Source organism: Abramis brama, assembly GCF_963993115.1.
Source record: "Abramis brama genome assembly, chromosome: 3".
NCBI classification, from domain to species: domain Eukaryota; kingdom Metazoa; phylum Chordata; class Actinopteri; order Cypriniformes; family Leuciscidae; genus Abramis; species Abramis brama.
The window spans coordinates 29,340,753-29,484,931 of record NC_139965.1 but is presented as its reverse complement, the minus strand read 5'-3'; the positions used below and the strand labels follow the sequence as shown (position 1 = coordinate 29,484,931).

Here is a 144,179-nt window from a genome sequence, read left to right as displayed (position 1 = left end):
GAAAGCCAAATATTATAACGGCTCGAATCTCGCGTTTGCCGAGGCAGCGTGTAGATTACGAGACCGTATAAATAAATATTAAAACAGTATTGTCTGGTGATTATGGCTGCATTTAATTCTATGGATTAAAATGATGGAATTGAAATGATGGAATTTATTATCTGACTTTAAGAAGTTAGATATTTTAATTCAGCCTACCATCTAGACCGTGTTTCACTTATCCAGTGTTTTTGGCTGCATTTAATTCTGAGGAATTAAAATGATGAGCAGCGAACGTCGAAAATCGTTTTTGATTTTTTCCCTGCCGGTCCTCCGCATCAGGGTATCGAAAACGAGATGAAGATGGCTGTCCCCCCCGTGGAGGGACGAGCGAGAATCGCTCCTCCGCGGAGCCCTCAGGAAATCGATGTTTGTATCCAGCGTCAACTGCGCTTCAGGACGCATCGGTTTTCAGCGAATGCACGCTGTAGTGCCCGTCCAAAAAGGCTTGCGGCCAGGCAGTGTTCCTGTCCGCATATCGGAAACTGTTTTCGATTATTCCCTGCCGGTCCTCCGCTTCAGGGTGTCGAGAACGAAACCGAAAGAGCTTCCCCTCTGGGGGAGCCCTCAGGAAATCGATGTCTGTATCCTGCCATAAAGTGCGCTTCAGGCCACATCGCTTTCCAGCGAACGCACACCGTGGCGTTCACCCCAAAAGCTTGCAACAGGGCACCGACGGTCACAAAATCTTTCTCGACTTTTTCCTGTCGGTCCTCCGCTTCAGGAGGTCGAGAATAGTGCTCGGAAATCACCCGAGGTCAGTCTCGAGGGGCTGGTTCCCTTAGTAGATTTTGTGGAAGAATGGCAACGCCTTCTGAATATATCTATATGGGTCCTGAATATTATAAAATATGGGTACAGACTGCAGTTCGGTCACCGACCTCCCAAGTTTGCTGGGGTGGTACCGACTGCAGTGGTTCCAGAACAGGCTCGGGTTATGGAACAAGAGGTACAGACTCTACTGGTCAAAGGGGCCATAGAAATTGTTCCCCTACCAGACAGGGAGTCCGGGTTTTTACAGCCGGTACTTTATAGTTCCAAAGAAGGATGGCGGGCTGAGGCCGATTTTAGATTTGAGGCAGTTGAATCGTTCTCTGAGGAGATTCAGGTTCAAGATGCTTACTATTCCCATCATCGTGAATCAAATCAGATCCGAGGATTGGTTTGTCACGATAGATCTAAAAGACGCCTGTTTTCATGTCTCCATCCTTCCATGTCACAGGAGGTTCCTGAGGTTTGCTTTTGGGGGCGAAGCGTACCAATATCGGATTCTTCCGATCGGCCTAGCACTCTCTCCCCGCACGTTCACTAAGTGTATGGATGCAGCTCTGGCTCCACTGAGGCTTCAGGGCATCCGTATTCTGAATTATATCGATGACTGGCTCATATTGGCCCAGTCTCAAGAAATGGCAGTTCGGCATCGAGATGTCGTTCTTGGCCACATTCAGAAATTGGGGTTGAGACTCAACACTAAGAAAAGTGTGTTAGAACCAGCTTAGAAAACTACTTTTCTGGGCGTGGTATGGAATTCGGTTACGATGCAGGCACGTATGTCTCCCGCACGTATCGAATCCATCCTGACCATGGTGTCAGGGATAAAGCTAGGCCAGGCCATCACTGTAAGTCAGTGGTGGCTCAAAGCCAAGGGGTTTTTCCCCCAAGGGGAATCCGTTCCGTATAATAAAGGTTACGTGCAGATGCCTTCGTTCCCTATTAATATGGAAGAATCCTTGGTTCTTGTCCCAAGGGCCAGTATTAAGGGCGTCATGTCGCCGGAAAACCGTTTCGACAGACGCTTCCATCACTGGCTGGGGCGCGGTTATCGGCCGCTTTGCCAGGGGTCTGTGGCAGGACCATCATCATTCTTGGCATATAAATTGCCTGGAAATGTTGGCTGTGTTCAGGGCTCTGAGGAGCTTCCTCCCAGACATCAAGGTCCTCCCAGACATCAGGTTACCACGTCTTGATACGTTGGGACAATACATCAGTGGTAGCTTATCTGAACCGACAAGGGGGACTCAGATCGCGCCCTCTATCCAGATTGGCGCATCAGATTATTTTATGGTCCCAAGGGAAAATATTATCTATAAGAGCAATATATGTCCCGGGGGTTCAGAATCAGGGAGCAGACATCCTGTCGAGGCAGGGGCTGAGGCCCGGGGAATGGAGACTCCATCCAGAGGTGGTGGAGTTGATATGGCAGAGGTTTGGACCAATGGAAGTGGATCTGTTTGCGTCTCAAGGGACGTCCCACTGTCCACTTTGGTTCTCCCTCGCTCATCCAGCCCCGTTGGGATTGGATGCCATGGTACAGGCCTGGCCGAGGCTTCGCCTGTACGCTTTTCCCCCGATCGCTCTGCTCCCGGGAGTCCTGGAGAGGGTCCGTCAGGAGGGCATCTGTCTTCTTCTGGTAGCCCCGTTTTGGCCGGCCCGAGTATGGTTTTCGGACTTAATTTCACTCCTGATAGCTCCACCATGGCAGATTCCTCTGAGGAGGGATCTGTTATCTCAGGCGGAGGGCACTATATTCCATCCTCGCCCAGAGCTGTGGAAATTGTGGGTCTGGCCTCTGAGGGGGCTCAGTACCTAGATGCTGTTCTATCATTTGGGGTGCACGGAACCATACTTATCTCTAGGGTTCCGTCTACTAGGAGATTATATGACCTTAAGTGGAAATGTTTTTCCGCTTGGTATAGAGAACATGAGTTAGGCTCAGTTAACTGCCCAGTGGCTTCAGTTCTGAGTTTCTTCAAGATCGTTCTCTGCGAATCTCTCCCCGTCCACATGTATGGTGCACATGGATCCCATTGCGGCGTTCCATACACCACTGAATATTGGGCCTTTTGGGGAGGCACCAACTGGTCATACTATTTCTCCTTGGTACATAGAGGATGAGACTGACAGTCAGTTCCAGGGTTCCTTCCTGGTATCTGGCGGTGGTTCTCGAAGGCCTATCCCTGGCTCCCTTCGAATCCCTTCAGTCGGCTTTGCCTAGGACCTCACGTTCAAGATAGCCTTTCTCTTAGCTACTTATTATAAAGAGACTGGGAGATCTCCAAGCCCTGGCATTAGTACCAGCTTGCTTGGGGTTTGCCCCCGGCGGAGTTAAGGCCATCTTGCATCCGAGACCCAGCTATGTGCATTAAGTGCAATCTAACATGGCTAGGTCCATGGTCCTGCAAGCATTTCATCCTCCACCACATGTGTTGGCAGAAGAGAAGAGGTTCCTTGCTCTGCCAGTCAGAGTTCCAAGTATTTCCTTGAGAGGTCCTCTTCTTGGAGGAGGTCGGACTTACTGCAGTGTGTTTTGGATCACCTAATAGGGGCTCCCGGCTAAACAAACCATAAGTAGGCCTACAAGGTGCGCAATTTGCCTTCACCTTTGGCTGTAAGGGCTCATTCTACTAGAGGCATGGTGTCCTCTAGAGCCCTCCTCTCGGGAGTGCCCCTCCAGGAGATCTGTGAGGCAGCCGGTTGGGCTACCCCGCACATTTTATCAGGTTTTATAGTCTGCACCTCCCCTAGTACGCCTGGCGCACGTATGCTCTAGTCCTAGCTGAGTGTCTGAGATCAGTTTCACTCTAGGGCAGGCCTTTTTCGGTGCGTGGCCTAGTGGGCATTCGTTCCCCAAAGTGTCGTTTTCAACGACGCAGTGCGAGTTCCCTACGAAAGGGAACGTCTCGGGTTACGACTGTAACCCTTGTTCCCTGAGGAGGGAACGAGACACTGCGTCATCTTGCCACGCCCCTCGATGCCTAGGAGCGGCTTGCTTCATCGCGAGGCTAATGTGTGTGTGTGCCAGCGTCACTTTTATGCATCCGGTTATGCCGTCACATGTTACGTCATGACGCAACACCAATCAGGATTGAATTAGTTTCATTCATACTTCAGAGGCGCACGCTAAGGGAGCGTCCCCAAAGTGTCGTTTTCAACGACGCAGTGTCTCGTTCCCTCCTCAGGGAACAAGGGTTACAGTCGTAACCCGAGACGTTCTCTTTGGATCTACATTTGTGAACAAATTCTCAGTGATGAAGTTTAACAAATCCAGACACAGATCCTCTCTCAGTGATGATCACTTGTGTGCTGTCCTTCGCATATCCACCTCAGATATTCAACCTGACTTCAGTGCACTTGTTCAAGCCCAACACAGGCTAGATTTCTCTCACTGAACAAGAAATAAACTCAGGTAAAACAATCAAACGAACAGCACTGGGGGCATTTATTGCTTTTTTTATATAGTTAATGTGATGCTGGTCTTTGAAATACTTGCTTTTTTGTATAAAGTTGTGATGCTAGTTTTTGAAACACTGCAAAAAATGCAAAACAAAAATGCAAAAAAAGGCATTTAAAGGCTGCTCTAAAGGCTAATATTGCTCATAACCCATTGCGCTTAGGAGGAACTACAAACACGGGTAAAAAGTGTTAAACTACAAAACATGGCGGATATGCGTGATCCACGGTGAGAGGTTAGATAAAGGTTTAAGTGACTAATCAAAGTTTAACCTGGTAAAAAATATATATATATTTATTTAATTTTATAATTTAATTTGTTATATTTCAACTGCAATAAGAATGTAGACTTTTATAAAGATCCATTTGGCCATTAACTTTTAAATGCATCATTATGCATTAATATGAGGAGAGTTCTCTGCATGAATGACCCGAGGCTGCAGATCAACATGCTACTGCATTTCTCTCCGATACGGTAGGAAATGAAATGAAATGTGGAGGATTTTATCTTTGACAAGATGATTGACAGGCCAGTTTACTGTGACAGGACGCAACAGAGAGCAACCGTTAAAGACGCAATTGTATGACGTGATAGTATGTCCCAAAGCTTGTCTACTCTTCTGCTACATACTCAAAAGTATGTACTTTTTCTTCACAAAAAGAGTACATACTTTTAGAGCGTAATATAAGTAGGCAAAATGAGACGCAGCAATAATCTTAGCGAAACGATCACAAGTCACACCCATTAAAAAGAACAATATGATTGGTAGGCTACATTTTCCTGTCACTTGAAATTCGCCCTTTAGCCCTCTGTAATTTCACAGCTGGATCACCAATCACAGAGCTGAAAGCGATAGGCAGAAAAATCCTAATATGGAGAAAACGGACACAACATGAGAAAACACAACACACACTGAATCGGCAGATTTGAAGGGTTTATTTCCTCAATAAGATTTAGATGTTTATTTTCATATTGTAAATTGGGCCTAGTAAAATAACATTAGAACTGATGACTTTTTATTAAAAAAGTTTTTACTTTTTAAACTTATTTAAAATATTGTAAATATTATTTTTTACAATAGTTTAGGCCATCTCTGAGGGCCTAGAGGTCCCTGACAGTTCCCCACTGGTTAGTGAGAATTGGACCCTGATCTAAAGTGCGACCATATTGGGTTATACATTTTTACAGCATCAAAGTAAATCATGTGGTCCTATTTTATTTACATTTTTATTATTATATACGATTCCAAGTAAAAAACAAATGCATTAGGCTTACACTGTAAGTGTGAACAAAACAGCATTAAATTGTTAATTGCAATTATTTGTATGACAATTAAATGTCAGCACAAAATTCATGATCGTGACAGGCCTATCTCCTTTCTCCATAAAACATTTACATTCACCTATACCCATAATATATAAAAACATACGTATACACTGATCTATCAGTGTATGTATACCATTTTGTGTAGTTTCATACTGTTTTTGATGTTTTTGTCACTGATCATTATTTTCCTGTGTATCACTGTGAAGCTGCTTTAAAACAATCTGTAATGTATAAACTACTATAAATAAAGTTCACTTGATTTTGACATTTGCATATACAGTATGCTCAGTGTTTCCCTCATTCTGTGTATTCTGTGTAATTGGATAACCTTTTGAGTTACTGTATTGACTACTGTACATTTGACCCTTCTGCTCTCTGCTATCTTACTGATCCTGCAACAGATCAGTGCTATCTCTCATTAATCTCTCATTTTTATTAAGATTGATAATTTCAATGTTTTATTGTTAAAGATGCTAAAAAGCTGAGGATCAACTGCTCCTGTCAGAGATACTGGTAAAATGCCTAAAGAGTTTTCTATGAGATCTGATGAAGACTGACCACCGATAATTAAAGCAAATAAATATGTTTTATCTGAAATCTCAGGACAATATATTGAACAAAGAAGTGATTCATTGTGCTAGTGATAACTGAGCATCCTTTTGGAATAAGCAGAGAAGAAGAGAGAACATCTAAAATACCTTGCAGGCACACATAAACCTGCATATAAAAAATAATCAATAAATATTTTCTGTACAAACTCTCCAAATTGCTTGTGTGAAATTTAATTGGGGCTTTTAAATACAAAAGAATGTACTAAAACACATTGTTCTCATGTCTCATTTTTCAGTACGTGTCTGTTATTTTAATAATATTCAAATTTGTATCTGCTTCAAATTTGTCATTTAAAAAATCTAAACTCCATCAATTAATGTCCAAATAGTGCAACTCTACCTTTAAATTAAAAAAGGAAAACGAAACATGTAAGTCACTCTCACAATTCACAAAGTGTGTTATATAACTCTCACCATCTGCTCAGAGATATTTAGATCTTTTTTTAAACACATTATTCTCCCATTAGCTTTTCATGTAGGCTACAACTTCTACTGTCACCTCAGGAGGATGGTGGTCATGTATTATAGTGAATTCACCCTTGTAGCTCATTTCTAATTGGTTAAACTGATGCCGTTACAACTTACCCTGTTACAACACTCTCAGCTCTCCCACGTGGCTGAAATTAATCAATGGAGGGATTAAGATTTAAAGCATGTTTTACCTGCAGAAAATATGAAGCATAGATAAGAGCAAGATAGAGAGAGAAAGATTTCCTATTATGATCCAATGTTTGAAAAGACTTACGCCTCAAAGAAACTTAAAGGTGTGGTTGAATATGATTTCACTTTTCCAACTTTAGTTTAGTGTGTAATGATGCTGTCTGAGCAGAAACAACATTTGCAAATTTACAATGCTCAAAGTTCAAAGCAAAGGGAGATATTTTCTTTAAAAAAAAAAAAAACCTTTTAAAGACTTTAAACGGCTGGTAGGGACTACATGACATTCCTCCCGGGTTAGTGACATCACTAACCCTAAAATTCCCCCGGGAACGCGATTTATAGATTATCAAGACAGAATATGCTAATCAATGACTAGAAGATAACTACACATAAGCTTCATAAATTCACCAACTAACCATTCAGAAATGTCCTGTTGCTTCTACATGTTGTCACTTCTTCTTTAGTCTCTCCATCTTTGTCTGACTCCAGTTTGAACATAAAAGGCAAAAGTTTTAGAAATTTTCAGTGCATGTCTGTGTAAGAAAAAAGGACACAAGCTCTTGAAGCTCCGCCCTCTGTGTCGGAAGCAGCAGCTCATTTGCATTTAAAGGAACAGCCACAAAAACGGTGCGTTTTTGCTCACCCTCAAAAAGTGAAAACTTTAACATGCTGTATAAAAATATCTGTGGGGTATTTTGAGCTAAAACTTCACATACACACTCTGGGGACATCAGAGACTTATTTTACATCTTGTGAAAAGGGCATTATACCACCCCTTTAAATCTTAAACAAAACAGACCTATAATGACTAATTAGAGTGACCATATTTTAATTCAGTATACAGCACTGCTTCGATGTAACTTTTACATATTTTAACACTGTTGATGTTGTCTCAGTGCAGGCCAAGTGAACTTTATTTATTCTTTTAAGGTCGGAACTAACATGGTGTATTACCTTAACAGAGAGACAAGCCAGGATCCACATGACTTGAAGCTTTGGGACAAAGAGAACTTGAAAGTTTTTTTTATCATTTTCAGTGTGGAGGTAGTTGATCAGCAGGCTTTTTTCGAGCAATGGATGCGTTTCAGAATTTTTTTATATCTATGACAGACTATTTCAAGACCTCTGTCTCATAAAGAACTTTGATCAAAATCATTAGGTTCAGTAGTCAACATATGTATTTGTAGTTTTACTTTACTTAGAGAAATCATGGCAAAAAGATCATCCTAAGATTTAGGTCTAGTATCTTAGATACCAGAAATCATATAATAGATATATACAGTGAGGAAAATAAGTATTTGAACACCCTGCTATTTTGCAAGTTCTCCCACTTGGAAATCATGGAGGGGTCTGAAATTGTCATCGTAGGTGCATGTCCACTGTGAGAGACATAATCTAAAAAAAAAAATCCAGAAATCACAATATATGATTTTTTAACTATTTATTTGTATGATGCAGCTGCAAATAAGTATTTGAATACCTGTATATCAACTAGAATTCTGACCCTCAAAGATCTGTTAGTCTGCCTTTAAAATGTCCACCTCCACTCCATTTATTATCCTAAATTAGATGCACCTGTTTGAGGTTGTTAGCTGCATAAAGACACCTGTCCACCCCATACAATCAGTAAGAATCCAACTACTAACATGGCCAAGACCAAAGAGCTGTCCAAAGACACTAGAGACAAAATTGTACACCACAAGGCTGGAAAGGGCTACGAGGAAATTGCCAAGCAGCTTGGTGAAAAAAGGTCCACTGTTGGAGCAATCATTAGAAAATGGAAGAAGCTAAACATGACTGTCAATCTTCCTCGGACTGGGGCTCCATGCAAGATCTCACCTCGTGGGGTCTCAATGATCCTAAGAAAGGTGAGAAATCAACCCAGAACTACACGGGAGGAGCTGGTCAATGACCTGAAAAGAGCTGGGACCACCGTTTCCAAGGTTACTGTTGGTAATACACTAAGACGTCATGGTTTGAAATCATGCATGGCACGGAAGGTTCCCCTGCTTAAACCAGCACATGTCAAGGCCCGTCTTAAGTTTGCCAATGACCATTTGGATGATCCAGAGGAGTCATGGGAGAAAGTCATGTGGTCAGATGAGACCAAAATAGAACTTTTTGGTCATAATTCCACTAAACGTGTTTGGAGGAAGAAGAATGAGTACCATCCCAAGAACACCATCCCTACTGTGAAGCATGGGGGTGGTAGCATCATGCTTTGGGGGTGTTTTTCTTCACATGGGACAGGGCGACTGCACTGTATTAAGGAGAGGATGACCGGGGCCATGTATTGCGAGATTTTGGGGAACAACCTCCTTCCCTCAGTTAGAGCATTGAAGATGGGTCGAGGCTGGGTCTTCCAACATGACAATGACCCGAAGCACACAGCCAGGATAACCAAGGAGTGGCTCTGTAAGAAGCGTATCAAGGTTCTGGCGTGGCCTAGCCAGTCTCCAGACCTAAATCCAATAGAGAATCTTTGGAGGGAGCTCAAACTCCGTGTTTCTCAACGACAGCTCAGAAACCTGACTGATCTAGAGAAGATCTGTGTGGAGGAGTGGGCCAAAATCCCTCCTGCAGTGTGTGCAAACCTGGTGAAAAACTACAGGAAACGTTTGACCTCTGTAATTGCAAACAAAGGCTACTGTACCAAATATTAACATTGATTTTCTCAGGTGTTCAAATACTTATTTGCAGCTGTATCATACAAATAAATAGTTAAAAAATCATACATTGTGATTTCTGTTTTTGTTTTTTTTTAGATTATGTCTCTCACAGTGGACATGCACCTACGATGACAATTTCAGACCCCTCCATGATTTCTAAGTGGGAGAACTTGCAAAATAGCAGGGTGTTCAAATACTTATTTTCCTCACTGTATGTATATATATATGTATGTATGTATGTATGTATGTATATATATATATATATATATGTATATGTATATGTATATGTATATGTATATGTATGTATGTATATATATATATATATATATATATATATATATATATATATATATATATATATATATATATATATATATACACAATTTCTGTTTGGATGTGCAATGTTTAGTCTATTGTCATTTTAATTTCATATATTATTTCTCTTGTCTTTCATCGTATTAATATTTAAAACCGTTAAAAGTCTTGTGTCTTGTGTTTTATTCAGCAAGGATGCATTAATTTATTGACAATGTGACATAAAACACAATTTTGTTATAAAAGTTTTCTATTTCAAACAAATTATGTTCTTTTGAACTCTATTCATCAAATAATCCTTAAAAATATATCACGATTTCCACACAAAAAATTAAGAAGTAGAAATGTTTCTTGAGCAGCAAATATAAGAATGATTTCTGAGGGATCAGAAGACTGGAGTAATGGCTGCCGGAATACAGCTGCCATCACAGGAATAAATTACATTTTTAATATATTAAAATAGAAAACCATAAATTGTAATAACATTTCACAATAGTACTGTTTTACTAGCCTGGGTGCCAGCCCGAACCCCGCCCACAACATTTTTTGGTCGGGAAGTTCGGTCTGGACTCGATCCGTTGAGGAGTAATTATGCTCGGCTCCCAGAAGGCCGAGCCAATCAAATTGCCGTAATCATCCACGTCATCAAAGAGCGCTTGGGTTGAATTCGTTTACAACAAAGATGCATAGACAGTAAAAGAAAAGATGACTGCCTCTGGAGAATTTAGATTTCACATTATAAATAAGTCAGATATAATAAATGCATATTTGGGGTGCTGTCCGAGGAGAGGGCGGGCTCGGTATTCGGCCCGAACCCAAAGTAGCCTACTCCCCCCGTATTCCAGGCTGTGGAAGAACAAGCCGAGAGTGATTGGGGGGATGCTGAAAACTGTCAAGGAATGTTAGGTGAGTTGACAGAGTGAATATATGCTTCCTCTCATGCTGATAAGGTAGACAGACATGGTAATTGTTTGATGACAAGTTGATTGGATTGATTACTTGAACGTGCTCCTCCCGAACTTTGTTTACGAAACGTGTAGATTCGCGTCATCGCGCCATCGCGTCTGTTATAGAAGATATCGACAGCGCATTCATTTTAAAAGAGGAACAGAGAACCGCGATCAAGGCATTTGTCGATCGGAAACATGAATGAAAAACATACGTCACTTACTCTGTTGCTCTGATTGGCTGTAGGTGTATCCAATTAAGTGCAGAGGCATTTTCTTTCCTGGTTCGGTTGAAATGCCCCATAATCAAAGCTCAATGGAGCAGTATCAGACTCACATTCTGACTAGAATCTGAGTATGACGACGTCAGGCTACTGTTTTACTATATTTTGATCAAATAAAAAAAAAACTTTTTACCAACCCCAAACTTTTGAACGGTTGTGTACATTTCTTCTGCATTGCTTTAGCAAGGCTATTATGACAACCATGACAGCTAAAGAGAGAGAGCTTCAGGGTTGATTTTTCTAATTATAATATCTTGGCTTTTGAATTGCTCTGGTTAATAACACACAGTTTGGTCTTTCTAATATCATTCTCCAGTGAACTGATCTTCTGGATCTCCCATTTCTAGCCCACCTCCACCTCAGTGGAGCCTCTAGAGAGGTGCAGGGTTTTAAAGGATGTAATCCTAGGTTACAGTGGTACAGAATGAGTAATTTTGGCCAGTGTTTCAGCTGCAGCACTGAAAGGATCTTAAATGCCTCATGCTAACTGATGCCATTTGTTTCGGCGTAATCTGATATTTAACAGGTCGGTGTGTTATTGCATGGCTATATGATACACTAGGGCTGTTCGACATAATGGAAATCTGACTCGAGTCCAAACTATAATGCCCTCAAATTCAATCACAGGTAGTTTGGCCTCTGCTCTCTTCCTCTGTCGTCTCAAACAGAGGACAGAGAGAGTTATTTATGATTGGACTCTAATGGTTCTCTCTCTCCCCCGAAATTCACCTATTCTCAAAGAGACATGAGAGAGACAGTCATATGTCAAAAGCCTTTCTACAAGCAATTTAACCCCAAAATATTCTGGCTTTTGCATCATTTAGCATAATTGCTTGTGTCTGGCCTGCAGGACAAGTACTTGATTTCTTTGAGACAAGAGCTTGGATGTTGTTACTCTACATTAAAAATGTAAATATGAAAGGGCACTAATGACGGTGTGGAGTGCTCTATCCGTCTCTCACTCGCTCGGTCTCTGTCCTATGCTGGTGCTCACCCGCCCACTCACCAACACACACATTAATGCCATTCCTCTCAATGTAAAATTAACTTAGCTTTCATATTCAAGTGCACACAAAATCGTGCATGTTGACGAGCAAGTACACGGTCTTGAAATGAAATAAAACATGCAGTTAAAGGAATAGTTCATCCAAAATTTACATTCTGTCATCATTTGCCCAAACCTGTGTGAATTTCTTTCTTCTACTAATCGCTAGTAATGAAGATGTTCTGAAGAATGTTTTAACTGATTTCATCCAATCAAAGACTTTCAGGGTACTTTCACACTTGGTTTGATTTGTGTAAAACTCTAATAGATCTAATCAGACATTTCTTAAATGTACAGTAAAATACTGTTAAATGACAGTTTTTGAAGTGAAAAACAATGTCATCTTACAATTATATCTTACAACCCTGTGTGACACCTCATATTTGATGTTTCTTCTAGTTTTTCTTATCAGTTATATACATTAGGGGTTTGTGCTACATATTGTAGTTCAATTCATGTTTATTGTATTATTTTAGTGTCAAGTGTTTTATCATGAATTTCTTTCTTTTTTTGTATTTGTGAATACGACACCATGCACCTTCTATATTTACTCAGCTTGTGGAAAAGCTAGGCCCTAATTGTAAAATTAACTTTGATTCATTGTGTGGCTTTCTCTTTACCACCTGTGTTTTTAGTAATTTGGTATCATCTATGTACCTGAAATATGTATTTTATTACTGTTAATATAAAATTTAAAATGTTGCAAGCATATTTTTTTCAGTAAACTTGCATTGTACTGTACATTCGCGCCGTTTAATCGCGGTCAGAGTGAAAGGGCCTTAAATTAGTTCACACAAAAATGAAAATTCTGTCATTAATTACTCACCATCATTATTGGCCAGCTCCTGCATCAGCAGCACAGGCATGCATCATGGTGCTCACACAGCATCAGCCAATGGTGAGCCTGCGTTCTGTATTTACAACGTAATTGTAGGAGACTGACACAGACGAGAAGAAATTGTTGAATAAAGTCGTTATTTTTATTAGGGGTTTTTTTTGCGCACAAAAAGTATTCTCGACGCTTAATAAAATTGCATAAAATCTTCTAAATGTTAATTTTGTCATTTTTTCTGGAGCACACTAGCTTATAGATAACAGTGAGGCCAACATAGTAAAAGCCCCAAAAAAATCATTTTGATTTCATGGTAACTTTAATAGAGCAAGAGCCATCGAGGACGTAAACAGCTCCAACCGCAGTAAGTAAAGCGTCAGGTGTTGTCATCTCTTGTTTGCGATAATTATGGCGTGAACAAAGCAAATGATTACACCAGACGCCATTTTGGATCAGCAATATTTCCGACCAAAATAGAATTTAGCTGAATCATACTCTCTTTAGAGTAGGCAACTGAATATCTAAACAAGAACAACAGTTATTACTTATCTTGTTTCACACTTAAAAAAACGCTTGCTCATATACGCTCTTATAATGAGCTGAAGCTCTAAACCCATTGTAAATGTAGCTTATTTTAACTTTCAAAATAACAACAATCATAATTTTCTATGTATGCATAAAAACATCATGTTAAAGGGTTAGTTCACCCAAAAATGAAAATTCTGTCAGTAATTACTCACCCTCATGTTGTTCCAACCATGTAAGTCTTTCGTTCATCTTCGGATCACAAATTAAGATATTTTTAATGAAATCTGACAGCTTTCTCACTGCTCCATAGGCTTTCAGAGGGACCCAAACTCGCCGGCCCAGAATAGTTATTAAAAACATCGTTAAAATAGTCCAAGTGACTACAGTGGCTCTACATTAAGTTTATCATGCGACGACAATACTTTTTGTGCGGAAAAACAACAAAAATAACGACTTTATCCAACTATTAGTGTTCTTCAATGTGGGCCTCTGACGAGAGTTCACGGGAGCGCCAGGACGCATGCGCGAGAACTGAGATTACGGCGTTCTTCTTCTACTCCTACTTGTTACTGGCTGCTCACTCCTTGGGAGTATTACCGCCATCTACTGTACAAGATGACGTCCCGACATTGCCGGATATTTCATCAAAAATATCTTAATTTGTGATCCGAAGATGAACGAAAGACTTACATGGTTGGAACAACATGAGGGTGAGTAATTACTGACAGAATTTTCATTTTTGGGTGAACTAACCCTTTAAACGTAGGCCTACTGAACAGCTTGCTCACCTGATATAAAAGATTGGGCACGACAGGCAGTGCACTTCTTCTTGTGAGCGGGAGCAGCTGCAGACAGCGTGATCCCGCACCAGCGCTAGCGCCAACTACAGGACTGTCACGTGTGACAACAGTTCTGTGTGCTTTCATTAGCGAAAAGAGATAGGCTGCATACAAAATCGCCTAGACTACTCTCTTACGTGGGCACTTATTTTTAATAAGTAATTAATTACCGCTAAAAATAAATGTTCTATGTATTATGAATAGTATATTATGTTGAAATTTTGTTTTGTTTATTTTGTTATATATTTTCTTTTTTTTATTCGTTTGTATATTTTATTTATGTGTTTCTTTCTTCTTTTAATAGTTCTAAATTAAGATTTCATTCATTCATTCATGAATGTGTGTAGTAATGTAATCCAGACCATGGCCGAATTTGGAACCATATACTAGCATACTTCTCTTACTATTTCTGCCATAGAAAGATGTGGTTAGTAGTATGAGTAATATAGTATGCAGTTCCGAATTCAGCACATGACCCAGACTAACTACATTCGCCATGTTGTCATTATCACGTGACCCAATAGCGTCAGTTGCGTCACTTCACTGCCATTCACAAATCCTCTGCTGTGGCCTCATGGGATAGTAAAGATGCTTCTCAATATCCCTCCTCGTCTCCTCTCTCCTCTCTCCTCTCTCCTCTCTCCTCTCTCCTCTCTCCTCCATCCTATGGCCATCTTGAAGGATATCTCAATCTCTAATTGCACCGCGAGGAGGCGAGGATCGAGGAGCTATGAGCGAGGATGCACAGGTGTATCATATGCTACCATATTGACGCTCGAGTGATCAAGTATTCCAGTATATAAAAAAGCTTTCATTCGATTCCTCCTTCCTCATTTTCCTTCCTTGCAGCCTTCCCTTGCATCCTACAGGGGGTGGAGCTGAGACGCGAGGAAAGGTAACGAAGATGCACAAATAAGAATTGAGAAGCACCCTATTTGTCCATTGTATGCACACTTCAGAGTAGGACAGCCTTCATTGTGCCGGGGTGATAGCCTGGAAATCCAGACCTAAATCTGAAAGATTAATGGTCTGGCATCGACTAATGAAAATTGGCCAGCTCGAGGGGCGGCACCCAGCATGCATTTGAAAATCTCACTGCACGCAATTGGATAACACTACGACCAATCACAACAATAAGCCCCACACCTTAGCTACCAGCGGAGCTAACTGCTAGGTTAGACTCTTGCCGTATCCAGTCGGCAAAACAGCAAAAACGCACTTCTTACAAAGGAATGATTCGAGAGCCGTCTTCTGTTCCTCTTTTAGATAAAAGCCAAGTCTAACTCGTTCATTGTAGCAACCAAAGCAGTTTCAAACAACTGGTGTTCATCCATAGCCATCTTGCAATGTTTACTAATGACTTCGACGTCACAGCGCTGTCATCATCTGTTTAGCTCGCCTCTGGCCCGCCTATATCAGATAACCCGATGTGATTGGTGCAGCTCGGATACAAGGGCATATTTAATGAGCATCATTACTCGACGCCAGAGTAAACTCGCTGAGCAAATTCACCTTGTGTTCTCGCGGATTTCCAGGATACCGGGGTAACGCAATTGGCCTCCAAATGCGGCCTTCAAATGATGCAACCTTTGAATTGGGACGCAGCTATGTTTTACAGTATAAACTGTATCGCAATTAAACAAAACAATAAACTTTTTTATTTTAAAGGAATAGGGTGATATCAGCTAAATTGGGCCACTTTTTGGTAAATCGTTTGGGACAATAATACAATACCATATATGGCTTTTCCATGTGTTTTTATGATTAATAATGACTGTTTTTGATAATTTTGTGTTGAAATTATGTAATAAAATATAATTATTTAGGCCCTACAGTTCTTGAAACATCAGCTGTGCCAACTTTTTTTGCATGAGCAGTTTCAGGTAAAATGAGCCAGTCAAACTGCAAAGGGAAATAGTAATTTATCATCAATTTTAATTTTAAAACACAATTGCTTATACAGCCACATAACATTTAAACTGCATTGGATGATGATGTATCAATATGTGTGTGTGTATATATATATATATATATATATATATATATATATATATATGTATATGTGTGTGTGTGTGTGTGTGTGTATGTATGTATATATAATTAGGGGACATAAATGGAAACATGTGACTATTATAATAATTATTAATTAATTAAATATAGTTATTTAGTTACACACACTCACACACACACACAAACACATGTGTATGTGTGTTTGTGAGTGACACAGATGATGGCCCATTTTAGCTGAAACCATGTGGCCCATTTTACCTCAGTGGGTTATGGTAAATTGGGCCGCCAAGAAAAACATAACTTTTTCAAAAAATATATTCATATACCAAACTAACAACATTATTTCTGATTGATGCCATCAAGACAGATATTATGCATAGTTTTTTTATGTGCATGTTTGTTTTTTTATAGATTTATCATCCTTATAATAGTTTAGTTAGATTTGGTATGCCAGGCTACTTACCATGCAGCTTTCTGGTGCAGTCTTGATTTGAATTATTGCCCAGCCCACCATAGCAACCATAAACCAATAAAATCACCTGTTACTTGTCAAGCACAGTTATGACAACAGTTTAAAATCCTTTGCAGTCATTGGCTCTAAATTTCAGAGGGGCTGGGACCCCTAAACCTTAAATGGCCCATTTTACCTGATGGCCCATTTTACCTGATATCACCCTATGCTATAGAGTTAAGTATAGGTCAGGGCAATATGAGTCCAATATGAGTCCATTGAAGATGAAGATGAATAAATTATATAGGCCTACAAATGAATTATAGGTTATAAGTCAATTTAATTCACAACGAGTCAGTAAAAGAAGAACGAACCTAATGGGAAGACTATATCATTACAAATAACTCTGCTCATATTAATCAATGACATTAACTATCCAAAGCAACTGAATAGATGAAAACAGAACAGAAGCTTTACTTGACAATGCAATGAAATATCTGTTTAATGATTGTATGAAAGCAAAAGAGTCTGCATGGGTGCAGAGTGTCACGCTGGGTTCTCAAATGAGGACGATGGAGGCAACGGTTTACAAAATAACAAGAAGCTTTAAGGAGCAAAACAGTGTGAACTAACACAAACAATCACCAACAATGAACTGAAAACAAGCAGGAACTAAATACACAGAAGATAACAAGACACAGCTGAAGACGATGACGATGATGACTGGCAGGTGCGGGTAATAGTAGAGGAGGTGCAGGTGTGGGTCAAGGAGGATCATGGGAACTGTAGTGCAGACAATGACGATGACAGTGACAGTGAATGGTGACACAGAGCTGTGCTTGGCCTATAAATTTGGCCTTTTGACTTTCTTGCAATCAAATTCACGCTGCAGTCTCTGTTGTGTCCCTCGAATGCTTTTGGTCTTGTTCTTGTTAACTTTATTGGTATGTTTTTCTTTCTTTCCTGATAACTCACCAACTATAACCTATATTGACACCAGTAATAATCAGCCTCTATTAATGTCTGTTCAGTTAAGGAGGAGACAATGTCTCCTCAGCAAAGAAGAGAATCACACTTTTTTTTGTTGTTGAGAAGTTTGAAGAAAGAAATTCAATTTAAAAGAGAAAGTTGGGTTATACATCTGTGTTATTTTATCATTAAAAATACTATTGGAGTTATTATATATGTGTCTATATCGTTTTATGTCAGTTTTAGTTTTAGTTATTTTAGTACATTAAGTACATTATAAAGTACTTAAGTACTTATAAAGTTTTATGAAATAAAGTTTTTTTATATTACATTTTATTTCAATTTTTTGTTTTGTGATTTTAGTTTTAGTTTACAATAATAAATCTGTCACACAGTGCATATTTTGTGGATTAATTATTTTCTACTGTGAGATAGAATGCATTGAATTAAAAACAGTGATTGCTCCCCCGGAGCTGTGAGCCCCCCATCAGGGCCACCTTTTCACCCCATCACTGATTGCACAGCAAACACACACACACACACACACACACACACACACCCACACCCTTTATGTGGCTTCATCTCTTATCAAAATGTGGTATTTTACAGGATTCTCTTGTCCACTTTTACAACAAGGGATAGATGATATTTTAAGGTCAGAGTGACATGGTGGCTGAATGAATGACATTTAGAATATGTTTTCCCATTTTTCTCCATTTTCACTGAAAAGACTTCTCCCTGCCTCAGCTCAAAAAAAAAGAAAAAAAAGAAAACCTCATCTGGGAGATGAATGGCTACACCTGCCAGGCAGGCATTTTATATACACACACCAGCAGCTTTCACATAATTACACTGCAGCTGCCAGAGCGCTGCTCTTACTCTCATTCACCTTGAGACAGAGCAGATCACACAGCACACACTCCACATGTATCGTCAACACACACATGATGCACATTCATGGAACCAGCTGCTTAGTTTCACTCACCTTGAGCCAAGACACAGATCAATCACACACAACTAGCTCTACTGTAAATATACTGTATGTGCAGAATTAATATTATTATTAATGTATAGGTTGAACTTAACTTTACAGTCTTAATGAGCAAAGTAAAATACAAAATATAAAAATACATCATCACTACAGCCCTCTGTTGTTACAAGGCAGGGTAAATTCATGAATTCATCTTCTCTTCATCAAATTTTGACTTTCATTTGCATATTACATTCAAAATTGATATTGTCCAGCATTTATGAGTCTGGTCATCAATTTCCTCACACCTTTCTCATTAACAATGTACTCAACCCATCTGTACTCAACCTATGCATGCTGTAGCTATTTAGAGTAGTTAGATTATAGATATTTGTATTAACAAGCAGATGTACTGAACAAGTCTATCTAATCAAATGGCTACTGAGTGTATATAAAAATAAAGAAGAATCCTGCCAGGGCAAGAGAGAGTAACACATATCTCTAACCTCCCAAAATATCCCAGCGTCCTCATTCCTTGTCACACCATCTTGCCTTATTAAACTGATATGATAAAACGTGATATGTGAGGAAAATGGATTTAATTTTTCAGACGTGTAAATTGAATCATCTCAGATCCAGATGTTGGTCACACTGCATACAGAATTACCCAGTGAAGCGATATTTCTCCAGCCAATTGTCTGTGACAACAATTAAATTAAATTGATGTCAATCAATGGCTTACACTACACTACACTCCCGCAGAGGAGCGAGTGTATTAACATAACATTGCGTTAACATCAATGGATCATTTGGTTTTATGTAACCACAGAGATAATGGGTATTTTAAGCATTCATATTAATTAAGTGATAAAGAGAAGATAAGACACCAGCTCTCTGCAGGTGTGTTTGCTCTCATCAATACTGAGAGGAAGTGGCAGGAGAAATACTGTAAGTCCTTCTTTTCATGCATCATCTAAAATTAAAAAGCTATTAAGCGACACATTTTCTTGAAAAATGCTTTTCATTTATCGTTTCAAACATTTAATTTATTCACAGTATCCATTTGTGGAATAATAATATTTTGCAGCAATTTCCTGCTGTCTTTCTGATGAGAGTGTGAAACTGGGCTTTATAGAATAGCTTTTCTGTGAGCTCAACCCACTCTGTGTTAATAATCTTAAAACATGCATTTCACATTGAATGCTCTCAGCAAGGGGTGCAACTGCAGAAAATGCTGATTCCATAAAGAGTACTTTTGCCCCCTAGTGGTGCTCATCTGTATGTGCGTCAGGTCAAGATTTGCTTATCAGAATGTGAAAGTAACACCTGAAATCACATAGCCTGCTTTGCAAGAAGAGGCCAACAGTCTTCAAGAGGAAACATCTTTATAAACATAGGCTACTAAAAATGTTTTAATGAAAATCTAAAATGTGAGGGCTTGGTTTAGTGGAATGGGGGTAGAAAATATCATTAGCTCAGTTAAGTTTAAAAACGATAACTGTCAATAAAAAGTCACCACTTTGTAAAGTAGCCTGTTTTAGCATTTATTATTTCGGCTCATTATATCACATGTGATCTCGTGCTGCGTACACAAAGGTGCAGGTTTTCTCAAATGTGCATGAATTTCATATAGATAATATACAATTTAAATATAGAAAGAGAGAGAGAGAGAGCCATCTGTTGGTCTTTGAAGATATATTTCCACTCCGTTGTGAATTTAGCATAATGTTAATATACCCTAATAAAGCGTGAATGTGGGGTGTAAAATAATGATTAAAGTTTAATCATGTAAGGAACCATACAGAAGGAAGGTATTGAAGTATGTATAATGGACAGAGATCACATGATGAGATGAGAACATAAAGTAACAGGCTGGGATGTAGATCTCATCACACTCTCCTGGAAACTTAGCTGATCACAGCTGGACTGGAAATAAACTGAAACAGATAAAAGTCATATAAGTGTATGTGTCATATAAGTATAGTCATGTCAAGTGTATGATAGGCTACTCTTAAAAAACAAAGGTCCATCTATTGGCAATTTGGCATCGATGGTTCCATGAAGAACATTTAACATCCATGGATCCTTTTATTTGAGAACTTTTCACTAAAATGTGTTTAGTGGTGTTTAGTTAACAATGGTTCTTCTATGGCATTGTTTTGAAAACCCCCGTTTGGAACCTTTATTTTTAAGAGTGTTTCAACGATTCCCGATGCTGTTCTCTCACTTGCGCAGATAAATAAATTATTAAGCAGCATCATAAAATGAGGTGATATAGGAAATAGTTTCCTGACATGTCAAAACACATTTGTGAATCTTACCATAGAAGCTTGAGGAAGGTAGCCAGCAAATTAAAAAACAGTATCAGCTGTCGTCTGTCTCAACCCCGTTATTCTCTGTGTGTGAGATTTCATTGACATTGTCCTCTTCTTTGTCCGATGAGTCGCCTGATTCGGCTGATTTGGGTCTGTCTCCAGGTTTTTGGGATGAATCCACAACCTCAGTACCTTTACTTGAGTTGCACCCCATTGTAATATCCCAATATTCTTGTATTGAATATTTTGATGCTAAAAGACAACGATAAAACGTAGCGAAGTATCTCAGCAGATGTTGTCCAAAGGCAGTAATGTACTCTTTAGAAGTGCATCATATACAATCTCTGCCTAAGTAGTATGTCTCCTATAACAGTGTTGTGGAAGTCAGGGCTCTGATTTCTATGACAACACAGTGAACTTCCTGTTGGCATTGGTGCAGGTACTGCAAACATACTTCAGCATGGTCACAATTAGCAGGGTTTGTTGATTTAGATTCCTGCAGACATTGTGTTTCACCTGCCAGGCAACACGAGTTGACATTTAACCTGATGGCGTGTGAAGACATGGTTACTGATAAACACAGCAGGGCTGGTTGTCAGTCAGTGTCTGTCCATTGTAACAAATGAATGACAGGTTGAATAAGCAGGAAAAAGCCTATTTCATTAATCTCTGTCCACAGGGTCAGAGCCTTATCTACACGAAATATGACAACACTGACACACTGATTAATTTTAGAGGTGTTGAAACACTTCTTGTCAAAATGTTTGTGATTCATTGATCACTATTTAATGTTGAGATGCCCTAGAGCAGGGGAGTCCAAACACCCCTTTTGGTGGGCTACTGTCCTGTAGAGCAGTGTTCCCCAACCCTGCATGCTCCTAAAGGACCCCTAACACTGCACGTTTTCTTTGTCTCCCTAATCAAACACACCTGATTCAACTCATCAGCTCATTATCACATGGGTTAATGAGCTGATGAGTTGAATCAGGTGTGTTTGATTAGGGAAACAAAGAAAACGTGCAGTGTTGGGCAGTGGCGGCTCCAGAGATTTTCTGTTGCAGGTGCTATGGGGATGCTCAACACTTAAGAGAAGGTGCTTTGAATTTTGGGGCGTTTCATTATGGAGGTCGCATCGGACCACCATAATGAAACGCCATCAAGAACAACACCATAATGAAAGTATACACATGCGTACATGCCCACATTAACTATACTCGTTCTGCGACTATAAGTATATATATACTGTATATATATGTAAAAGTATTCAACGCAAGGGCTATAGACAGGGACGCAACTACCCAGTGTCAGAGGGGTATGCAGCAACAATTTTGGCAATCATCAATCTGGTGCACTTTGAGAGTTAAAAATTAAAAGCTCCAACCCATATTCAGTGTGCAAATTAAACAAAGAAAAATTCAAACCTCTTTTAGTTAGTGTCAGTCTACTACTACATAATAATAATAGTTAATTAATCCCATGATAGTAATAGCCATATATTGTAAAACAAATGCAAAATAAAGGAAACTTTCATAATTAATTTTGTACTAATTTCTATACTTGAAAGAGTATATTTCTATACTTCACATTAAAGATGTGATTGGGCCAGCCCAGTGTCAATCAAGAAAAGAACCAATGGGCCGCTGATCTACGTGTTTCATGGGGTGTCAGAAAAAAAAACGAACGCTGACTTTTTTTAACCAATGCATTACACCGGCACTAACCCATGCGCCGCCAATTAAGCAAAACAAAACGAATGGGCCGCCGATGTACGAGTTTTAAAAAGTTTTAAAAAGCACGTCGGCCCACCGGGAATCTCCCGGTAGTCCCGATGGCCAGTAGCCTACATGCCTGGACGTCACACTTTAAATCCTACCTGTTGCCTTTCACCATCCACTTATTTACAGTAGCTGCTGTCGCATCAATTGACATGCCATCTCCTTTTCCCTCTTTCTCTTTCTATTTTTAGTCCCCGACAGCTTTTTTGCTTTATCCATCTTTTTCGACGACAACTCACTAACGTCACTCGTTCCTGCTCGCTCAGCGCTCACGGCGACCGCGCCCGCCAGCGCGCGTCCGCTCGCGATTTTTAAATTATTATTTAATTCCTATTTTTAACAACATGAAAAAGACTATTCAAACATGACATTAAAATATAAATATAAAAAAAAATGACAGACATTTCTTGGGGGTGCTGGGCAGGTGCTATGGCTATTATAGGGGGAGCTACAGCACCACCTAGCTCCTCCCTGGAGCCGCCATGGTGTTGGGGGTCCTTCAGGAGCAGGGTTGGGGAGTTTAGTAGAGTGTTTCTGTAGAGTTTAGCTCCAGCTTGCCTCAAAACACCTGTTAAGACCTTGATGAGCTGGTTCAGGTGTGTTTAAATGGAGTTGGAGCTAAACAGGACACCCCCTTTAGGTAGTAGGACTGGACACCCCTAGAGAAATAGGCTGAGTTTAACTCCACTTTTAGACATCCACTCGCAAACTTCCCTTAGCACATCCCCTAGGGAGAATCCCCGTTGCCATTTGAAATGCATTCAACTTTGTCAAGTGTATGAGGGAAGTTTATTTATATCGATGGATTTTGACCATTGAAGTCTACTCAACATGTACACTTCAGGCAGATTCAAAGACCATAATGTAACACGATTGTGAGGCCACAACAGCAACTCGCATGGCAGGCTCCATGGCAGATTCCAAGTGATCAAGGGCTTAGGGCAGAGGTGTCCAATCCTGCTCCTGGAGGGACACTGTCTCCAACCCCAATTAAACATAAGCTATCTGAACCAGCTAATAAAAGTCTTACTAGGCATAATAGAAACTTCCAGGCAGGTGTGTTGGAGCTAAAGTCTGTATAGTGGCCCTCCAGGACCAAGTTTGGAAACCACTGGCTCAGGGTGTTCCATTTAACCCTTTCACACGTAAGTTTAAAATATTCTGGCTGACCCCCCAGCGTGAGTTTTTCAAGGCGACCATTATTTAGAATGTGTCACTTTATGGTTTCCATGGTGACGCGTCATTGCTTGTTACATGACACACCGCAGCAACAACAGAGCTGAATGAATGATGATCTGCTTTTATGTCATTTTCCTTTTTTATTCAAAATATTCACAAATTTGTTAGATATGGCATGAAATATCTGATATTCCGATTGTCAAATATATGCAAGTGGAAGTGTTTTGTTGTTTAAACACCTTTACGATAGCGTTAGTTGAGCTGTATGCGCGATGGGCACCGCCATCTTAGTTTGTGCCGCAGACGCAGTTCAGAGAATCGGATCTGTTGGATTTACAACACGTGTGAATTCATCCACTTCTCCCGAAATACATAAAAGTAAGTGGCTGGTGAATTGGGAGAAGAATAGAGTAAACTTTAAAGTTACTTACACAATGTGTATCTGATATAAAACGTGTCTAATTATAATGGAAAGGATTATTGAGTCATTATTGGATTTTTTACTTATATGCAGAAGTTAAATTGGGCAGGAGCGCACCGGAGCGCAGCTCCGCCTCGTCAGATCCACAACACACCCTGCCGGAGCTCAGCTCCATCTCCTTCAGCACCAAATATTGTTTTTCCACTTGAATTATTTTTCATCTCCTGGCAAATACATGGCATATGAGACTGCATAATTAGCAAGACTACACAGAGACAACCAGGCTACATGGAATTATCAGACGTCATAATGCATTAATCTCTGCGTTCTCTGGTTCAGCACCCCGCCCACAGCCATCAAAGGAAAACTGTCACAATTGTAAGCGTAACAGCGACGTTACCATGGAAACCTGCAAACAGCTAGAGCGATCGAGCAGCTACCACTGAAGTCCTCTGTTTACAGTCTTGAATTATTTTTTATTTTTTTGCCGTTTTTAATTTTTTTTAAGCGCCAGAACGCCCACCACACACCAGCTTACTGGTAGAGAGGAGACAGTGATAAAGCCAATCAGTATACTGTATGGGGATGATTAGGAGGCCATGATGGACAGAGGCCAAGGGGCAAATTTGGCCAGGATGCCGGGGTTACACCACTACTCTTTTTCGAAGGACATCCTGGGATTTTTAATGACCACAGAGAGTCAGGACCTCGGTTTAACATCTCCTCCGAAGGACGGAATAAAGGTATATTTAAACAATATATTATTACACTGCAATAAAGGTATAATTACATTGCAATAAAGGTATAATTACACATTTATTATTACACTGTAATAAAGGTATAATTACACAATGTATTATTACACTGTAATAAAGGTATAATTAGACATTTATTATAAAATTGTAATAAAGGTATAATTACACAATGCATTATTACACTGTAATACATGTATAATTACACTGTAATAAAGTTATAATCACACATTTATTATTACACTGTAATAACTTTATTATTAGACTGTAATAAAGGTATAATTACACAATGTATTATCACGCTGTAATAAAGTTATAATTAAACATTTATTGTTACATTTTAATAAATGTATAATAATTACACAATGTATTATTACTCTGTAATAAAGGTATGAACTGTAATCAGAGTTTAAATTGGGCCTGAGCAATGTCAACTAACATAGCTTATGTTACTGAGCTCGCTAACATTAACGTTAGCTCAATTGAATGGTTAAACATACAGACAGCTAACAATTCTTTCAGCTCAAACTTTTTTTTTACCTATTTTTATTGTTTGACTTTATTGTTTCCTTTTATTGTTATCACTTACCGGAGCAATGGGGAGGCGCCATCTGTCCAGTAGATGCAGACTTCAAAGAAGAACGAGCTTCGCTTTCATTTGACCTAGATTTCAACAGTGATGTCCATTTTTTAACGGCTCTTTCCGAAGTGTTTTCCCCGTTAAATATCTCCATTGACGTTTCATTAAACTGCTGATATAAAGAGTTTGTCTGAAACCAAGGCAGCCAGCTACAAGATGAATCTTGACCGTAAAACATTTGATTCGGCCCCCCAAAAAACTTTTGAAAATGGCAAAAAAAAAAAAAAAAAAAAAAAAATCAAAGATTCAAGACTGTAAACAGAGGATTTCAGTGGTAGCGACTCGATCGCTCTAGCTGTTTGCGGGTTTCCTTGGTAACGTCGCTGTTACGCTTAGAATTGACCTATGGCTAAGCCACGCCCCCTCCACTCACTCGGACAAACAGTCAACATTCGGTAACAGCAGAGCCCGTCTACGGAGAGCCTTGGCACTCCCTATTAGCCCCATTGTATAGATCTTGGTTGCAGTTCCATTAGAATTCCACTAGGGGTGATCGCGGGCGAGTGCAGACTGAATGGGAGTATATGGGGCTAGACGGCTAAATGTGTATCTTTCACCCGATTGCCGTTGAGAAATCTCAGATTTTATTGTAGGTTTTGCAAGTTCAACATGGGTTATAGGTCGAAAGTTGAATGAACGAGTACTTATGTCCTTTCGATTTCTTACAGGTTGAGTAGTTGTTGCCCATAACACGCTAGCATTCTGCTAATGAACGCTGATTGGTCGGTGAAGGACTGATTACGAGCAGAGATACCGCTTGATGGCATCGTGGCATCCGAAGCGGGACCAGAAACAAACAAAACAAAAACTCTTCTAGCACGTGTATTTACCTGTGTCAGCTGTGTTGTCGATGCCTCGAGAGAAAAGAAAGTGCAGAGCGCGAAAGCACCAAAGTGACTGAAGGATTGCCGTAAAGCAGTATGTCTGGTCGTACGATGTGTATGACGTCATTGACATTTTAAAAGACTTTTTAAAGCAAATCTAAAAAAAGTGACTCTAAAAAATCTAACACCCAGCAATGTGTAATTTCTTTGCATCTCCTTTCGAATACAACATTCAAATTACTAGACAAAAAATTATATCCTGAGAAAAGTGGATTTTGATTGGTGGAATCAAAAAAAAGTGGAAAAGTGATTCTGCACTCGCCTGCGAGCGCCCCCGCATGGACAGAGACGTGTTACTGCAGCCAGTCCAGAAACCGGAAGTAAGCAGAGAGTGCCAATTCTCTTCCTATTAGACATTCTCTGGTAACAGGCGCTATAGCAGTAGCTGTCACAGTAGGAGACATTTCACAGGAGGCAATTGATGATTTTTGGAGACAGAAAGATTATATATCATCTCGAAGTCACCAAAAGGGCCTTAACTATACATTGGAGGGTTATATTATTAATTTCATTGTTGAGAAGGTCGATGAAAAGCTTTAGCTCCAGACAAAGATTTACAGGTCACAGTGTAACTTACATGTTATAGTTTGGTGCTATTTCGCTTTAAACGCTCGCTTTATACGCGCGTCCTATTCGCTTTGGACGCGTGAATGGATTCAAAATGTTTAAGCGTCGAACTAGATGCGATACGCGCGAATTTGACGCTCTATTTGCGTTTGGTGTGAACGCAGCATAGCTGCTAATGAACAGTCTGCGATGTCAAGATTGCAATGCTGGATGAGTGTGTGTATCAGAGAGAGAGAGAGAGAGGCGCGGGCGCGATCGAACAGTGGAAACATAAAAACATACTCCATTTTGTTCATACAGGACATCATTACAACTGCAAAGTGTTTAGCCTACTTATATTTGTGTAAAACACAACACTGTGTCTGGCTACGCAGCTACAACGCAGCTAGAAGCTAGGCTAACGTTATGTTAGAGATGTTAAAGATAACGGTAACACTTTACAATAAGGTTCATTAGTTAACTAAGTTACATTAGTTAACATGAACTAATAATGAACTGCACTTATACAGCATTTGTTCATCTTTGTTAATGTTAATTTCAACATTTACTAATACTTTATTAAAATCTTTTTAACATTAGTCAATGCACTGTGAACTAACATGAACAAACAATGAACAGCTTTATTTTTATTAACTAACATTAACAAAGATTAACAAAAACAGTAATAAATGGTTTGCTCATTGTTAGTTCATGTTAGTTAATACATTAACTAATGTTTAATAAAGGAACCTTATTGTAAAGTGTTACCAAGATGTTCAAATATGTTGTTGACTTACCTTAGAACAGATGTAGACATCCTTGTTTAATTGCGTTTAGTTGGTGTTGTGGTCTACCGCATAACTTAATCCAGAGCAGACACTTATCTCGGTTGAAATGTGGCTTGGGAAAGGGTAAAAAATACATACTGTCGCCCAGCCTCTCAGGATACCTAGTGTCGGAGTTGCATGTACTCCATGCACACCGTTTGACCATTTTAAACTTAAAATGACAAGAAAAAACATATAAAAACGAATGAAAACTGACTAACTGCAATGCATTTCAATGGACGTGGAAGCAGAGAATGTCCGAGTGTATGGGTTAGCTATGCGCACTGTGATTGGCTCATCGCGTTTGGGGGCGTGGCTTAGCCATAGGTCAATTGTGACAGTTTTCCCTTAATGACTGTGGGCGGGGTGCTGAACCAGAGAACGCAGAGATTAATGCATTATGACGTCTGATAATTCCATATAGCCTGGGTGTCTCTGTGTAGTCTTGCTAATTATTCAATATCATATGCCATGTAGTTGCCAGGAGATGAAAAATAATTCAAGTGGAATAAAAATATTTGGTGCTGAACGAGACGGAGCTGAGCTCCGGCAGGGTGTGTTGTGGACCTGTGGACCTGGCCTAATTTAACCTCTGATTAGAGTGTAATTATACCTTTATTACAGAGTAATAATACATTGTGTAATTATACCTTTATAACAATTTAATAAATGTGTGATTATACCTTTATTACAGTGTAATTATAGATGTATTGCAGGGCAAAAATACATTGTGTTATTATACCTTCATTTCAGTTTAAAAGGGTCATATAATGCCATTTTTGTACAAGCTAATATGATTCTTGAGGGTCTAAATTAAAGGTTTTTAATATACTTTAATTAAAACTTCTCATTAGTATTGTAAGAAAACACTCATTTTACCTGGTCAAAAACAGCTCTGTTTTCAGCACGCCGTTTAAGTGCATGTGTCTTTAAATGATAATGAGCTTTGCTCACCCCGCCCCTCTGTTCTGTGGGGCGTTTTGCCACAACAACACACGTGGAGTGTTGCCTTGACATCAGTTGAGGGTATATTTTGAAGAATGGCAGCGGGAGTCTCTGAGGACACTGTGCAACCATATCAATTTGAACTGGAGTCGGAAAACAGGACGTTTCTGAATGGTTGGTTAAGGTAATGTCACTTTGATCTATCTTTGTGTGTACTGGCAGGGTAAGTTAGAGTAGTGAGATACGAACGCTATGTGTTTACTGATGTATAGGTTAGTTCATTGACATATTGATGTTACAGCTAATGGTCATGAAAAACTTTTTTCGGAAAATGTAGGCTTGTCAGTGATGCGTATCGTTATCTATGCAGTGTTAGGTACAACTGTCAGTAATATTGCTTTATAATTAATTATACCTTTATTACAGTGTAATAATACATTGTGTCATTATACCTTTATTACAGTGTAATAATACATTGTGTTATACATTTATTACAGTATAATAATACATTGTGTTATTATACATTTATTACAGTGTAATAATACATTGTGTTATTATACCTTTATTACAGTGTAATAATATATTGTGTTATTATACATTTATTACAGTGTAATAATACATTGTGTAATTATACCTTTATTACAGTGTAATAATACATTGTGTCATTATACCTTTATTACAGCGTAATAATACATTGTGTCATTATACCTTTATTACAATGTAATAATACATTGTGTCATTATACCTTTATTACAGTGTAATAATACATTGTGTAATTATACATTTATTACAGTGTAATAATACATTGTGTTATTATACCTTTATTACAGTGTAATAATACATTGTGAAATTATACCTTTATTACAATGTAATAATACATTGTGTCATTATACCTTTATTACAGTGTAATAATACATTGTGTAATTATACATTTATTACAGTGTAATAATACATTGTGTTATTATACCTTTATTACAGTGTAATAATACATTGTTATACATTTATTACAGTGTAATAATACATTGTGTTATTATACCTTTATTACAGTGTAATAATACATTGTGTTATTATACCTTTATTACAGTGTAATAATACATTGTGTATTATACATTTATTACAGTATAATAATACATTGTGTTTTATACCTTTATTACAATGTAATAATAAATGTGTATTTATACATTTATTACAGTATAATAATAATACATTGAGTTATTATACCTTTTACAGTATAATACATTGTGTAATTATTCCTTTATTACAGTGTAATAATACATTGTGTAATTATACCTTTATTACAGTGTAATAATACATTGTGTTATTATACCTTTATTACAGTGTAATAATACATTGTGTTATTATACCTTTATTACAGTGTAATAATACATTGTGTTATTATACATTTATTACAGTGTAATAATACATTGTGTTATTATACCTTTATCACAGTGTAGGGGCGGCAGTGGCTCAGTGGTTCATGTAGGTTGTCTACAAACCGAAAGGTTGGTGGTTCAATCCCCGGTTCCACCTGACCAAGTGTCGAAGTGTCCATGAGCAAGACACCTAACCCCAGCTGCTCCCGACGAGCTGGATGGCGCCTTGCATGGCTGACACCGCTGTCGGTGTATGAATGAGAGAGTGAATGGGTGAATGTGAGGCTTTGTAAAGCGCTTTGGTGGCCATAGGTCTGTGAAAGCGCTATATAAATGCAGTCCATTTAATAATACATTTTGTTATTATACCTTTATTACAGTGTAATAATACATTGTGTTATTATACATTTATTACAGTATAATAATACATTGTGTTTTTATACCTTTATTACAATGTAATAATAAGTGTGTATTTATACATTTATTACAGTATAATAATACATTGAGTTATTATACCTTTTACAGTATAATACATTGTGTTTTTATACCTTTATTACAGTGTAATAATACATTGTGTTATTATACCTTTTTGCAATTTAATATATTGTACTAGTATACCTTTATAACAATGTAATACATTGTGCTATTATACCTTTATGTGCTATTATACCTTTGACAATGTAATACATTGTGCTATTATAACTTTATGACAATGTAATACATTGTGTAATTATACCTTTATTACAGTGTAATAATACATTGTGTTATTATACATTTATTACAGTATAATAATACATTGTGAAATTATAACTTTATTACAGTGTAATAATACATTGTGTAATTATACCTCTATTACAGTGTAATAATACATTGCGTTATTATACCTTTATTAAAGTGTAATAATACATTGTGTAATTATACATTTATTACAGTGTAATAATACTTTGCGTTATTATACATTTATTACAGTGTAATAATACATTGTGTTATTATACATTTATTACAGTGTAATAATACATTGTGTTATTGTACATTTATTACAGTGTAATAATACATTGTGTAATTATACATTTATTACAGTATAATAATACATTGTGTTATTGTACATTTATTACAGTGTAATAATACATTGTGTTATTATACATTTATTACAGTGTAATAATACCTTGTGTTATTATACATTACAGTGTAATAATACATTGCGTTTTTATACATTTATTACAGTGTAATAATACATTGTGTTATTATACCTTTATTACAGTGTAATACTACATTGTGTTATTATACATTTATTACAGTGTAATACCTTGTGTTATTATACATTTATTACAGTGTATTAATACATTGTGTTATTATACATTTATTACAGTGTAATAATACCTTGTGTTATTATACATTTATTACAGTGTAATAATACATTGCGTTTTTATACATTTATTACAGTGTAATAATACATTGTGTTATTATACATTTATTACCGTGTAATAATACATTGCGTTATTATACCTTTATTACAGTGTAATAATACATTGTGTAATTATACATTTATTACAGTGTAATAATACATTGTGTTATTATACATTTATTACAGTGTAATAATACATTGCGCTATTATACCTTTATTAAAGTGTAATAATACATTGCGTAATTATACATTTATTACAGTGTAATAATACATTGCGTTATGATACATTTATTACAGTGTAATAATACATTGCGTTATTATACATTTATTACAGTGTAATAATACATTGTGTAATTATACATTTATTACAGTGTAATAATACATTGTGTTATTATACATTTATTACAGTGTAATAATACATTGCGCTATTATACCTTTATTAAAGTGTAATAATACATTGCGTAATTATACATTTATTACAGTGTAATAATACATTGCGTTATGATACATTTATTACAGTGTAATAATACATTGCGTTATTATACATTTATTACAGTGTAATAATACATTGTGGTATTGTACATTTATTACAGTGTAATAATACATTGTGTTATTGTACATTTATTACAGTGTAATAATACATTGTGTTATTGTACATTTATTACAGTGTAATAATACATTGTGTAATTATACATTTATTACAGTGTAATAATACATTGTGTTATTATACCTTTATTACAGTGTAATAATACATTGTGTTATTATACCTTTATTACAGTGTAATAATACATTGTGTAATTATACATTTATTACAGTTTAATAATACATTGTGTTATTATACATTTATTACAGTGTAATAATACATTGCGCTATTATACCTTTATTAAAGTGTAATAATACATTGTGTAATTATACATTTATTAAAGTGTAATAATACATTGCGTTATTATACATTTATTGCAGTGTAATAATACATTGTGTCATTATACATTTATTACAGTGAAATACATTGTGTCATTATACATTTATTACAGTGTAATAATACATTGTGTCATATACATTTATTAGTGTAATAATACATTGTGTAATTATACCTTTATTACAGTGTAATAATACATTGTGTAATTATACCTTTATTACAGTGTAATAATACATTGCGTTTTTATACATTTATTAGTGTAATAATACATTGTGTTATTATACCTTTATTACAGTGTAATACTACATTGTGTTATTATACATTTATTACAGTGTAATACCTTGTGTTATTATACATTTATTACAGTGTATTAATACATTGTGTTATTATACATTTATTACAGTGTAATAATACCTTGTGTTATTATACATTTATTACAGTGGAATAATACATTGCGTTTTTATACATTTATTACAGTGTAATAATACATTGCGTTATTATACATTTATTACAGTGTAATAATACATTGCGTTATTATACCTTTATTACAGTGTAATAATACATTGCGTTATTATACATTTATTACAGTGTAATAATACATTGCGTTTTTATACATTTATTAGTGTAATAATACATTGTGTTATTATACATTTATTACCGTGTAATAATACATTGCGTTATTATACCTTTATTAAAGTGTAATAATACATTGTGTTATTATACATTTATTACAGTGTAATAATACATTGCGTTATTATACATTTATTACAGTGTAATAATACATTGCGTTATTGTACATTTATTACAGTGTAATAATACATTGTGTTATTGTACATTTATTACAGTGTAATAATACATTGTGTTATTGTACATTTATTACAGTGTAATATACATTGTGTAATTATACATTTATTACAGTGTAATAATACATTGTGTTATTATACATTTATTACAGTGTAATAATACATTGCGCTATTATACCTTTATTAAAGTGTAATAATACATTGTGTAATTATACATTTATTAAAGTGTAATAATACATTGCGTTATTATACATTTATTACAGTGTAATAATACATTGTGTCATTATACATTTATTACAGTGTAATACATTGTGTCATTATACATTTATTACAGTGTAATAATACATTGTGTCATTATACATTTATTACAGTGTAATAATACATTGTGTCATTATACCTTTATTACAGTGTAATAATACATTGTGTTATTATACCTTTATTACAGTGTAATAATACATTGTGTTATTGTACATTTATTACAGTGTTTATTGTACATTTATTACAGTGTAATAATACATTGTGTAATTATACCTTTATTACAGTGTAATAATACATTGTGTTATTGTACATTTATTACAGTGTAATAATACATTGTGTTATTACACATTTATTACAGTGTAATAATACCTTGTGCTATTATACATTTATTACAGTGTAATAATACATTGTGTTATTGTACATTTATTACAGTGTAATAATACATTGTGTTATTGTACATATATTACAGTGTAATACAGTGTAATAATACATTGTGTAATTATACATTTATTACAGTGTAATAATACATCGCGTTTATTACACATTTATTACAGTGTAATAATACATTGTGTTATTGTACATTTATTACAGTGTAATAATACATTGTGTTATTATACCTTTATTACAGTGTAATAATACATTGTGTCATTATACCTTTATTACAATGTAATAATACATTGTGTTATTGTACATTTATTACAGTGTAATAATACATTGCGTTATTATACCTTTATTAAAGTGTAATAATACATTGCGTAATTATACATTTATTACAGTGTAATAATACATTGCTTTATTATACATTTATTTATGTAATAATACATTGAGTTATTATACCTTTATTACAGTGTAATAATACATTGCGTTATTATACATTTATTACAGTGTAATAATACATTGTGTTATTATACATTTATTACAGTGTAATAATACATTGTGTTATTATACATTTATTACAGTGTAATAATACATTGCGTTATTATACCTTTATTACAGTGTAATAATACATTGCGTTATTATACCTTTATTACAGTGTAATAATACATTGCGTTATTATACCTTTATTAAAGTGTAATAATATATTGTGTAATTATAAATTTATTACAGTGTAATAATACATTGCGTTATTACACATTTATTACAGTTTAATAATACATTGTGTTATTATACATTTATTACAGTGTAATAATACATTGCGTCATTATACATTTATTACAGTGTAATAATACATTGCGTATTATACATTTATTACAGTGTAATAATACATTGTGTTATTGTACATTTATTACAGTGTAATAATACATTGCGTTATTATACCTTTATCAAAGTGTAATAATACATTGCGTAATTAAACATTTATTACAGTGTAATAATACATTGCCTTATTATACATTTATTACAGTGTAATAATACATTGTGAAAATATACCTTTATTACAATGTAATAATAAATGTGTAATTATACCTTTATTACAGTGTAATAATACATTGTGTTATTATACATTTATTACAGTGTAATAATACATTGCGTTATTATACATTTATTACAGTGTAATAATACATTGTTTAATTATACCTTTATTACAATGTAATAATACATTGTGTTATTATACATTTATTACAATGTAATAATAAAAGTGTATTTATACATTTATTACAGTATAATAATACATTGTGTTATTATACCTTTATTACAGTATATTAATACATTGTGTTATTATACATTTATTACAGTATAATAATACATTGTGTTATTATACCTTTATTACAGTGTAATAATACATTGTGTAATTATACATTTATTACAGTGTAATAATACATTGTGTAATTATACATTTATTACAGTGTAATATACATTGCGTAATTATACATTTATTACAGTGTAATAATACATTGCGTAATTATACATTTATTACAGTGTAATAATACATTGCATTATTATACATTTATTACAGTGTAATAATACATTGTGTCATTATACCTTTATTACAATGTAATACATTGTGTAATTATACATTTATTACAGTGTATTGTACATTTATTACAGTGTACTAATACATTGTGTAATTATACCTTTATTACAGTGTAATAATACATTGCGTAATTGTACATTTATTACAGTGTAATAATACATTGTGTAATTATACATTTATTACAGTGTAATAATACATTGCGTTATTATACATTTATTACAGTGTAATAATACATTGTGTTATTATACCTTTATTACAGTGTAATAATACATTGTGTTATTATACGTTTATTACAGTGTAATAATACATTGTGTTATTATACCTTTATTACAGTGTAATAATACATTGTGTCATTATACCTTTATTACAATGTAATAATACATTGTGTAATTATACATTTATTACAGTGTATTGTACATTTATTACAGTGTAATAATACATTGTGTAATTATACCTTTATTACAGTGTAATAATACATTGTGTTATTATACCTTTATTACAGTGTAATAATACATTGCGTCATTATACATTTATTACAGTGTAATAATACATTGCGTATTATACATTTATTACAGTGTAATAATACATTGTGTTATTGTACATTTGTTACAGTGTAATAATACATTGCGTTATTATACCTTTATCAAAGTGTAATAATACATTGCGTAATTAAACATTTATTACAGTGTAATAATACATTGCCTTATTATACATTTATTACAGTGTAATAATACATTGTGAAATTATACCTTTATTACAATGTAATAATAAATGTGTAATTATACCTTTATTACAGTGTAATAATACATTGTGTTATTATACATTTATTACAGTGTAATAATACATTGCGTTATTATACATTTATTACAGTGTAATAATACATTGTTTAATTATACCTTTATTACAATGTAATAATACATTGTGTTATTATACATTTATTACAATGTAATAATAAAAGTGTATTTATACATTTATTACAGTATAATAATACATTGTGTTATTATACCTTTAATACAGTATATTAATACATTGTGTTATTATACCTTTATTACAGTGTAATAATACATTGTGTAATTATACATTTATTACAGTATAATAATACATTGTGTTATTATACCTTTATTACAGTGTAATAATACATTGTGTAATTATACATTTATTACAGTGTAATAATACATTGTGTAATTATACATTTATTACAGTGTAATATACATTGCGTAATTATACATTTATTACAGTGTAATAATACATTGCGTAATTATACATTTATTACAGTGTAATAATACATTGCGTTATTATACACTTATTACAGTGTAATAATACATTGTGTCATTATACCTTTATTACAATGTAATACATTGTGTAATTAAACATTTATTACAGTGTATTGTACATTTATTACAGTGTACTAATACATTGTGTAATTATACCTTTATTACAGTGTAATAATACATTGCGTAATTATACATTTATTACAGTGTAATAATACATTGCGTAATTATATATTTATTACAGTGTAATAATACATTGCGTTATTATACATTTATTACAGTGTAATAATACATTGTGTTATTATACCTTTATTACAGTGTAATAATACATTGTGTTATTATACGTTTATTACAGTGTAATAATACATTGTGTCATTATACCTTTATTACAATGTAATAATACATTGTGTAATTATACATTTATTACAGTGTATTGTACATTTATTACAGTGTAATAATACATTGTGTAATTATACCTTTATTACAGTGTAATAATACATTGTGTAATTATACATTTATTACAGTGTAATAATACATTGTGTTATTATACCTTTATTACAGTGTAATAATACATTGTGTTATTATACCTTTATTACAGTGTAATAATACATTGTGTCATTATACCTTTATTACAATGTAATAATACATTGTGTTATTATACATTTATTACAGTGTAATAATACATTGTGTTATTATACATTTATTACAGTGTAATACATTGTGTTATTATACCTTTATTACAATGTAATAATACATTGTGTTATTATACATTTATTACAGTGTAATAATACATTGTGTAATTATACCTTTATTACAGTGTAATAATACATTGTGTTATTATACATTTATTACAGTGTAATAATACATTGTGTTATTATACCTTTATTACAGTGTAATAATACATTGTGTTATTATACCTTTATTACAGTGTAATAATACATTGTGTCATTATACCTTTATTACAATGTAATAATACATTGTGTTATTATACATTTATTACAGTGTAATAATACATTGTGTTATTATACATTTATTACAGTGTAATACATTGTGTAATTATACCTTCATTACAATGTAATAATACATTGTGTTATTATACATTTATTACAGTGTAATAATACATTGTGTTATTATACCTTTATTACAGTGTAATAATATATTGTGTTATTATACCTTTATTACAGTGTAATAATATATTGTGTTATTATAACTTTATTACAATGTAATAATACATTGTGTTATTATACATTTATTACAGTGTAATAATACATTGTGTCATTATACCTTTATTACAGTGTAATAATACATTGTGTTATTATACCTTTATTACAGTGTAATAATATATTGTGTTATTATACCTTTATTACAATGTAATAATACATTGTGTTATTATACCTTTATTACAGTGTAATAATACATTGCGTTATTATACATTTATTGCAGTGTAATAATACATTGTGTTATTGTACATTTATTACAGTGTAATAATACATTGCGTTATTATACCTTTATTAAAGTGTAATAATACATTGCGTAATTATACATTTATTACAGTGTAATAATACATTGAGTTATTATACCTTTATTACAGTGTAATAATACATTGTGTAATTATACCTTTATTACAGTGTAATAATACATTGTGTTATTGTACATTTATTACAGTGTAATAATACATTGCGTTATTATACCTTTATTAAAGTGTAATAATACATTGCGTAATTATACATTTATTACAGTGTAATAATACATTGTGTTATTATACCTTTATTACAGTATATTAATACATTGTGTTATTATACTTTTATTACAGTGTAATAATACATTGTGTAATTATACATTTATTACAGTATAATAATACATTGTGTAATTATACTTTTATTACAATGTAATAATAAATGTGTAATTATACCTTTTTTACAGTGTAATAATACATTGTGTTATTATACATTTATTACAGTGTAATAATACATTGTGTAATTATACTTTTATTACAATGTAATAATACATTGTGTTATTATACATTTATTACAGTGTAATAATACATTGTGTAATTATACTTTTATTACAATGTAATAATACATTGTGTTATTATACATTTATTACAATGTAATAATAAAAGTGTATTTATACATTTATTACAGTATAATAATACATTGTGTTATTATACATTTATTACAATGTAATAATAAAAGTGTATTTATACCTTTATTACAGTGTAATAATACATTGCGTCATTATACATTTATTACAGTGTAATAATACATTGTGTTATTGTACATTTATTACAGTGTAATAATACATTGCGTTATTATACCTTTATTAAAGTGTAATAATACATTGCGTAATTATACATTTATTACAGTGTAATAATACATTGAGTTATTATACCTTTATTACAGTGTAATAATACATTGTGTAATTATACCTTTATTACAGTGTAATAATACATTGTGTTATTGTACATTTATTACAGTGTAATAATACATTGCGTTATTATACCTTTATTAAAGTGTAATAATACATTGCGTAATTATACATTTATTACAGTGTAATAATACATTGTGAAATTATACCTTTATTACAATGTAATAATGAATGTGTAATTATACCTTTATTACAGTGTAATAATACATTGTGTTATTTTACATTTATTACAGTGTAATAATACATTTGTGTTATTATACATTTATTACAGTGTAATAATACATTGTGTAATTATACTTTTATTACAATGTAATAATACATTGTGTTATTATACATTTATTACAATGTAATAATAAAAGTGTATTTATACATTTATTACAGTATAATAATACATTGTGTTATTATACCTTTATTACAGTATATTAATACATTGTGTTATTATACTTTTATTACAGTGTAATAATACATTGTGTAATTATACATTTATTACAGTATAATAATACATTGTGTAATTATACCTTTATTACAATGTAATAATACATTGTGTTATTATACATTTATTAGAGTATAATAATACATTGTGTTATTATACATTTATTACAGTGTAATAATACATTGTGTTATTATACATTTATTATAGTGTAATAATACATTGCGTTATTATACATTTATTACAGTGTAATAATACATTGCGTAATTATACATTACAGTGTAATAATACATTGCGTTATTATACATTTATTACAGTGTAATAATACATTGTGTTATTATACCTTTATTACAGTGTAATAATACAGTGTGTTATTATACATTTATTACAGTGTAATAATACATTGTGTTATTATACATTACAGTGTAATACATTGTGTAATTGTACCTTTATTACAGTGTAATAATACATTGTGTTATTATACATTTATTACAGTGTAATAATACATTGGTTTATACATTTATTACAGTATAATAATACATTGTGTTATTATACATTTATTACAGTGTAATAATACATTATGTAATTATACATTTATTACAGTGTAATAATACATTGAGTTATTATACCTTTATTACAGTGTATTAATACATTTTGTTATTATACTTTTATTACAGTGTAATAATACATTGTGTTATTATACATTTATTACAATGTAATAATAAAAGTGTATTTATACATTTATTACAGTATAATAATACATTGTGTTATTATACCTTTATTACAGTATATTAATACATTGTGTTATTATACTTTTATTACAGTGTAATAATACATTGTGTAATTATACATTTATTACAGTATAATAATACATTGTGTAATTATACTTTTATTACAATGTAATAATAAATGTGTAATTATACCTTTTTTACAGTGTAATAATACATTGTGTTATTATACATTTATTACAGTGTAATAATACATTGTGTAATTATACATTTATTACAGTGTAATAATACATTGAGTTATTATACCTTTATTACAATGTAATAATAAAAGTGTATTTATACATTTATTACAGTATAATAATACATTGTGTTATTATACTTTTATTACAGTGTAATAATACATTGTGTTATTATACATTTATTACAATGTAATAATAAAAGTGTATTTATACATTTATTACAGTATAATAATACATTGTGTTATTATACCTTTATTACAGTATATTAATACATTGTGTTATTATACTTTTATTACAGTGTAATAATACATTGTGTAATTATACATTTATTACAGTATAATAATACATTGTGTAATTATACTTTTATTACAATGTAATAATAAATGTGTAATTATACCTTTTTTACAGTGTAATAATACATTGTGTTATTATACATTTATTACAGTGTAATAATACATTGTGTAATTATACTTTTATTACAATGTAATAATACATTGTGTTATTATACATTTATTACAGTGTAATAATACATTGTGTAATTATACTTTTATTACAATGTAATAATACATTGTGTTATTATACATTTATTACAATGTAATAATAAAAGTGTATTTATACATTTATTACAGTATAATAATACATTGTGTTATTATACCTTTATTACAGTATATTAATACATTGTGTTATTATACTTTTATTACAGTGTAATAATACATTGTGTAATTATACATTTATTACAGTATAATAATACATTGTGTAATTATACCTTTATTACAATGTAATACATTGTGTTATTATACATTTATTAGAGTATAATAATACATTGTGTTATTATACATTTATTACTAGGGATGTCCCGATCCGATCACGTGATCGGAAATCGGGCCCGATCACGTGTTTTCAGACTCGATCGGAATCGGACGTTACCTCCCGATCAGGACTCGGATATATATGTATATATATTCTCATTATTTTTTAACACATCTATAGTTATGCGGTGGCACAGAGTTACGCCGGTTTCACACTGCACGCGTTAGCAGAGCATAAGCAGCGCAGGAGCAGTGCGTATGGTGAGCAGGAGCAGGACACGCGCGTTTTGCTTTCACACTGGCAGCGTTTGTCACGCGCGGCTGAACCGCTGGTTGTGTAGGCTACAGACAGAGTACTCTATAATGGATAAGTTGGCATTGCTTTTTTTCGTTTTCAAATACATTTAAGAGAAAAGACTTGTCAAGAAGCTTATTTTATTAATAATTTCATATAACTTTTGGTTCATCTTTGTTTTTATTGTTATGGCAACAAGTTTGTTTTTGGACATTTGTTTTCTTTTTAAATTGCTGTTGGTCATTTGATTGACTGTTTAAAACACAATAGATATCATCAATGCACTTTTTGGATAAAACTGCGGTGTATTTTGCCCATGGTCAATGTATTGTCACTTTAATTCAGCAAAAGCGGCGCAGCAAAAATAGACTCGGCGCCGAAACAATCGCGGCACTTCTGCTCTGCTCTGCTACGCACAGCCGTGCCACCTCTGCCTGGTTTAATCTGTTAACATGGGCGGCGAAAAAAATAAGCACTGCATGCTCTGCTAACAGTGCAGTGTGAAACCGGCGTAAGAGTTAGGAGTGCAGTTCCTAAAAGCACATTACTGGCTTTGCAAACACTGTGGCACTTTTATTTTTTATTTGTTTACATGCCTGCTGGGTATTTTAAGTTGAGGTGCTATTTGTTTATATATTAGACTTTTTTATATTTACTGTTGCACTAAAGTCCAAAAGTGAAGAATTTATTTAATACTTGATTGTTCAAGCTACTTCACAGAGGTGCTCTGTTTGTTAACAGAGTTGTTGAATGTTAAAATAAGGAGAATTAAATAAAAAAAATAAGGAACATCCTGGATCTGTTTTTTCGCTCTTCTTTATTCTTTTTTTATGTATTAAGTATCGGATCGGGACTCGGTATCGGCAGATACTCAAAATCAAATGACTCGGACTCGGACTCGAGGGCAAAAAAACCTGATCGGGACATCCCTATTTATTACAGTGTAATAATACATTGTGTTATTATGCATTTATTATAGTGTAATAATACATTGAGTTATTATACATTTATTACAGTGTAATAATATATTGTGTAATTGTACCTTTATTACAGTGTAATAATACATTGTGTTATACATTTATTACAGTGTAATAATACATTGTGTAATTATACATTTATTACAGTATAATAATACATTGTGTAATTATACCTTTATTACAATGTAATACATTGTGTTATTATACATTTATTAGAGTATAATAATACATTGTGTTATTATACATTTATTACAGTGTAATAATACATTGTGTTATTATACATTTATTATAGTGTAATAATACATTGCGTCATTATACATTTATTAGTGTAATACATTGCGTATTATACATTTATTACAGTGTAATAATACATTGTGTTATTATACCTTTATTAAAGTGTAATAATACATTGCGTAATTAAACATTTATTACAGTGTAATAATACATTGCTTTATTATACATTTATTACAGTGTAATAATTGAGTTATTATACCTTTATTACAGTGTAATAATACATTGTGAAATTATACCTTTATTACAATGTAATAATAAATGTGTAATTATACCTTTATTACATTGTAATAATACATTGTGTTATTATACATTTATTACAGTGTAATAATACATTGTTTAATTATACCTTTATTACAATGTAATAATACATTGTGTTATTATACATTTATTACAATGTAATAATAAAAGTGTATTTATACATTTATTACAGTATAATAATACATTGTGTTATTATACCTTTATTACAGTATATTAATACATTGTGTTATTATACCTTTATTACAGTGTAATAATACATTGTGTAATTATACATTTATTACAGTATAATAATACATTGTGTTATTATACCTTTATTACAGTGTAATAATACATTGTGTAATTATACATTTATTACAGTGTATTGTACATTTATTACAGTGTAATATTACATTGTGTAATTATACCTTTATTACAGTGTAATAATACATTGCGTAATTATACATGTATTACAGTGTAATAATACATTGTGTAATTATACATTTATTACAGTGTAATAATACATTGCGTTATTATACATTTATTACAGTGTAATAATACATTGTGTTATTATACCTTTATTACAATGTAATAATACATTGTGTTATTATACATTTATTACATTGTAATAATACATTGTGTTATTATACCTTTATTACAATGTAATAATACATTGTGTTATTATACATTTATTACATTGTAATAATACATTGTGTTATTATACATTTATTACAATGTAATAATACATTGTGTTATTATACATTTATTACAGTGTAATACATTGTGTTATTATACCTTTATTACAATGTAATAATACATTGTGTTATTATACATTTATTACAATGTAATAATACATTGTGTTATTATACCTTTATTACAATGTAATAATACATTGTGTTATTATACATTACAGTGTAATAATACATTGTGTCATTATACCTTTATTACAATGTAATAATACATTGTGTTATTATACATTTATTACAGTGTAATAATACATTGTGTTATTATACCTTTATTACAGTGTAATAATACATTGTGTTATCATACATTTATTAGTGTAATAATACATTGTGTTATACATTTATTACAGTGTAATAATACATTGTGTTATACATTTATTACAGTATAATAATACATTGTGTTATTATACATTTATTACAGTATAATAATACATTGTGTTATTATACCTTTATTACAGTATAATAATACATTGTGTTTTTATACCTTTATTACAGTGTAATAATACATTGCGTCATTATACCTTTATTACAATGTAATAATACATTGTGTTATTATACATTTATTACAGTGTAATAATACATTGTGTTATTATACATTTATTACAGTGTAATAATACATTGTGTTATTATACATTTATTACAGTGTAATAATACATTGTGTAATTGTACCTTTATTACAGTGTAATAATACATTGTGTTATTATACATTTATTACAGTGTAATAATACATTGTGTTATACATTTATTACAGTATAATAATACATTGTTTTATTATACATTTATTACATTGTAATATACATTGCGTTATTATACATTTATTACAGTATAATAATACATTGTTTTATTATACATTTATTACATTGTAATATACATTGCGTTATTATACATTTATTACAGTGTAATAATACATTGTGTAATTATACATTTATTACAGTATAATAATACATTGTTTTATTATACATTTATTACATTGTAATATACATTGCGTTATTATACCTTTATTAAAGTGTAATAATACATTGTGTAATTATACATTTATTACAGTATAATAATACATTGTGTAATTATACCTTTATTACAATGTAATACATTGTGTTATTATACATTTATTAGAGTATAATAATACATTGTGTTATTATACATTTATTACAGTGTAATAATACATTGTGTTATTATACATTTATTATAGTGTAATAATACATTGAGTTATTATACATTTATTACAGTGTAATAATAAAAGTCTATTTATACATTTATTACAGTATAATAATACATTGTGTTATTATACTTTTATTACAGTGTAATAATACATTGTGTAATTATACATTTATTACAGTATAATAATACATTGTGTAATTATACCTTTATTACAATGTAATACATTGTGTTATTATACATTTATTAGAGTATAATAATACATTGTGTTATTATACATTTATTACAGTGTAATAATACATTGTGTTATTATACATTTATTATAGTGTAATAATACATTGCGTCATTATACATTAAAGTGTAATAATACATTGCGTAATTAAACATTTATTACAGTGTAATAATACATTGCTTTATTATACATTTATTACAGTGTAATAATACATTGTGAAATTATACCTTTATTATAATGTAATAATAAATGTGTAATTATACCTTTATTACATTGTAATAATACATTGTGTTATTATACATTTATTACAGTGTAATAATACATTGCGTTATTATACATTTATTACAGTGTAATAATACATTGTTTAATTATACCTTTATTACAATGTAATAATACATTGTGTTATTATACATTTATTACAATGTAATAATAAAAGTGTATTTATACATTTATTACAGTATAATAATACATTGTGTTATTATACCTTTATTACAGTATATTAATACATTGTGTTATTATACCTTTATTACAGTGTAATAATACATTGTGTAATTATACATTTATTACAGTATAATAATACATTGTGTTATTATACCTTTATTACAGTGTAATAATACATTGTGTAATTATACATTTATTACAGTGTATTGTACATTTATTACAGTGTAATATTACATTGTGTAATTATACCTTTATTACAGTGTAATAATACATTGCGTAATTATACATTTATTACAGTGTAATAATACATTGTGTAATTATACATTTATTACAGTGTAATAATACATTGCGTTATTATACATTTATTACAGTGTAATAATACATTGTGTTATTATACCTTTATTACAGTGTAATAATACATTGTGTTATTATACGTTTATTACAGTGTAATAATACATTGTGTTATTATACCTTTATTACAGTGTAATAATACATTGTGTTATTATACATTTATTACAGTGTAATAATACATTGTGTTATTATACATTTATTACAGTGTAATACATTGTGTTATTATACCTTTATTACAATGTAATAATACATTGTGTTATTATACATTTATTACATTGTAATAATACATTGTGTTATTATACCTTTATTACAATGTAATAATACATTGTGTTATTATACATTTATTACATTGTAATAATACATTGTGTTATTATACATTTATTACAATGTAATACTACATTGTGTTATTATACATTTATTACAGTGTAATACATTGTGTTATTATACCTTTATTACAATGTAATAATACATTGTGTTATTATACCTTTATTACAATGTAATAATACATTGTGTTATTATACATTACAGTGTAATAATACATTGTGTCATTATACCTTTATTACAATGTAATAATACATTGTGTTATTATACATTTATTACAGTGTAATAATACATTGTGTTATTATACATTTATTACAGTGTAATAATACATTGTGTTATTATACATTTATTACAGTGTAATAATACATTGTGTTATACATTTATTACAGTATAATAATACATTGTGTTATTATACATTTATTACAGTATAATAATACATCGTGTTATTATACCTTTATTACAGTATAATAATACATTGTGTTTTTATACCTTTATTACAGTGTAATAATACATTGCGTCATTATACCTTTATTACAGTGTAATAATACATTGCGTCATTATACATTTATTACAATGTAATAATACATTGTGTTATTATACATTTATTACAATGTAATAATACATTGTGTTATTATACCTTTATTACAATGTAATAATACATTGTGTTATTATACATTACAGTGTAATAATACATTGTGTCATTATACCTTTATTACAATGTAATAATACATTGTGTTATTATACATTTATTACAGTGTAATAATACATTGTGTTATTATACTTTTATTACAGTGTAATAATACATTGTGTTATACATTTATTACAGTATAATAATACATTGTGTTATTATACATTTATTACAGTATAATAATACATTGTGTTATTATACCTTTATTACAGTATAATAATACATTGTGTTTTTATACCTTTATTACAGTGTAATAATACATTGCGTCATTATACCTTTATTACAGTGTAATAATACATTGCGTCATTATACCTTTATTACAATGTAATAATACATTGTGTTATTATACATTTATTACAGTGTAATAATACATTGTGTTATTATACTTTTATTACAGTGTAATAATACATTGTGTTATTATACATTTATTACAGTGTAATAATACATTGTGTCATTATACCTTTATTACAATGTAATAATACATTGTGTTATTATACTTTTATTACAGTGTAATAATACATTGTGTTATTATACATTTATTACAGTGTAATAATACATTGTGTCATTATACCTTTATTACAATGTAATAATACATTGTGTTATTATACATTTATTACAGTGTAATAATACATTGTGTTATTATACATTTATTACAGTGTAATAATACATTGTGTTATACATTTATTACAGTATAATAATACATTGTGTTATTATACATTTATTACAGTATAATAATACATTGTGTTATTATACCTTTATTACAGTATAATAATACATTGTGTTTTTATACCTTTATTACCGTGTAATAATACATTGCGTCATTATACCTTTATTACAGTGTAATAATACATTGCGTCATTATACATTTATTACAGTGTAATAATACATTGCGTTATTATATATATTTATTACAGTGTAATAATACATTGCGTTATTGTACATTTATTTCAGTGTAATAATACATTGCGTTATTATACCTTTATTAAAGTGTAATAATACATTGCGTAATTATACATTTATTACAGTGTAATAATACATTGAGTTATTATACCTTTATTACAGTGTAATAATACATTGTGTAATTATACCTTTATTACAGTGTAATAATACATTGTGAAATTATACCTTTATTACAATGTAATAATAAATGTGTAATTATACCTTTATTACAGTGTAATAATACATTGTGTTATTATACATTTATTACAGTGTAATAATACATTGTGTTATTATACATTTATTACAGTGTAATAATACATTGTGTAATTATACTTTTATTACAATGTAATAATACATTGTGTTATTATACATTTATTACAGTGTAATATACATTGCATTATTATACATTTATTACAGTGTAATACATTGTTTAATTATACCTTTATTACAATGTAATAATACATTGTGTTATTATACCTTTATTAAAGTGTAATAATACATTGCGTAATTATACATTTATTACAGTGTAATAATACATTGCGTTATTATACATTTATTACAGTGTAATAATACATTGCGTTATTATACATTTATTACAGTGTAATAATACCTTGTGTTATTATACCTTTATTACAGTGTAATAATACCTTGTGTTATTATACCTTTATTAAAGTGTAATAATACATTGCGTAATTATACATTTATTACAGTGTAATAATACATTGTGTAATTATACATTTATTACAGTGTATTGTACATTTATTACAGTGTAATAATACATTGTGTTATTATACATTTATTACAATGTAATAATACATTGTGTAATTATACCTTTATAACAGTGCAATAATAAATTGTGAAATTATACCTTTATTACAGTATAATAATAAATGTGTCATTATACCTTTATTACAGTATAATAATACATTGTGAAATTATACCTTTATAACATTGCAATAATAAATTGTGAAATTATTCCTTTATTACAATGTAATAATAAATGTGTAATTATACCTTTATTACAGTGTTAGTATACCTTTATTACAGTGTTTTAAATACATTTATTTCAGTGTAATGCATTGTGTAATTATACCTTTATTACAGTGTAATAATACATTGTGTTATTATTAGTGCTGTCAAAGTTAGCGTGTTAATAACGCGTTAACGCAAAATCAAATTAACGGCACTCATTTTTTTAACGGCCAATTAACGCAGCGCGTATTTTCTGTTTGACCCGTGGCACAACCCCTAGTTGGAGAAATGGAGATACACAGTGTTGCCAACTTAGCGACATTGACCTCTTTAGCCATTTTTTCCCTTCAAAAAAGCGCCCAAACCTTATTTAGTTTCGGAGAATCGCCGGTACTGCTCCCCCAGCACCCGCGCGCACCTCTCTCTCTCTCTCTCTCTCTCTCTCTGGTTATGTTTATTGGGTCGCATTTCAGTCACTATTTCATATTCATTCCGTTGTTTGACAAAAGAAACAGTAAAATATACCAATGAAAACAGTTTTATTCAGAATTTAGCTTCATTAAAATGGGCACAGAGAGAGACAGACTAATGTAATAATAAATAATAAATGTACATTTAGCATTTTCAGAAGAGCTGCCCTGTCATGCAAAAATCTAAGCATGTTTGTGTTAGTAAATTGCTCAGTGCAAAGAAAGAGAATAATGAGAATCTGGTATTTCTTTGTTCTTTCTACATGTGTCTAATAGACATGAACAAGTTCTTTGAAAAACATCTCTGACCTTTGAAACATGTCTCGTTTTCATGCTCTATGTTGACTATGGTTTCAATAATAAACATACATTTGCGTAAAGCATCCATACTTATCCATGCCCATGTTGATTTAGAATATTACAAACTTGAAAAGTTTTAATTTAAAGGGTAACTAAACCCCTGGTCAGAGCCTGACTCCACCCACTGGCAATATTTGAAAAATGCTCGAAAAGTGGGCAGACCCCAGCGGAGATAGAGGGGACGAACCGTGAGCGGGGGGGGGGGGGGGGGGGGGGCGTGCACCTGAGAGAGCAGCTGTCAGACTCTCTAAAATGGAGTGACTCACAGGGTCGCAAGATGACGTAAAGTACATGCATCTGATGAGTTTTATCGAGTTGATGTCAATAGCGCGCACTCTCTATAAGCATTTTCATATTTTGCCGCTATTTGAAAAAATCCAGTAAAATGCGCTGACGCGTTTGTCGACCCCAGAGGATTAACTTTAGCCTAACCATAAATTGTGATTATATATATGATCACTCACATCAAGATGCCGCTGCAGTGGTGGAGTCCTCGCAGGAGGAGCAGCGTTTGGCACTGCGTCGCTTTTCAGCGCGAACTGTGTGGAGAAGCCCATTTCCACCTCTATTGCGTTGGAAAAGCAATTCCGCGTAAAATGCAGGTTTCACACTCACGGTCTTCCAGGCCAAGTGCATGCAACCACTGGCGCCTAAGCTATGCAGTCCAGCAGTGCTGTTGCCACTAGCAACACTACACCTACTACCACTGTACTAAATACAGATAAATCTACGCTATAGCTCATCCAAGGGCGTGGTGAGCTCGTACCAAGGGAGGGCGTGGTGAGCTGGAACCTGCCTACGTCACGCAGTACCGCTTACGTCACGCAGTACCGCAACATCCAATAGGAAAATTCAACTGCAGTAGCCACCGTTCAACCTTAAGAGGGCAGCACTCAGACGTTTTTACACCATATATTGTAGAATTAAAACACTTTATACCCAAATGTTAAAAAAGTTACTCGAATCAATGAACAGCACTAATAAAGCCCCTTTCTTACAGATCATTTACTAAAAAAAGTTGGTTTAGGGTTTAGTTACCCTTTAAGGTACATTTAGAACAAATAAAAAATGTGCGATGAATTGCGATTAATCGCGAGTTAACTCATGACAATCATGCGATTACTCGCGATAAAAATTTTTAATCGATTGACAGCCCTAGTTATTATACCTTTATTACAATGTAATACATTGTGTAATTATACCTTTATTACAGTGTAATATAAATGTGTAATTATACCTTTATTAAAGTGTGATAATACCTTTATTACAGTGAAATTATACATTGATCACCACATTTCTCAACACATTAAGTCATTTTACGATGCGATAAGGGCTCCCCCTCCCTACAAAAGCCAGTTTAACCACTGCTTATATGTATTACTTTTCTGAACACCCCACAACATTAATTACATATTTAACTTCCAGAAAAACATATTTTCCCACCTCAGGCATCAAATCCCTATTATTATTGGTAATTATTTTAAGATATGGGCACTATTAGTCTTCAACCCCGTTATGGACACTATGGAAGCTCTCTGAATATGATTATAAAATATATTTGTAATGAAATCAACATTTTCCTATCAATCATGTCCCTCATACTAATTCAGTAATTGTAAATGTAAAATTTACATATAATTTTACACTTATGCTATACTAAAGCCTGAAATGGGCACTTTTTGTGACAGCATCCTCATCATTTTTGATCAAAGATGTGGCTTAAATCAAATCAAATCAAATCAAGTATATTTGTATAGCGCTTTTCACAATACAGATTGTATCAAAGCAGCTTCACAGTATTAAAATAAAATAATACAACAAAGTTTGTTTCTAGTGGAATTTATTGATTGATAGAATAAAATTAAATATCCCCAAAATATCCCCAACTTCAGAATTTGAACTAAAATCAGTGTTCTTATGATTGCTCTGAACATTTCTGACTAAGTTCGTTGTTGTTTACTCAAATTCACTGTAAGATTGTCTATGAGCACTGTATTTCATTATGTAACCAAGAAAAACAACAGATATAAAGTTTTATTAACCCGACTACAGGAAAAACAACAATGACTTAGTATACATTAGAACATTATAAACTGACTAAATAGGTAATCAAAATAAAACATATTACTTGTGTGCTTTTTTGATGTGTTTGTGTGTGTGTGTGCGAACGTGTTTTTGTGTGTTTTTTTGCATGTGCGCGTGCTTCGTGGCAAAAAAGTGATGGGGTTGTGATTTTTTGCTTGAAAATGGCCACTGCTCACATGTAGTGAATAACAGGAGAGTACATGGCATGCATGGTATTAAGAAATCATGTATATTGTTGAAATAACAAAGACCATTTTCACAAGTAATAGAATTCTATCTTTATTTGATGTAACAGGGTTGAGTCGTTGAGCTTGACAACAACATCACAAATAAGTTATAGTTATAAAAGAAGGTGGTAACTTGCCTGTGTCTACACACAATGTTGTTCAGAAGACTTCTATGATGTTAATTCCTGTTATTGATGTCACATAAGGATCTGTTCATTAGTTTTATGGGGGAGAATGGTTTGTGTAACGGGGTTGAGGGATTACTGAGGGACAGAACTAAATAATGTGATTTTAATGAATAATCATGAATTTACTTAGAAAAAAAAAACATTACCAGCAAAAAAGCACAGATAGATATTCATGGGAATGGCAAAATGTATGGACTTTTTTCTAATTATATTATTCATATTCCAAGTACACTTTCATAGAAGGCCATGAGGGACATGACAAAATAGGTGGTGTCAACTGAAAAAAACAAGATAATTTCTAATATAAAGATAATGTATGTCTATGTATGTCATTATTTTTAAACTTTATTAAAGGAGATATTTCAATTGATACAAAAAGCTTTTAAGAATAGATTTTGGTGACCCAATAGGTAAAATACACTTAAAAAGGTCAGAGGGACTCAAATCATACCGGTTTCGTGGAATGACTCTATTATTGCCTCTTCCTTTGACATCAGTGTGTATTTTACAAACTCTAAATGTATTGTTTTAGTACTTATATGTCTGAAAACTAAAATAAACATTTTGTGGTTGAAAACACTGAAAAGTTGTGAGCGCGCCTGTCTCTGGCTCAGCGCCAGGCAACGCGCGAAAGCACATTTGAATTTAGCAGTTGGTCACGTGATGCACTAACCGTTCTAATCATACCGGTGTGATTGTACGCTCCAGGGACCAGCCTCAGCCTGATTACACCGTGTGATCTCGTACGTGCGAAAGGGTTCAACACATTGCAAGGGATCTGACAGTAGCACTGGTCTAACGTGGTCTAAGCTATGACGTACATCTGAGTTAATGAGACAAAGGTACTCTGGGTTCGGGCCATAATTCTGAGCTCAGTTCTCCCCTCAAACGGCATGCCAAATGCGTATATAGGCCTACCTTTTATTCTATCTGATTATTTGTAAGTGTTGACTCATGAAAAGGCAGTTTAGTAAAGCGATACTCTGATGCAGTTGAAAACATTCGCTAGAAGTAATCAAATGCAAGCAGTTACATTACTTTAATAAAGTATTTGAAATAGTTACACTACTTATTACATTTTAAATAGGGTAACTTGTAACTTTCCCATCACCGTTGATTTGATATGAAGCTGCAAAGGGGAAAAATAAAACAATCAAGTAATTAGAAAATGTTTAACATCTGATTTTTCCTGTAGTAATCAACAACGTGATGCTTTCCCTTATAGTTGATGTAGAACACACTGAGAATAGTTCAGCATATCATCATAATGGGCTGTTTGATTTCTGATGGGATTCACAGAGATTCAGCTGTAGAGATTTCTAGATTACAAACATCCCGAGGGAGAGAAACAACTGACAACAGTGCTGAAATCAGGACTGATCATGTTGTTCACTAATTTGTTTTCTTTGTACCATTTTTCACCTACAGGAAAGTAGCTTATGCCCTGCAAAGCACCCAGTCTGTAGTTATACATTCTTTCAATGTACTCCCACAATTCTGAAATATAACAATTTGCATAGTTTTGCTTGATTAAAATTAACAAGCAGAAAAAAAATATATATATTATATAATATTAATCCTCTTTCATCTGTTCTCAATTATTAGTAACATGTTGCTGAAAGTATCAAAGTACATCTAGTCAGTTGACATTTTACTTTTAGATAACACTACCTTCCGTTACATTTCTGAATAGGATGATTATATGTTATATAGGAAGCCCTTTAACTATATCATTATATTTATTTTAAGTTGTCCTTGTTTCGGTGTAATTATACATTTAAGTACTGAGTAATATTAATTAACAACACCTACAGTACTGGTTTGCTTTAGGGTTAGTTGCATGTATTTATGCATAATTTATAGTCGTCATTACTATAGTAACTACATGTAACAAGGACACTGTAAAATAATAGTCCATCACTTCAAACACACAGATTATATCAGTCCCATTCTGCGCTGTTGTTCCTAACAAGTGTCTTTTAATGTAATTCACTCGCTGTCAAAAACATGTTAGTTGATGTCCTTTAAGTTACAAACGCAATCAAACCAGCCCCCTTTCATCACAGATTAATAAAAACATTTTTAGATGTTTTGATTTTAGACAGTTTTAGATTTTAATAACTGGTGCTTCAGCTCAAAACAAACAAATACATTTGACAAATTTCACATGAGACAAGATTTTTCTGTAGAGTCAGAATATGTTTAATAAAAATAATTAAACCTCAATTTCTTCTATAGAACTTCATAGAAAGTAATTCAATAAATTACAAACTTTTTAAGACATGTATCCTGCACTACAAGAAGCATTAATTGACTACACAGGCCACAACTTGCAAGTATTGCAACTGTCCAACCCAAAAAACAAAAAAAAAAGAAGAAGAAAAAAAAGAGGGGGCTTTAATTTCAAAATATTACAAATATGAAACAGAATAAGCCATGAAAACAAATGAGTCGGTTTGTCAATTCAATCATTCACATAACTGAAAACAAACTTTTATTTGCAGTAGTGTATTTCTATTTCATTTGCTGTTGCATGGTGGATGCCGTTGTCTTTGTGCCACAACGGCAAGTCTTGCCCTGATTCTGGTCAGTAGTCCAGCGGTTCATAATGCAACACATGAAATACAACCAAAATACTGAATTAATGTACACATGAAAAAGAAAGAAAGAAAACCAAGGTAAATGTCCAATTCTCAATAAACCTGCAATTCTTCTCAGAACATTATTCAGTTAAATGAGATGCTAACGCTGCAATGTCATAATAAGAGGAACTATATAGGTTTCATGTGCGGTTTTGGGAAGAAGTGGAAAGCAGCAATACCTGTACACAGTTTCAAAGTGCGTGGCTCAGCACGAACTAACTGGAAAGAGGAAGATCTGATGCCACAGTGGAGAGGAGAGGGCATTCAGAACATCTACTGAGGCAAAAATCACACTGAGAGAGATAAAAGTGAGGGCATCTGAGTGAAACCATGATGAATGTAATCATACATGCTTGGAAAGACCCATTAATATTACTGTGTTCACTAGTGAGACAGGCAAAGAGTTGCATTGTGCAGTGCATCCCGAAGAAATTTGCATCACAAATGGAAAACTTCAGAAGCCAAACCTGAATATGAACAAACGTGACGCAGCAGAGACTCGCGTGAATCAAATGAGCCTAACAGTCTAGAACAAGGGTACATCAGCACACGTAACAGAAAACAAATCACATACACGTCCTGATTCAAAACGCCAATGAGGTTCATCGTGTTGGCCGAGGTGCTCGACTGCAATGAATCGTTCTATGAGGGACAGACACTGAAGTATGGCATAAGGACACTTCTAGATCAGTCGTTTACATCTAACAGCAGCAAGGCGGCTATGTGGATCTGAAAAATGGCGGACATATTTTATCAGACTAAAGGAACATGTAATTTTGACCTGTAGAGTGTATTTAACCCTCCTATCAAATCTGAGGACTTTATGTGCCTAATAAAGGAACTGACATACTACTGCAAACACTTGAATTTCTCTCAATACTTTTACACGGATTACAAACATGGGTGATTTAGCAAGTGATGAACTAATGTGACAATACTGTTAGCAGTCTGTGGAAAAAAAGAGGATATACGCACAGCTGTCTGTCGCGAAAAGGTTTGCATGTGAGGCCGACAGGACCTTGGACACATAGATTTTCATGCAAATTGAGGCAACAGTGTTCATAAGCACAGAACGCCACACATGCGCGTGCGCACACACACACACACAGTGCTGTCTGAACGCTAAAAGAAATGTATGAATATATGGATGTGAAGAAAGTGGTCTGTAATAAAAACTGTAATATTTGTTGGAAGCATGTTTCAGGCAGGGAGGAATGTGTCCCTAAAAGAATGGAGTACAGCGTGTTGGCAAGATGGATTTCCTGCACCCATGTGTTACATACAAAACTAAAATCTTTGGGTAAAAATAGCTGTATGAAAATAATTTAAAAGTAAGTACGTAGGAAGGAAGGAAGGACAGACCATGGGCAGGAGGCAGAGTCCAGGACAGTAAACGGATGCACAAATCGCAAGAGGAGTGAATGAACAAGAACGTGTGTGATGAATGAATGAATGAATGGACAGATGCAGGGTCTCTACAGCTTCAGTGACATTCATAAGCTGCCTGTGTGTTATTGCTGTGGATCTGTAGGTATGCTCTGTGAAGTCTATGTGTTCAGGATCCTGCTCAAGTATTTACAAATGAAACCCAAACAGTCGATGTGTTTTTTCTCCCAAAAGAAAATATATTAATTATACAGCTCTGCAATGAGCAACAGCATCTTCATTTCTTTAATAAAATTAAATCCCGACATAGTTATAACAATAATGCCTTTTAGTTTTTGCTTCTTGTCTGTTGCAATTGTACATCATGGTGTAATACAATTTCACAAAGTTTTTTTTTTTTCGACATGCAAAACGTCTCTTCGAAACGACAATGTACCTAAACAAACACTGAAATCTCATTTCAGTTTCTCTAGAATCTCCGTTTTCCATTTTTTCCTCCGTTACACAACACTTTAGTTATTATATTTACATGGAAACAAAAAACATGATGTAGTAAATGCAGGATAATTCCTATATGTGTGTATATGTATACATTTCTAAGAGATGTATATAAATATATAATATTTATTTATACATATATAAAGACTCAGTCTTCGTCGCTGGAATCGGAATCCTCGGATGACGAGGAGGAGCTGTCGGACTCGGAGGAGGACGACTCCGCCTTCGCTGAGCCTTCTGGACCACTGGTATCCTTCTTTTCGTCGGGCTCCTCCCCCTCATCGCTGTCTCTGTCCTCTGAGCGGCCGGGCCGCTGGACCGTGGCTTCAGAGGCAGCAGGTTGCAGCGGTGGGGTTGGCTGAGTGTTTGCAGCTTGCGGCTGGTTGGCCACAGGCAGGTTAAGGCCTGGAGTAAGAAGCATCCCTGGGTAGAGCATACTAGAGAGGAGAAGGGGGTTGAGGGCCAGTGAGTGGCCTGAAACAGAAGCACTTGTTTGATTCGAGTTTGTGGCCATCGAGGTGGTGGCTCTGGAGCTTTGACCCTCTGTCCTTTCCGCTTTGCCATCCGGAATCAAAGTCTGAGCCGACGCTTTGTGCGTGGCGGACTCTCCGCCGTTCCTCTTTTTTCCGTCCTCCTCACCTGTCAAAGCTCCACCCGCCGCTTCCTGCGAGGGCTTTCCGAGGAGACCGCTCATCCCGAGGAGGTTCGGCAGGCCAGTCATTCCGGACAGCATCATTGGAAACATGGCGGCCATGTTGGTGGGGTCGTGAGGCAGTCCCATTAGGCCAGAGGTGAGTTGGAGAGACTGGAGACTCTGGAGGTTGTGCTGAAGAGCTTGAAGACTAGGCAGGTCCAGCCCAGTGAGGAGGCCGTTGGATAGGAGTGGGTTGAGCCCCAGGGCAGCATTGGCACTGGCACTGGACATGGTGGCTGCTTTAGCCAGAGCGTTTTTGGGGCGTCGACCTCGCCGGCTCACCTCTTCAGGAACGATGGGGCCAGTCAAGATGCGGTCGAACATACTTTCAGGAAGGTAACCCTGAAAACACAAATGCATCTGTTATACAACTAAGTAAAAACATCTATAAAGTTTTAGTTAATATACTGAGTTGGTACGGCAGCCCTGAACCGCAAAGTAAAAAAATTCTAGCATTTCGAGATTAAAGACGAAATATTTCGAGATTGAAGTTACGAGAATACAGTCTTCTGTAGAAGTTATTTATTTATTTTTTTGTAAAAAAAAAAATGCACTCGTGAAGTAGAACTGCTTTTGATGGATCTAAATATAATAGTAGCTTTTTACTTTTATCTGGGGTTTCAACAAAAAAATCTACAGGTGCTAATCTAACAACATGGCATTACCATTTGTTTTAGGACGCCTATAGACGAGCACGAAGACTCCGCCGGAGTAGGTACCGCAATCCTGGTCCAAACTTTGTGGTACGTTGGCTCGAAGCCTAAGTGTCTTCGTGCTTGTCTATAGGCAACGCCATCTGGGCCGAGAACACTGCACTGTCTCCCTCTTCACCGTAAATCCTTTCTGGATACATTTTAAGTGCATCATTCTGTATCCAATCATTTGGCTGGATCCCGTGATTTCCTCAGATATAAAATTGGATAACTCCATCCAGTCTGAAAAGTGTTTTCGCCTGTAAAGTATATTCCGCCGCTGTATATATTTTGTAACGTCCTAAAATAAATGCTAATGCAATGTTGTTAGATTAGCACCTGTAGAATTTCCTTTTGTTGAAAGCCCAGATAAAAGTAAAAAGCAGTTCGACTTCACGAGCGCATTTCTTTACACACACACACACACACTTCTACGGAAGACTTCTCATAATTTTGACTTTGTTCTCAAAATATTACGACTTTATTCTCGTAATGTTTCGGCTGTAATCTCAAAATATTTTGACTTTATTCTCGGAAAAAATTTACTTTAATCTCGAAATGCCAGATTTTTTTTTTTTTTTACGTTGCGGTTCAGGGCTTCCGTAGGTTTCCTTTAGGTAAGGTTCCTTTAGGTGTAAAATTATAATTAAACTTATGTTGGGGCTATCACCATATCAGATTTCCAAAAACAATAACGCTATAACTGTAATATTTATTGAAAAGAAACTTTGGATATTTTGTGTTTTTTCTCTTTTTTGGCCAATGAATCACACTCAAAATATGTGTAGGGAGAAAAACGATTGAAGAACTGTTGATCGGCACTTCCAGTAGACCATGGTGTCTAACACCATGTTTGTTATTTTTTTTACGAAATCCAAAAAAAATCACACATTTTCCCCCAACTTTTTCAGGTGCAGGCCTAGTTACTGGCCTTGGATGTTTTCTTTTGTGTAGTACATAGTATTATTCATGTGTAGTATGATATAAATATTCAATTTTTTAAATATCATGGTTAACAGAAATACCAGTATATTGTGACACGCTTAATTTCTGTAAATGCACTGTATTTGGAATGGAAAATGTTTCTCTTTTTACTCACAGACTGTTTAACAACGTCAGCCCACTCTGGTGGGACGCCATACTCTGGATTCTCTTGCAGGAACCGGCTTAAATCTTTCAGAGGTGGAGCAAATGCACCACCAATCTGGAACAAAGAAAGAGGAAACAAGTATTACAAACAACACCCAGTACAACAAAAAATGTGCACACAAAGTCCATCATAGACTCACCTTGCGAGCATTTCGCCTGTTGATAATCTGTACTCGCTCTTCTCCAGTCAGGCTGTTGATGTCAATTTTGTTGGGGTTTCTGCAGCGATGTCTCTTCTGTTTTGGTCTGCCATCTTGAAACTGCAGCTTGGTTGCACTCTGCAAAAGAAGTAATGATCAGAAACTTAAATCCATGGATATTCTTACATACATAATTGTTTTTTAGTTTTTTTACATTTGAAAGGATAACTTGATTTTAACATAAAATGAGATGATGGCATTTGTATTGTTTAAGAAATTGGGATTATCGTTAAAAATTAAAACATTTTTGGCCTATTTTATGACATTTATTAAATTATTTATTAAATTATTTTTAAAAATACAGATAATTATCTAGCATCTGGTATTTACAGGGATAAAAGCTCCCACATCTGCCACGAAGCCCGGGTGCTCCTTCAGCCACTGGTCAAGATCTTTCCGTTTCGGAGCATCCTCTCCAGCTAGTCGCGTCCCATCTTTGAGGCTGATGACGGGAACGCGGCTCTCCGTATCGTGGGTACTAGGCCCCTGAGGTGTGCTCAGCCCAGGGGGAGCGGATGTACCTGCGACGCCACCACTCCAACCAGCAGGAACCTGCAAAAGTAGGGGGTGCATTTGCCTTATTGATACTGAAGAACGACAACTTTTTCTTGCTTTCTACATATAGAAATAAAATGTAAAAAAAAAAAAAGAGGTCATAAGCAAGTCGAACCTGCTCTGGCATCACAGAAGGCCTGTTTCTGTTCATGAACAGCAGGTCCATCCCCTCCACATTCTTCCGCCGTCCTCTCCTCCTCTTCACTACAGGCTGTCCATCAATCACTCCATTCAGTCTCATTTGCTCTGGCGGTACTGCAATACCACAAAGAACATGCATTTCTAGTGTCCTCCAGAGCTGTACATTGTGTACAGTGTTATGTGGTTTGTGGGTAAATCAGGTATCTGAGCAAGTATGTTAGGTTATATGTTACCTTGTGGATAGCTGTTCAGTGTTTTGGTGTAGTCCGCTAGGCTGGTATCAGATGCGTTCTGCAACTCTTGTAGCCGGGCTAAGTACTGCTGTTGGGCGAGAGGTCCCTCCTCACCCTCCAGGGGGCGCTTCAGAGGCAGGCCTTGCTTCTGGAAGGTCAGTTTAAGGCTGCCCTCCTGCTGCAGGTCACAGGCCAAAGGTCAGAGGTTAAGGACACATTGCTAATCAGGCAGTGTCCTATGAAGCCTATGATACTGCTATGAGACCAGTGAAGGTCTACTGAATAAACAAACCGTTACAGATAAAAACACTCATGTGAGGTACTCAAATGACATCAGTTGACAAATGACAAACGACATCAGACAGGTAGTTTTAATCAATATGTAAGTAATATAATTGTATCTCTAGTGGGTTGAGGCAACACAGGAACACAGAAAAGTTAAAGGACTTAAAGGTGATGTGTGTAATTTAATACATGGGTTGAATCAATTTTCAAATGTAATTTATTCCTGTGATGAAAAGATGAATTTTCAGCATCATTATTCCAGTCTTCAGTGTCTCATGATCCTTTAAAAATCATACTAATATGCTGAATTGGTTCTCAAGAAACAGTTATTCTTATTGTCAAATTGGAAAACAGCTGTGCTGCTTAATATTTTTGTGGAAACTGTAATAAACTTTTTCAGGATTCTTTGATGAATAGACAGAAATTTCTTTGAAATAGAAATCTTTTACAACATAATGCTGAATATGATAAATTTCTTTAAAAAAAAATCTTACTGAGCACAAACTTTTTAACAGAAATGAATAATACAGCCATGTGTATATATATATATATATATATATATATATATATATATATATATTAAAAAAATATACTATTATTTTTTTTTTTAAATTAATGCAATAATATTAGGGATGCACCGAAATGAAAATTCAGGATGCACTTAGCCGAAAACAAACATTTAAACGACAATAAACTGTAATAACTTGTTTTCTTGACAGATTTATTCAGACAAGTCACATACTTTAAATAATGAAGACAACACTAACAGGTTAAGTAAAAATATAATGAATATGTAAAACAGTGCATATATTTAGCAAAATGCTCTTCTCTATAGTTATTTTTCTAGCTAACTAATGAGTTTATGGACATTGAATAGTTTTTTTTAAGGTAAATGTAATGTTAAGGGACATTGTATAGCCTACAAGCTGTAATTTCGGTAAGTTGTAATGTAATCTAATCTTTCAACATACCTTCTGGTGTTAACCCATGAGATGACCACTTGAACTGAGGCGGCTACAGTGATCATCAGTCACGTCGAATTAAAGAGTGCCAAAACCACATTTATTGTTTGAATTTCGTAAGAAAATTGACAGAATTTTAGAATTTGCAGTTGCACATGATAAAAGATTTAAGAAACCATATCATAACAGATTAAAATTGTGATATTAATATTGTCAATCCAGAGCTAGTGTCTACACAGCTGACGTTTAACTGTTGTAGCTTATACACGTGCACGAGATAGACTCTGAACACAGTGAAAACATGGCATCGGAGAAGCGCTAATTAAACATCTGTTTCGGTCATTGATTTTGTCCCTTAAAAAAAACATTTCGTCCCGAAACCGAAAATAGCTGTTTCGGCTGACAATTTTCGGTAGCCAAAATTTCGGTGCATCCCTATATAATATGTATAAAAAGTATAGTAATATTATTAAATATAATAATATAATGAATATAATAAAACTAATAATTTGTTATAATTAAAAACTTAAATTTAATGATAAATGTCTGTTCGGATGAAAAAACAAATAAAAATAAACATGGTCATATTATAGGCCTGATAACTGTACTGCATGGTCACATCTTGGTGCTTTATTATGTTTGTTTTAGCCAAACTTCTTGAAGTACTGAGGTACTGTGAAATTAATATGGATAAATTTCCCTTTTGCTAGTGTCGCAGAAATTACACACTTCACCTTCAAAGCAAAGGACAGAGGCTAAGACTGATTTGTGTACTGGGTTTAGTTTAAATGGGAAAATGTTGCAACTTCAGTGTAGATTTGAGTTGACCCCAGTGAAAGTCACAGGAATAGACCACTGGTCTCCAGGCAGGTATAGAAAGCAAACTTCTGAGAACAAAAACAGAAAATGAAACCAAAGCTGCAAAATTTTCAAAGCAAAGTCAAATGAAAGGAAGAAAGAAGCAAACAAATACTGGAAGAAAAGGGGGAAGACCAAACAATAAAAACAAACAAAACATGCCAAGCACTGCAATGACATTGCAGATCGGCATTTGTGGGGGAAAACTTAAAATAACATACGTTATTGATTTTGACTGAGAACTCCTTTTCTCTGTCTGCAACATGCTTCTTCACCTTTGAACCCTGAGGGGAGGCTGAGGGGTCTTCTGTGAGCGTGGTTGCGTTGTCCAGGAGTTTGGTGGTGTAGAAAGAAGTCACTGCATTGCCTTCATATGCACGACGAACCCCTGGCCATTTCCCCTTTAACACTGCCTGACATATACTGTCCAACCGGTTTATCATGACCCGGTCCTGCAATGAGAGGACAGTATTATTGTAAGGACATCACAAGCAAGGACTGTACTATAAGGTTAAAACTTTAAGATTATGGTGAGGTAGAGACAAACATTATGTTCCAAAGTAGACTAACATTTATATAGGTTTATCACTTTTTAATTAATGAAATTATACCATTCTTACAATGGAAGAGCCTAAACTAAGATACAGCACTGACAGAGTGAAGCCAGAACTGGCACAAGATGTTGGCTTGGCCTGCTAACCTTTGGCCAGTAGGAGGCAGCAAGCATATATCCGCCCTGGAATGGGTGGGGAGGGTTGGATATACCATTGGTCACATGACTGTCCTGCATGTCATCTTGTGTAGTGTTGAGTGAGGCAATGCTGTCTTCGTCAAAGCCTTTAACACCAGGTACTGCTGACGCTACCGGAATACAGACAGACCCATCAATGATATACAGGTCAAACACACTTTAAACATTATCCATTTTTACATTTTGCAAACTCAAACTCCACACTTCACATGAAAGAGTTTCAAAAGACTATTTTTGGAACTGCACACTTTCATATCATTATTTCTATTTTTGTAGCATGCATACTGTGCAAACACTCTGCAACGGAATACCCAGACAACCTACAACATTTGCCAAAATGTGCAATATACAACCAGGGCACACTGCACTGCGTACTGTTTAATGCGTAAGTGAGCTGACTCGACACCTGAATACTATTTGATACACAAGGGAGAGACATATGTGCCAGCTCTCTAAAGCTGGTGTGCTTATTACAGTCATCTCTAGAGCCTGAAACCTCATCACCAATCAAGCATAGCTGAACCTAAGACACAAAATGCATCGTACATGGACTGGACTAGTGTAGCACAAATCAAAGACGCAATAAAATGCTTTACTTGTTAGGAGTGCTGAAGTAGTCCTATAGTTACTGCAGAGGCTGGGATAAAACTTAAGTTTATTAGAACACTTACCGTTCTTTGGTACCTCTTCGCTGTCACTGTCTTCTGAAGATGAGGATGAGGATGATGATGAAGACGAGGAGCCCGAAGAACAGGAGGAAGATGAGGACGAGGAACTGGATCCTGACCGCGATGAAGACGAGGATGAGGAAGAAGATCTCGATGAAGAACTTGACGAAGAGCTGGACGAGGAGCCATCCGAGTCTGATCCCGACCCCCTCCTGGCCTCCCTGCGGCTCCGCTTACTCAGCTTCTTCTGTTTTCGAGTAACTGAGTTCGGCGTGAGCGGTTTTGTTCTGGCCGCCACCATCCGACTCTCGCTCTCTCCCGCTTTGTTGACATTATCTTTCTCGTCCACTCCTGAAGGTGTGGGTGGTCTGATAGAGGGTATCTCCATCTTGGGCTCTTGCTCTACACGCTCTTCTTCTCCCTCTGACATCAGCTCCTCCTTCAGTTCAGTTTGGTTTAGGAGTGGTGAAGCAGAAGCCTCTTTAGGCTGAATGTGTTGGAGGGGGGCCGGGATGTGACACTGTCCCAGCGAATGCGTCTGATTCTGGGCTTGGGCTTGTGATACAGTTCCCTTGTTCTGGCTGTAGTTCCTCTGGGCCGCCATAAAGCAGAGCTCCGGGTCACGGAGGATGTGGTAGTCTGTTCGACTGACTCCGTGCTTGGCCGCCCCAAGCAGAAGATCTCGATCGTGTGATCCTGTTTCCCACCACACTGGAAGATCCGGCCCAGGCTGGCACAGAGCGAGATGCTCATAAAGCTGCGGGTGACGCAACACCTGTTCTCTTATCTTCCGCAGCAACTCCACGCGGTATAGGGTACGGGACGCACGCTCCTCTGTGATTGGTTGAATAGCAAGAGAGGAGTCCACCATATCTGATGGAAGAGAAAACACAAACTGATGATGAAAGAGTACAAGCTAATGCATTGGGAGACTGGCGGAAAAGCAATGCAAGTGTGTGAGCATGTTCAGATGTTTGTGGCACTCACCTCCCTCTATAGCTGGTAGGCGGCAGACCCTCCTGCACATGGCAATAAAGGCACACAGGTACTTGTGAAGACTCTCGTCAGTTTTCTTGTGCAGTCGAGCCATGGCTCTGAACTTGGTCCAGTCAAAACGGCCCAAATCCGGATCAAAAACTACCCCAAATGTTGAAACCACACGGTAGAAATCGGCCTCCTCCCTCCGTGTCCACCTATTGAGAAATGGGGAAAAAAGGATAAATTCTTAGAGTTATTGGCCCGAATTAAACAGAATTTTTTTAGAAAAGATAATAAATTTTACAAAGAGGTATGTTACAAATAGTTTCTTAACGGTACACCTTTACACACGTTTTTGTTGATTAACTCAGTTAAACAGCTGATTATACGAGGAGCCACCCACTTTATGTAAAATAAAATTCTAGGCCACATAATTTCATGTGGGTTTACATAATTTTAAACTGATTTTTCAAGTGTCATTCATTTCTTTTTTTAAAGCAAGAAAAATTACTTATTTATCCTTAAGTTGAATTAGGGTTGAAATTCCATATACGACTTTTAAAAATCTGTACAGATTTTAAAACATTAAGCATCATACACTTGCCGACTTTGTTAATGGTTACAGAAAAAAAAACTGGACATCATACACTAAACGAAACTAATTTCCGAACACAACAAACTCACACGGAAACACGCTCCTTGTTGCTGGAGCCGCACAACACATGAAAACAATACGTGTTCTAAAGTCGGCTCAAAATATCAAACATGTTTGATATCCTCTGACTACATATAATCAAAGTCTGAAGCAAAAAAAAAGTCTGTGCCCATCATAAACTACATGATTTTTCTGTGAAATCTGTCAACTACCGAAAATCTGCAGACTGACTCTGACTAACCATTAAATAACTCACTATCACAACCTATATTTTGCATTCATTTAATTGGTTCAAACACCAGAATGAACTTTAGCTAGTTGAATCAGAAAACGTTATGATATCAGGATGTTTTCTAAAGCCTCTCACCGTTGTTGTCTTTCAATCTTAGCAGCAATTTTGGGATTGAGTGTGTCGCTGGCGGTGGGAGGCAGAGCGTAGAGGGCTGGGGTCGTAGCCTGCTGTGTCTGGTGGATTTGAAGTATCTGTCTGCTCTTGGTGAATCGCTGAGATGCGGTGATCAGACGCCGCAGTCGGGCCGTCAGCGTGGAGGGCGAGGGCCAGTACACCCCTGAGCCAGCACCCAGAGACCCACCTCCACCATCTAATACAGACCCTCCTTCTGCATGAACACACGAACACACCACTGATGACTAACAATAACTTAATATTAACTCAAAACAAACCAGGGATTTATTAATAAAAGTGAATGGGAAACACTATAGTTTGTCTATACCTCCGCCTGTATCAGTGATGACCAGCTCTCCCGGGGAGGAAGCATCGTCCTAGAGGTAAGAGCACATGTTAAGTCATAGTTTAATACTATAACACACACATGAAACACACTGAAAGCCCTTTAAAAATCCAGAATTTAACCAAAATTAAAACAAAAACAAATTAAATAAGAAATTCATAACTGCTGTAAATGTATGTGTTTCAGTATGAATTACTGTGTGTTACCATACACACCATGTGAGGTATTTCCAGAAACATTAGATGACATTTATAATATAATTACATATATAATAGAATTAAGCATTATATTTTATTATATTTATTAAACTGAATTCTCTTTTCAATATATTTTTTGAAATCAAATTCAAATATTGATGTCAATTGTTTATAACATTATTTGAAAACATTTTGTAATACTTCATGGCTAAAATAAAATGTAAAAATATTAAAAAATAAAAAAGAGAAAGTATTTCTAATCAGATAGAAAAAAAAAGATTCTACATACCAGGGAACAAATAGGCTGTTATTTAGTGAATTTTTTACTGAATTGAAACTGCATTCCTCTTCGTGTCATTCCAATTGTACATCCTATTGGGTGTGGCCTATTCAATTCAACTTATGAACTGTAAAATTTGCCCATCCCTGATGTCACACTAGTTCATATTATTTATGAGCTTGTGTGTGCGCTCGTGTGTGTAACAGCCTTATCAGGGCCAGTTCTCTTTCTTCCACTTGCGTACCTCCATATCGTCCTTCAGCAAAGCTGGAGCAGGCTTATACTCAGGGTCGTCCACATCCCTGCACACACACACACACACACACATACACACACACAAACAAACACAGTTACAAACACCTCAGAGAGGTACTGCTGACAGAAACTGATAAAAGACTTCCTCTATCTGTATGAATGGAACACATGTTTGTGTCTCTTACCCATCCATAAAGTCATTTCCTCTCTGTTCAGCAGCGATGGCCTTCTCGTCTGGCCTCCCAACCCTTTCTAAGAAACACAGTGCTGGATCTGCACGAATAGTGTTGTACTTCTCATAACCTACAACACATACAGACATTAGTTAAAAGTGTGTATCCAGACATAAAGCCTTGTGCGCATCAGAGCTGATCAGACTTACCGTGCTTATACACTCCTAATAGCAGACATTTGTCCGAGAGCATGTCCCACCACAGAGCAGGCATCTCTGAATGATCCGGCTCAGGAACCCAGATCTCGATCTCACTAACAGATAGCAAAGGAAACATTTTCAACCAGTAGTTTTGCTGTATGTTTTAGTCTACAGCTGTTTGTTTCATTTTTCTATTTTGGAACAGACCAAAATTTAAGTCTAATATTGTCATTCACAGAAAATCTTCCCTTTTCATAGCTTTTATACATATATTGCGAAAAATGTTTTATGGTACTTTATGGTGCCAATGTTGCAGTTCAACAGCTCCAGTCCTGAATAGTTAAAAGAGCATTCTGGACTTTCTTCTTTTGCGATCCACAAGGGTTTAAATTGCCATGAGGTGAGTAAATGATGTTTTCATTTTTGGTGAACTGTTCCTTTAAATTCTGGTATTGATATTACATGCTAACATTCCTGAAGTTTCCTCAGCAGAACAGCAGATGGCGCTTTATTGTTTATCTTACTGACCAAACTGGCTTAAACTGACTAATACTGGAGTAGTTCAAGGAGCACCTACAGTACCGGTATTTATAATCCTAAAATTTAAAGGGATGCACAAGTAAAAGTCTTCTGAAACCTTGTACATTTTTAGATTTTGATCCATTTTATATGGTTCAAAATGAAATACAAATTACCAGCATGTAAAAAAAACAATTAAAAGACTAATAACATTTAAATTTCTTACACTTTTCTACTCCCTCTCAAAAAATAAACTACTGGTACTGCTACTTTACCACTATTGGTACAACAAATGCAGAACACACTCCTGTTTTTTTCCCAGACCAGTGAAGTAATAAGGTAAGAGGGTCCATGGCAATGTTTACCTGGCATCTATCCCATCCAGCACTTTTTGGCACTGTGCTCCAATTACCTCTTGTTTCAGATAGTACAGCATTCTGACCCTCAACAGCACCCTTCCAGACAAAGACACAGACACAGAGAGATTGAGGTCAAAGTGCACACACGCACACAGAAACCCACAACACGTTCACCAGTAAATACAGTGTTCTCTTATGCATACAACTGTCTATTGCGTGAGTCTCACGCTGAATGAGTGATAGTTGGCAGCCCTGCTCTCTCTGCTCAGTGATCTTATAGCCAAAATATCGCCATATAACAGAGGTAGATTTTTTTCTGGCCACCAGTTCAGTGTCCGTCTGCTCGGCATCCATCTTCACCTGTTCTTATTAGCAGTGTAGAAAATGGGCAAATAGCTCTCAGAGAGAATGGGTTGTCATGTCCACACATGCATTTATTTATTGAATAAAATCGCAGCATTTTGCGTCATAATCGCATGGGCTTGACATCGCGATTGCGATATGATTAATCGCGCAGCACTAGCTCAAGTGTACCGCTGAGTAAATATGAAACATTAATGTTATCTGAACATTAAGGTTAAATCCTAGGTTTCATAAACATTAAAAAAATCTTACACATCCCAAACTTTTGAACAGTAGTGTACATGTGCTTGTGTGTACATACTGGTGTAACATGCACTGCCATGGCTGGTGTTCATGAGTGTTAACACAGTGTTTTTCAGACACAAAGTGACCAGAAGTCATTCCTGTTTAATGCAAGTTGCTGTTTTTCAGAGGACATGAATGACAATGACAGTGAATGTTGGCAATGTAAATGTTCAAAAACCGTTCTTTCATGTGGACTACTCAGCATGACTTAGTTTTTCAACTTGACTTAGGTTTTTAGAACTTTACATTCAAGCTTATTCATATGTGTCCACGTTATCACTGAAATTAGATATAATTCATCCTCTCTCATTCTAAAACTCACACTTTCACCCTAACATTAGTGGCATTCCAGGCCCAAGGGAAACTGCAGACGCATGCAAAGCTGACAGCTGTGTCCCAGGTCACCACTTGTGTGTGTGTGTGTGTGTGTGTGTGTGTGTGTGTGTGTGTGTGTGTGTGTGTGTGTGTGTGTGTGTGTGTGTGTGTGTGTGTGTGTGTGTTAAACAGGACAGCGAACTAAACAATGGGGAACTTTCTCCAATGGCAGAAAGCCCTGGATGCAAAACCCGCCTTACAGTAATAAACTCCCTCCACAGACACATCCTGGTCCAGAACAGTCCAATTATCAAAGCACAAATTGTACAGTCTATTTATAACATGGCATGATGTACAGTGTACATGATGTACATCCTCTGCTTTCTAGTGCATGAATTTACTGTACAAGCAACAAATGGAAAAGCCAGCCAGATTTACCACCAGTTTCGATCATGAGTTTAACAACTTAAGCAATAAGAACTGTGACCTGAAAATGACCTCTTATCTCCCACTCCCTAGGTGAAAAACCCCTGAACCAGTGTGTGAGAGTGGCCCAGTCAGTGTGTGCTTAAATGGGAGGTCCCCTTTTATCACTGCATCACACACTTCCTCCAGAGCAGCAGATTTCCATCTAATCAGGCTTTCACAAGGAGACAAGTTACTGTGTGGTTGAAAGTGGGCTCTACTGTTGCTAGATAGCCTAACGTTATTGGTTGGCGGCACAAAAGGCCATAACTTTTGAAAATTTGATCATAAATGGAATGTACTGATGGCAAAAATTAAATCAGGAATCAGTGATCTTGCTGCTAAACATGTTCTTGAATATAATTCACAGCAGTCCATAATAAATCATGACATAGACAAGATGGATGATTATGAATGCATGAACCTAACTCATTCAAAATGCAATTTCTGATATGGTTTTTCATGCATCATCTATCTAAATTCGAAATGCCTGTAAGTGGGCAGAAATTAACCATATAGAACACTGAAATCGCTCACAGTGATACTAATTCTCCATTAATTCTGTCTTGCCAACACTTGACTACAGTATGTCACAGATGATGGATCTGTGAGCTTCAGTGTCTTCATGCCTTTTGGTATGAAGTGCTATCATCATGAACATCACTGCTCATTTTTTCTCAACTTTGTCAAAACCAGACATGCCCACATTGCATTACCAACAGTTGCCAACAAAAAAGCAACTTTCATTGAAAATGAATGACTTCTGGTTGCTTTGTCATTGCACAATGCAGTATGTGTTAGTGCCCATTAACACCAGCCATATGGCAGTGAATATTACATCAGATTGTGCAAAGAAGTGCATTTACAGTAGTGTTCAAAAGTTTGGGGCCAGTAAGAATTTTTTTTTTTTAAGTAACACTTTTTTTCATCAAGGATGCATTAAACTGAAATTAGACAAATGCTCTTCTTTTAAAATTATCAGAGAATCCTGAAAAATATTTATCACCAAAAAATGAGGCAGTGTTTGGCACTGGTAATAATAGGAACGTTAATTTCATGAGCACCAAATCATCTTATTAGAATCATATCTGAAGGATCATATATGACACTGAAGATTGTGCAATACTCACTTGTTGCAGTGGTGTTTCAGGTGTTTCTTGTACCCATCATCAGACAACATGTGTTCTGGGTTGTGTTTTCGGATCCACTCTGCCTTCTGGATGTCAAATGAGCTGGACTGAATCTTCATCTTCTTTCCTTTTCTGCCTCGCGGTACTGGAGTCGATAAACCTGCGCAAGTCACATTCAAAACTCTAAATGACGAGAGAATCATTATTCTCCTGACCTGATCAAAATGCAAAAGCGAATTGAATTTATAACAACGCTTCAGTCCTCATACCCAAATGGTTCTGAAGTTCCTTGGTCCTGCCGTCCTCCGTGGGAGCGATCAGATCCCACATGAAGCTCTTGATTTTGTCGTCTCCACGGTAATGAACGAGGCAGTACGCCAGGAGCGCCCTGCATATACACTCCACGTCACGCTCACTCAGCTGTCGCTTAAAGCGGCCGTGAGTCAGAATGTCCTTCCAGCGGCCCCACCTATGACCATAGAAACAAATTCAATTTTAAAATATATTAAAATAGAAAACGGTTGTTTTAAATTTATAATAATATTTCACAATATTACTGTTTTTACTGTATTTTTATCAAATAAATGCAGCCGTGGTGAGCATATGAGACTTCTTTCATAAACATTTCAAAAATCTTACAGACCCCAAACTTTTGAACAGTAGTGTAGTTATTGTACTGCCATACACAATCACCAAAACCCATATCAGCAGACCACCAGCCATCACTCACCCATAAACCAACAGATTTTTCTCCACCCTGAAGCACTCTGTGCGGCCATAGCTGTTGAGGCGGTCATGTGGCCGGCGGAGTTTGGGTTTGTCGTCTCCGCTGCTCTCCCCTTCAGAGAGCTCGGCTAGCTCGTCCTTAGTGGCGCTGAACGGCCGGGTCTGTTTCCTGACCCGAGGGGTGTCGATCACCAGACTGTTCTGTAGCAAAACCACATCAAAAGACACAAGTGAAAACAGAACCACTGACCCACCTTTGCAGAGAGCAGCGCTATGCATTTAAATAACGTCAACCGCCAAATCATTATGCACTCTTAAGTACAGCACTTACAACTAAAACACAAAAGAGCCCACAGAAAACAATGATTGAGTAATTTCACAAAGTACAATACATTAAACACCAGAATAGCTTTCCATTACTTGATTCCTTATTTTTTATTAACACAGATGTCAAGGCAAACCATTTTCAAAGTAATTCTGGCACTGGAGAGAATTTGCACACATATACACTTTGACCTGATCAGCCTGGTGGATGTGGGCTCCTCTACTCTACTGTGAAACTTTGAATTCATATGGAAGAGTTTGTGTATAACTTACTCTGCCATTGACAGTATCCATGTCAATCTCTGCTTTCTTGGCCCACTTGTCCCAGAAGTTGGGGTCATCCAGAGAGATGTCTGTTCTGTTCCCTGAAGCTACAAAACTGGCCTGTGGGCACAGCAAACATTATGTTAAACAATGTCTCTAAAATGACCCTTGCAGTTGAAATAAGCAGATATGGAAGGTATAAGCACATATCCACACAAGAATTAAGGCTGCACAATATTGAATAAAAAAATAAATAAAAATGATAATGTGATAAATACTGTGATATGAAAAAAATGTGAAATGACTTTTTATACAAATTATAATTCTAGAATGAATCTGGTCTTTTGGGGTGATTTGAGTGCATCTGCATAGAAAATAAAACATACATTTATTTATTTATTTTATTACTCTGAATACTTTTATTGACCTATTCAATATAACATAATCATAGTTTTTATGGTTTTATGGTATTATTAAATAAAAATATTAAACAAAATAATACATATTATATATTACTGTAATAATACTATTGTACTGTAACTTAAAATAAAAATAGAGTATTTAATAAAAAAAATATTTTATAGAACAAAGGTAAAATTACACTACTTATATTTGTCTGAATTTCTTCATTTTCAGATGTCCTTTTTAGTTAAATGTGTGCAGCCTTAACAACTGAAAATTGCTTTTATAAGAGGAAATGTACAAAAAAAAAATATGATCAATACTTTTAAACATATAATAAATAAAAGACAAAAGAAGGAAGTTGACCTTGGCAAAGGTGGAGCCCCGGCCCTCAGATTCAATAGTTATGGTCTTGGTTCTGCGTTGCAGGATTTGGTCAATGTCCTCTTCACAAAATTTAGCCCCCTCATCTTCCTCATCCATGATGGCACCGTAAGCTCCACGCCGTAGAAGGTCCTCAATTTCCTTCTTAGAGAGCTGCTGTTGCATCTGCTATAAAGATGAAGAAGGAAAGAAAATGAGACCAATACAATATATATTTGACTAGTACAAAAAACTGACTAGAATTGTCTTCAGCAGGGGTATTCAATTAAAGTTCCAAAAGATGCGGTCTCTATATTTCCTTCCCAGCGGATGTCCGGACGACACTGTTTTGGAACAGTTACACATTTCCATTGGGGAGGCCGTAGTACTTTTTCAAGAAACAATTCTAAACAATCAAAATAGTAATCAAAGATGAGAATCTTGGGCCCCGAGAGCCAAAGCAGTGATGTCTACAAAATGTTACCAATATTTACCAAAAAAAGTAAATATTTCTCCCAACTGGGTATGAATATAAAAACGTTAGATCAGATGTTTTATTAGGCTATTATTATCATCATTATTATTTTTTCTTTTTACATTTAGACACCTTTATGTATGGCACAAAGAAGGCCTTGGGACTGAGAAAACACACTGGGGGTGCAGGGTTTACCTCTTAAGAAAAGTAATGACCATTTTGCTCTAAGTAATAAACTACCAAAAATAAACAACGTACATAATCTAATAATCAAAACTTTCATCATGAGGACAAAAAGTTAACTTGTAATTTCAAACTTTTCTGTCTTCCCTTGCCATCTCTAAATAACTTTTCAAATTATAATTTATATTTTATTTGATGAAATGCTGATTAATAATGATAAATGTATGAAAAAAATAACTTGTTAACTTGACACAAACCTGGTTTAATTGACAGATAAAAATAATAGTATTTGCTGCATTCTTGTTTTCTTCAGCGTTTTAGCAAAAGTATCTAGTTTGCTGCTCACTGTAGTTAAAATAACCACATCATCTGCAGCTCTTGTGGTGCTTGAATGAACGGAAAGGGCTTGAATGAATCGCGTTTGGCTCTAGGCAAAAATATTAGACGTAGCGGCGAAAGATCATTACCATAAACGACCCTAAACACTTTTAGTGTGAACTGTTCCGTTGTTTTGAAGTGTTGCTCACTTAATCAGTAGAAACAGTAAAATGTCACAATTACGTCCCGTGGTCCGGATAGAACCAAGCCATTTGAATACCACTGGTCCACAGAATAAATCATGCAAATCTCTATGTAGAAAACCACATCGGTTGACATTTGATGACTTACCCCTCCTCCTCCTAGACTGTTGTCCCGTCCACTCATGCTCTGAAGCACCGCTTTATCCAATCCCAGCTTCAGACTGGCTCTATCGAACATCTCTCGCTCATAAGAGTTGCGTGTGATAAGTCGATAAACTTTAACAGCTTTATTCTGACCAATCCGGTGGCAGCGAGCCTGAGCCTGTGGAGCAAACAAGGGGAAAAAAAGAAAAGTGAGCCAACAGGAACATCTACGATGCTTTTTTATTTTTAAGTGTGTGTGTGTGTGTACCTGCAGGTCGTTCTGTGGGTTCCAGTCAGAGTCAAAGATGATACAGGTGTCAGCAGCTGTGAGGTTAATACCGAGCCCACCTGCTCGTGTACACAGCAGGAAGACGAATCGATCGGAGTCCGGCTTACTGAAGCGGTCAATTGCTGCTTGACGGAGGTTCCCACGTACACGCCCGTCTATCCGCTCATAGAGGTATCTGAAAAAGGTCAGTTTGACTTAGAAATTACAGATCAATGTACTTTATTGAGCACTTCCACACAGTAGGTGCACAAAAATCATACAATCATACACCAGCATTCAAAAGGTTGGTAAGAGTTTTTTAATGTTTCTGAAATCTTATGCTTACCAAGGCTGAAAAATATAGTAGAAATAGTAGTATTGTGAAACATTATTACAATATAAAATAACTGTTTTATGTTTTAAAATGTAATTAATTCCTGTGATGGCAAAGTTGAATTTTCAGCCGTCTTCAGTGTCACATGATTCTTCAGAAATCATTCTGATGCTGCTCAAGAATAATTTTGTTATTATTATCAATGTTGAAAACATTTGTGCTGCTTAATATTTGTTGTTAAAACCGTGATATGTTTCACTGAATAAAAGATCACTGAATAAAAATATTAATTTCTAAAAAAAAAAAAAAATTAAAATAATTCTTACTGACCCAAAACTTTAGAACGGTTAATATACAGAACATATACACAACTATAAATATATGCATCAACACATTCACATGATCCTCTATATTTTGAGTGTCATCCAAAATAACCTAAACAACTTACATATATTTTTTTGTCTTTACATAAGAAACTGAATTTGTTAACAGAATATTCCAGGTTCAATACAAGTTAAGCTGTATCGCCAGCATCTCTGGCATAATGTTTATCCAATAACAATGTTGCATCAGTATGTCCCTAGCTCACTCATAAACCTCTTTCCTATCCCTAGTCATCCTTTCAGTCACTCTTTCTTTCATTCTTTCCACTCATGTCCTTGATCTCTCCCTCTCTTTTTATTAACAGTAACAATTTCCTATTTTTCCCTGTAACTTCCTGCTTTCTCTGACCCACTTTGGGCAGAGCTGTGCCTCTGGGACTGTGTGCCTGATGTGGGGTCCCTGGAGTGTCTGTGTCCTGCTGCACCCTAGCTGCATTGGCCAACATACACAACACTTTGTTCACAAATGGTACACTGTACACACTGTTAGATTGTCAAAGACAAGCTGAGGCAAGAGGAAAAATTAATGAGAATTTTCCTTAGGAAATAAACTAATCCTAGCCACTGCATTGAACTGTCACATAATACCGGTGGTGCTAAGGGGTTCAACAGCAAAGAGCTCTGTATACAGGCCTAGAGAGATAAGGAACACGTGAACACAACTCAAACTGGGGTAAGCAAACTGTGGCATTGAACTCCTGCCAAAAAAGCAGATTAGGCCACTTGTTAAAACTGCATATATAACCCTGTCAGCATCTAAAACAAATTCAGTAGGGCAGAACATCACAAAATGCAGTTAAACCCCATGAAGTTTGTGTGAACACAACGAGAGCCACAGCAATGAAATACACCTCTATTTACAAGTACCATACATTTTTTGTGCTTTACGATTATGTGAACTCTCTTGTTTTTGATTCCCACCTTCTCTGGATGAGGTAGTCTTCCAGGATGTCCAGGCAGCGCACCATCTGAGAGAAGATGAGTACTTTGTGTCCACCGGCCTTCATCTTGGGGAGCAGCTTGTCAATGAGAACGAGTTTACCTGCCGACTGAATCATAGCCTGCAGGTGGAAATCTACTGCTGTGGGGCTGTACACCTTGAAGTCCTCCAAGATCTTCTCCTCAGCCCCTGGAAGCAAAAGAGAGAGCGAGAGACTTCTTAGGACCTTGCCTATTGAAGGCGTGTTGGTTTTGACAGCAGTATGGTTTTGTGTGGTCATACCTTTGATGAGGTAGGGATGGTTGCAGCATTTCCGCAGTTCCATCATGGTGTTGAGCAGGTTTGGGACATTGGCTTGGCCAGCTCCTTTAGCAAGGAACGAGAAGTTCTTCTCTAGTATGGCGCGGTAGTATTTCTTCTGGATGTTGGTGAGCTCCACTTCGATGATGGTCTCCTCTTTAGGGGCTAATTTCTTCTCCACGTCTTCCTTAAGACGACGCAGCATCATCGGCTTCAGGATGGCCTGGAGTTTCTGGACCTACATGCACACGCATATACAAATGGAGCAGAGTTAATATATACAGAACATACATATTAATTCATACACAGTAATATATAAAGTATATACAAATGCAGCACCTGCTCCTCAGTCTTCAGGTCTCCAAATTCCTGCATGAAGGTGTTTTCAGAAGGGAAGCGGGTCGGCTCCAGGAAGTGCAGCAGACTAAAGAGTTCTTCTACAGTGTTTTGTAGGGGAGTGCCCGTCAACAACACCTTATGCTCCTACGGGACAAGAGGTCAACAGATATCAAGTTAAAAATTGGGGGGAAATGACATCTGTCATAAGGTGTAAATATGGGTGTAATATTGTCTCATTTGTACCAGACTCATAAGTTTGAAGCCCTCCAGTAGCTTGCAGTTCTTATTTTTGAGCCGATGGGCTTCATCAATGATGACACAGCGCCAGTCTATTGCATTAAGCTCTGGACAGCCTCCCAAAATCATCTCAAATGTTGTAATGACTGCCTGAAACCGGTATGCACCTCTTATCACACGACCCTGTTGGAGAGAGAGAGAGAGAGAGAAAGAGAAAGAGAAAGAGAAAGAGAGAGCAAAAGGGAGCACGGGAGAGATAATAAGTGCCTGTAAACATTTTCCACAGTTGTTTTTTTGTGCTCCCTGAGGTTTTGTATGGTATGCCATTAAACAATTATTAGGGGTAAGTGATATGACCAAAATCATATATCAGGGTTTGGGTATTTTTATATCATAGAAACAGTACATATCATGATACAGTTATTTTTGCAGGAAAATTAACAAAACAGCATAATATAATATTAACCATATGGTTGTGTTTAAAATTTTCTACCAGCTGACACATTTCTAACATTTACATTTACTTTTTTTTATATCAAGCATTACTATACATGGACATTCTCAGAGATACAATTAAATTTAGTTTGAAAAGGAATAAAATAACCATAATTGAGTTGTGGCTTGCTTTTTCCACCTCTATCTTTCTCTTTTACAAAACATGATACTAGAAGATAACCAATTCAAAAGCCTTGAATTACAGTTAAGAGGTCTAGATCAATGTGAAGCTGGTCTTGTGTGTATGTGTGTGTGTGTGTGTGCGCGCATGTGCGTGTGTGTGAAATCTCACCTGCGCGTCTCTGAAATACATCTCATACTGCTGCAGCATCTGTCTGCTGACCACACTGCCATGGTACACTATGACATTGAGGTGCGTCCAGGTTCTGAACTCTCTCTCCCAGTTAGTGATGGTAGAGAGAGGGGCGATGATGAGGAACGGCGTCTTTATCCCTGTGCGATAGATTTCTTCCAGAAACGTGATAGACTGGATGGTCTTTCCCAGACCCATCTCATCCGCCAGAATACAGTTACGCCTGAAAATTGAGACAGTTCTTTATTACATTTTTGCTTTTTTAATATTCCCACACACAATATACCAGGCTAACAAGACTATGTGTCAAATTGATTAGAAAAATTAAAGAAAAAATTAAATAAAATGAAAATAAACTGCAAAAAGCACAACATTAGACCTTCTTGATAGAGGTCCAGTAGAAATGGTGTGCTATGGCACACACACACACACACACGCACACACACGCACACACAGCAAGCTTCAGCATGTCAAAAACAAGGACTAAAAACAGAAAATCTTTGAGTAACTCTTAAATGGCTTTCAAATTAGGTTTGTAAGTAGCTGTTGTACAAAAGCAATTTTAAGTCATTTAATTAATTTATCATTGCCATTGATGGTCTAAATGCTGTCCAAAGTCTGAATGGGAGGCTAGACTTCCACAACACAGCTATCCTGCCTATCTGCCATTCAGTTATCTAATCTACACCACAAGAAACAAAAGAACATAGAGACAAAGTATATAACATAAGAAAAGCCATGAAGACACAAGTCTACAAATGAAAAGTACACCATATGCTGAAGTTCCACTCAGTAGTTTTATTGACATATATGAGGAAAGTTAAAGAAGAAGGATCTGTGTGTCAGGGCTGAGCTTTACTTACCTGTTGTACCAGTTGAAGAGAAGCCAGTTAACCCCCTCCAGCTGATAATCCCTGAGACAGTTTCCATTACAATACTCTCGCGATTGCTCCCGCTTCTTCCAGTGACTCGCTGGAGGACGCTCCTTAGATAAAGACAGCAAGGAAAATTCAGTAAACAGCATTTTAGCACCAAAAATTACTCACTATCCACCCGTGATACACTTTAACAAGGAGCTATCTGCTTTGGTACACCAATTCACCATGCATATTTAAATACAGACACTATTGTTCTTTTTAGCCCAAACACATCTCCTTTCTATTGTTGGTGTCACGATATACTGGTATTGACGATAACCGTGATATTAAAAAAATTAAATATTGTTATCGTGCTAATTAGGGGCGATGACTGTAATATTTAAAATGAATAGTACACATATGATAATGTGATGTAAATTATCCAGCACCAGTATCTGGTTGACATTCCAATGTATGGTAGGTGTTGGTATTGCACCTTAACGCTGGTTGCCACCTGTCATAAAACACAACCAGTCACAGCGCGCAGCTGGTACTGCCGCGTAAAAGCATGTCGTCGTATATGACAGATGAGACCCTCTACCCGCACTCCAAGGAGGTTAGCTCGCCAGTGTGGAAGATTTTTGGACTTCGCGAAAAAGACTCTTTAATCACCCCAGTCTGCAGGACTTGTCGAACAGTGAGCACAATCTTTATTTATATAGAGCTTTTTACAATACAGATTGTTTCAAAGCAGCTTTACAGTGATAACAGGAAAATAATGCAACAAAGTTTGTTTCGGCTCTACAGCAGATCTAGAAGAAAATAGTGTCATTGTCCAGCTTGAGTAAGTTCATTGTTGATTCATTTCCGTAGAAAAAATCATTAGTTATTAATTTAATTAATTTATCTATGCAGCAGCTTTGGAGAAAACAGTAGCCGCATTTCCATTACAGAGTTGCGCAAAACATATTATTTTCTATAAAACTAATAGTTTTTAATAGTTACTAATAGTCAATAAAAACTATCGCGAAATGACGGCGTTTCCATTAACTGATGTTATGTGACTAAAAGGTCATTTTTTCCTCTTGCGATAAGTTATTCCAAAAATCATGGCAACGGATGTTGGTAGGTTTATGTTTATCCCAGCCACTGCACTAGCCATTATTTTTAAACGAAGGAGACGTAGACATGTTATCCAAGCATTAATGTCAAGGAAAGCCCCTTATACTTGGGAGCGGCACATGAGGTGTTTCTCCCTCCTATCTGCTTCAGGATCTTGATTAATTATGGCATTTCTTTGTTGTTTAGAATCCAGTATTCCCATAATTATAAGTCTTTTATGAGTTTAATAAAGAACTCTGTCTGGTCTTCTGTCCAAACATACCACGCCTTCTTTAAAGAATGATTGACTTTTACATACGCAAAGTGACCTGAAAATGCGGGGGAAAAAACTGTCTCCATTGCAGTTTTGCGAAATATTCCTTTTTTGAATTGCCTGAAAAAACACCTCATGCAAGCGTAAAAACGTTTTTTTTTTTGCAAAATATGGTACTTTTTGCGAAATTGACGTGGTTCCATTATCCTGCTAACTGCTGATGCCTTTCTGTGTTTTATTATATGTATATCCCTCTGGGCTTTTAGTCCGAAAGTGTGCTCATTCAGATAAAAAAGTATACGATAATCCATGTTTACTTCAAATATCTTTAGAGAGCAGTATTTTTTTCTATTTTTACCCAAAATAGGGCAATGTGATTGTGAGCATTATGCAGCGCTAAACTCTCACATGTAATTTATGTTTCATTCATACTCGACGCCGACGGGCACCCTCATGTAGAAAGTCAACAAGTGAGACTCATAGGAGTAATAAAACTTATGACGTTCCAGAAAATCCCTAATATGGACAATAACATCCAGTGATTGCTGTAGCTGAATAAAACGCAGATAGAGACATTCTGACTGATTAAACATGAAGAGAATTAACACACCATTGTGACAGTATTTTGGTTTATCTGTGTTCTTCAAGCCATCTTGGGTATGTTCATAAGGATAGTGTATATTTATAATGCAATGCCAATTGACATAGCCTTTAGTTAAGACTGTATACAATACTATAAAATAATATAATTTCTTTTTAATTTCTATTTGACTGATAGCATTATTTATTTTTTCAAGATTTTTACAGATATCACGATATATCGTTATTGTGAATTCTTTTGGCCATGATAAACGTATATTGAAAAATCTGATATTGTAACAGCCCTGCTTTCTATATTAATTAAAGTAGCTTATTATAGATGCTTCCCAAAAGAGAAGTTTGTGTACAATTAATACAGTAATTCATCAAACAATGGAGAAGAGAGTTATAATCAGGCATATATCTAGTTGAGCGCACTTCAAGCATAAATAAATATTTTAATATAATATAACACAATTTAATAATGGTATAAGAGAGAGCAAAAGAGAGATGGTCTCACCACTCTGTTGGTGTGTGGTTTTGCTGCCTGCAGCTTTTTGAACTCTTCAATCTTACTCTGGTCCACGTCTTCATTCAGCTCCCATGTGCTGTCCTCGTATGGCAATGAGCACCATTTCACCAAGTAATACACCACTGGCTACACAGTCACACAAAAAGAAGGCTTTGAGACTTACACCAAATGCCTGCCCAGATGAACAAACACACATACAATTTACAAAGCAATCGCTACCTCTCCGGTGTCCTTGTCCTCACAGTATGAGACCTCGAGAACTCGGTCCACTTCTACATAGTCAGGATTGAATGGATCCTCCTCAATCTTGAACAAACACACATACACATCTTTAATAATTACGCATAAATCCTGTATGTCTCCCCAGTGATTATAATTGTCAGTTAACTAAATGACATGGCATTTAACCTGCAAATCATCATACAAAAAATATTTTTTAGTGAGAACAGAGTGTTTGCTGAAGTTACAAACAAACACAGGCATCCTTACATCAGCAAAGAAGTGTGCTTTCTGCGCCTGTTTGATCTTGAAGCGCTTGATTTTCTGCTGGATCCTCTTGTCTTTCTCTAACTGCTGCTCCGTCGCCCACTCACAGTGAAGATACGAACTAGAACACACGCACGTTTACATAATTACTGAATGATCCTTACATACGCGCTAAATTATGCGTGATCAACACATGACTAAATTGCTCTCTGAGCTGCTCCTGGCTATTAGCAATATGAAAAACATAATCTTTTACAGCTTGAAAGCTAACAGAGAGAACTGGAAAAGCTGACAAAATCAGTGCATAATTAACTTACTAGTTTTTGTATTTTACATAATACTCTTCAATTTCTACCATCACTCCAGGAGAAACCTGTTGAATGAAGAATAAAAATAATATTACAAACTTAATGTGTCCTCATGAAATCTGTAAAAGTCCAATTCATATGCAGACTTCACAGAACATGTTTCAGTGACATAGATAACTTGCTTGGGATAAAAGCATTTGCTAAATGAATAAATAGATCATTAAAGTTTAATACAGATACTCAACTAAGGACCTGTTTACACCTGGTATTAAGATGCGTTCAGAAGTAGACGAAGGAGACACCATACACTTCTACACCTGGTGTTTTAATCTGTCACTTTTGTCCACTTCTGTCCTGATTTTTTCGAGGGGAGGGTCTATGAGCGGGTAAATAGTGGTCGACCGATGACCGATGTAAAGCTGATATATAATATATATACTTTATATTTATTGAAATTAATATTTAATAAATTTGAAATAAATAATTTGAAAATGAATTAAAAAATAAATCTCTAAATTAAACAGACTTACTTGATTCTGTAATCATATTACAGTATTTTTCACAAATAAAGAAATTGTTGGTAAAAATATGAATAAAAATGTAAACACTGTAACCAACAGGGCACTCTGGTAAGCAATCTGTTAAGTTTGTGCGCACTGGGAATCATATTTTTTCAAACAAAGACAAGGTAAGGGCTTGTTTACACAGATCGCAGGACAGTGGAATGAGGAAAAATGCAAGGTCTCGAGTTGCGTTTTTTAAAAGTTGAGCTGATTTTAACTAGAGCACCACGCTTTTAGAACGGCGTGTCATGCGTGAGACGCTGCAAAAGACACAAGACACGGGCACAACGGTTATACACATCCGTCTACGCGTCTAGCGCGTGTTTACATAGAAAAACAATGGAAAAGTAGCGCACTGGATTGGAAAAACGTGTTATGTGTGAATGGCCCCTTATCGGCCGATGCCGATATATATAAAAAATGCCAAATATCGGCCATGCCGATATATCGGTCGACCACTAAGGGTAAATGCATTTTTTTTTCCAGATCTTTCGATCTAATGGACAAAACAAGCTCTGGCAATTTAGATATGAACGCGCCAGGGGACACTGCAGCTTTCGTTTCTGCTCTAATAGACACAAGACGACACCGAACTCTGTGAGTGTGTGTTAGAAATCAAGAATGGTAAGAGAACATTGTGCTTGGAATGTTTTTCATCTTAAAACCAAATTTGGGTCTCCAGCCGACAAAGTTTAAATCCCGTCTGGATAGCGCACTTCCCATAATGTTTACGCATCAAGTCAGTATGCGGAGAGCAGGCGGTCTTTTGTGGCTGTTGGAACGCATTCGACCACATGAGCCTTGACTACGAAAGCAAACCGGTCGAATGCGTTTTTCAATTACCTCTGGAAATGGTCGAAAGTGGACAAGCTTAAAACGTTTTGGACGTTTTGAGAAAGAAAAACACACTAAATAAAAGAGACTGAGGATTGTGGAACTCTTACCTCTTTTTTCACCACACGAGATGCCATGATTTTATCAACCACAGCAGCATCTTCCTCACTTGGGTTCTCCTATAAACCAACATTAAGATTCATGAAGTTCATCATGAAGTTTCTTTATACATATATTCAAACACACAACTTCTATCTATCTATCTATCTATCTATCTATCTATCTATCTATCTATCTATCTATCTATCTATCTATCCATCCATCCATCCATCCATCCATCCATCCATCCATCCATCCATCCATCCATCCATCCATCCATCCATCCATCCATCCATCCATCCATCTCACACACGAAAGGATGAACTGGCTTTACACCTGCTAAACATATCATATTATTATGTTCACAATCAGAGAACTGCTTGAGAATGCTGGGATACATCATGAGAAACGCGGTGTTCTCACCACAAACAGTTGAACTGCAGGCTGTTTGTGAGCGTTGGGATTGCTCTTCTTGGCTTTGACGATGACCTTCATTTCTTCATCAGACAGTCGAGCCTCACAATCATCTTCATACTTCTTCCTCTTGATTTTCCGGTTCGAACGGCGCTTCTGTAAACACATACGCAAGTGAGTGTGGTTTCAAGTGTATGTTTGGATTATTTTCTCAATGATCAGTGATATACACAATAACATTCAAAGGTTTGGGGTCAGTGATATTTATGTTTTTGAAATAAGTCTCTTATGCTCATCAAGACTGCATTTATTTAACCAAAAATACAGTAAACCAGTACTGTGAAATACGGTGAAATATTATTACAATTTAAATATACTTTAAAATGTAATTTATTCCTGTCATGGCCATTACTCCAGTCTTCAGTGTCACATGATCCTTCAGAAATCATTCTAATATGCAGATTTTTTGCTCAAGAAACATTTCTTATTATTATAGCAATGTTGAAAACAGCTGTGCTGCTTAATATTTTTGTGTAAACTGTGATCTGTTTTTTGTCTTGGCACGTGATGAATAAAACATTTTAAAATATATATGTGCGTGTGTGTATACACGTGCACACACACACCACATATTTTACCTAAATTCATAAATTTATACGAAAAATGCATACATTTACTAAGAATTTCAGAATAACTACACCTTTTTCAAATAAATAAATAAATAAATAAAAATGATAAATAAATAAAAATCTCTTTTCATTTCAGCACTTTTGATGAATGGCTAAACTATTTTTGATTTTGTCAACATTTGTGAGATTCAGTCAGTCAAAACAGTTTTGAGGTTAATTTATCTAATTTTGTGTCTCTGGAAAATTGTGATCTATGACAATGTATAATGTTGAATATCAAAAAAATGTGTGTCTATTTGTTAATGAGGAGTTTGTGCAAACATCAGTGTTTTTGGAGTAAAAGTTATAGTTTTTATTTTGAAGTAAAAAGATAAAATTAGACCCCTGGGGTCTAATTTGGCACAGAAGGCCACAAGTGGCATGTTGTTACTAGTGTTATTATTTGAAAATTGTATTGTAATTAAAGGGGTTATTATTAAATATTTCCATGAATCATCACTTTCATTAAAACCTATACGTTAATTGAGTAAAATCATTCAATTTGATTTCACAATGTTTCTATGACATATCTTCAATTAAAGTATGGGCAATTAAATATGGAAATATGCCAGTACATAACTCATATAATAATTTTACCTTTCAGATAAATCTATTTTACTGGGATTCTACTTTGTCTGTCATCTGTTATTTAATTATTCAATTAAATTGTCCAAATAACATTTTAAATAGAATAGTTGATTTAGTATTTTACATTAATGACACTTTAAAAAATAAATAAATATTAATAAGTATTATAAATATAAAAAAAATGTATTTGGGAGGGGGGGGGGGGGGGGGGGGCTATAGGGGTACCCCTCTTTTAATATTTTGTGCTATAATAACTAAATTAGCAAATGTTTCTATTTATTTCCTTTGATGACACATTGGCTGATGCATCATCAGCCTGCACATGCTAAACTTATATCTAAATATGTGACTGTTTAAAGGTAAATCCACATTGTTCTTAAGGGGGGCATTTTTCCTCATGTTGCCCTATTCTTCAAAAATCTGATGTCATTAGGGGTGAATTTACCCCCCGGAGGTTTCGTGCGGTTTGAAAATATGTCATTTTGGGTGAACAAAAAGTGCGCATGCACTTCAGAGATGGCCATCAGGGGCCCTTTAATAAATTAATATAGAGAAAAGAGAGAGAGAGAGAGAGAGAGAGAGAGAGAGAGAGAAAGAGAGAGAGAGAGAGAGAGAGAGAGAGAGAGAGATCTGTCCTCCCAAATATAACATGACCTAAATGTGTATGAGTTAAAGTAAATGGATAGGATGAGAATATCTCAGGATGACCAAATAAAGAGCCACCCGCTCTGCCACGAGACCCCAGTGTTTCCCAAAATGCACATGGCTGCAGCTTTAACTCCAACAGCACAACTGAGTCATCAAAATCACACTGCTTTAATTAACACAGGATTTAAATTATCCTTATTTAAAGAGGATAATTATATCTGCAAGGGTGGATGGGTGGTATATCATGGATGAGAATGAGAGGTTCGACATTTCAGAAGAAAGATAAGTAAATTAATTGAGGGTACGGCAGTCATCGTAGTCTCTCTCGCTTTTGTACTGAACATACATATGCTGCAGGAAGCACCACTGCATTATGCAGTTTAAAGGAAGTCCAGCAACAATATGCATGTTTTGTGCTACTGTTCCAGAATGATCACTTACAAATACTTTTCTTGTTAGATGTTTATATAAGACAGCATAAAAGAGTCATCAATCGTATCAAGAATAGATCAAACCCAAAGCTCACCGAATCGTCATCTTTAGAGGATCGTCGAGTTGGTCTGTCATCATCAGACAGCTCATCTGAGGAATCTGTCTTCTTTCGCTTCTTCTTTCCGAACTTTATAACGATTTTCCTGTAAAGGGGAGAACACATAAAGAGACTTGTTTTAACACTGTTTGTGTTTACCCACTGGAATTAATTTAGAAGAAATTGGCTGCTTTGACCCACAAATGACCCACAAAATGGCTGCTTTGTTGACCGCATCAATCCATGAAAAAAAGGACTTGATGCACTTAAATACTAGTTTATATTATATGATATTCCTTCACAAAGGTTCCCTTCCACAAAGTGGTTAGCGAAGGTCACTTTAAAGCTACACTGTGTAGGATTTTCTTCCATCTAGCGGTGAAATTGTTTATGACTACCAACTGAATATTACTTTCTAGCCCCTCCCATTCCGAGGGCGTTTTAACTCCTACGGTGGCCGTATATTTCAAATCTGCCGGCAGTCGTGAGTAATCTCCCCCTCGCATTCGTCACGGTGCCACTGAGTGTAAAAGCGTGAAAGACGAAGCTTGAATTTCCAGGTATGTCCCTCTTTGGCTAATGTATTTTCAAGATGGAGGCGCAACATGGCTGCCGCCATTCGAGCGACTCGCTCGTATGTATTCTAAATGGCAGATTCTACGCTTACGAGAATACTTGATTAGTTGGTAGAAGTAATTACACATTAATGAGCATATATCATTTTGAAAGAACAAAGTGTTTTTTTTGCTAAGAATCAACTTAAAAAATTACACAGTGTAGCTTTAAGGAAGCTATTTTGGCATTTGTAATCATTTGATTATGGATGGCAATGGCTCTGCATTTATTCTGAAACCTGAGGTAATCTACAGTATGTTTCCAAGAAGCTGTAAAACTGTAAAGTCACTGTTTCATATGGTCACAAATAAAACAGACACCACACACACATAAAGACTGGGCAACATAAACACACTCTCTCTCAGTGCTGTTATTGTTTATACCAACACATTTTGGTATTAAGCTTAAATTAAATAAAATCGAAATATTAGATAAATAAATTGAAACTTGGACCTGTCAACTAACTGAATTAAGGTTATGCACTATAAAACAGAAAAAAATTAAGCTATATAGAAATATTACAAAAAACAAATAGAAATGCCAAAATAACATCAAATTTCTAAAACGTAAACTAAAATGAAAACTGAAAATATTAAAATAAAAGCTAATTTAAAATATTAATAAATACTATAATAGTATATAAATAATACCAAACACTGGTCTCTCTTAACTTCATTGTACATGTCATGTAACAAAGCCAACACTTCAGCATACACAAACATTTTCAGTCAAATGAGTGTACAGTAGTGCTTATTAAATAATAAATTAAAAGTAATAAAATTCAATTTATACAAAAAATGTATAAAATCAATTTATAAAACTAACAATTTAGCTTACCTTTTCAAATGTAATCAAATTTACATTAACCTTAAATATAATGTTTTAACAAATATTATTATTATTATTATTATTATTATTATTATTACTTTAAGAAGTACATTCTACTGTGCAATAGTAATATATTTCTTTCATAATTTCTTTAAGTTAGACTGAACTTTTATTTTGGCAGGTTGTAATGAAGACATTTGAGTTTCTGTGTGTTTTAATAAACTATATTAATAATAATAATAATAATATAATTAAAATGATTAATTGAACAAGTACACTCTACTGTGCAATAGCTCTGTTATAATTTCTTTAAGTTAAACCAAACTTTTATCTTGAAGGGTTGTCGTGAAGACCTTTGTGTTTCTGTGTGTATATGATATATAACGATAGTTTAATCAAATGAAATGGTGAAATGCTCGTGAAGTGAACTTAGAGCAGAAAACACCATGAGCGTCATGCTCGCTTCAGTATGAATGTAGTAGCGCTCATTTACACAGCCATGACGAACATGCAGACTTCAGTAGCTTATCATCAATACCTAATCTTATTGAGCTTTAATATTTACAGATACTAGTCCATATCGAGATTTGATTAATTTTACAGCCCTACTTTTATTCATCCAAAAATTCTGTTAAATTCCGCTTTATACATTAAGTTCAGCTTGTGACTGGATTCCGTGATTCTGTCCGCGTTTTCGGCATCATGGAAATCATAAAGCTCGGTATTTGCCATGTTAAAGAGACTTAGTTGCATGGGTTATTTATTGTTGTTTTATAAGGTTATAACCATTAGTAAGAAGAAGTGTATGCAGTTAATAGAGGTCTCCTCTCAACACTCGAAATATCGCTCTTCGTGGTCATTGGACAGACTGTTTCAGCTACGCACCAGTATGGCAGAATTTGAAAACATACATTACGCACAAAAAATTGAAACCAGTATTCCGCCCAGCACTAATTGTACAGAATTCTAATTCTTATGCTAGGCACTAATAACGGTTACACATCTGCAATCTCTCCTCAGTGCTGGGCACACAGCCCTGATAAACAGGAAATGATTCTCAGGACATAAGCTCTGTGCATCATTTGCTCTTTCACTCCTGTTCTCATTCTGGGTCCTCCTCTCTGGATGATGTTACACTTCACTAGTCTCCGGGACAACGTGACTTCCTGGTTGCCTAGCGACCTGATCAGAGTGAAGCTCGCGGCGTGGGTGGAAGCAGTAATGCTGTATCCTCTGAGTGACACACAAGCTCCACTCAGCAGCTGTGAAATGAGACTGAGAGCTGGTCTTTACTGCACTCTGCTCTTCTATGTGTGTGTGTGTGTGTGTGTGTGTGTGGACAGAGCATGTGAAATCAAGAGGTAAGAAGGTTTAACAACCTAAACATCTTTTTTTTGCTCTCCTTTGTCGAGGGACCCAAAAATACACATGCACACACAGGGTCCAAAATCAACCACAAACTTTTTATATAAAAAAACCACGACAGAACAACCCCCCCTTATTTTGCACTTCCTGCTAATTGGAGTAAACTATTGATTCAATAATTTGATTGATCATTTCACATTAATACATCTCTGCCATCTTTCTCTTAAAGGAACTTAGAATTGAAATCACCTTTTATTTTAATGCCTGTACTTCACTTTACAAGCAAAACAACATCTACACACACACAAGCACACACATACACATGCACACACACACACACACACACACACACACACACACACACACACACACACAATGACGGTGAAAGGTAAATATAATGAATTTTTATTGACTGGTTGCCACTGCATGTTTGACAACTGGGTGGTTTGGTAAGATTTGTGTATGTTTCTCTCTTATTTCTTATGATGCATCAGTTTTTAAAATCTATATGAATCAGAAGCAAACACATATACATGCATACACACCTGCTCGACGGACAAAAGCGGAAGTTCTTTGGCACCAAACACAGAAGGCTGCATTAATATTTCAGGGTTGTAACCTAGGCTACATATACGCACACACACTTATTCTTTTCCCTAAAAACTCCTACCAACAAATGGTTGCACAAACATACCCATAAAAGGAGATTAAAATCATCCTTGTGCCTGAAGAAAAAAAAAAACTTACTTACTTCTTTATTTCAATATATGTATAATGTAAACATCCAGTATCTGTTCATCTCCATCACACGCTCAGCATGTTATGAAACAACTAGTCTCCTTACATCACAATTAATTTGTAATGAATCACAGTACTATAATTTGATTAAAACTGCACTGAACGTGTGAGAGAGGATCTCAGCGAGACGGAAAGAGTGAATTTGCGGTATCAGTTTCAATCTGTCTTGCATGGTTCACTTCACTTTTATCCAATACTGCATCGCTAACTCCACTTAGAAAAGTGAGTTTGAAAAGATATTAACAACCTGCTTCTTCCTTCATTGAACCAATGAACACATAGATATAGGACTGGGTTATATGGCCAAAAATATTATCACGATAAAATATTTAAGTCGATAATTATCATGATTAATGTCAAATCTTTATTTATTTCAAGTTTAGAGGCAGCTTTTTTTCTCCTGAGTGAAACCAGACCATTAATTATGGTTTTATCATCAGAACGTGACAAACACTTGCCAAATTGGTGAACATCTCACAAATCTGAGGTAGAATATTCGAAACATTTATAATGGTCCATGTGGCACGGTTCAAATGAGTAATGCTGTTTTGTTCTGCTTTTGGTGCATAAGCATTACATCAAACATTTATTGAATTTTGTTATAATTGTATCAAGGAAAATTATATCGCTGTATTTATCGTTATCGTTTTATATATATATATATATATATATATATATATATATATATATATATATATATATATATATATACACATATAACAATAAAAGTACTGAAGCAATAGCATGAGGGGGAAAATACAATATATGACTGCATATCAACACAGCCATAACCTGCAGGCTGTTCAGTTATAAATATGGTTGTGTGACTGACTGCAGTCTCTCCTTAAGAGTCTGAGATCACATGGTCTGCATTAATGGCTGTAGTGTGCAGTTTGGTGCAAAGGAGGTCAGTATGTTTCTGGCTTTTCTCTCCACCAGGCTCAAAGACACCAACTCTGCTATTTATGAAGCCAAGATCTAAGACCCACCTCTGCCTCCATGTCTCCACATTAATTTGAGAATAAATATCCAGCATCCACTTGCTACAAATCTCTTCAGTTAAGAAAACTGAACAGAGGTGGATTTTGGAATTCACTGCTGCTTCAATGTATATGTAATAAGTGATTATGATTAAGGTAAGGTATTTTTCCTTCTAAACATCACTTGAGTTGAATGACTTCTCTAGGCTTATGAGATTTTACTTTGTTATAGAAGTTACCAGTGTGATTACTGAAATGTTCTTTTCATGTATTTTCTAATGTCTGTATTTGATATCTGAATGCAGTAACTGTGCTTGCTCTTTTAGCCCGGCTTCTAGAAATGAAATATGGACTCGTTTTGAGTTTGAGAAATGTCTTCAACATGTGTCACTACATCTGTTTTTCTGGGGTACCCTGACAGCTATGGTCACAGGGGTCATTGAAGTCTATAGATTAAGGGACCATTTCTCAGTTAAAGCCTTACTTTCCATTTCTATTAAAGTGTCCTCTCCTTGAGAGGAAGAACATATTATCTGGATGTTTTGGGAATACTCTCCTGTTTATAGTTAGAGCCCGACCAAATCCAACCTTGGAAAAGCTGTGTGTCAGTGTGTGTGTTAGTCTTTTCGGTTACAGGTTAAGGAACAACTGGCATTATTGGAGATTTACTGAGTTGTTGTTCTGGACATGCTGGCGCTCAGCAACCCAAATCTGCGACCTGGAAGGTCACGACGTGCCTAACTTCTGTGTCCGAGTGTCAGCTGCGTAATCGATGGAGATATGCTTCAGTCTATCTGTATATGTGTGGAAAATTACTATGTTTATCTATTTCTTAGCCAAAGAGAATCATTCAACCTGAAGCAAGGACGTAGCTTAGACCTTGGTGAAGGGTATAATTGCTGTGATCTTTGTAAACTGTAAACGGGGCGGCCAGCAAACTACTCTGTGAGTCTTGAAGCTGACTTCTGCTGATGAAACTACAAACTATCTTCTGGGTCTTCTGGGTCTTTGACTGTAAATCCCCTTACAAAACCCATAGAAGTAAGAGTTAAGGTTATTATTTCTTGAATTAAGTGGTTTGTTGTAACTGTCTGCAGATTATTATTATTTTAAGAACGGTTTGTGAGTCTCTACCCACAGACTTTTTGAGTGCATTACATACTAGCTTGAATGACTACAACCTCAAACCTTGAGGTGGAACAATTTTCAATGGCCATGCCCCAAATTACATACTTGATGTGGACTTGTGATCTTGTGCCCTTCATTTACGTTCAAGAAGCCAATGAGACTGTAGGGTGTCCAATTGTCATTTTATGATTCAGAAGAGTTTTTTTTACAGACGATTTTTTTTACCCACTGCATTCTCAATGAGGCCTTTTGTGAGGTTTGAACTGAAGTGTTCCCCGCAGAACTCTCTACTACACCAGAATCTACGCAACAACTCATATTGACCAGTGATAGCAGACAGGAGATGTGTGGTGGAGGATAAAAATATGTCAGAAAAGAAGCATTCAAATGAGTTAATTTTGATCCTAATAATAGATTCTCTCTGACCAATCAGTGATCTGCAGTGTTTACACGTCACATTTTAGAATCGGTACGGCTCGTTTAGAACCTCAACAGAGGTGGTACTATTTAAGCGAGCCGTACCGAGCCATACCATGCAGTGGAAAAGCGCCAAAGTGAGCTGTACCGAACCGTACCATGCAGTGGAAAAGTGCCAATAGTGCGCGATAATTGAGTTCTAGTGCGTGTCTTGTTGCTCTTAAAACGCACAAATACACACATAATTATGTCAAAATATCTTTGTAAACAGTCAATTTTGCCTAAAGTGAACATAAACAGTTGAGAAAGAAAACGTGTAACAGTATATTTGATCCTGCATGTCATTTTAAAGTGACAGCAGCCTAATAAACTGTTATAAATAAACTAATATACTGTTAATAAAAGAACAAAAGAAAAGGGACTGAATAACTTTTTTTTTCGTTTTAAAAAGGATTAATCTATACCTTATTTATAAATAGAAATACATGCAGTGTTATTTTACATTTGATTGCAATTTCTGTACCTGCATTTTGTTCAGTTGTATTTATCTGTGCTATTGCTAATTTATTTATTTGTTCTTATTTTATTACTATTTACTTGTCTTTAATAATGTTTGAAATTTATATTAGTTCAGTTGTTTTTGCTGTGGTATTTTTGTTAAAACCATAGGAACATTTTATTGTTCTTTAGGCTGCTGATTTGTTCATGGAAATCAGCTGCAACAAATAGTCTGCCAAAAGACACAGACTAAATATGTTTGAAATAAATGTTTGACTAAATGTTTCCACCTTACTGGAATTGAAACTGGGAATCAGAATTGCTAGAATTCAAATAATACCTAACATTAATTAATTAAGTATGTTTTAATATAAAATATTGATATGTTTATAATAAATGTTAACAGCTTGCTATGTGAGAATATTATACCAGAAGCTTGCATAGCACAGATTTTAGCAGAAATATTTAGGCAGTAGGAGTACTTAAAAAAAAAAAAAATTATTTTTATTTTTACATTTTATTATCTTTACTGTAAAAAGGTTAACCATGATATGTATACTTGGTTCTAATCTTTTTTTTCCAGAGATTAATTACATTTATTTAATATTTTTTCTTGGTAAGGTTTTGCTGTCATAAAAAAGGCAGGTCGTCACACTGAACATTTATTGTTAGCGAGATTTAGAATATTTGTTTTAGAAAAATGTAAAAAAATAAATAAAAAAGAAACCCTGACAGAACAGTTTCCTGCACAATGTTGTAACTCGTAATAAGTTAATTCATAACTTAATGAATGCATAATTAATTCCTAATTTCTAATTCCTAATTTCTAATTCCTAATTTCCGTATAGTCAAGACACTACTACCTTCAACATAACACTCAACCCTTAATAAATGCCACTCACTTGGAGCAGAGCGGCAAAAACACATTAGCCTGTTAGCCTGTCAGCAGAATAATGCTAGATTACAACATCCCGTTCACACTTGTGCTGCAAACCAAGCTTAATAAAAGCTTGCCAAACCAGAGAGGTAACTTTGAGTACTGAACAGGTAGAAGACGACCACTTAGTCTATTAGCAATTCAATATATAAAACTGCCCCTCTCATTTTGGAGTATCTGCAAACCACCCATAAACATTGGCTTCCCTCTGTCAGGTGTGGTAAATAATGTAATCTGTACAACAGAGGTGACTGAGCCGAGAAACTGTGTTAAACAAGCAAAGAAATTACCCAGTGAGGGGTTGAGTCTGAACATACATATGTCCGGTTTGTCTTGCCTTTACAGCTGAAGTATTTGGGTCAGTCAGACTGCTAATCCATTAAGCACGATGAACAAGTCATAGAAGAAATTCAACATACCACTTTTACAAGCACAGTAGGAATGTGTGTTTCAACATTTTCACACTAGATGTGTAATCTCAGCAATGGACCATAATAGAGCATGTGGCCTTCCTAAGAACAAAGCAGCATCTAGACTGAACCTTAGAGCTGGAAAAGCCAAACAATATGGTGGAACATAGTTTGCAGAGGCCTTCACATAATGCACGTGACCTAGAAATCTCATGTCACGTTCTTCCATTCAGTCCTCCATTAATGCAGATCAGACGACATCATGATGTCATAAAGCTCTGCATATTCGGTTCAGACTTATGATCTATTCATACTCTCCAGAAGAGGCTGCCTGTGTGAGCACTGCTGTTACGTGTGAGGTGCATTTTGTAAAGGAATCATTAACCACAACAAAAATGGGACTGTATGTTTAGCACATGTTCCTTTGCCATATTTATGGGTTACAAACATTTTTCATGCAACCCTCAAATTAGGGCTTTTCAAACTGGGGCCCGGGGACCCCCTTAGGTGGCATCAAAGGGGTACAAGGAGGTTTGATTAAGACAAAAAAACACTATTTATTGTGAAAATAATTATTATTAATAATTATTTTGAATGAATATTTTTCAGATAAAAATACAACCATTTATTGAGGCTTTGGTACAATTACAACATGAATGCCAATTATTTACTATAAAAAATAACAATAACGTAACATTTTTTGCAGACAGTATGAATAAGTTTTGAAATATATGGACTCCTTTACATTTTTTAAAGGGGGTCCTTTGCATCATATTGGGAGTCTTTGGCATAAACAATTAAAAAATTCCTACCTCAGATTACTGATCTAATAGAAACTGGTTCTGGATCAGAATCCATCCCTACTGATCTCAGTTTTTTCATACTAGTGAACAAAAGTCTTAAAATATTATTTAAAAATGGCCCCTATATTAGTCTCGGAAGAACTGCTAGGGCAGAATTTCTCATTTCTCATACTGTTTGGGGTTATTACAAGGGGTCCTTGGTTCAAAATAGTTTGCTAGAAGGTTCTGTAACTGGTAAGATATGGTTAAAACGAACACTCTCCATGCATGATGTGAGCTTCTAGGTCCAAATACTTCCTAACAGCTAAAGGCAGAATCATCAGCATGACATTAAAAGAAAATATATCTGTAAACATCTAATGGAACGTTGGCACTTTTGTTAGACTAAATTTTCTTGAACTTACAGAGTTACAATTTTACAGAGCATTTTGCTGTGCTTGTCATCTTTGCAGTGCTAGAATTGTGTACCCGCCAGAGACTATTGTTGGGTTTCCAGCTATAAAGTTGTGCTCAAAAAAACCTCACAGGAAATTCTTGATATGCACATTAACTCTCAACATTTGCATAAAAGTCTATGCGTTAGCCTGGGGTGGATTTTTTCTAGTTTTGCACAAGTGGAAGGGCACATTAAGTGTTGACAAAAGTGTTGTGTTTATAATTTTGTTCAGTGTAGAATATAAGTAAATTAGATTTTTTTTTTGAAATCTTAATCTGAATGTAGTTGGATATAATGAAATATTTGCTTTTTGGCCCTTCATAGTAAAACGTTCAGGCGTCTCTGCTTTAGTCAAATGTTAAGAAATGCTCTTAAAACTGAGAAACATCAATGCCCTTTACTCTTAACTATATTCACAATTAGGGGTGTAACGGTTTACAAAATTCACAGTTCGGTTCGATACGACACAGTGGTGTTACGGTTCGGTACGTTTTCGATACAGCAAAAAGAAAGAAATGCCAGAGAAATTTCTTTAATTTTAATTTTGTATTTATTTATTAAAACTAACATCATAAAGTATGATCTTTTTTTTACTTTGAACAATGATGGAGCTATGACCCATCTTCTGGTGTGTCGTCTCAGCAGCATATAAAACAAAAACAGCTCCTTACATAAAAAAATTATGTAATAGTGTAGTAGTTATAAACAAATACAAGGAAAATAACAATTTTGTTTTTATATGGAACTCAGTTCTCAGTGTTTTTACTCAATTTTTAAGTTTTTTTCTTCAGAAAGATGAGTGTCCACTAAATGCTGTGGGGATAATTTGTAGCGTGTGTGTTTCTCCTTGTTTTCGTCTAGTTCCAGTTATTGACACACTGGGGTGATGTTGGCATTTGATCTACGGTTAATAGCGGAGACATTTGAATGCTTCTCACTAGATCTCGCAGCGATGTTATTAGTTCAGTGGCGAATTCAAATGCTTTCTTTAGTCGATTTCTTAGCGCTGTGTAGTAACAGTGTTGCTTGATCAAGATCGGCTCGCGCTGCACTGCCATTGGTCCAAACTCATAAACGGTCCGTGAAGCACAAATAAGTAGGGCAGTTTTGTTTCATTACGTTTGCCATTTGATGTTGGGCAACGTTGTGCTAACAAAAATTGTGACGCACCGGCAGGAAAAATGGTCCAACGAATCGTTCGGTTTGTAATGTGTAAAGCCTCGTACTGAACGGTTCAATACGAATACGTGTATCGTTACACCCCTATTCACAATATTGCACAGCCTCTCATGCCTTGCAAGGGTCAGCCAACCTTTTTGTCATGAAGTGCCATTTTTAAGTTTCCAAGTTAATCACTGTGCCACAACACCCCCTTCTCTTTCGGACTTTTCATGATTGGATGGCTATCCGATCAGAGAAAACACGAGAAGTGACCAGGTAAGCATGAACAGAGTTTCCACATGAATCACAGTTATTTCGATGTGTGTGGAATGTTTAATAAGGACTCAGTATACTTGGTTGAATATCTCAGAAATTTGCAGCGATTAACCCTCCGCGTGCCAGTGTTGGCATGCGCGCAATAGGTTGCCGACCCCTGCCTTAGTGCTTAATTAAACAGCTAACAGCATTTAACATGACATTCAATGCTCCTCACACTCTGATAAAGCGCTGCATCTTTAAGAGAGCTTGACTCTCATCTGTTTTAGACTTGGCACACAAAAACAACTTAAGAAAGACCACGTGTAAGCAGTAAAACCTCTTTAACTTGCAGTAATTAGCTGCATGGCTAACAACACGCAGGTGAAGTTACCGAGATGTTCTTGGATGAATTGAAGAAGTCATCACAAATCATGACGGACACATCTGTATGACATTTCCCCTCCCGCTCCCAGACAAAGAAACAAATGAATGAAAATGTGTGAGGATGTCACAGTGGTCTTACCCAATTTTAGCCTTTTGTTTGGGCTTGGATGACGCCACAATCCGGGCCTTCTTGGAACTCTTATTCTTGCCTCTGGATTTGGAGGAACCTGCCCTGTGACTGCGGTGCTGCGACGACGAAGACGGAAAGCATTCGGGACTCATGACGCGAGGAATATTTTTCTCTCCCCTCTCTCGTGCTTTGGCGATGGCCTCCGAGATAATTCGATTGGCCTTCTGCTGTTTATCGTCCGAAAGAGATGACTCCATCTGCTGCTGCTGCTGCTGTTGCTGATGCTTCAGCACCCTCTTCTCAGACACGGATACGTACGAGGATGACGAAGAGGAAGAAGAGGAGCTGTTTTTCACTGGAGGGCTGAGTACCCGTGGCTGGCTGCTGGGACCATTAGTGTTCTTAGGAGGCTGTGAGAAAAGAGAGGAAAAAAAAGATGTTACCATCCAACCATGATACTAATGTTCTCCATAAGACTAGCTTTGTCTAGAATTGTTGAGTAGGCAGGACTGTACAGGAAACCAATAGATAAGTTTCTATTTCAGTATTCTGTAATTCCATATGTTAAACCCATGATGAACAATACACTATTTAAGATACCATGATGCCATGTAGACTAGTCTGCTGGTCAATTTGAGAGCGCTATTCGACATGAAACAGGATGATGAGCTGTGTTCCATGAACAGCCATAACATTACTCCTCTAGTCATGACCTAGAAAACTTGGACTCGAGCGGATGTAAATACTTTAATAGGTTTCTTATTAAGGGGGACAAAGTCAGTACAGTGAAACAGCTACTCTGCACGTAAGATTAAAGGTTCTGTAAGTAATTTAAGATGTTTCGCTAACTTCCACCATTATGTTAACTTCAAGCACACAACCTCTCTACAAAACCCAGACCTCCAAAGAGATGCCAGACAAAAATCATTCACAAGCAGGGTATTAAATTAACGACCTACCAGCCAAATGCTAGTAGTTTTACAGACAGTGGTAGGTAATTTTGCAATTGTACGCTTGTTCGTTTATAATATATACTGTAGGGCTGCACGATTTGGGGAAAATGTCATATTGCGATAATTGAGGTCAATATTGTGATTGCAATATGCGATATAATAAACAAATGGTTTCATGAGTCAACTTGCTTGGTTCTCAAGGAAAATAAATGCATACACAGATTAGTGATAATCTGCCTAAAGAAAAAAGTTATTTAGTCAAGAGCAGTGAGTGTTTTTCTCTGTTCCCTTTGTTCTTTGATTAACTTTAGCGCCAGATATAATTAGTGGCTACTGTGTACTGTCCCTTTAAGACCAGCCGCTGCTGTCAGAGACGCGGATCTCACACGCGCCTCATTCTCTCACGAGTCACAACTCTTCAAGTTCATCATAAGACTACTCTTATGTTATGAAGATATTCGACAAAAAGACATTTTGGCATAATTGTGTGTGTTATTGTTCGTTCAAGCTCGAAAGAGAACTGTATTCTGGCATGCTGTTTTGTGCGCACGCACGATATTAGCGCGAGTCTTTCTGTGTGTCACAGTCAGGACATTCACAGGCAGCGCGTTCTTTTTTGTCTTATCGCGCATGAATGGTTTAAAAGCATTTGCATGAATAAGAGCGGGATCATGTGACACTAGCCAAAGGATGCCAAAAATTAACAGATGCTGCGTTAATTGCGTTAACAGCACTAATTTGTTTATTCAATATAAAATCGCAGCATTTTGCGTCATATAATCGCGTAGGCTTGACATCGCGATTGCGATTGCGATATGATTAATCGTGCAGCACTAATATACTGTGAAGGCAAAGCTCTACAGGTTCCTTTTGATAATGTCTGATTTAAAAAATTGGGCTCAAAACAAAAAATATAATAACAGTGTCAATGAAAAGTTAACAGAGATCTTAAAGTCGCAATGTAATGAAAGTAGAGACAATTTTTTTCTTTTTTTTCATATTGTGACGTACATCCGTGTGCAGCGGATTATCAAAAAAGAAAAAAAAATGTTGGGCAGGGACTTGATTCTATTCATCAGTTGTTGATTGAATGGAGGCAGGATCTGAATGCGAGCTTGCAGTCGACTGTAAGAAAGGGCTGGGGTTTAAGCAGGCTAAATGATTGGAGAAGTCCAGCATACGTCACAAGAGATACGTCTGTAGTTTCACTGGAAGATCCAGTTATGATGTTTTGATTAAAAATTATAGGCTCAAAAAAAAAAAAAAAAAGGAAAAAAGAAAATGAAATGTATGCATTTCATTCAAAGTAAGATTAATAACATGAATTTGGAAAATAGATAGGTGAATTTCCATCTCATGCTGATTTTAATTAAATTAAAAGAAACCAGGGATTGTATTAGTCCAAAAAAAACAAAGAAAAAATATTTTTTTTTGCACATTTTATATAGGCCTATATATGTCATATATTTTGAACTGGGAATTTCACCAGCCTTTGTGCCTGGAGGGCAAAAAAATTAATTTCATACCTTGTTGACAGGCTAATAACATTTCTGATTGGGTAGTTTACTGATTGCTAAAACATGTCTCGCTCCCCTGATTCTTTTTTGCAGTTACAGTGTCTAGGGCTGTTACTGAGACAGGTGTGATTTCTCACTACACCTTTTACAGTGAGGCCTGTCAGGTAGTAGAGGCACTTTATGTGCTTACAGCTCAAATACCGTTCAAGAGTTTGGGGTCTTTCTTTACCCAGCTCAATATAGGTTGAGAATTTAATAAGCACACTAGGCATTTCATGACCTCGCCAGCAGACTAAACATAAGAGGAGGTCCAAGATAAAAATCCTTGGAGATCCTTTCTCAATCTGATTGTAGCTGAAGCAATGCAGCATGGTAAGCCTGAGTCCACCCACACATACTGGATGACAACATGGGAAATCCTCCATCTTTGAACTGCTGTATCATCATTGTTCCTAAAGCCTGGGTTTCATAATATTCACAGCTCTCCAATCACGTGGCCAACCAGCTATAGAGGAAGATAAAGGAAAGATTTGGACAACTGCACAGGCAAAAGCAGAACACCATGGAGGCTGCACACTCATGCACATATTTATCACCAATTTAAGCATTTAAATATGATAGATATTATTTGTAAACATTCAGAATAGAGGTGTTAATAAGTCACAGTTCATCAGAACGGCATCACCCACTTATCAAAGGTCAAGAATTGAAATCGTCAACCTGAGAGAGTTTTTTCACACTATCCACCCTCACCCCATGAAATAAAAAGACAGACATGTATAATTCACCGCACGATCATATAACAGGCCGAGACATGCCAACTTTTATTATTCATGCCCATTTCGCTGACTCTCTAATTCCTTAAATTCTCACACTTTTTCTCACCAGGAAAGCAGATAAAGTGAGTTTGAACCCCATAAAGAAGGAGAACAAGATCTTATCTTTTACTTTATTAGGTTTTATTTTGCACACTTGCTCATTATAAACATGACACACGTCCAAAGCAATGTTCCAGTCATGCCAATAAAGCTTTGTTGACTCTCAAAAAAAGAGATACATAACATGGGATCACCCGGCCTGCGCTTTCCTGGTGGCTAAATAAAAGGGAATTATCTGGAAAGAGTGAAACAAAAGAAAAGAGTGGGGGAGGGTTATAAACACTAACTCATTCGGTGGCTAAACATGAGCCGGAGAGCAGAGTGAGAGAGACTGAGCTCTCCTGAAATATTCACACTAATCCATTTGAGGCATGAAGGGGTAAATCAACAGGAATGGAGACAAGGAGAAAGGCTATAGGGGAAAGGCGGGAGGGCGTATGTGAGAAAATGAGTAATAGAGAGAATATGACGTGAGCGAGCAAGAGAGAGAGAGCGAGTGAGGGGAAAATGCAGCAAGCCATGAGCACTGCAGCTATGTTACACATCTATAAATAACTGAAATTACAGGCTGCCAGCGCTGCAGCAATTTCAATCTCTCTCCTCGCTCAGGTCATCAACGTCTCCGCTTATAATGAAACCATATTGAAACAGAAACGTGCATGCGGCGCTGCCACACAAAGCCTGATGCGCACACGTATGTGGCACATCCCACGGCACTGAAAACGAAACAGGAAGAAGAGCAGACAAGGCACCAAAAGCTAGCTAACATAGCATACCCTGTTAGCATGCAAGCTAGAAAATAAGAAATGGAGAGAAGCAGTTAGCACAAGATGGCGGCGATTGTGTAGCCTGCCGCATGAGCCTGTAGCTGTTCAGTTCCTGCTGGCCCCCTCCCCCACCTCCACCCTTCCCTCCCCCTCCTCCTCCACCCCATACACAAACACATGCTCGCTCTCTCTCACTCACTCACTCACTCACTCACCCGTCCTCTCGGTCTCTTCACCGTAGACATGTTTTTTTCTTTTCTTCTTTCCCCCCTCTTCCCTCTCTCCAATCGCCAACAAAAGCCTTGCCCTTTCGCCGTTTTTTTTCTCTCTCTCTCTCTCTCTGTTGCACGCTCCCTCCTCCCTTCTCTCTCTCTCTCTCTCTCTCTCTCGCTCACTTTCCCTCTCTCCCTTCCTCCCCCAGCAGGTCCGTGGCTGAAGAAGCCCTGTTCACCTCCTCCTCCTCCCCTGGCCGGGCTGCATGGAGCCGCGCTTCACGGAAAACGAGGGAATGAGGAAGAGACTGATGAAGCAGCCACGCTGGTCCGGGATTCTTTCATTCTGCTGTGCTCAGCTGGGCTCTGTCTATTCTTTTCCCTCCCTCTCTTGCTCTCTTTTTCTCATCGATTCCCTCCAACTGTCCGTCCTAGAACAACTGCACTCGATCTCTCCCGGCCGTCGTTTTCTCGTCCACTCTCTTGCGTTCACACACACGCACAGACCGACAAGACTTCTCGTTCCTCTTTCTCCTTTCACATACCAGACGAAGGTAGGATTGCTAACACAAAAGGTTTTTTGTACTGGCTCAGTTGGACGCTCCGTAGCTTGTTTTCCTTATTTCCACTTGTTTTCTTTCCTTCCTTTTCCCTTGTTCCCCTCCCCTGTCTCAGGCTGGGGTGTGTGCGGCGAGCAGGAGACGCAGACGCAGCGGCGAGAAATGAAAGCACAAAGCAGCAAAACGCATCAGCATGAATATTAGAGATGTCGTTAAAATCCGGACTCGTTTTTCACTCTCTCTCCCTTGCTCGCTCACTCTCTCTCTCTCCCTCTTTAGCTCATTGTGAAACAGGAGGTCCAGCAGAGGGTGCTAGCTGTTATTACATTAACTTTCACAACTTAACCCTAAAAATACTGAATTTCTTTACTTGCTGAATCCAACCAGGCAACCAGGCAACCAACAGCAAGTGTTCAAGAAAATTAATACACCTACACATACATTCAACAGATAATTTGTGTCAAAACAGCAAAACAAGTAAAATAAGTCACAATTATAATTTTAAATGCATCATAATCATGTCAGCACTACAATCATCAGATTTACACACACAGGCAGATGGCATGAGTTCATGTGCTGCTGGATTGACTAACAGGAAGTGACAACATATACTCAAAGGGAAATTAGGTCATGTCCTCACTTTCCCAAAGTGTAATAGATTGGCCATGTGCAACTGTGCACATGCACTGCAAAAAACCCACTTGTGCCCACACATACACACACAGCAAAAATGAAAGCAAGTGTTTGCACTATGAAAAAATAGAGAGGAGTAAAATGAGTGTTTATGCCCCCACCCCAATCTGAAATCACACACAAAAGTGGGTCAGCTTAGCATAAGAATCTTACAGGGTAGCAGAGAGATTAGCTTTGGCTAGGCCTAGCCTTGGGACTGGAGTAAGATCAACTTTTACAAGGTTAAATAAAGTTAAATAAAGTAAACGCAATACAAGAGACCTGAAAGTCATTTAAAAACACTCCTTCTCACTAGGTGGCACATAGCTGTGGCATGTGCAGATTTCTCCTCTGGCAGTATAGCCTACTAGTTACAATACTATGGAGCCCTAAAAGGGACATGGTGGTGGAAAAAAATATTAGATGGGAGGAAAAAGTCAATGCTTTTGCGTTCTCTCGCAAATGTTTTGCGTTACCCCGATAAACTTTGTTTGTTTGAACAAAATGTTCCGAATTCAAAGTTTCTCTGCGGAATGCAAACGTTTTTGTGAGGAAACTCAAAGTTTCTTGGGGGAACGCAAACCGTTAACGAGAGAACGCAAAAGCATTGACAAATAATTTCTTCCATCTCATACTTTTTTCCTTCACTCATATCTTTCTTCTACCACCATGTGCCTTTAAGGGCTCCGTAAAATACAATGTTCTGTAACAGGCTTTGTGTGACAGAGAGAGATAACAAAACAGAGAGAGAGATAACAAGGCCTTGAAGTTTGGACTCGTGGAAACAATTCAAACGAACGCTTCAATACACAGTTCATGCGATCATCTACTTACATGCAAAAAATAAAATGAAATGAATAAATAGAAATAATAATAAAATAAAATCACATAATTAAATATGCCTGCAATTTGTGAAGAGGACGTGGTAATGTGAAAATGTTATTTCTACATTTCTAAAAGATTTATAGGATGTGTTTGGTACTTAATTTTATGTGCAACCTGTATTTGTACAGGCAGCCAAGAAAGAATAACTTAGAAGATGAAGAAAGCAAAGAAAAGTGTGTGCTTGTATGTACTGTAGGGAGGAAAAAGAGAGATATGCACATGTTCTGAAGGTCACATGGCACAAACCACCTCTACACCATGGCAACCAAATGGTTAATATGTAAATAAGATGAAATAGCATCACCAAGATAATGGGAGGAGTTCAGCTCCACAGAGAAAGAAAGAGAGGGAGAGAGAGAGAAAGAGAAATAGTTACATAATAACAGAGTTAATGAAAGAATACAAGCTTGATTGTCTAGGTATTCTTTTTGTAACTGACCTAGTAAAAAATGTAACTTCTCCCTCTCTACAAATCAATGCTCTAACTGCAGTAATAAAAGTAATAATGACATTTTTTGAAACCTGGAAAACTGCAGCAGTGCACCAGTGATAACTTGGACCCATAAGCCCACAGTAAGTAGGGTCTGCATTAGCACTATTGTGGTACTGACCACACCAAACATACAGTAGTGGCCAAAAGTGATGTCTGGAGGGGAAATTTGTTTTTAATGACCCTAAAAGTTTGATTAAACCATCAAAATATGAGCAAAATGTTTTATTTTATTTTTTAAATATGTTAGATTTGAGGAAAGAAGATATTTATCTGACAAAATTATTTGGCCAAAAAGACAAACTACAACTACGGGTTATATTTTACTATGCAAAAATAAACAGGAAAAGCATACACTGACTACAACATAATCAGTTATTAATATTTATGTTTTTAATTTTAGTTATTAATAGCCATGCTGCCATGGCTACCCTTCCAGGCTCACTATTGGCTAATTCAGATGTTGAGGGCGGACATTTTTGGTTTGACATCATCATTGTAGTCCTTAGTTCGCAACACTTAAGGCCTGGGTATAGTTAATTTTCCCCATTCCGCTCCGTCTCATGCACAGTTGAGCACGCAAGCCTTTCAAATTATAGCCTACTCCTTTGGCCGTGAGAGCGGAAAACGACGTGTTTGGTGCGTGCGCACTATCTAGTGGACTTTGTCTAGCACTTTTCAAGCGCTCAAGTCACTCGAGTCGCACATGCGATGACACACGGACAGAGCGCGGAATGCGGACGACCAAAGTATAGTTTGGGCTTTATGTGCCACCTCAGTTAGCACCTAAGAGTCCATCTTAGACTTTGCTGAAAGTTGCTTAGCTTCTTTATAAATAGCTCCTACTCTAAAACAAGTCCTACTTTTTAATAAGAATGTTGACAGTTAAGTCAAAACTGAAGCCTATTCTTAAGAGCATTTTGAAGTTTTATACATATGGCTCCAGATATCAAAGTCATGTAAAGACTAAAATTTCATACTCTTATAAGGCAGGCCTACATGGAATCAGTGCATGCAGAAGGCTGCCTTTCATGTGTGTTTTTTAAACATGATGTATAATTAAATTACATCTTAGATACTAATAAAAATGAAGTTATCTTAGCTGTCAGCTAAATTCCTTCCGACATTCTTTAAAAAAAAAAAAAAAAAAAAAAAAAAAAAAATGTAACCATCATAGAGTGAAAGTTTATAATTGTGTCTTTCCAATTTACACATCCATGCGATTTTAAACCCCAAAAAAGAGGCGTAAATCGGGACTGGCGCGCTGTTATCTGTGCGCACTGCCGCACGCAACGAGAGAGAAAGAGACGAGTTTCACACAGCGCTGGAACACCGAATTGATTCCTCTTTCACATTTACTTGCGCTTGAACAGACACACAAAATTATGATAAAATACCTGTCTCAGCAAGTATTCTCTTGGTTATGTCATAAGTGAACAGTTGAGAAAGAAACCGGATGTGTGTCCGTATATTTGGTCTGTGCACTTCGGTCTTAAAGTGACAGCAGCCTAATATTCCTGCTGTTGTCTGTGTCAATGTTCAAATAAGAAAATACAGCTTGAGCCTATATCTAATTTCTACAATGAACAAATACTGTTATAGTGAGGAGAGCAGTCAGGAGGAAAGTGATGACGACAGATTATAGGATAAGTGTAGAAATAAAAATAAAATAAAAAAACACCTTTCTATTGTAATAGATTTCAAAATGTATTTATTTATTTGATGACAAAGCTGAATTTTCAGCATCATTACGCCAGTCTTCAAAGTCACATGATCCTTCAGAATCAATCTAATATGCTGATTTTGTGCTCAAAAAACATTTCTTATTATTATCCATGTTGAACACGGTTGTGCTACTTAATATTTTTGTGAAAACCATGATACAATCAATTTTTTACATTATTCAAAAGAACAGCATTTAGCCTATTTGAAATAGAAATATTTTGTAATAATATAAATGCTTTAACTGTTACTTTTGATGCCTTAATCCTTGCTGAACAAAGTAATTCAATTATTTTAAAACATCTTACTGACCCCAAACTCACAGAGTACATTGAACTTGAACACTAAACATTGAACGGACCTTCAAAGCTCCAAAGCCTAACCATGAAAATATCATAGACTTGAGTGGAGTGGGTCCTTTTAAATTAGGCCAATAAGCAACCACCCAGAACACCCTCAAACCCAGATGGCAACATCCTACAAATACTCAGAACACCTTGGCATCTACATAGCAACACACTGACAACCACCCACAAAACACCCGCATCATGGAGGTAAGCAACATTTGCACAGTCAAGAATAATGTAAAAATCTATGTTTAAGTCAGTTCCTTTTCCTGCTGTTAATGAACTCCCTCTTAAGTTTAACAAAAGCACCTTACTTAGATATCACATTTTCACACACTTATGCCATATTAAAGTTCTCTCACTTTGATCTGAGCTTTTATAACAGTCTAACACTGTAATGATATCCCTGCCCATAACCTAAAATCTGTGTCCTGCTTAGGTGAAAATGAATTACACTGTCAGGACCAGAGAGAGAGTTTAGAGTCCATAATTAGGACTAGACCTGCAGACTAATGTGGAGTACAGCGGATAGAGCTGGAGGGAAGGAGGGAAAGAGAGGATTAATGAGGGAAGGCCTGATGTGTAGCATTGGTTTCCTGAACCCATTAAACACGACGGCTATTAATGACCCACACAGAATACACCACAAACCCCCTCTAAAACACACAGAGAGAGAGAGAGAGAGAGAGAGAGAGAGAGAGAGAGAGAGAGAGAGAGAGAGAGAGAGAGAGAGAGAGAGAGAGAGAGAGAGAGAGAGACACACACACACACACACACACACACACACACACACACACATTTCCTATACACGTATTTGCTTTCACACGTTCTTCAGAGCATAAATAGTCTCAAAGACATAATGGTCACATGCAAACAAATCTATCATAATCCTTTACCCATGTAAATCTGTAACCAATGATTTTTTATTTTTTTGCTAAATATATTTTAATATGAATGATAACTATATATCAAGCAGATCATGCACTCAAATCTGAAAATGCACTTCAAATTTGTTCCAGTTTTTTTTATTGTGATTTGAGCTAAAGAAGTCAAATCTATGATACCAAAACCAAACAATAACTGAGGTACAAAGCCAATAAGCAACCACCCAGAACACCCTCAAACCCAGATGGCAACATCCTACAAATACTCAGAACACCTTGGCATCTACATAGCAACACACTGACAACCACCCACAAAACACCCGCATCATGGAGAAGTAACATTTGCACAGTCAAGAATAATGTAAAAATCTATGTTTAAGTCAGTTCCTTTTCCTGCTGTTAATGAACTCCCTCTTAAGTTTAACAAAAGCACCTTACTTATCATAACATATCAAGCAGATCATGCACTCAAATCTGAAAATGCACTTCAAATTTGTTCCAGTTTTTTTTATTGTGATTTGAGCTAAAGAAGTCAAATCTATGATACCAAAACCAAACAATAACTGAGGTACAAAGCATTTTGGCCAATAGGCCTATACAACATGTTTTTGCAGCATTGATTATTGTAGCCAATGGCCAATCAGAAATGTAAGTTAGTCAGAATACGCTCAATACGCCACAGTGTGTTCTGCATGATGCCTGCACGCTTGCTTTTCACTCAGTCATTGAGTGTGAACTGAAGTGATATCAGCTTCATTGGTTCTTTTTTCTGTATACAACTTTGCTCACTTACTGTAAATAACCTACTGCAAATTTGAATACATTTTATTTTTATTTTAAGTAAACACTGCAAAGTTTTGCAGACTCAATCTGAAACTGCAATGTTTGACATTGTGATAACCAAAAAAAAAAACAACAGCCAATTGTTGTTACCTGTAATGTTAACTTCTCACTTAATCTTTTTAAGGCAATTATTTAATTAAACAATATTTGAAGGCTATATACTAATGTTTTAATGTTTTATTTACTTATAATTATTGATAGTGTAAGTAATTCATTTATTTACTATTTTTATTTTCAAATAATAATAAAAAAAACATAATAAAATAGATACAATTTTGCTATGGTACCAAAGTTAGAACCAAGTACCAAGAAATTTTACTGGTATTGGTACCAACTACTAAATTTTGGTATCATGACAACACTAATTCAGAGTTTGGTTGGGTGACCTAATCTGTCTCAGAGGATACTATCAACCCCAGCCTCAGTCTACACCCTAACTCACTATAGGGTTCTACAGAACAAAAGAAAGAAAGAAAGAAAGAAAGAAAGAAAGAAAGAAAGAAAGAAAGAAAGAAAGAAAGAAAGAAAGAAAGAAAGAAAGAAAGAAAGAAAGAAAAATATACATAAATTAGGCTGCGCTGCAACGTAGATTAATAACAGCTAGTGGTAGACACATAAATCAGACAGACAGACAGACAGACAGACAGACTAGATAGATAGATAGATAGATAGATAGATAGATAGATAGATAGATAGATAGATAGATAGATAGATAGATAGATAGATAGATAGATAGATAGATAGATAGATAGATAGATAGATAGATAGATAGATAGGGAATGAATCGTAAGTTTTGTAGGCCATGAGGAACCCAGGAAAAGAGATACATGATGGGGGGGAGAAAGAGAGCACACAGCGGGTAGCCTCCACTAGACCTTTACACTTCTTTCATTATTTAGAGCAAAAGGGAAAGACTGAGAAAACAAAACACACCATCAGACACAGATGCAAACATCACTCAAAACACACTGAACACCATTCACAAAAATGCAAATTCTCAAATCAAAGTACACACACACAAATACAGAGGAAGAACCTGCACAATTCGTTTGCCACTCTTGCATGTGACCAGAGAAAAAAGTCTGGAGGGCCGTAAATGACAGTGTTCACCGGTGTAATATATTGTTAGCTAACTGCGTGATTTGTATATGTACATTTCTGAAATGTATAACTTGGACGCAGTCACCTCTGATAACAGATCCCTCTAAATTGTAATGTAGACGCATGCATTTTCTGTAAAGCTGCTTTGAAACGATATGCATTGTGAAAAGCGCTAAACAAATAAATGTGAATTGAATGCGAATGCTACGTATCTTTATAGACCCCTACATATTTTTATGCAATTTATAATTCATATTTATCATCATCGAATGATTTCCAATCACTGAAATAGGGCCCTATGAAATCAGTTTTATTTTCCCCAAATTCTGTGTATTGCCATTTATTGGTTTAATTAAATTTTTATAATAAAAAAGCATGTCTACAAAAAAAAAAAAAAAATAATTAATTACAACCCACAAAGCAAAGGAACACACATACCTTTATAATAAATGAAGCTGATGTCACTTTAGTCTTGCTATAATCATAAAATATGCACAATGAATCCTTTACATTTTCTGGATTCCTATTTAATGGTTTAAATGTTAATAATCAAAAAGCATGTCTAAACAAAAAACTAAAATTTTAATTTAATTTTATTTCACCACAGTAAGACATTAACATGAGGAAACTGTACTGAAAACACAGCACAATAGAGCAAATGATTAGAGGAAATGTAGTATGTAGATACAATTTTAAAAAAATTCTATCAAAGAGGTAACAGCACTTTTTAATGAGAAAAAACTGATGAACTGCCTTAACTTCTACCTGAGGCTCCTTTTCATCTACTGACCAATCATAAACCTGCAGCCCTGCAATTCTCGGCCAATCAGAAACTCGCAAATCAATGGCCATCTCCAGACCAAAAACAAATAAACCAACAGTAACCAAATCAAACACTTCTCCTCCAAACAGCAAACAGTGCAGCAGTAGAAAGATGAAACGAACATTTTCCAACTCAAAGACGACGTCCCACACCTGTTAAGCTCCCTGCATGTCATGTGAGCGTGTGTGTGTGTGTGAAGGGTTAAACTGCTCAGGCAGGAGATCAGACAGTGTCATTGCCCTGAACTCCTGACATTCCTCTAACCCCCCCCCTCGCGAGAGCTGAGAAAATGGCCGGCTAGCTCACAGACACACACACACATACCAAAGTCTAAGCGTGCTAATTTTCAGTAGACTGAAGTGAACTCTGCATACATACCACACACCTACAAACACATGCATAGTGAGGAAGTAAAGTAAAGTAAAAGAGGGCTTGAGAGATTGAGACCTACTGTGTAGTTTGGCCTGGCAAACTTCCCACATGCTTTTTTCCCCTTATGACTCGACTAACCCCTCCCTCTTCTTAACGTCCTTCCTTTTCTGTCCTCCCTCCCCTTCCGCTGTGCAGCAAAGACCGCCTATCTATAGAAATGCTACCAGAAACCCTTCCTGTTTACCTTTAACCCCTCATGTCCCTCCCCAGATCTGTGAACCTCACGGCTTTTCTCCTGACGTCATTCGTCATTTGATTCTGACCCTAGATTAGAGCTTGAGGGAGAAACAGAGCTGTCAGACTGGTTGAATGAGCAAACGTCTGTCTGTCTGAGTCGGCTGGTGGCAGACTTACAAAAACGAATGCACATGCATATGCATGTGCATGAACCACTTATACACACAGATGGGGAGCACAAACACACAGACATGCAGTGGGAGGTAATCAGGTATCAGGTTACTGTGCTGGTTGGAGACTCTGCCTGACAGACCGGCCCAGTTATATAAACCTCACAGATGCAGAGTCAGGAAGCAACAAAGCAAGTTGGCCACACACAGGCATGCACTCACACAAAGAGGCGGATGCGCACACACACAGAGACCGGTTTTACTCACACAGCGCATTCACGCAGCACATGGTAGAAAGCCGACAAGCAAGCAAACATATACACACCTTACTTCACAAACTTTAACCATTTTCATTCAGGCATTAAGACACCTGCATCTTTTAAACATACAGAAACATAGTACAAATGCCAAGTGAATACCTTTAAATAAATACATTTATGTCAAATATATATTCCCTAAATGACAATGATTTGGCTATGTCTATTAAACCTTCAAATCTGCGGTCATGCTGCCGCTGACCCAGAGAGAGCAGTTGTAGTCATCATGTAGCCTACAGGTAACTGTCAACAATCTTTTCAGACACACAATTGAATGAATCATTGCTGAATAGGGATGTAATGGTACACAAACATGACGGTTCGGTACGTACCTCGGTTTTGAAGTCACAGTTCAGTACGGTTCAGTACAGCAGGGGGGAGAAAACTAAAGACAAAATTGCTTCTTATTTTTTCTTTTTTTAATTAAACTGTGTTTTTTTTTAACAAATGTGTATATGTGCATAAATAAATTCAATTATAATTAAAATGTTCTTAAGGATAAAAAACTAGCTTAGCTAATGCTGTAAACTATATGGGGAGCCCTTAATTACACATTATAATATTAAAGGTTACAATTTACAACAGAGCCCAAATTATTAATTTTAGTTGCGATTTATTATTAGATATAATAATCAACACTCACATAAAAAAAACATATACTGTAAATTGCATATAGAGGGTTTTCACAACACGTCATCAATCCAGAATTCGGCCATATTGGAGGCACTGAACGTAAACAATGCCACTGAACTGAATGGATTCGCAAATTTGGCTTATAATTGCTGCTGAAAAATGGTCGTGTTTTGGTCTGTATTAATCGGTCGCACCGGGAAAAACATTTTGAGTTCTATACGCTGATTTCACACAGCCGCCATTTTGAAATCGAAAGTGAGGCTCCGGTGGGAAAAACCCCGGAAGTAAAGATAAACAACAATGCTTGGACTACCAACCTGAAGCTGCTGCCGCGATTTACACTATTGGATGTTAATATCCAATATAGGATATATATATATAGTTCATTCCTGCTTCTTTTTTTACTTTATGAATTATATATAAAAAATTATTTTATTTATAAATGAATTTCACTGTATATAGTATAAAGTATGAAAGAAATGTATGTACAGTTTTAGAATTGACACAACATCATTAAACACAACAATACGCCATCGCATTCACGACTCTCCTGTGATTAAAGGCGACACTTCCGGTTTTCTTCCCACCGGAGCCTCGCTTTCGATTTCAAAATAACAGCTGCGTGAAATCAGCATATAGACTGTCAAAAGTTAAAGAGAAGAGTGCAAAAAACTGAGTAAAGAGGTTGAGAGACATTTGTGGTTGAGAGAGGCACAGTATCAGCTCATCAACCACATGTGTAAATGAAGCGTTGACTATGGCTAAAATGTTGACGTACAGTAGTTTACTATGGCTACGTTCACACTGTCAGTCCAAATCCGAATATTTTTGTATCCGATTGGAATCTGATCTAAAATGATGTCCACACTGTGTATCGCAACTGTTCAGATCGATTTGTGTGTCCATGCAGCTCTTTCGTTTTCCGGAATATCCGCATTGACTTTCAGCATGTTTCCTATAACAACGTCTGACGTTCACATTTTGCGTGCCGTGAGAAAGTCACATAATCCACGCGAAATCTGATCAGAGCGTTCAGACTGAAGCGGATTTCCTGAATAGGATTTCATGAAACGGATTTCATGTGATTTTTTTGCTGTTCACGTTAGCTAATTCTGATCAGATTTCAATCGGATATGGACAAAAATCAGATTTGGACTGACAGTCTGAACGTAGCCTATGTCGGGATAAGAAATAGAAGGAAGAATTGTTGGGTCATCAGTCCATGACTAAGAAGCTAGCTCGTTCGGATCTTTACCACATATTAACTTTAGTTTGGGAAATAGGAATAGGAAAATACAAGTATTAGATTGAGACTCAATATTTAATCACTCGGATCGGATTGGGCACACAAAAAAAATGATCGGGACATCCGTATTAAAGTGATAATTCTATTGATGGACCCCAATGACTTCCATAGTATGGGAAAAGATGGAAGTCAATGGGATCAATCAACTGTTTTTGATTACCAACATTCTTCAAATATCTTCTTTTGTGCTCAGCAAAAGAAAGAAATTCATACAGGATTGGAACAAGTTGAGGGTGAGTAAATAATGACAGAATTACAATTTTTGGGTGAACTATCCCTACACAAATAAACAGACAAATATTTCTGCCATCAGTGGAGAAAGATCCTCTACATAGCCAGATTAAGCAGTTACAGCATCTACCAGCAGGGGCTAAATGGGCTATGTTAATACTCATTTAAAATGCAAAGAATGCATTTAGATAAAACCACAAAAGTACAGTAAAAACAGAAAATTTAATTTCAAGAGTCAGAGAAAGAATAAAAAAAAATTATAATGGAAAAAAGACACCTTAAAAAAGCGGATCCATCATCTGGATCGCATCCAGACAGTAGGTTAGGGGGTTTGTGTGTGCATGTGAGTGATGTGGATTGGTATTTGCATCTATGTTGCTGAATGTTCATTCTGCACAAAGCAGAGGCACAAAGGGGCTCTGTTCATGCCGTCAGCCGGTCTTGTTCGCTCTCTCAGGCCCTCACACTATCACACCACCCTGTAACACTGTGGCCGCTGCTGCTCTACCCTGTCACTCATTCCAAACCATTTTTGTTGATTCCTAAACTGTCAGATCAAATGGTAATTTATTTATTTAATTCAAACAATAAATCTCAATCATTTTCAATCCTGATCAACAAAACTGCTTTCATATCACAAGAGGGGTTCATTAGAATGAGAAGGTATGATATGACATTTCCCATAGACTGATGTGGAATACATGATCTTGTCTTTTCTACAAACATAAGGTAAACCACAAAAAAGTAAACCACACAAAAAAAAAAAACACATTCCCCTCTACTGCAACTAAACTGACATCCTAGGTGAAGGCAAGTTTCAATACTGAAACACCAAACTCTTGTGGTCCAGAGACTCAGGACACAAACTCGAGACCCTCAGGGAGAGAGAAGGTTGAGTGCATCTCTCTCTTTTACCCTGGGACTGCCTCACATTATACATCTGTTGGCTTTCCACAGCCCAGTGCACATGAATGGCTCATCTCTCTCTCTCTCTCTCTCTCTCTCTCTCTCTCTCTCTGACACACACACAAATGTGTCTACAGGACACACTCACTACAGGAAGTCACACGATATGAACTCTGATCCACATCCTGCCTCTGCTTTAATTAAGGATCTGTGAGGACAGGCAGATTGACTAAAGGGGAACATAACAATCCATCTTGACTGACTTTGCTTTCAGTACCTTTATAAAGTCTAGTTAATTTGTAACATATTCTAAAACAGTAGATTGATGCACCAATACATTATAACTGTTTTTATGTTATGGCCGATAACCATAAAAGGCCAATATTAAAATGTAATAATATTTTGTCTAACTAAATCAAAATTAAAACACAATATAAATGATATCACATTTAGCAGAGTGTTATTAATTTGCATTTTTAAAGATTACATGTAAGTGATAGACAGCAAAGGTAATCTAACTGTAAAAATGGTAAATAGAATGCACAATTAAATATAGGCTATTAGGCTAGTCTGCAAATCCAACTAGTGCTGGGCGATAAAACTAGAACGATAATTATCACAATATAATTTTCCTCTATAGAAATATACACTCGGTGCAATGCGGCGCCAGGCGCAATGCAAGTGTTTTTTGCTAGTTTCAGCCCGACGCAGTTATCATTTTCACGTCCAATGGTGCAATAAAATCAACTAAAAGTCAATGGTTTTAAATTTTTTAGTTATTTAAAGAGCGCGTTAGGAATGGCGCAAGTGCAACTGGCATTTAAAGGGAACGGGAGATGAGACTCTGATTGCTTTATTGCACGTAAAGCCCAATACACAATTAATATGGACGATCAAATTTTACCCTATAAAATGTTACCCTCTAAAAATGAGGTTGTTAAATTTTTTACAGATGCTACTGTTTTTGTTAATGAACATAAACTGTTTATGTTCTGCATCCCAACTTAAGCAACTGCTACTATCACTCCACTCAGGCTACTGTTAAATGTGCATTTCTAACAAAGACAAAACATGTAGGCTAATATTAATTTGTGAAATGTTCACCTGTTTGGCACGTTTTTTTATGTACTGATGATAAAACCACAATTAACTGTCTGGTTTCTACAACTTCCGCTCAGGAGCAAAAATCTGCCTTTAAATTCGAAAGAAATACATATTTGACATTTATTGTGATAATTATCGATATCGACTCTGATTCTCGTGATCATTTTTTTGGCCATATCGCCCAGCCCTACATGAAACATTAACAATACTGATAAAAACGATCATATTGGCCATTAATCAATATGGTACAATGAACTACAATCCATCTCTCTATTGACAAACAAAGAGGAGACTCCAGTTTGCATTTCTCCTCATGGAAAAACAAGAGCACTGGCAAATCAGAATCTGTATTTGGATATGCGTATATGTGAGCGCAATTCTGACTGCGAGAGCACTCCATGTGCCTGGTAGAACTGGTGGAGAGAGTTCACGATGTGTGTGTGTGTGTGTGTGTGTGTGTGTGTGTGTGTGTGTGTGTGTGTGTGTGTGTGTGTGTGTGTGTGTGCGCGTGCGCGTGCGTGTGTGTGTGTGTGTGAGAGTGTGGCAGCTGAATCACTGAGCCTCAACTCCCTGTGTCAGCAGCAAAGAGCTGAGGGGAAAGACTGATGCTCATGCATCACAACAGAGAGAGTGAGACAGAAAAAGAGACAGACAGATAGTGAGAGAGAGAGAGAAAGAGTTGACACTGCCAGGCAGTATTGCTGAAAGAACTGCCTGCTGCTTGCGATCACAGTCTAGACAGTACTCCTGCTCTTTTCTCTCTCTCTCTCTCTCTCTCTCTCTCTCTCTCTCTCTCTCTCTCTCTCTCTCTCATTCTCCATTTCCCTCAGGAAACCTCATTATCAACATCTCCCTTCTGCCTGCACTCACACACAAACACTAATCTCACATCAACACACATTCAGAAAAACCACAAGCCAGACCCACTCTAGTCAGTCAGAGTGCACCTCCCACTATCCTATGGTTGGCCTGACCCACATCTTGTTATAGCCTTAAGTATGCTTAGCCCCAGTAAGTCCTAAACACCACTGCAACTCTTAATCGGCTGCTACAGTACCTGTCTAAAGGCCCTTGACAGGAGGAGTGGTGAATTATTATTTAATGGAGCCAGTCTGTCTTGACCTTTCTCTTCCTGTACAGTTGAACACTACAATGTAGCTTGTTGTCAAAGTAAGCCATTGTCTGCTTGGCAACATTCCAGCAATAATTTAATTTATCTCTCATCCATATCATTAACTTGTATAGTCCCTGTGTTGATAAACACCAACAACGACTACAAAAACCCTGTTGCAAATCATTTACATCCGCTCAGAATAAGCCAAGCAGAGCTGATAACTGAAACTGAGAGCTCATAGCTGTAATCTCTGACACACTCCATCATCCCAGCACTGAACCTTTAAAGCCATCAAACAAAATAAGATACATTTGGGAAAGAGCTGAGAACTGCTTCTCTCACCTGTACATTGTATGCCATTGGCACATCCTCCATGCCTTCCTGCTCCTTCAGTTCCTCTTCTCGGTCATTCCCTAGTCCTACATTTATCCAAGAGTGATTGGAGTTCTCTTCCTGGTCTAGTGCCTCCAGCTGGGGCAACAGGTCATCGCCCATAAGGTCAGAAGCTTCACCCAGATCGTCAAGTCTTTGATCAGGTTGCTCTCCAAGCAAGACCTCCTCCAGAGCCTGAAGCCCATTAATGCTGCTTACGCTCTGGTTCGCAACCAAAGATCCAGGCACATCACAGGTCCTTCGCTCTGCCGTAGAGAACGGACGGTTTGCAGAGAATGAGTTCAGGCCATCTGAGAATACCTCAGAGGAGCTGAAGTGATTCTGGTCTGATTTGGAGCTACGTAAGGGGCACTGTTGTGCTGGACTGCCCGGTATTCGGACTTGTTGCTGCTGATGTTCCATTCCGGAATTAGACAAGAAAGGACAACCAGTATCCAACAGGTTTGAAGCTGATGATGAGATGACCATAGAAGAGGTTGTAATAGATACTGGGGCAGAGGAGTAAGACTGGGTTTCATTTACTACAGGGGGAACGTAACGAGCAGTGGGATAGGACGAAGCATGGCTAACCGAGTCAGTTGGGAAAGAATGGGTTGCAGGGGAAGACCGGACAGGGAAGGCCAGGTCATTGTCTTCCAACCTTGGACCTGTAGTAAAACCTTGGACCCCTTGTGCCACCTGAAAGCCACTGTGTTGAGAAGACACAGGCCTCATTGAGGCCTCAAGATACTGTTTGGACTGTGAATGACTACTCGGGGCAACTGTAGGGTGAAAGGGACTACCCTCTACACTGAGCGCTGAGTTATGGTGGCGCTGCTGGGAATGATTTTGGGGGACATTGTCCTCATAGTAAAAATTGAGATGTTCCTGATAGGTCTTGGGAATTTCGTGCAAGCCCTGATGGGTATGTTGGTGTGGAAGCTGCAGCTGGTTTGAGATTGGGTGTTGATTGAGACTGTGCTGTCTCTGCTGAAGATGTTGATGACTGTACTGCTGATGTTGAGCTTGATGCTGCTGAAACTGTTGTTGCTGTTGAAATTGTTTATGTTGAAGTTGTTGATGAAGTTGTTGGTGGTGTTGATGGTGCTGATGGTAGTTATTCCCTTTTTGATCATGGTTTCCCCACATGGGGCTGTTGTGAAGAAACAGTCCATTGGTCTGGGGCACTTGGTTCATAGTATGCCCTTGAAATGGTTGCTGCTGTGGCAAAAATGCTCTTCCATCATTGCTCCCAACTTCTGGACCAGGAAAGGACTGTTCCATTGAGGTCTGTGCCTTCACAGTGTCAAAATGCCCCACAGGTTGACTGTAGGGTATCCCGTGTTGGATGGTAGAAGATCTGGACCCTGCATCCACCTGAAGATTATCCAAACTAGGACCCAGGTGAAGTTCATCATCCAAGGACACTGACCCAGGGGTAAACCCTGGATCATCCTGGACTAGGCTGTCAAGCCCTCCCCCAAATATGTTAGGGTCATCAAAGAAGTCCATGATGGGATCAGTCATTGTATGAGTTCAGTGCATGAAGTGTCTGCCCCCTCAGCGGCCCCTACGACAGGACTGCTGAATGCAACAGGGAGCTAAAGACTGTCAGAGTTTGCTGAACCACTGTGTGTCCATCACCAAGAAGGGCAACAGTCTAGAAAAAGATAAACAAAATTACACAACTTTAGATGCAAAACACTTAATATGGAATTCAGAACTATTTCAATAATCTTCTACAAAATCATTAATTGAGCACATTTTAAAAGAGGTTTTGAATCCAAAAACATCATTGGTACCACATAATTGCATCACAGATCTCTGAGCTTGGCTAATATAAGTCGAATTTGACATACTGTATTCAGAGCGCAAGACTTCAGGTATTATTGCTTTTAACATACAAACACAGAGTTCAGTTCAAAACAGGATTGGCAAAATTGAATTTGCCACACAGTCCAGTTGAATTGGAATGACAGGAAGTGGAATGGAATGAACTGAACTGAAATTCAAAGAAATTCAACAGGTAATGGCATTCTTCAAAAAACAAAGACCTTGATTAAGCTAGTTGAAATGTGTTTAAATGGACTGCAGTAATTCTAAGACAAGTCAGATTGACATCTCTGATGTCTTCTAGCCATATAACCGATAACTATATGGTCAGGCGACGTATGCAGAAACAAAATGGCACTGTGAATGCTAGCATTCGTTTTTGGGACATGTACGATTATCAACACAGAATATTATAATGTACTGTGTTGTATACTGTTTATTAGTGGTCGACCGATATATCGCCAAGGCCGATATATCGGCCGATATTTGGCATTTTTAAAATATCGGCATCAGCCGATAAGTTTTTCTGATTGGCCGATGTGTCGGAAGCGGGACTTTTATTTTGACGTCACTCCGGACTTTTATTTTGACAGGTGACGCTGAGAACACCAGCGCCTGAGAAGAGAACGGCAGCGCCTGATCACACAGCGCTCACTCACATTCTCCGTCTCATTAGTTTACGATCTCTGTCAGTCATATCTAATACTTTGTTAGACAGAACTGGTAAACAAAGAAAGTAAATGGTAAGCGAAAAAGTAAAGTGTTTGCTTTTATATTATTTGTAATAGAAAAGGCAAACAATCAGGCTAAAATACTTTCTCATTTACCATCAACATTCAGCAAATGCGCATCTACATCATTTAAACAAATTTCTGAATATCTAATAAACATTTAATTTCACAAACCTTGCAGATTTAATCGAAATCCAGCTGTGATATCTTGTGAAGTGTGCATTCGTAGCCTGCATAAACATGTTACTGCGAGTGACGGTCGGTCCGTGCGAAGTGAGTGAATGCAAACAGAAGATCAGCCTCACAGGAGACGCGATCGAAAAATTTTTAATTCCTTAATTTTAAAATATGCTGTGCTATATCCAGTTGCCCACTGTGTCATATTCATATAGTTTTCACTGTGTGCTGTATGTAAAATAAGCGTTACCTTGGCTTTATTTGAAAAACTATGATTACCATTGCGCATGAAATTACCAGATTACTGAGTGCCCTGTTACAGTGTTTACTTCCTTTTTATTCACATAGTCATATATTTTTAAACAATTACTTTATTTGTGAAAAAAACTGTAACAGGACTGCAGATTTATAATATATATATTATAATATATTGGCTTTATATCGGCCACCCCGCTCTCTAAGATATCGGCATCGGCCATCAAAAAACCAATATCGGTCGACCACTACTTTTTATCATCATTTATATAAGAATGTTTACATACTGATCAGGTGCCACAACGATTGTATGACGTAATACACCCACATCTCAGCATAGTCAGACTTTCAAAGTAGGAAGTTCCCCATCAAGTGGTGTTCTATTGAATTTACCCAAGTAAGAAACAGAGAATTCCAAACTGCCGAAATGTAATGGAATTCACCATAAACTTAGCAGGAAGATGGACCTTTAGCAGAAGCACTGAGCATATACTTTAAATACAAATCCGTTGTTACATCACTCCATAACAAGATACAGTACCGCATTAATGCTCTTCTAACATGCCCATGTCCTTAAGTAAGACTCTGGCCATAAACTCTTCCAGAACACCCTGAGGCCTGAGAGAGGTGAAAGGGGAAGGAATGTCTAGGGAACATTTGGCACCATTAGTGGAGCTCGGAAACAGGCATTACAACAAGCACAGCAGCTGAAGAGCTTTCAACACCAGACAAAAACCAGGTGCTTCACACTCCCCTCAGACTTCCCTCAGTTATGGATGAAAGAGAGTGAGTGGGAACTGCATAATTCTTTGTCAAGCCCTGGTCAGGAGAGCGGCAGGAGCTGTGTGGGACATACAGACAGCTCATTCCATTTCATGCACGCATGCACACACACACACACACACACACACACACACACACAACCGGACAGTGAGGGTGAGAGAGAAACAGGCTGTCCTGACCAACACCGGCTGTGGAGGAGGTCAGTCACGACCTGATGACTCACAACACACACAGATAAACAAAATGGCAGTGCACAGAAACCAAGACATGGTCCAGAACTACAATACCATTTTGTGGTTTCATCCTTTATCCCACTATACCTACAATAATTATTTAGTCGAAACATAGGGAAGCATAACACTTTAAAGTCACATCTTGACTATGATAAAAAAAAATTGCCATCTGAAATAGACTGTAACAGCTATTTTATATTGATTTTATTTTTTAAAAAAGCAAGGAAGAAAACACATGGAGGGCCAGTCCTATGGGTGGTAGATTTCAAAGAAGAAAAAAGCAGCTCAAACATGAGTCTTATCTCATATCAACCAAAAACTCACAGCTCTGTGTAGGGATTTTCAATAATAAATGCAGTCGCATCTGCGTCTGTCACCAGTGTTCAAAATTACAAGGCACCTCCCATTATCTAGGGCTGGCTTTAGTGAACTGTTTTGCAAGTAGTACACACCTGTCTCAAAGCAGGAAGCATTTGGGCAGGAACACTGTAATTAAGGCTTACTGTCTTTTCAAGTCATCTGGGAGAAACTGATATGATATCAGACTATATCATATTATATAAGAGAGGCGACTACATAAATCACTTTGTTTCTTAAATATTTAAGTCTGGAGTATAAGGATGGGACTGGAAAAATTACAGTAGGATTACTGCTGCCTTGATTAAGGAATTGTTAAGTGTTGATTACACAATTCCATTTAAATCTACCGCACTTTTAAATTTACAATATGTTTAGAACCAAAGTGTAAAGAATCAGTGGCAATTTACAATTATCATTGCAACTATGGATACACAGATCTGATATTCAGTATCAGTATCGGGTCCTATACTGAAATTTTTGTCAGATGAAACCGATCCAAATCCATACGCACCTATACTGTGCATGCGCATGGTTGTTACTGTTAACAATATTTAAAACTGCTAAAATGTTTCGATTTTATAAAATTACTGTGCACCAAATATTTTTTTTCTAGAAATGTTTGCTGCTGATTTTTGTTGTTTTTTTGTTGTTGTTCTCTATAATAAAGGTGTATATATTTAGTGCATTGTGTTAAACACATAAAATATTGATCATCAGTTGACTTGCGCTGAAATTCAAGGCTCAAACAATGAGACTGTGTAAACATGCAATGAGTCTCAGCTCAGTTATTACAATGGATTTAGAGTATTACCACATTGCTTGCCTCCTAGAGTTGTCACGATATCGAAATAATACGTTTTCTACAAAACATGACTAAAACATCTCAATACCAATACAGAGCCGATACCACAGTCGAAACCTAAAACAACAGGAAAAGTAATTGAATAATAGATGACAGAACATGCAACTTAAAATTCTTTGTTTTATTTATTAATTTAAACAAGATGAGATTGAGGTGTTTGAAACATTGATAAAAGGATCAAGTCAAATTTAAGTTATTACTGCCCGCAACTGCCTCATCAAAAAAAAAAGTTTGCTTGTCACAAAATAAATCGCACTCATTTGAGGGCATGAGCATTATATAGGCTTATTATTTTATCTATCACATTTATTAACCTGTCATTTAGGAGTGGGCGATGTGACTAAAAACTTATTTCACAATATGAATTTTTTTTTTTCACTTTAACAATATATCCCAATATATGTATTTTGCTATTTTATTTTGTATTTGATATTAAAAATAGGAACAAAGAAGCAAATTGTTTCACTCACTGACAATCACTGTATTGTTTTATTTTTATGACTGGACCTGTATATAGGTTTTTTGGTGGCTTATTTTACTATCAGGAGTACAAAGAATATAAAAACACTGTACAGTCAAATACAAATTTACTTTCATGAATGGTGGTAATTAAATCAATTTATCAAACTAACAATTTTAGTTAATGTTTTAAAACATAGGCCTATTCAAATGAAAATGTAATAATAAGGCGTTAAGAGTTTTTCCATCTTTTCCACCTCACTTTTAAGTCGTTTATGAATGTCGTGTGGCCGTGCGCATTTTACTTTCAGTTTCAAATTAGCAGCAGTTCAGGGGCGGCAATTGCTTGAATGGTAGGTTGATTATTATTCTTAATGAAAAACAACAACAAAACAGTACAATGACACACTCGCTTATATTAAACAGAACTTTTATTAACAAAACGAATAAGACGACTTAAAAACGAATTAGCACGGCATACACCATGCATTGTTGTGCGCTTGAAGGTGTATGTTTAAATTAGAAGTGTTATCGATGCTGCCACCTTCATCATGCAAAGTTTACAGATTGCCTCATTAATGTTTGCATAATCTCTTTTACATTTAGTTTTTAAACCAAATCTGTATTTAACCACCATCGTCTTGTCAGTCAGCTCGCCTCACTCTTTCTGCTGATCTGTTCTGCGATTGCATTCGGCTCAGACTGCTTTGAGCAGACATGTTCAGTTTTTAAACTTTAGGCTACAGTCTGTTCTCTAACTGAACTAAATTATTTTCATTACCATAAAAATCAAAACGATGGTGGGGCCAGTGCCGCGGTGGGCAAGTGATGTAATCGGTATGTGGCTGAACACCATGTAACACCGTTAAGTTAACCGAGTATCGCAGCAAGCCTGTTTTGAAGGGTTGTTGAGAAGACCTTTGTGTTTCTGTGTGTATATGATAATGATAGTTTAATCAAATGAAATGGTGAAATGCTCGTGAAGTGAACTTAGAGCAGCTCTGTTTCCGTTTCCGGATTCCGTGATTCTGTCGGGGCTCTACGTGGGATATGCCATGTTAAAAGAGAGTAAGTTGAGTGGGTTGTTTATTGTGATATAAAGTTATTACCATTAGTAAGAAGAAGGGTATGCAGTTAATAGAGGTCTCCTCTCAATGTACACTACATAGCACTCTTCATGGCTGTCAAATAGATGCAGCAATTGTTTCAGACAGCTACGCACCGGTATGGCGGTATTTGAAAAATACATATCATGCGCGAAAATTGAAACTGGTATGTTGACCCCGTATAGTGCCTAGGCCAGTACTAAACGGAATTAATACTTTTATCCATCAAGGACAAACTAAACTGACCAAAAGTGACAGTAAATACATTTATAATGTTACAAAAGATTTGTTTAAAAAAAATGCTGTTCTTTTGAACTTTCTATCTTGAAAAAAATGAATCATGCTTTCCACAAACATTAAGCAGCACCAATTGTTTTCAACTTAATAATAATATTAACAAATGATTTTTGAGCACCAAACCAGCATATTAGAATGATTTCTGAAGGATCATGTGGCACTGAAGACTGAAGTAATGATGCTGAAAATTCAGCTTTGCCACCACAGGAATAAATGACATTTTAAAATATATTAAAATAGAAAAAAATATTTTAAATTGTAATAGTATTTCACAATTGATATAATGTATAAAATAGCTATTTATTCAGGAACACGGTTCTCATTTCATTTTTGGTGTGTAGATTGCATTGAATATTGCATGCAGTGCCATACAGAAAATTTTTATTTTAATATAAATTCTATTAATTAAGATTATTATTTGTGACTTTTTTAATAGGCTATTCATGCAGCTGGAGTAGCAATGGCTTACCGGTGGTTCTTATGAAACATTGTGGCACAGACACAGAAACGATTTATGTAAACACTCATTGCCAAACTTCCAAGCCCAGATAGCTTACCAGTTTTGATCAGACTCTTTGGCTGTGAGGACGGATTTATATCCGCTGGCTTCATAGGATAAGCATCAGGCCAGAAACATTTCTTGTGAGAAGAAAGGCAAGAAGTGTCTTCAGGAAACAGCATCAGTCCACAGCTGAAAGACACACTGATAAGAGCCGTGCCGTCTCAGGCCATTAGCCGTGCACTATCTGTACAAGCAAAAACACGTGCAACTTCCTACTACTGAAAAACACTGTGACCCCCTCCCCCAGCACACACTCTTCAAAGATTAGATCTTACACAAGTCTCTTTCATAGAGTAACCTACAATGTCCCATTCAATTTACATTTTTGCAATATGCCTAACAGCCCTGGTTCATGAAAAAGTCACTAACATGAGTCAATGATGTGATGCAATGCATTTAAAAAAGCGAATCCACTGGCTTTTGTAGCGTCAGTGAGAGAGTGTGACTTCAACAAGATGAGGCAAGGTTGAGTGTCAGCGCTGCTGGTCTTGGACAGCACAATTTCCGTTGTGAAATTGTCCTGTGACAGCAGCCAAGTCATATATGCTGAACTGTGACTCATCTAAAGAGCAGGTATTGTAGAGGTTGCCTGGTGCAAGAGACCCGAGACCAGTTTCAGAGCTGTATTTGACTATGGTCAGGGGTTTTTCTGGATGAGCGAAGCTGATCCTGGACCACCCCTATCAAGTAACCTCTTTTTTTAGTGATTCATTTTCCCACAGCACAGCATGCTTTAACCAACATGACAGGTGGCGAGTGAAGTTTCAACGACTTCCACATCAAAAGTGGAACTGGAGGAAGCTACGACTTTGTCTTTTTCTGCAATTTCTTGCACCTGATCCCTGTAGGAACAACAATAGTCAACAATATTGACTGATATGATTAAGCTGCTAAATGGCTTGTTATGGCTGACAGATGGTAAATTGTGGGGAAAAAATTTAATGCTACAAGTTAATTGAAGCATTACAACATTATATTGTATAGTATGAAAAATGGATATTTATTATGAAATTTGCTAAAGATTACATTTAACTGTTATTAAATAGTGTTTTTAAGTTTAAGTGCATGTTTGATGACGGCAAAGGTGAATGGAAGACTACAGTAATTATGATTTTAGCTTTCCCGTTTGCTCCAATTGCAAAAAAAAAATATATATATATATATATAGAGAGACTGATTATGATTAAGATATAAAATTTACCATCACTCTCTCAGTCGTATTAGAAACACCCTTGTAGCAGTTAATTGGTATTTATTTATTTAATGCCAAGGTAATATAACACAAAGGGTGTTATAAATGTTCATTAAATTTTGAAAAGTAAATATATATAAAAATACAATATTTATAAAGTTAATAAACGCATTATCAGTGTCTGTGAAAAGGGTCCATTAAATACTAGCTAATAGCTAGTTAATAAATTTTAAAAAGATTAAAGTGAAAAACTTCAGGTACCCTAGATCTTCCAGCATGAGAATAAGGCTAGTCTTAGACTAACTTTATTTATACAAAAAAATATATATATTTTATATTTAAATATATATATATATTCTAAGCTTAATCTGCATGTAAAACAAATGGCCATTCAGGTTTTGCAGATGCAATGCATGATCGTTACATTATGTTCAGCAAACCTTTCTCTATTTTTAGCATATTTCTAAACAGAAATATGGACCAGTGCAATCTTATGTAAGACTGGACAAATAATGAACCAGCTTTAATTGTGGAATGACAAAAGCCACTCTTTAAAAGACAAGCAGAAAGAAACAGCTGCTTGCCGGTGCACAACATGGCAGCATAGGGAATAATACTATCATAAAATTCACATTTTCTGATGCAGAAAAGTCTAAACAGTATACTCATGTACCAACCACTGACAATGCACCGGTTGCAGTTCTTAGTTGATGTACAAAATGAATCAATGAATGTAAAGCTGGCTGAACAAGACTTTCTCTAGAACTAAAGGAAATGTACTTCAGTTATCTTCTATCTTCTATCATGACTCATTTTCAAGCAGAGGAAAATGTATGTGGGCTCAAATTATACTGTCCCTGCTGGAGCTTCCATTGACTCATCACTGAACGCCATTTTGCTTCCTGGTGTAAGTTCAAGAGTACTTCAGATGGAGATGGGTGTCAAGGACAAGCACAAGGCATGTTTCTGTTTATTTACTGTGAATCCCACCTTGCCATCACTATAATATATATTTACACTGATATAGGAAATATATATATATATATATATATATATATATATATATCTCTCTCTCTCTCTCTCTCTCTCTCTCTCTCTCTCTCTCTCTCTCTCTCTCTCTCTATATATATATATATATATATATATATATATATATATATATATATATATATTATTTTTTTTTCCTTTTATGTGAGCACTTATGGGCAGACACACCAAAGTGACTTAGGGGTCATTCACACAGGATACTTTCTTGTGTCCATCTGGTTTTTGAATTGTTTTCTACGTCACTAGACAGACAATGCATTTGAAATGCTGTGTCAAGTCAAAAGCAACACTTCATTGATTGTACACTGTCTAGTTTTTTTTTACATGGAAGATTACTTCCTGTGTAAACAACCCCTTACAGTGCATTCAAGGTGGTCTATCTGAACATATTAAAGGCTAAATGGAAGCAACACCAGTACCAGCCATTTGTAAGCTTACTTAAATTGGAACGAAGTCCACAATATAGGCTAGCGGCTTAGTTATTATTACTAGCTAGTTTGTAACTAACTCTAACGTACTATATTTGGTTGCACCATTTGTTCTTAAGGCAGAACGTAGCTAGTAGGTCGTAAGCTCTCCGTAAGATAATGCGTAGTTGCATATGACGTTTACCCTCAATGATCCAATAGCAGACTTTAAATACATGAGCAGAAGTTACGTTTAAATGTGTGAGTTTCCATTAAATAAATACGATAAATAAATACGATGCTAATATTACGAATAACATAACAGATATTTTATATGTAAATAACATTCAGAAACTTTTATTTGAAATTAATGAGGATCAATAATGAAATAGGCCTAAATGCTGATACAAAAAAAAATAAACATAAGCAATCATATTTATTTACTATGACTGATTTCATTTGACATGCAAAACATTGACCAATGCACACAGAGGTGTGCTGTTTAGGATGCTTTAGATCCGCTAAAACAGTGATTTATTCATGCATCATGTTCTCTCTCTCTTAAAATGTAAGCAAGTGTAGCCTAAATGTCTATTGATGCAGTCAGTCTGCTATTTTATTCCATACATTACTCCTGATCGGAAGCTTCAGTAAATATTTAGCTTATATGTAGAGTAGTTCAGCTTTATCAAAGTTTAATGGTGCAACGCAAAAAAATTTAGTAGTGCACAAGTTGTAACTTAGTGACCCTATACGTCAAAACTAGACTAAGTTGTAACCAGCCACAGAGTGCCAGCAGCATCTCGGTTCAGATTTCTAACCTGTACTAGTGAGGTCTCTGATTTGAAAATATAGAGCTGAAACTAATAATGAATATTTGCAGACTTTGATCGCTGCCTCTATAACTAAGGTGAGTTATATAGACTAAAAGCATGTGGCAGAAATAAACAAAGTGTTGGAGAGAAGAATAGGCTATCTAACTGAGCTCTGGAGGTCCCATAAACACAAAAAAGTGCAATAGTACAACCAGGTTTTCTGTACATGTGCATGAATATGGATCCTTCAATATATTATTACAGCTTTAATACATGTTTCTTTACTCCCACCCTCTACCTCCCCTTAAAAAACTACTTTTTAAAACAATGTCATTATAACTCCAATTAAGGATGTTTTTTTTTTTTTTTTTTTTATTTTACATTATGATCTGCCATTACAAAAATCAGTAAGTATTTGAGAATTTGAATTTATAAAAAAAACAATTTTGTTTTTATAAGATCAAAATGAACCATCCATCTCTAACACAAGTTGCTGTTAGCAATTGTTGATATCACCATCATAAAAAATAAATCAATAAAAATCCACACCATCAAATATAGCCAACCAAAATTCACTTGAAGGTTGATCACCGTCATGATCAAATCTTTACTAGATAAATTACTAATACATTTTGAATATGATTCACAAAGCTGTCAAAAGTGACTAACTGAAGAATCCCTCTATATACAGTACTGTAGGCTACTTTGAGCGTAGGTCAGAAAACTCTTAATATTACTGATATTATCTTCTAATGGTCGAGCCTGTAATCCCACCTCTGTCTTCGCAGATTAACGTTACCTGTATGAATCTACACTCCATTACAGATGAAATCAGTGTACCATCCAGAACATCACCTGGAACGCGCGTTTCAGCCTTGTCACCGGAGCATTTCCAATTTTAAACGCGTGTCCTCTTCAAGTTTGTCAAGACAGCGAAGGGACATGATAATCCTTGAAATACAAACTGTTCTTTTTCCTGTTACGTTCGTCGGGAGACAGCAATTGGTCTACTTTCTGGAGTGTGCTCGGTCGCTGTTAGTTCAGAACCACCGTTTGCTTCCTGTCCGTGTCGTGCTTTTCACGTGGAGCTCATATCGTGACAGTCTACCTAAGTTCAGGTGCTACGGGTGTTTCCATCCAGACTGGGATTCCCTTCAGGCAGCTGAACCTCTCTCTCTCTCTCTCTCTCTCTCTCTCTCTCTCTCTCTCTCTCTCATCCGAACTGACAGCCACCTGAGTTTCAGCACTGTCGCACTCTATAACCATCTACATTATCTTTAGTCTAGGAGAGGAAACAAATAAACGAACTTACCCAAACGAAACCAAATCCTCCGGCGACAGCGCGATCATTTACGGAGGAATAAAATAGCGAAGTTTTGGCGTAGTTAATATCGCGACTGGGCGACCTCAGCGGTTCCAGCGCTGCTGACGTAGGATGATGATAAAACGTTCATTTGCATATGTGTTAAGTCCTCTGTGATTGGTTAGCGTTTAATTCATTTCTTTGGAATAACTGGGACGTCCGTTTTGAGTCCTCGGGTTGAGTTTTAGCAAAGGTCAATATAATGTCCTTAAAATGTTACTCGTAATCTATAACATGATTGTACAGTACCAAAACGTGAAGTTAGAGAGTTGAAACAACAAGATGGCCGTGCCGGGAAGTCAGCCAATCAGAGATGGTTTTACATCGATTGTGAATCAGCCTATGGTAGTGGAAGCAGTGGGAGGAGAGAAGCGGAGAAAAGTTGCTGTCGGTCCCTCTGATATTTGATCACCTCTGGTGGATCTTTTGGGAACTGTCTCTTGACAAATACAGCAGAAACTGGAGCATGTCCAATGCAAAAGGAGTGTAATCAAAATGACTCTTTTTACCCAGCGCCAGTTTATCACAGCATGATGAGTTTGAGGTACCACAGTTCACTTTTCATATCAAAATAGAATAAGCCTATATATAGACACACACATTATATATAGACCTACATAAATATATATAGTCACTCTCAATCTGTCTGTCTATAAAGCCTATAAAAAACAGTCTTCATGTTATTTACTACACTTCAGCTTGTGGGGGTCATTTTTTAGGATTCTTTACCTAACCTAAGTCTCTGAGACCCTGACACCTTGCAGTTCTGGAAAATGGTGGCGCTGGAGACTTAAGGGTTCCTGATGGTTTCACACTTAATTCTTAATTATTTTGCAGTTAACGTGTCTTTTCTTCTCCACCTGTTTTTGTCTGACCCTGCTGACCCAATGAGTACTTCACTTTCCAATGGTCATGCCTTAACTGCAATTTCTAGTGCTGAATTAGTATTGCATCCTTCTCACGGGGATTTAATAATTTTTGACTTTTAAGTCCGAGTTAAATCTCTTTTTTGGCTTATTTTATCTGTAAAAGAAAACGTGCCTAATAATTATGCACGCCTGAATAGAAGGCGTTTTTCATTTCCAGCCTTCATGAACAATTATATATCACTTATAAATGATTAAATAAAAAATTAATAGTAGTTATTACGATTAATGTGTTTTGGAATTGGTAAAATGTGCCTGGAAAAAAAAATATGATCAGAAAATCAACGTGCCTAATAATTCTGCACGCACTGTATGTATGCATGTATGTATATATATATATATATATATATATATATATACACATACAGTGCGTGCATGCAAATCCAATAAAAAAGCAGTGTTATACACAAAATGCCAAACAGCAAATGTGTGATCCATGCAGAACTAAATTATATTATCTTGATTTATAATGTATCCTCCATAAAAGGAAAAACATTTTATTGCAAATATCAACACTAAAATGTATTCCCACTAAATACAATATCAGACCAGTTTCATTCTTAATGCATTTATTGGCTTTTAACAGATAAAAAAAAAAAAAAAAATTTACATTACTTACACAGCTGAGCTGACATCAGTATTCTTACTGAAACTGCCCAAAACAGCAAAAAAAAAAAAAAATCTAAAAAATGTCAACCATCGTAAATTTCTAGATAAATAAATGAGCTATGGACTCTGTTATTGAGGCCATTCATTTAATTGAACTGCTCCACTATTTACACATCAAACCCATTTAGATCAAACCTAATTAGGACACAATAAAAGTGAATTACTAAAAAAAAAAAAAAAAAAAAAGGATTAACTTAGTCTTACTGAATAGTATTTGTCTTGCTCTGTATTTTACATTAAAACCATTTCATACACAGGATATTACACACAAAGAAAAAAACCCTCAACCCAAATACATCAAGACGCAAAAAAAGAGAAAAAAAGCATTCTGTCCCAGTCTGCTAGTGTACGTTTCACATTAAGACTAACCAAGTTTGTGGGGAAAGGAAAACCAAAGGAAACTATCAAATCTATCAAATTATTTGTAAGAAAACCAAGTTCATCATTTAGAAGATCATCACCTACACAAATAAGTGAGGTGGTTTGTTGTGCCTGAAAACATGTGCAAGTAACATTATTGGCTAGAACCATCTCTGTGCCATCTGTGCGTTCAAGCCTCAGCATTGAAATGAACGAGTGGGGTCTTTAGTTCTATACTGGGAACATGTCTATAGTTCTGAACCCATTAAAGCAGTTTAAAATGATTTTCTTTTAAAGCTGAGCAAGGGTTTTGCAAATGAAGATGAAGTTCATAGAACTGCATCAGAATTCTATACATGTGGTTCGGCGCAGCCACAGTAGCATAGCGCCCCTCCTGGTGGACAGACAGAAGCACTGAAGATTCACGTCTGAAGGGGGTTGTCTTCTTTGCTGAAAGGCTGAGTGGAACCAGGCTTCACCCAAGACAGCCCAGACACTGGCAATCCTTTGTTATAATCATCTGGTCGCCGCTGTAACAACAAGAAAAGGCCATTGGTCACAAACACAGAGGCTGTAATTCATATTTTCACAATAATTCACATTTTAACCAACCCACAAGTACGTAGAACAAGACAACAGGATATATGAGCGGAAATAGTGTTCCACACACACACACAAGCTACTGAATTAAAATGAGGCATGCATTAGATACCAGGAAGAAGCCAGCTTTTACTTGGTTGTGAGGAGCAGTCAGGGGAGCGTCACACACTCACTTTATGTGCAAACATCTTCTCTTTTGCCTCTTCATGCACCGCTGGATTCCACGGAGAGAAGCTGCAGAGAGAAAACGCAAATATTAGATACAGAAAAACAAATGAGATGAGGTCCAGTCTGATGACTCAATGCTGAACTTTCAACCTCAATGAACAACACAAACTCCTGGTTTCATTTTCACGAATGACTTCAGGTTTCAAACAGTACGGCTGCAATTGCACTGCAAGACTTATATCTGCTTTTACATGAATCCCTGTACAAACTAGAATAAATTCCATTGGCAGTGATCGCTTTAGTTTTTTTCAGCTGTGAGTTTAATTGCTTCAAAATCTTGGGCTGCCCACTATTAGTCATCTAAACGTTAGTCGGCGAGAAGAGGCGTAGTCGACCAAATTTGTATTAGTTGGCTAGTCAAAAAAAAAAAAAAAAACCTTGACAGGAAGTGACGAAGTCATGCAGTCAGTGACAGACAGATCATTACCTAATATAGTCTACTTTTATTTGTGTAGGCTCACAATAATAATAATTTAAAAAAAAATTGTGCTTTTGTAAAATAAAGAAAACACACAGGATGCGATTTCTGCCGTCTCACTCTCCGTGAACTGGAGTACGTCATAAAAATTAACCGACACTCAGCGTATAGGCTACTTGCCTCACAGAGTGAGAAATATTTTTATAGGAAGCTTGAAATGCCTACTTTTAAATGAAACAATTCAAATCGAAAAGAAATACTCTCTGATTATGTAATCCATATGAAAGGTGCGTTCACTATAATGCGGAAATGGTGAGTCAGCATCGTCAACTTTATCTTTGCAGCCGACACAGACTCAGAAAACAGTAGTTTATTAATAAACAATTAAAATGTCTCCTTGCTATTTTTTCACCAACACATTCATAATCATTGCTTTTGCCAGTGCTTTGCAGCAAGCTTTTATGTGCGCGGCATACATTTCGCCCCCCAGTATATATTAAAATAGTTAAATTAATATAAACGTGCGATTAGTCGACTAATGGCTTAAATGCATGACTACTAGTCAGCTAAAAAAATTGAGCCGGTGTCACCCCTATCAAAAACGTTATCACCTTGTTGCTGAAAAAAATAATTTAGCTTTCAGTAGCAAAGCTATTTTATGTATAAAAATTAATGGGCCAGAGTCTCACAACAAGTTTCTGTGCTCCTGAATGTTTCTGTGTGTGCAATATCTTGCCTAATATATATATATATATATATATAATAACGTTTTCACCTCAAAATAAGTGAGTTTTAACGAGCGCATACAGGAACGCTGGCTGCATAATACAACAAAGAAAAGCCTCGCTTTGTCCCTCACCTTGTGGTAGCTTGGAATTCCAATTTAGACATAGGTCAGATGTCCAGATATCAGATATGCATCCGAAACCACATTTGATAGAGGCTCTGAACGGATGTGAAATATCTTGTGCAGATTTTTTTTGTTTACATGTGCGCAACAATATCAAATCAAATAATGTCTCAAATAATAAAAACATAGCCTAAGAGACCATAATTATGGAGGAAAACTCCATAACACAACATCTGAGTGTTGTACTTGCCTTATTGCATAAGGGTCATCGATCTTGGGCTGATCGAACAGGTGACTATTGCATAGCTTGACACTGTCTACCACCTTGCTTTTGTAGAGCTGGATGTCTTTTTCATACCTGCACAGACAGCATTGATATTAGTAAGTAAAAGCAGTCAAGACTCAAAGTACAGGACTTCAAAACAATCTTATAACTACTGGGAGGCACAGCTAAGAGGAAATGAATGCAGGGGGGAAAAAAAAAGCTAAACAAGCTTTCATCTTGAAGTGTGAAGCCAAGTCTGAGGTTGGACTAAGCTTGTAAACACCATATGTCTTCAGATGCACAGGAAGTCAAAATAAGCTCAGACTAACATAAGCAATGCCCAAACACGAAAGAAAGAGAGATTGTGATAACTTCATCTCACTGTAAAGCAGAAGCAATTTCAGTGGCTGACACTCTTATCTAGTGACTGTCACAAGTGTTAGTGCTCGGAAGAGGAACTCTGGAACAAGAACTGTGGGGACTACAAAAATGATACAGAATTCACCACTTACAGCACAGCAGCCTCTGGGTTGAGCGGATCCATGGTGTTGATCTTATAGAAGATTGTGCGGGCGTACATAAGAACCTGCCAGATATGGTTGTGGTTTCGTCTGCAAAATCAGAGAAATATACATAAATAAAATCCTTTCCCCATAGTCACAAAAAAAAAATTTTTTCCCTTGTCGTTACTTATTTTGTCTATAAAGCTTTAGAAATATTATATGTAGACACAATCATGCCAATGAAGTACTTTAAACAATTGAAAATGACAGCAGGGCTTTATTTCCTTTTAAACAGACCTCCATTTGGTGAAAGCTCTTCTCACATCCAGCTCGCCAGAGACCGGGTCCACTAGTGGGTGGAAAACTGGGGTGTCGAAAACAACCCTCTGAAAGAACACGCATAAACGCAACAGAAAAGAAAAATATATTAGCTCTTCTGATGACTGCAAACTGAGAGGACAAATAGATACGGCCACAGTGAAAACTTCGAAATTAATTGTTCAAAAGGTTTCGGAACCCTCTGGATCATTTTTTCCAGACATTCACGATTACTGAATAAGCTTATCTATATTCTGTTATATCCAATAGACTTTCTATGACTTAAGTATTTATTCATTTATATGACTTTTTCAAACCTGGAATAAGAAACTCATTGAGCAAGTAATTGAAATGTAAATAAAATAAACACACCTCTGCTGACTCAACAACACTAACTCTAGTGGATCCTCAAACTTTCTGGAAAACCTCAGAGTAGCTCCACCAGGCTCAATCGTGGATTAAGTGCTGCACACATTTTGTTCTTTAAATAGTACAGTATTTTCTTTATTAAAAAAAAACACGATGCTTGTAAAGGCTAATGTTTTATGTATTTGAGGAGCAGAGGGTCTTAGTCTGGTACTTGCCGTCTAGTCATATCCAATTCAGCCTGTGCATAGCACTTCATCTTTTATAACACAACATTTTGGCTAAGTGTATGAAACGACAGGAAAAACTGAGTGCCCACATAGCTACAATAAACTTTGTAACCTGTAAGTTGATAAATGTAATGCGATCCACTTACTGCCTCAACAAAACAAATCTCCAACATTCGCTGGAAAATATTGATAATATAACACGCAAGTTTCTGACCATACATAAAGCCACGCTACTAACTTTAATAAAAAAAATACTGTTTTTTTTATTTATTTCCTGAATAGTAGCGGTTCTACACTAACCTGCAATTTTTGCTGGTTTAAAACACACACAACCACATTGGATTTTACCTGCCATTCATTTTCAAAACTACCGAGATCCAAAAGCTAATGCTAGCACACTGTTACTGCGACTTACCTTAGATGACTTGACAGCTGAGCGAGGGCATTTCACTCGCATTGGATGCATCAACGTTACATTTGCATAGGCTGTACTATTTGAATTCAAGATTGGTTGACTGCCAAATTAAAATATTAAACAGAGCGATGAAATAACATTATGTTGTTAAAGGCAGGGTAGGTAGGATTTATTAAAAATTAAAGATCCAAATTTGTTAAAACTTTCTATATATATCAATACATAATTAAAATGTAAGAACTCTGAAAAAAAGAGTATAAAAATCAAGTGACTCTAGACCGTTTAATCTGTATTAAACACAGCTCATTATTTCGATTCGGGACGAATCAAAGGATTGGCTTAGGCGACTGTCACTCTCTCGCAACCATGGCAACCACCCTTTTGCCACACAGCACCTACCCACTTGCGCGCGACCGTTTGATTTGAGGAGTGCGAGAGGCACGGAACCTGATCACACCTCCGTCCAGTAGATGGCGGTAATGCACTATGTTTGCAAGCTGCCAATAAAATCTATCGAAGAAGAAGAAGAAGGCACTGAACCTAGGAATACCAAAACAATGGCAGAGAAAGAGCAATCTAAATTTACAGTACCGGCATATGCAGTTAGTGAAGGCAAACCAGGCAAAAAAATGCCCCTTCCCCTCCGCTTGTCTCAGGTAAATAATGCGTCCTCTAGCTCAGCGGTCGGAGTCGCGCGTTCATGTGTTTTGGGGACGTGGCTTTGGAAGAAGCACAGAAATGAGGGGGTGGAGTGAATGGAAATAATGAGATGTCTTTAAAACAGTCGTGAGAGGTCTACAGACACTCGATTTTGATACTTTCTTTTTCAGAGTACTTACATTTTAATTATGTATTGATATGTACATAAAGTTTAAACAAATTTGAAAAATAAAATTTTTAGACCATTTCTACCTACCCTGCCTTTAATGGTAATTTTAAATTGTTCAGAACAGTTAAACTTGATTTTGTTTTTGTTTGTTCCTGTAAAAATTGTGTTCGTTTCTGTTTTTTGTTTTCGTTCCTTGAACCTGTTCAGAGCCAAGGCATCCAGTAATGTTCTGTACCTAGACACACCCTGATGTTATCACATCATCAGTAACACTGTTACAGAATTAAGATTGAAGCATTTCAACATTCCATTTGCCATTAAAACAATGAATAAAGACGACAGCAAGGTCTGTCTTTACTATGGTTAGCTTAGGCAATAAATTAGCCTGCAGAGGTGGAATCTGGTGTCTTTCTAGAAACCAAAAATTATATAGAAAAGCTGTTTATCACCACGTTTTTTTTGTTGTTGTTGTTGTTTTTTACAGACCTATACATGACAAACATAACATTTCAAATGTTGTAAATTGTAACCAGCTGATGGAAAATAATCTAATGTGCATTTTAAAAATGTAAACAATCTGTATAAGGTAACTAGAATTATTCACAGAGCAGATGAAATGCCTAAAATCATTTATCATTAACTAATTAATCTTCTCTTTTCTTAAAAAAACAAAAAGGTTTGAAATGTGAGGTTTATCATTTTATGAAACTTTTTGTCAAACTTTATTTAAACATGTAGTACATGTTGGTAGATAACATGTTATGATACAAGTTACCAACAAACATGTTTTCGTAAACTTAAAACCTGTCTGTCATTGGTAATGTTATTATTTTAATGTTTATCTAAAAAAAAATAATAATAAATAAATAAATAAAGTGCACAGCGCTGCTAATTTTATTTGTTGTGTGTCAGTTTTTGATATAAAACTTGGTGAAATGATTTCACTGTGTGTATCAGTACTTTTTAAACATTTCCAGCACATAATATTGATCATTTTGATCACTATAACCATGATATGTAATTTTCATACCATATCATCTCTACATCACAACAAGTCATGGATTGAATGAACACAAGTAGCAGTGCCCTGGTCATGTTACGACAAAAAATTCAGTGGAAAGAGTAAAAAGAGTAAAGTGTATACTGTACTTACAGGACAGTCTCCATCTGGGTAGTTATCAGGAATGTAGACGGTGAACTTAAAAACACCATCTTGGTACAAGCCATGTCGAATGAAAATCACACCAAACCACACTGCAACAAAAAAATAGACATTGATGTATACTTGACAGAGCAAATCAGCAATACAGCAATCAATTTAACTCTTCAGCTCAGTTATTGGACATTAATAATTCCACACATTATCCATTTGATACAAAAACTGCAATAAAAAAAAACCCACAATGACTAACGCTGCCTTCCATTCAAAAACAAATTTCCACCAATCCTAGCTTTTTTTTTTTAAACATATTGCATTTTATTTCCTTGAATGTGTGCATTTATCATTAATCACGCCAGCATATTCACGTGACAATGCATCCTCATCATGACATAGTTGTAGAATTCCACACAAGGTTCCAAGTAGAAGTTAACTGACTGCACATTCTGTTGCACTTTTCCAGGCAGGAAGTTGGAAATTCTTTTGGAGTTGAATGGAATGCAGCATAAGAACATTCTGCATGAGAGTGGAGGAAGACATCCTTACTCAGTGCTGATCGGTATGAAGGCTGTACATAGATACCAGGGAGCTTCTGCTTGATCACCAATGTGCTGCAACAGAGACATGGTCACAATTGTCCATTTCAACAATACACCAAAAAATCTAAATATTGCATAACCTAAAGATGGGAAAATCAGAATAACAAATGTGAATAACAGGTGTGATGCATATTCTTAGATGGTTAGGTTACATTAACATAAAATCTTGTTCTATCTTGGGTATGTTTTGGGATGTTTTATAGTCACAGCTTCATTTAAATCAACACTACTAAGAAGTCACAACTATTACTGCCCAAAACCTTGTGGAAGCCTGTGGATCTGATCTCCTGTACAATTGGAATTAGACAAAAAGTGTGCACATCCAGCAGGCAAAAACCTCAACGAGGGTTTCATCAAAAACACAGTAAAAACATTAATTTTGAACATTAAAATGAAATTTATTCTTGTAATGGTAAAGCTGAATTTTCAGCATCATTACTCCAGTCTTCAGTGTCACATGATCCTTCAGAAATCATTCTAACATGCTGATTTGGTGCTCAAGTAACATTTCTTCTTATTATTTTTATAATCAATGTTGAAAACATTGAAAAACATTTTTGAAGGATCATGTGACACTAAAGACTGGAGTAATGACGCTGGAAATTCAGCTTTGTCATCATAGGAACAAATTACATTTTTAAATGTATTCAAATTGAAATATTATTACAATTTAAAATAATTGTTTTCTCAGTATTACTGTTTTTACTGTATTTTTAATTAAATAAATGCAGCCTTGGTGAGCATAAGATACTTCTTTCCAAAAAAAAAAGTAACGTTTCCAAACTTTTGACAGGTACTGTAAGTCTGTCCAATGAAGGTCACTTTTGGTGAGAACAAGCAATAATTTATTTTTCTATTTATGGAGCTGTGTGACAACTTCCTCATGTACAATTATCAACGAAAGTCAATGAATAAGAACGGGGCATCACTCACAACTCAGCAAGCAGCGAGTACTCCAGGTAGAAAGGGCCGTACGAGGCGTGGGTGCCATTGGCAGACTGTGTTGAGGCCGGAGAGGCAGCTTTAGTGATGGGGATGGCATTCTTCGGGATGGAGGGAAGCTGTTTCTTACCAAACGAAGGACGAGCTGGACTGGCTCTCTGCTCCCCTGGACCACTCTGCTCTTCAGCGTCAGATCTCTGCACACACATGCACCAACAAATGAAACTTATAGTTTTTTTACTCTTTCTTTGTTTGCAAGTGTTAATGGTTTAAACATTTGGAATTCCCAGGGGCAAATTTCGCTAGTACTCAACCTGCCTAATAACGTTACTGTTCTAGACCATTTCTTCAAAGAAATACATTTTCATTGCAGTAAATGTTCTAGTTAATGAAACAAGCAGTTATACTTTTTAACTGTAAAACAGTTACTAGAATCAGAGAATGAGCTTTATAACAAAAAAAAGACAATATCATATTTAATTTTCTTTTGAATTTGAGTGAAATGTCTTGATAAGCCAAGTCATGCTATTCACCCATTATAAACACTATAAATCCATATCACAGAACTCAGAATTGGAGAACCCTTTGAAAGTTTGTTTCTTTTTTCTTAATTCTTCTTTTTTAAACTTTTTTCTTAATGATTATGCATTAATCTAACAATAAGCATGATCTAGAACTGTTAGACTCGCCTAATACATTTTACCTCATTTGAATCCATTATGCAGAATTTCTCTTAGCACAGAGAGAAAAAAAACCCTGCAGACTCCATCTGGGCCTCACTATAATTCAAGAGACGAAAGTAAATATCAGACACCAGAAATTCACAAGCAGTAGGGGCTAAATGGAAACTAACACAGCAAACGGATACAGCACATAGCCTCTAATAAAGCCAACGACAAGAAGTTACAGCTGAATAATCATAGAATACAGTCAAAATACACCTTTCAAAGAAATTACAAACAGCTAGTCTAAGTGTCTACCATAAATCAATGAGACAAAGCAGTTGGGTCATGAGTCAGCATCTATTAAGAAACAGCTGAATTTAACGTCTTTATGACAGCTGTGACGCCACGCCACACCAAAGTTAGGACGACAACACCTCTGTAGTTTGCAACAAACAAACTGTTACTTTTTTTCTAAGTTGAAAGCATTAATTGACTGCAATTCTCAGACTTCAGCAAGAGTTTAAAACAACCATAACTTCAAAACTAATCAATGTTTTTTTAGGAGAGTGAGCCACTAGCCTAAAAACGCCCTCCTCCACCACAAAAGCTTGTGACTTTAGAGAGGCTGATCTGTGCGAAATCACCTTTAAACCCTGAGCCTCCCACGTGAGTTCCTTATTGAAGTCACCTGTTGTAAACCATTCCATTCCTCTTAGTCTGTGCAATAGACTTCAGGTAAAGGACATTGGGATATGCTGCATAACAATGTCAGGCAGTACCTCAAGATTTATAAAAAATATATAAATCTTAAAATATAAATATATATATATATATATATATATATATATATATATATATATATATATATATATATATATATATATATATATATATATATATATATATATGCCCACTAAATTCATATATTTGCATCACATGTAAAAGGTACTGTCATTTACAAGACATAGAGGTGGACTGCCTAGAGTTCTGCTACAAGACCCGAGCTCAACGGGTCCCGAAAAAACGTAAAATTTTTGGGTCGGTTCAGGTTTGAAAAAATTAAACTAAAACGCACTCTCTCGGTCACAACACGGCAGACAGGTTCGGGCCGGATTCAGGCCTCAAATTTAACAGCACCGGTTGGGTCAGACAGGATCAAGTCAAGCGTTCTCAGGTACGGGCCAGGTTCTGGCTTAAATTTAAAGCCTGTTCAGACCTTTAGGACTGCCATACTTTACCTTACGACCAGCGTTTGTCGACATGCTCCAGAATGGGTTCATTACTCATTGAGCTCTTGATGGGTGTATGCTTGTCCACTTTTTGGTGGCATCCGAAGAATTCGCTGTGAGAGAGAGAGAGAGAGAGAGAGAGAGAGAGAGAGAGAGAGAGAGAGAGAGAGAGAGAGAGAGAGAGAGAGAGAGAGAGAGAGAGAAGTGCTGATGAGAGCCTAAATATTTGAAGAACACAATGGGCAACCTGATGCTGTATGGCAGCTGGTGGCAATCCAATCCCCAATAACCATGTTATTGTCGGTGCTAGTGAGAACTTCAGTGAGCTACAGTATAATGTGGGGGTTTTCAATCTTTTAGATGCCATGGACCCCCAAATATGATCATCCTCATGCAAGGGACGAGCATCCTAACAGTCAGCGATATAAAGACCCAATTTATACTGTGAACAATTAATATTAGAAATGTGTGTAAAACATTATTTAGAAAATTACATTACTCATTTTTTTACTCCCTATAGTACTTTAAGACTTATTAATTAATGTTGTATTTATTTATTCTTATTAAACAATTTGTACTTATTTCACTTATCACTTAGAGCCAGATCTAGCAGGGTCTTAAGAAACAAACATTAACCTAAACTAAAAAATACATATACAATTATAACCAAGGTGGGTGAAATTTCAGTTGTAACATGACAGATGTCAACGCCTGGCACACAGGAAGAACCGCCTCAACTAGAAACAAGAGCTCTGACTCGTAAGACAATTGCCTTCATGTTTACCTGACACCCACTGCAGACAGCTTTGTTTCATGACATGTACACTTTAGCGATTAATAAAGTGTTCTCTAGGTGAGAACACAGTTTTTAAAGCAGGGTTTAAGGTACTGACACGGTAACTGGACTAGACTAGCCTTCATTTAGCAAAACCTCCGTAACAAACGGGCTTCCACTTACCTGCGACAAATACTGTCACCTGGTAGAAGACATGTCACACAGTAACTTGTCTAGATGTTAAATAGTTCGAGAGTGTTTTTTTAATGCCGCACTGTTAACCAAATCACCGACGACACTGTTATCCGAATAATCTCAGACAAATACTGAACACACCTCTAACTAACTTGACAGGAAAAGGCGGGACATAAACACAACTGAGGGGCAGTGATTGGATTTAATTGTGATTGACAAGCTCTTCACCCTATCAAATATTAAATACAAAAAAACCACAAGGTTAAATGTCTCCAGGTTAACGTTTAGACAGCAAATATTAGGTACATACCGATCATTTTAGATCATTTAAAGTCTAGGAATGGCATCTGCCGCAAAGTGTCGGAAAGTTGTTTTAAATCAGCTGACAAAATACGTTACCTCCTGTGTTGTTACCTCGAGTTGTGAGCTGAGCGCATGAACGGACGCGATTTGTAAACAGTACAACAATACATTGCGTATCTCCGTTAAACTTTCATTAACATTTCTACATTACAATGGAGTTTGAGAAACTTACCGTGCTTAAACTCAGGACATTTCACACGTTTTTAAAACACGTAGTATCCACCCTCCCAGTTGACTGCACGGAATGGATTCGCGTTCTGTCATTGGCTTATAGAGACGCACGGTAGATTCTATTGGTGCTTTTCCCTGTATATCATATCAGACCAAGGTAGTAAGCTAGGATTGGTCCCTTTAATCGTGGTTTAATGTGAATTTATAAAACAGATTCTTGGGTAGCTTTATTAATACATAATAAGAGGTCAATTAATTACGAGCCTCAGTTAAACTTTTAAAGTTAACCATTTCTTTAATTTAATATACATTACTTGTTATAATAATATGATGTCTAATAGTTTTCTTTATATTAGTTTTATAAAACAATACTTCAAATATTCCTGCGCTTTTACACGTCTTTTGCAGGTGAAATATCAGTTATCTTACAAAAAAAAGAAGAAAGTTTCCACATCCAGGGTTTTAGAATAAATACATGTTCAGCATACATTGGTATTGGCAAGAGATGTGACTGGTTTTGCAATGCCCCCTTTAGGACAACAGAGGGAGTCAAATACTCAGAATTAAAGTAAATCAACAATCTCCCCAAATAACTGCCTAATTTAATCCTCTCTAAATAGGCACATACTAGGCTTTTACTTTGAAAAGTAGTCGTGTCCTTCTGGCAAAACTGTCATTGATGCTGTCATTACATGGTCAGAATGTTTTTATAGACAATTTCATGGTGGCCTACTGCAGTAACTTATGAGTTTTCCTGTTTACTTCTGGAGTAATTGCACTGTAAAATTTGGCACCTGCTTGATTGATTGATTGATTTCTTGAGGGATATGCCTAATAATAATTTATGAGGAACATAGAGGAAAAAAAGAAAAAAGTAATTTACCGCTTCACCGATTTACCTAATTGAGGGAAATTACATTGTCCAGGACTGAAAGTGGAAGTTAATTATTGACTTAATTATTGTTTCATTATCTGATTCCATTTTGTTTTTCAACACAGTCTGTTAATATAAGTAATTGGCCTGTGGTTTCTTGATGCAGCCAGCCCAGTAAACAAAGCAAGGTCACTGACTCACTGACAGAATGATTTTGACTGGATCCCAGTGGCATTTCTAAAATATAAATGTTGGACATGAAAAAGGTGATTTCACTCAGCCTCTAATGCTAATACCCTCTGGCCTACCTGACCTGGAAGTGTTAATAATGTTAACAGCATAGAAAATGACATAATTTGGCACAATCTGATTTCAAACTTCATGCATTTTTTAATATATTCTGCTAAGAAATAGTTTAATATTTGTGTGTATTTTTC

The 144,179-nt window shown here is 35.9% G+C and overlaps 2 protein-coding genes across 18 annotated transcripts; both read right to left on the bottom strand.

Annotated features, from left to right (window-relative positions):
• Positions 1–56,910: 56,910 nt before the first annotated feature.
• Positions 56,911–129,855, bottom strand: chd9 (chromodomain helicase DNA binding protein 9). Of its 10 annotated transcripts, none has more exons than XM_084107753.1 (39): positions 129,743–129,855; positions 117,282–118,971; positions 97,905–98,305; positions 86,745–86,853; positions 84,324–84,470; positions 83,912–83,980; positions 82,414–82,469; positions 82,100–82,217; positions 81,830–81,916; positions 81,599–81,736; positions 79,131–79,252; positions 78,247–78,490; positions 77,466–77,642; positions 77,223–77,366; positions 76,866–77,121; positions 76,565–76,772; positions 74,927–75,122; positions 74,663–74,836; positions 73,339–73,524; positions 72,580–72,690; positions 71,987–72,183; positions 71,526–71,725; positions 71,257–71,416; positions 68,705–68,794; positions 67,830–67,933; positions 67,633–67,750; positions 67,437–67,494; positions 66,698–66,746; positions 66,331–66,583; positions 65,318–65,523; positions 64,334–65,203; positions 63,612–63,772; positions 63,133–63,363; positions 60,807–60,984; positions 60,548–60,687; positions 60,208–60,429; positions 59,818–59,955; positions 59,628–59,732; positions 56,911–58,178 (listed from the first exon to the last, which is right to left on the bottom strand). In XM_084107753.1, exons 2-39 carry the CDS (start codon positions 118,836–118,838, stop codon positions 57,291–57,293), a joined length of 8,868 nt encoding a protein of 2,955 aa, XP_083963879.1. In that variant the 5' UTR covers positions 118,839–118,971; positions 129,743–129,855; the 3' UTR covers positions 56,911–57,290. The 10 variants fall into 10 exon arrangements, with proteins under 10 accessions (XP_083963879.1, XP_083963883.1, XP_083963882.1 ...); XM_084107757.1 differs by having other exon boundaries at positions 60,226–60,429; XM_084107756.1 differs by having other exon boundaries at positions 60,807–60,981.
• Positions 129,856–131,267: 1,412 nt separating this feature from the next.
• aktip (akt interacting protein) lies at positions 131,268–142,974 on the bottom strand. Of its 8 annotated transcripts, none has more exons than XM_084109003.1 (11): positions 142,870–142,962; positions 141,374–141,477; positions 140,174–140,249; positions 139,462–139,667; positions 138,476–138,540; positions 137,924–138,024; positions 134,910–134,998; positions 134,622–134,720; positions 134,095–134,202; positions 132,482–132,582; positions 131,268–132,278 (listed from the first exon to the last, which is right to left on the bottom strand). In XM_084109003.1, the coding sequence occupies exons 3-10, from the start codon at positions 140,186–140,188 to the stop codon at positions 132,510–132,512; spliced, it is 756 nt and encodes a 251-aa protein (XP_083965129.1). In that variant the 5' UTR covers positions 140,189–140,249; positions 141,374–141,477; positions 142,870–142,962; the 3' UTR covers positions 131,268–132,278; positions 132,482–132,509. The 8 variants fall into 8 exon arrangements, with proteins under 8 accessions (XP_083965129.1, XP_083965125.1, XP_083965128.1 ...); XM_084108999.1 differs by having other exon boundaries at positions 132,522–132,582; XM_084109002.1 differs by lacking the exon at positions 142,870–142,962 and adding an exon at positions 142,323–142,479.
• Between the last annotated feature and the right edge of the window lie 1,205 nt (positions 142,975–144,179).

What these genes read in the sequence shown, in the direction of transcription:
- chd9 (XM_084107753.1), bottom strand. Translation starts at nt 118,838, where the DNA reads ATGACTGATCCCATCATGGACTTCTTTGATGACCCTAACATATTTGGG. An exon ending in CTGCAGTTCAACTGTTTGTG is followed by an intron (nt 83,981 to 84,323) that starts GTGAGAACACCG and finishes GTTGGTTTATAG; the next exon opens with GAGAACCCAAGTGAGGAAGA. An exon ending in ACAGGCGAAATGCTCGCAAG is followed by an intron (nt 59,733 to 59,817) that starts GTGAGTCTATGA and finishes TCTTTGTTCCAG; the next exon opens with ATTGGTGGTGCATTTGCTCC.
- aktip (XM_084108997.1), bottom strand. Translation starts at nt 141,415, where the DNA reads ATGAACCCATTCTGGAGCATGTCGACAAACGCTGGTCGTAAG. An exon ending in CGACAAACGCTGGTCGTAAG is followed by an intron (nt 139,668 to 141,373) that starts GTAAAGTATGGC and finishes ATGTGTGTGCAG; the next exon opens with AGATCTGACGCTGAAGAGCA. An exon ending in AGAGCTTTCACCAAATGGAG is followed by an intron (nt 134,721 to 134,909) that starts GTCTGTTTAAAA and finishes CTGATTTTGCAG; the next exon opens with ACGAAACCACAACCATATCT.